This window comes from Simochromis diagramma, unplaced genomic scaffold (assembly GCF_900408965.1).
Source record: "Simochromis diagramma unplaced genomic scaffold, fSimDia1.1 OVJJ01000618.1, whole genome shotgun sequence".
NCBI classification, from domain to species: domain Eukaryota; kingdom Metazoa; phylum Chordata; class Actinopteri; order Cichliformes; family Cichlidae; genus Simochromis; species Simochromis diagramma.
The window spans coordinates 7,573,888-7,718,066 of NW_024387423.1; the positions used below are offsets into that span (position 1 = coordinate 7,573,888).

The 144,179-nt window shown below is 40.7% G+C and overlaps 5 protein-coding genes and 1 long non-coding RNA gene across 8 annotated transcripts; 1 reads left to right on the forward strand and 5 right to left on the reverse strand.

Moving 5' to 3' along the window:
- Positions 1-23,695: 23,695 nt before the first annotated feature.
- LOC120722354 (sulfotransferase 2B1-like) lies at positions 23,696-28,819 on the reverse strand. The gene is made up of 6 exons (XM_040013340.1): positions 27,544-28,819; positions 25,372-25,580; positions 25,157-25,283; positions 24,976-25,070; positions 24,409-24,589; positions 23,696-24,288 (listed from the first exon to the last, which is right to left on the reverse strand). The coding sequence occupies exons 1-6, from the start codon at positions 27,677-27,679 to the stop codon at positions 24,173-24,175; spliced, it is 864 nt and encodes a 287-aa protein (XP_039869274.1). The 5' UTR covers positions 27,680-28,819; the 3' UTR covers positions 23,696-24,172.
- A 3,314-nt stretch (positions 28,820-32,133) lies between these two features.
- Positions 32,134-56,313, reverse strand: LOC120722126 (sulfotransferase 2B1-like). 2 transcript variants are annotated; one of them, XR_005693361.1, is made up of 7 exons: positions 55,908-56,313; positions 46,131-46,339; positions 45,915-46,041; positions 45,706-45,800; positions 36,154-36,334; positions 34,289-35,958; positions 32,134-32,144 (listed from the first exon to the last, which is right to left on the reverse strand). XR_005693361.1 is itself a non-coding variant. In XM_040012958.1 (6 exons), exons 1-6 carry the CDS (start codon positions 56,047-56,049, stop codon positions 35,843-35,845), a joined length of 870 nt encoding a protein of 289 aa, XP_039868892.1. In that variant the 5' UTR covers positions 56,050-56,313; the 3' UTR covers positions 33,916-35,842. The 2 variants fall into 2 exon arrangements, 1 of the variants encoding a protein (XP_039868892.1); XM_040012958.1 differs by lacking the exon at positions 32,134-32,144 and having other exon boundaries at positions 33,916-35,958.
- Positions 56,314-59,723: 3,410 nt separating this feature from the next.
- Positions 59,724-80,863, forward strand: LOC120722128. Its single transcript, XR_005693362.1, has 3 exons — positions 59,724-59,734; positions 71,343-71,348; positions 80,355-80,863. It is a non-coding gene; the product is annotated as an uncharacterized LOC120722128 (long non-coding RNA).
- On the reverse strand, positions 77,225-87,342 carry tmem147 (transmembrane protein 147). Of its 2 annotated transcripts, none has more exons than XM_040012959.1 (8): positions 87,213-87,342; positions 86,442-86,544; positions 85,377-85,446; positions 85,219-85,284; positions 84,948-85,084; positions 82,266-82,350; positions 81,920-82,041; positions 77,225-78,039 (listed from the first exon to the last, which is right to left on the reverse strand). In XM_040012959.1, the coding sequence occupies exons 2-8, from the start codon at positions 86,516-86,518 to the stop codon at positions 77,919-77,921; spliced, it is 678 nt and encodes a 225-aa protein (XP_039868893.1). In that variant the 5' UTR covers positions 86,519-86,544; positions 87,213-87,342; the 3' UTR covers positions 77,225-77,918. The 2 variants fall into 2 exon arrangements, with proteins under 2 accessions (XP_039868893.1, XP_039868894.1); XM_040012960.1 differs by lacking the exon at positions 87,213-87,342 and adding an exon at positions 87,111-87,133.
- A 12,106-nt stretch (positions 87,343-99,448) lies between these two features.
- LOC120722125 (steryl-sulfatase-like) lies at positions 99,449-125,342 on the reverse strand. Its single transcript, XM_040012957.1, is given in 12 exon segments — positions 99,449-100,247; positions 104,185-104,226; positions 104,229-104,305; positions 104,510-104,669; positions 105,260-105,397; positions 107,418-107,554; positions 107,635-108,040; positions 116,882-117,004; positions 117,273-117,394; positions 118,733-118,905; positions 123,664-123,721; positions 124,902-125,342. Coding segments are annotated over 10 exon segments (1,713 nt in total). The 5' UTR covers positions 118,888-118,905; positions 123,664-123,721; positions 124,902-125,342; the 3' UTR covers positions 99,449-99,894.
- A 3,293-nt stretch (positions 125,343-128,635) lies between these two features.
- Positions 128,636-140,086, reverse strand: gapdhs (glyceraldehyde-3-phosphate dehydrogenase, spermatogenic). The gene is made up of 11 exons (XM_040012984.1): positions 140,015-140,086; positions 133,060-133,119; positions 132,307-132,403; positions 131,275-131,381; positions 130,367-130,457; positions 130,161-130,279; positions 129,962-130,043; positions 129,700-129,851; positions 129,405-129,567; positions 129,215-129,312; positions 128,636-129,120 (listed from the first exon to the last, which is right to left on the reverse strand). Exons 2-11 carry the CDS (start codon positions 133,086-133,088, stop codon positions 129,051-129,053), a joined length of 1,008 nt encoding a protein of 335 aa, XP_039868918.1. The 5' UTR covers positions 133,089-133,119; positions 140,015-140,086; the 3' UTR covers positions 128,636-129,050.
- Between the last annotated feature and the right edge of the window lie 4,093 nt (positions 140,087-144,179).

A 144,179-nucleotide genomic window follows, 5' to 3' on the forward strand; every position in this document is an offset into this window, starting at 1 on the left:
TCAGCGCATAGGTCACGTGAGCAGTTGAAAATGTGTGACACAGAAAAGCTCAATTTAATAGGTAATCCATGAATGTGCATCAAGAATGGGAAAAATTGCAATTATAGTAGATTTGCTTGTTTATATGTTTGTAAGTTCATTTCATGTGACTGCCTACACTGTAAGAACAAGTCCTAATATAAAAGTATTTTACAGTTTTGTTCTGTTCTTCTAGAATATCATTAAATTTACATCAATAGACTGTGATTTCACATTTCAAATGTAAATTAATGTAAAATCACTGTAATGTAATAAAACATAATGTCCTTGTTTTTTAAATGTATTTGTCTGTACATATGCATATTTAGATTGTTAAAATACATTCACAAATGTATCATGATTGCACAAATATTTGTCCGTTATGTGAAGGATTGAACTGTTAAATTCAAATGTAATGCTATGGAAAAATATATAACATGATTCCTATAAACTTTGTTTACATCAAATAATAATTGTTATTGCTATATAGGGCGATCGTGGCTCAAGAGTTGGCAGTTCGCCTTGTAATCGGAAGGTTGCCGGTTCGAGCTGTCAGTCTGTCCCAGGGCATGAAATCCACTATTATTTAAACCAACTGTTAACTGTATATTTCTGTACATTTAAGTATTATTATTCATATTGCCGCATTCATTGACCTTGTTTATAGGTAATTTCATTGTTTGATCACATTAAAATGTTCCTAATTTAATGTTTAAAAGCACTTGAAAAAGGCAAAATCCCATATAAAATTAGGGCAACAAACTGTATTGTCATTACTGAAAATAACTGTATTTTTATGGGAAAGTTATTTTCTGTTATTTCATGGTATTATTTTGGCGCCCCAGCTGCCAGAATATTACTGTTTTTCTAGGATTTCTTTTTAACAGTGTATGTTTGCCAGTATTGTTGGGTTGGCCTGTTTTAATTCATATTTATCTTCTTTTCTATCTTTTCATTTGCACTTTTTTTTAACACTGCAAAACAACATTTTTCTTCAGAATAAACAATGTGCACAAATTAGGTACGGTATTTACATTGCATATATCGCTAAATATACCTCTACATCACATCAGTGTGTGTATGTGCATGCACTGTCCTTCAGTTTGCATTGTGTAAGGACACAATCGTTATCTCATTTTATGGGAATATTTGTATTATTCTCATTACTGAGGAGGCATTAGGTTCTTTAAAATCTGGAGTTCAAAAGTTACATTTGCTAAAGTTCACGTTCCCCCTCTCTCGCTCCCTCTCTCTCACCTTCTCCACCCTGTTCCCTCCTTGTCCCTTCAGGCTGCCGGATGAAAGTGAGGGGAGGCAGCCCTCAAGGGAAAGAAGAGATGGAGAAAGATATTTTTATCATTCCATCGTTTGTTCCTCTCATTTAAAGAGGGTCACATTCTTCTCAAGAAAGCGCACCAGACTGCACATACAGCATGGCAACGCTCGCATTCACAGACATTTTACATCCTGCAGGAAGCTGAGATCAACAAACCACAGTGATGCCCATTCTGCTGCAAAGAAAACAATTTCTTAACTTTGCAAAACAGCTCGTATTCTGGGATCGCCTTTGGTAGTGTTAATTGTTGGCTACATTTGATCACAGACCTTGAAAAAAAAAAGCTTTTGTTTGAGATGTGAAAGCGACGTCAAATCAAAGGAGCGAAGTGTATACAGTGACGAGGTGACATAAATGTTGTGTTTTCACGGGAGAATGGTTTTTTTCTCTTGTCACTCTCAAAATGAGACATGCCACTGAGCAAGCGTGTGCTACTCACATCAGATTAAAGCAAGAATAAACAATCAGCAGTAATCAATGAAAAGCAAAATGATGTAGGTGCTTTTATATGCATTGTACTACATGCTCTGTGAATCTATCGTGGTCTGTTAAGTTACTGCTGAATCAGTGATCCTGTTCTTAACAACTTCTGATATATCAAAATGTAAATGCAGTGCCTTTCATGAGAACTGATTAATGTTGTTGAGGATTATCTTTAAATCTTATCAGGGTTTAAAATTGTGCATTGTTAAAGGTGTGCAAAGAGTCCTGGCTCCCCACTGAAGCATTTTTAGACCATTTTTTAATGCAGTTATGTTTCAATAAGGCTTGCTTTAAGTGTTCTAACCATCTTTGTGCCTGTGCCCATTTTTAATGTGTTAATTTATTTTGATGTCAGCAAGAATTAGATATGATCTTTGGGATCCAGCCACTGCATCTATAGTGGGTGGATTTAACTATCTATTGCTAACCAAAGTCAGTACAACATTAGTTCATAACTTAGTCCAAATTGGTCACTCTTGGTTTCAAAAAAACAACACGATTGTTTACATCACCATAAATGTGCTAAATTCAAGTGTTGGTCGGCCACATAATCCCATATACTACATGGTTGCCATGTATATGGGACAAAATAGCAAAGACTGTTCGGGCCACACTGTTTGTTTGAGCTACTCAGTCAGGGAAACCCATGCCTTGAAACTCTTGGTGTACAGTGTTTGTGCTGATGTTCATGTCAGAGGAGCTTGGAGCTCTGCAGTTATTGAGGCAGTGGAGCGCTGCTGACTTTTATGCGCTATGTATCTCAGTGCTCAGAGACTCACTCTGTAACTTCACATTATCTGCCACTTTGTGCCTGAGATTATTGCAGTGGTGGATCCTATTGCAGTACTGTGCTGAACTACAGTGAGCTCTTTAGAACGATCCACTATTTCACAAATGTTTGTTCAGGTCCACTGCACGACTAGGTGCTTGATTTCATACACAAGTGGAAATGCGACTGAAAATACTTGGATTCAAAAACTGAGAGACCGTGTCGTCCAATACTTTTGTCCACCGAGTGTCGTGGAATCCACTATGACAAAATCAAACACAGTAACTAGCAATAGGGAACACTTTACATCTCTTTTGATCATAACCATAAAGATCGTAATGATGATCAGTGTTATGAACTTAAACGTGTAAAAGTGTACACACATGCACGCATACAGTTTATGCCACTGTGTTTCATCTATGTGATGTTAGTCAAGTCTTGTTCCTTTGGGTCCTATCACTTCCACTGGCCAACTGCCAGCCAGCCTCTCCTTCTTTCCCTTTGATAGCCTATCAGTATCTCCACACCAACGTCCAGCCAGCCAGTCAAAGGTTGGATAGCCCAAAGGGGACACCTATCAGGTTGATTATCAGGAGGTGTTATTATGGCTCATTAGAACAGAGTGCGCTCATAACGAGGGCGTTTAACGACGGTGGTCACACACACACAGATCTTGTTGGCATCATATTTATTTGAGTCTTTTTTTTTTTTTTTTTGTGCTTGATTACTAGCAAAATTTATAGAACTGACAAAAGTCTTGCTTTAATTCATGGTGCTGCTAACAATTTATTAGTTCAGGCCCAAGGCGCTATGAAGGCAAAATCCAAAATAACCACACATCTAAGTGGTCACACAAAGATCATGAGGAGTAATGATGTGATTAGCACTGTTGCCTTATAGCTAGTAGGTTATTGGTTAGAACCACGACTGGAGGCCTGCATACTCTCTGGGTACTAGGGTTTCCTCCCATAGTCCAAAGACATGCATGTTAGAGTAATTAGTGAGGCTAAAGCTTAAAGTGTATTAATGCACTGTCAGCTAAAAATGAAACTGTAAGTAGTAAGCATAAGTAAATGTGAGTATGAATTTTGAGAGTACATTACTTGCAAAGAGGACATTAGTTTACATACCTCCCTAAATATCACATTGTTTTTATTTTGTTTTTTTTCTAAAGGAAAGTTTCAATATAACAGCTTTAAATACATAAACATATACGTTACCTGAACAGAGAGACTGACTAATCAGTAAATAGTGAACATATATATGTTTGTCTCATTTTTTTTTTTTTTCATTTGTTGGTCTCAGCAGCATTTTTTGGGGCTATCTAGTGGCCATAAACTGTTACACATTACATTATCCAAGAGCTTTATTTCTTGCCTGTGAGTTATACATTAACCCAAGACAGTATTTTTTAATGTTAACTCTAACACTGTTGACATCTAAGAATTTTTGCAACCCCTCTTTTTGATCTTGTGGCAAATAAACAAATAAACTTAGAACAACAGGTGATTTTGTCAAAAACTCAAAATTGTACTTATATTAATAACTCTCTGTTTAACAAGACCAAGAAGGACTTGGCAGAATGTGTAAAATTTATTTCCATTTGGAACATTTTGCAGAGATTAGTGGGAAACAAACAGATTTAACATCCGGTAACACAGCGTTCCCAGATAAAAACTCTATCGTACTGTCTATGTGCCATTTATTTACCCAAGACAACATTCTTCGATGAAGACACACCGTCCACAAACACACAAATATACACACACACACACACAGCATGGTAACGGTGTCCACGTCCTCTGTTTTGTCCTTGTAGCCAATAAATAAACAAATTGAGAACAATTGTTCCAGCTGTTGGTGCCAAAACCTCAACATTACGCTTATATTTATAACTACATATATTTATAGCCAAACTGTCTCAGACATACATGCAAATTCACAAGCAAATGCTCAACAACAGACTAAATCCAGTTAATATACTCAAACAAAATATACTAAAACTAAGTAAAGCTGTGTACCATATTGTCGATGGTGGAATCCATTTGTTTTGTTTTGGGGGGTTTTCTAACATCAAGGGGAGAAGTATATTGAAATTGATTAAATTATTATACTTTATACTAATTATTATACTTTAGGACTATTGAAAAGAATGCAAGCCAGATTTTGGAAGTTGTTTAGATTCATTTATCTCTTATCTGAAATTCAGTAAATATTCCAATAATGACAGTATGATCATCTTTAACAAAATATTTAAGACTTTATTAAACAATATTCCTTCTGTATAATCTGCTTTTTCAGGTTCCAGAGTATCAGGAACCAGGTGGTGCCAAGCATAGCACGATAGCTAAAACATCTAACAAAAAAAGCACCTTTGGTTGAGCTGAACAAATCAAATTTTATAATGGCTTATGATTTGTTTTTCTTATGTACATAGCAGAAGCCTAATTTGTCTTCCAAATCTAGAATGACGCATCCATCCTTAAACCCAACCACAAAAAAATGAAATAAAATTCTAAAAAGTGTAAAAGAAAAACTGATTCCAGGATGTGAACTGTCTTTGGCTTTGGGGTCACGCAGTGGGCCAACATGTCTCCTTTGTAGGCTTTTCAGGTAAGAAAATGATGCTAAAGGGGTTTTCTGGTGGATCAGAATATAACAAATATTTGCTATACAAATAAAAACAACTCTTCTTTCATGTTCAATTCATGTGTTTAAAGGCTACACATAAGTTAAAATGGTAGACATATAGACTTAAAATAGTAAAGAATAATAATTATTTTTTTTTATTAAACTATGCTGATTAAAAAACAAAGCAAAAAAAAAAACTAAATTCTCCTTCTTTGTTGGAGTTTGAGACATAAAGAAAGATGAGTTGGAAACTTGCTGTTTGTCTTCGTTTTCACAGAAGAACAAACATTTTAACAAAACCTTTAAAAGCAGGTAAGTCTGTAAAAAATAAAAAAAATAAATTCAACATAACATCCCAAGATCTCTTTTAGCTAGTTTTAAGTTGTACGTTAAAGTTAACCAGGTAAGCAAAGTTAGATTTGAAGAAATTTAGAAGTGTAGAAGTATATATTTTTATGTATCTTTTAAGATAAAAAGACTTTATTAAACAAACATGTTTCAGTGTCAAAGAGACAGAGGACCTTAAATGTGTCTAAGGACAGATAATACACAAAAGAATTGCATACACGAACATGTACAGACTGACAGGAACAAGAGCAGCTGAAGACATGAGGACGAGACAGGCAGGAAGGCGTGAGAGACAGCAAGGCTCTCGTGACTGAGGAGAGGCCCACCCTCGCTCTCCCCTTTGTGTGAACAAAACAGACCGCTGTGAGTATGTGCTTGTCCTCAAGTGTCTTCACTATGCTGAAAATCCTGGCTCCTGTTTTTTATATTGTTTTTAAAAAGCTACTTAGATACATTTTTAAGTTCAACTTTTTAAAAGTTTAAACAGTTTCCAAATGTTCAGAGTCTCGAAAAAAGGCAAAAGTTTTCGTTCCAGTTTGATGAATGGAAAAGTGGGGCAAGTACAACAAAAGAATTTGGCAGATTATGAACATGTGAAAAACTGTGCAATGGAGCGATGTAACGGATAAATAATTTTCCAAATCCCAGAGGACAGTTTTTCATTCCTAACACACATTGCTCCATCCGAGTTTCATTCATCTCTGATCAGATCAGGCTACATAAATGACTCCAGATTCTCAGGATTTATGCAAATTTGTTCTTTATAAAAACTATATTGCAGACACGGGTGAAATAAAAGTTCCAGACAAAAATATTAATAGAAAATATAATGAGGAGGAATCGTGTTATCATTGCCAAGAAATCTATTCATGCGGTCACAGTATTGTTGTTCTCTAACATCACGATGCAGGAAGTACTTAGTGCTTGCACACAGATGATAACGGATGCTTAGCCAGTGCACGTACGACATTGCAAAGGCTTGTGTACATGTGTCTGTGTATGTGCGCAACGGTAGACATTAAGTACAGACCGAATCCATCAAGCTGTCTGAGTATGTGTTGTCTTAATTGAGTTTATTGTGTGCTGCATGCTGTCAGCTTTTTATTGCTCCCATCGCAACTTTTTTCAGACATGTTGCTGCCATTAAATTCAAAATGCCCCAGTCCCATTTAAAACATTTGATATACGTTCTATGTTCTACTGTAAATAAAACATGGGCATGAAATTCGGACTTTTTTTTTTAAATTTATATTTTATATAAATTGTTTAACAAAGAAACACATTGGAAGAGAACCAGAGATTAATAATAACTAATACTTCATTGTAGAGAGGTGTATAAATGCAGAGTGAGTGAAAAAAGGTGAGTGAAGACGAAACACACACAGTGCATCATGGGAGGATGAATGGTCTCTCTCTTTCTAGACCCTGTCAGTTCTCTTGCTGCTGCATTTTGGATCAACTGAAGGCTTTTCAGGGAGCTTTCAGCACACCCATAATAACGAATTACAGAGTTTTTATGCGGCCAGACTAAAGAGCTGAGCTGCATAAAAAACTAAATCTGAGCCCTGGCTGAACGACATGACCCAAGCTGTCAGATGCGAGTGAGGTTTAAGTGTCACAATCCGGGTGTTTCAGATCATTGACTCTGTTCTTAGTGCATCGCAGACTGACTGTATTGAGCCCTCCCCTGCAGCCTGTGAAAGTTTCTTTTACACTTTTTTAATGAGAAGGTTTCTCCACTAGGGTTCAAATCTCTCCTTCTGCTCATGGCCCCTCAGTCTGTGTTCCTTGCTATACTGTCTTTGACAGGTTTGAGACGTTGACTTTGTCCTCTTTAAAGGAGAGTTTTGGTAGTTTGAAGCCTGCGTACTAAAGTGTACACATTAGTTTTTGACTGCTGCTGAAAGAAAAGTTTTCTTTACAAATAACTCTCTCACTGAACTAACACAGCCAATCCCTCAACATGTTTGTACTCTCTGCTCATATTGCCTGCATATTAAATCATTTTTTGCTTTTTAAAGAACGCATTTTAGCATTGCACTCAACAACAAACAAATCCTCCCCAACAAAAAAAGTAAAGTAAGGACCAAATTGCATTATATTTGTTGACGTCAATGTACAACGTGGGACGCAAGTGGCCCACGGGCTGTGAGTTTGAGAGCCCTGCTCTATATAATTGCATAATGGCTGTTCTACATCTAGCCAGGGCTCATCTAAGAAAGTATATTTTAACCTTCCTGAGATGAATTTGTAGCCTGTTGGCTAAGAAGTGGTGGCGAAAGTTAGGCAGATCTAGTCCTCCTCTATCCTTGGTCCTTTGTAGGGTTTTTTAAGAGCTTATCTTCCCAAGGAATTTAGAAATGGAAAATTCCAGAGATCTAAAACAGTCAGGAGATGGTTTACGCGGGATCATTGAGAATAAATAATGATTCTTGGCAAAACCCTCATTTGTTTTGAAGCGACTCTTCCCATGAGTGATATGGGTAGAGACTTCCATCTAGGCCATAGGTGTCAAACTCTGGCCCACGGGCCAAATTTGGCAAAGCCATACCAAATTACTATTAGAGCTGGCCTACTGGTATTATACAGCTAATATATATATTGTTTAGTTTTAAGCTTTGCTCGTTCCATATTCAGTTTTTCAGCAAAACTTGTTTGAGTCCATAAGAAAAGATTCATTCTTATATCTAGAGGACGATTTTTTTTTCAATAAATATTAATGTTAGCCTGCGACTTTGTTCCAGTTTTGAATTTTGGCCCACTGTGTATTTGAGTTTGACACCCCTGATCTAGGCAGATCATCTTCTACTTTCCTTAAAAGTGGGATGTGATTTAATGCAGTTACATCTGCAAGTCTAGGAGGAATATTTAACATTTCCAGATTGCAGTTGGGTAGAAGAAGAATAACAAAAGAAGCAATTAATTGAAAGAACTGTAGATTTTAAACAGTTTATATACCAGTATATGTACTCACAATACAAAACCTTTTGTTAAGTGCAGCTAATTTAATGATTAGAAATCTGCCCTCTGGATTTATAACTGTGTTGAGTATGTAACAATAATATTTTTATGTATTAAAATTGCTACTCCCCTTTGTCTAGAGTTATAGCAGGCAGAGAACACATTAGGAAACTCAGGTGTTTTAAGTTCATCTGTAGCTGTGACAGTCTATGAGTACATCTGCCTGCAGTTTTTTAAGCTGGTTACATATCTTTAACCTCTGTTCTCTGGAGCAAGCTCCATGCATATTCCATGTGATATTCCATAGTTGTGTATGTGTAGCGAGTGTGGGAAAAGACACTACTATCTATCAGTCAGGTTTTAAAAAATATGTGGCAAGAGGCTCCATAAGTCTGATTATGTGTATGCATATTAATTTGTATGAGTGAGTGTGTAGGCGCTTGTGCGTGTGGGTCCTATATGTCTGTATGCGCTGTGCTGCTGTAGTGGATGTGCTGATGCTGAGTGCATGATTATGCCGTGCAGATGTGTAAAAATCGTTGTTTGTGACTGCATATTGAAATAGGTGATCGGTGCAGTGAAAGAAAAGAGAAGGAAGAAAACCATGGAAAAGGGCAAGCGAGAGGGATGAAACAGAAAACTTGAACAAAAAAGAAAACATTGTAACTAATACAAGACTCTATCTAAGTGGAAAAAAGTGCCTGCCACCAGTTTAAGAGTAAAATTTTGGAAGATTTTTTTTTTCTGCTTGTCCCGTAGCTAAATGTATGAGGTGCAAAAATGCCGTGGTCTGCAGTCATGTCTGTAAGATAGTCATTAGCTGTGTCTCAATGCAGGGGCTGCATCCAGAGGCTGTGCAACGCTGTGAAATTGGACGGTCTAGCCTTCAGATTCGCGTCACTGCTGTCTCGGTGGAGTTTAATAAACTCAGCCGTCTGCTCGTTGCTATCTAAAATATAACAGGACATTGGAGCAAATTCTCGACCATCTCACACTTCTGTTTAATCAGTTTTCTGCTTGACGTCTATTCAGCTGTGTAAAAACTATAACTTTAATCTCAGCCAAACCGATTTACTCATAAAACACTGAAAAAACGCCAAACAATGACATTTTTAAGTTCTAAGTGACTTATCTATAACCTGAGTAGATAAAGACCGCGCAGGGTTTGAAAATGATGTGCCGGGAGTTCGCTGTTCTCGCCGGCTCTAGTGAGCCTTGACCACCCGGTCAGGTCGATAGCTGACCGGGTGTTCAAACCACGGAGGACACCCAACCCATCCTTCAAATTCGGGCAATGAAGGACGCATTTGTTGGCCACATTTGGAGCAGCCTTCGAATTTGGACCGCCTTCATCGCGTCGCTGTGAAATAATCGGCCTTCAAATGCGGCCTCCAAAGGATCCAGACCCTGAATTGCGACACAGCCATTGTTACTAAAATAACGCTGGACCGGGCTCTAAACAAAAGAAGTGATAGTGATAGTAATGCAGCGTCTTGCTAAATTTATACAAGGCGTATTTATACACAGAAATACAGACAGAAAGATGCCCTGAGGTCATGAAACCCTGTTTACACCAGCCATTGTTGTCACATAAATACCTAATAAACAAACACCGCAGTGCACTGTTTGTGTGTATACCACTTTTACGTGCATTGTGTGTGGCTATTCTGAACTCATCCAGCATCTTGTGCGACCCTGCACCTCCACATTTCTCCAGCTCGTAATGGGAGTAACACACCCACACAGTTTCCTGCTCGGTGCTCCTCTCTTCCTGACCTCTTTTGCCATACAGGAAACTCATAGTGAATACACAGAGGACAAAGACAGGTGATACGCATGACCTTCTAATATTTGATTGCTTGGTTTTCTCTGATGAGATGTGATATCATGAAAGGTTTGGGTCAGAGGTAAAGCACTACAGTTACACTCCAGTGACCCCAGAGGGGCAACAGGAAATATTTAGATGTTTTTCTTAAAATGTATTGACTAAACAAAGTACTGTAAGAAATGGTTTTTCAGCCAAAGCCATGTCGCTCATCAAACAGCCCCACAGTCTAAACAATCTTGGATGTCGCCATAAAGTCTCTCACCAGAGCTTTCATCTGAACATCGAGAACATCCAGACCCACTCTGGCAGATCCAGCTGCAGATGAGTCGGTGAAGTTTCCTTGCTGTGATTTTTTTTTTTAAAAACCCAACATCAGAGCATTGCAGTTACATCATTTTACATTTTGTTTATTTTAACTTAAAAATAGAGCTGTTTCCTGATAGAACATCAAGATATTTTCTTCTTAAAGAAGTCAGCATATCAGGCATGCTTTCAAACGAGTGAAAAGTATTTAGCATTGTTATTATTCAGAAATTCACTATTCTTCCTCACTCACACAATCCATCATCAGTCTGTGATTAACTAGTTTTACTATAGCTGAGCCTGTCGATGCTACTGTACGTCACTGAAATTCAAAATACAATCAGCCACAACAATAGAAGGAAGACAGATGGTAGGCTGCTCTGAAGACAGTTCATCTAAAATTAAACCTCTTTAGTCTAATCAGCTATTTTTGCACACAAACAGAGGGACATACCTATCTACAAGCAGCTTCTGCAGCAGCGTACGCATGGGCTCAGTTTGGCCTTGGCCATTGGATGAATTTCAATCACACATTTATTCTGAGGTCATTCAAATTTAATCATTTGGCCATTTGGGGGAAAAAAAGTTTGCTTATAAAACAATAAATAACCCAAACGCTGACATTGTTAATTGGTGGGAAGTTTTCAATTCCAGCCCAGCGGGTGGAGAGGGGGTTTGGAGTCTTCTCTCACCCCCGTTCTCTGCGGCCTGCTGGAGCGGGGGGGCTAGGAGGAGTTGGCCGTCCGACTGCGGTCTGGGGTGTGGGGCCTCCCTGCTGCTGCGGAGTCGGGGCGGTCTGCCTCTCCCCACCGCAGGGAAAAGGGTAACACCACCTGGGTCTGGGTGCAGTTCCCCCCTCCAGGGGCAAGGGTACCTAGACCCGGTTCGTAGAGTACGCTTGGGGAGTGTGATCGTGTGTACAGCGTCTCTTTATGTCTGTCTCCACGTTGGTTGAGTGTGGAGTGAGTGCATATGAGAGCATGAGGGTGGGAATGGATGTTTGTGTCTGTGTGTGCCTGTATGTCTGTGTCTATATGTCAGGTTGGGTATCAGACGCCACCTCTCTGGGGACATCTCAGGCCCTCCAAGGTTTGGAGGCCTATCTCCCCCCACCACCACTTCCCCTGCCAGTGGCGGACTCCCTCAGGTGTCGGTGCGTTGGTGGTTCTTTGTGTCTGGGGGTGGGCGTCCGGGTACACACCGGCTCACTCCTTGGCGGCCGCTTATCGGGGCCTGGAGCCTGGGGCTCGCTCGGGCCACTTCGGAGGTGGGGTGCCCCCGGCCTCTCGGCCTGGGGCTCGGTCACTCAGGCACAGCTGGCTGCCAGTGGAGCTCACGGGCGCATCACTGCAACTCCCCCTGGCTTCTGCTCCGCGGCTGCTGGGTGAGCCCTCATCTGGGACTCTCCTCAGCTCTTACTGGGACAGTGGCGCGGCTGCCCCTCTGTTGGTCTTCCTTGGTCTCTTGTGTTCTGGGGGCCTCTGGATGTCTGGAGTTTTGATCTCCTCCATACCTGCTTCATACCCTGGAGGACGGGGCTGTGGCTCCCCACACTCCCTAGCAGATCGTTACATGGAGAAACCTTTGGAATACAAGCATGCTGATCCACACAGGTATGCACACAGGTGTACACACGGGTATTCACAGACGCGGACTACAGCTTTCTTGGCTGCTGCCTCAAAGCACATTGTGCGCTGTCTATCTTGTGTGCTGCACAATATCGTTTATTATTTAGTATCTACTGATATCTACTGCTAGCTAGTTTATTGTGATGGTGCCGTTTTTTTTTATTATGTTGCTCTTTGTTGTTTGCTTTCTCTTCTGTTTTTTTTCTCCATACAGGTGACCCAGGTGTTTTTTTTTTTTTTGTTTGTTTGTTTTTTTCTTTCTTCCCCCCCTTCTCACCGTCTCTTCTCCCCTTTGGTTTTCTCTCTCTCCCTCTCTTTCTTTCATTCTTTCTCCCTGTCCTATCCCCCAGTCATGTCTGTCCCATTTGTAGCAACTGAAAATAAAATAAATTCATAATTATGATACAGGTCAATCAAATGGACCAATATGGCAAGGCCATGATGATCCACTTGGTAAAATAAATCCGCTTGGCATCTTTCTTGGCCTTAAGACAACAATTCTGATGGCTAAAGATCCAAACGGGACACAAAAAAAAAAAAAAAAAAAAAAAAAAAAAAAGAAGTCAGCATATCAGGCATGCTTTCAAACGAGTGAAAAGTATTTAGCATTGTTATTATTCAGAAATTCACTATTCTTCCTCACTCACACAATCCATCATCAGTCTGTGATTAACTAGTTTTACTATAGCTGAGCCTGTCGATGCTACTGTACATCACTGAAATTCAACATACAATCAGCCACAACAATAGAAGGAAGACAGATGGTAGGCTGCTCTGAAGACAGTTCATCTAAAATTAAACCTCTTTAGTCTAATCAGCTATTTTTGCACACAAACAGAGGGACATACCTATCTACAAGCAGCTTCTGCAGCAGCGTACGCACATTTATTCTGAGGTCATTCAAATTTAATCATTTGGCCATTTGGGAAAAAAAAGTTTGCTTATAAAACAATAAATAACCCAAACGCTGACATTGTTAATTGGTGGGAAGTTTTCAATTCCAGCCCAGTTTCTTAACTCAAATACAAACTTTACCAAAATAGAGGCCTGTTTATTTGTCTTATAGTTTATTTTTTCGCCATTACATGAGTGAATGAACACATGTCCAAACAGTGCGCTTTGCCAGTGGCTGATATTTTACTAGGGTTTCCGTTAAGGATGCTTTCTGACAAACAACTGCTTTTTAAGCTCTGATCTGGACAGAGTGAGAAAAAATAAAGAGCGGATCTTTATACAGTCGGGAACTTGCGAGCACAGGCTTCACTGAAGGTTTGGAAAGTCATCCCACTTAGATTATTGCAGATTACCAACAATCAGCACAAACACGACAGACTTATACGTAGGAAGTTCATTATAGTGGCAACAGTGACCTTCATGTACTTTAAAGACAGTGTTTGCAAACTGGCACGTAACATCATGCGGCATTACTGTAAATCGTCTGTTGGGGTATTTTGCGGTCTTATCTCGGCCTCTTCTATTGACAGAGGCCTTTTCTTTTGTTGAAATGGTGCGACGATAAAAGGGAAAAGAGAAGATCTGACAAATAAACACATTCGGTAAGCCCACTTTATTCCCCACACTTTCATACATAGTAAACTCAGTACAGATTGCCGCAAAGAGATATGAAAGTTCACTCCGCACAACAGATTTGTGTCCACAACAACAGGCCAGTGTCAGCATCGATAAACCTTCTGATAAAATCTGTAGTGGAACACAGACTATGCATTCACATAGACAAGGCATATTTGTCAAAATTACTTTTATAGGATTTTTAAAAATTGTCTTTATGTCGTCAGCATGTTTCTTCTCAGCAACAGCCCACTCATAGCATTGCTAATTTATTAATCCATACCACATTAATGCCAGATCTTGACACATATCTTGCAGAAGCATGACTTCTCCGAGCACTGTGTGCCTGCCAGTCTGACGATGTGACCTGAAGCTGGTGAACGTGACTGTTTGTTGTGCCTGAGCCTCATTCAGGGATTTCTTTGTTTATTTTCTTTAGTCCTTTTTGGGCCTCCCTGACCACATCCTCTTACGTTTTTTCAGCGCTACTCCTACCGTCATCCCTGTCGACCCCATCAAAACACACCCACGTAGTCCTAGGCATGTGCACAGTGTCATGCATACAGGAAATGGAACGTGCTGCTGAAACAATAGAAAGACATCTCAACTGCAGCCAGGAGCCACACTGCAGACGAAGCAGTGGCACATAGATGAGACATTAGGTCACTTTTGCCAAATTTCTGGAACCCTTTGTGCTGGACTATGAGCTTATTGATATGTGAACGTGTGGATTTTAAATTTTATCTTCACATTAGAAGACTCTTTGGGACAACACTTGGTTTTTTCAAGTGTGACTTCTAATTTAACATACAGCCCAGCAGATGATAATAATAATATTGATGTCCTTTTAGGCCATTTGCCCAAGGGCTCTCTTACAGTTCCGCCTCCTCTTCCTCCTCCTCTTTCTGTCCAGGCTCCCTGTCTGACTGTCTTGTGTCTCTACGTGACCGGTCCCGGGTCTTTCAGTGCCAGTGGAGGCCGCCATGACATGAGATAACACTAACTAGCTTCCTGCCATTATTCCTAATTGCCCCACGGCCCGGAACTGTGCAGACACCCTGGGTGGGGCGTGACTGAGGAGTATGTTCGTCTATGTGAGTGTGTGTGTGTGTCTGTGAAATTTAAGTTTTCATATATCTGCAAATGCTAACTACCTGTTTATGAGTTTATGACCAGATGTCTGAGATAGAGGAGTGCTGTTTTAACAGTGGCAACAGAGGAACAGAGAAGAAATATGTAGATAACTGAGTGAAATTCAATCGTATTTATATGCCAGCAGTTCACAATAACAGTCAAATTCAGGGTGGTTTTTGTCATAAGGTTTATACCCTACAATGTTAGCGAGAAAACCGTTGCAATCCAACAATTAGCTATAAACAAGCACTTGGCGACTGTGGGAAGGAAGAATCCCTTTTTAACACGAAGAGACCTCTGGGAGAGTCAGACTCAGTGACAGGCAGTGCTGTGATTGGTGTAGGGGTGAAGGGAAAGACAATAAAGGAGAGCACAGAGAGATACAGTGGGGCAAAAAAGTATTTAGTCAGCCACCGATTGTGCAAGTTCCCCCACCTAAAATGATGACAGAGGTCAGTAATTTGCACCAGAGGTACACTTCAACTGTGAGAGACAGAATGTGAAAAAAAAATCCATGAATCCACATGGTAGGATTTGTAAAGAATTTATTCGTAAATCAGGGTGGAAAATAAGTATTTGGTCAATAACAAAAATACAACTCAATACTTTGTAACATAACCTTTGTTGGCAATAACAGAGGTCAAACGTTTACTATAGGTCTTTACCAGGTTTGCACACACAGTAGCTGGTATTTTGGCCCATTCCTCCATGCAGATCTTCTCGAGAGCAGTGATGTTTTGGGGCTGTCGCCGAGCAACACGGACTTTCAACTCCCGCCACAGATTTTCTATGGTGTTGAGGTCTGGAGACTGGCTAGGCCACTCCAGGACTTTCAAATGCTTCTTACGGAGCCACTCCTTTGTTGCCCGGGCGGTGTGTTTTGGATCATTGTCATGTTGGAAGACCCAGCCTCGTTTCATCTTCAAAGTTCTCACTGATGGAAGGAGGTTTTGGCTCAAAATCTCACGATACATGGCCCCATTCATTCTGTCCTTAACACGGATCAGTCGTCCTGTCCCCTTGGCAGAAAAACAGCCCCATAGCATGATGTTTCCACCCCCATGCTTCACAGTAGGTATGGTGTTCTTGGGATGCAACTCAGTATTCTTCTTCCTCCAAACACGACGAGTTGAGTTTATACCAAAAAGTTCTACTTTGGTTTCATCTGACCACATGACATTCTCCCAATCCTCTGCTGTATCATCCATGTGCTCTCTGGCAAACTTCAGACGGGCCTGGACATGCACTGGCTTCAGCAGCGGAACATGTCTGGCACTGCGGGATTTGATTCCCTGCCGTTGTAGTGTGTTACTGATGGTGACCTTTGTTACTTTGGTCCCAGCTCTCTGCAGGTCATTCACCAGGTCCCCCCGTGTGGTTCTGGGATCTTTGCTCACCGTTCTCATGATCATTTTGACCCCACGGGATGAGATCTTGCGTGGAGCCCCAGATCGAGGGAGATTATCAGTGGTCTTGTATGTCTTCCATTTTCTGATGATTGCTCCCACAGTTGATTTTTTCACACCAAGCTGCTTGCCTATTGTAGATTCACTCTTCCCAGTCTGGTGCAGGTCTACAATACTTTTCCTGGTGTCCTTCGAAAGCTCTTTGGTCTTGGCCATGGCGGAGTTTGGAGTCTGACTGTTTGAGGCTGTGGACAGGTGTCTTTTATACAGATGATGAGTTCAAACAGGTGCCATTCATACAGGTAACGAGTGGGGGACAGACAAGCTTCTTACAGAAGACGTTACAGGTCTGTGAGAGCCAGAGATTTTCCTTGTTTGAGGTGACCAAATACTTATTTTCCACCCTGGTTTACGAATAAATTCTTTACAAATCCTACCATGTGAATTCATGGATTTTTTTTTCACATTCTGTCTCTCACAGTTGAAGTGTACCTCTGGTGCAAATTACTGACCTCTGTCATCATTTTAAGTGGGGGAACTTGCACAATCGGTGGCTGACTAAATACTTTTTTGCCCCACTGTAAGTGTAAGCGAGATGCAAGCATTAGGTATAAAAACCAGAGAGCGCATGAACAGTCTCAAGCATCAAATGCACGTAAGCTCTAAATTAATAAAAATGGAGCTATGGAGAAATACCCACTTTGTATTTGTGATGAATGATAACGGCCTGTAACATATACCACACAACACGCAACAGTGACAGTTTATTGGCCTTTCTGGGACTGGGTCATACAGACTGGGCGGATGCTTAGATGCACTGTATGCTATCACTGGTCTATCTGCAGATGTCTACAGCAGGCTATATGACCCTAGGGAGGGCTGGCGGCATGTGTCTTATAAAGACAACAGCAGGATATTTTTGTAGACAACCACTTGTTTAACGGGGCGGGGGGGCTTGTGATGGCTAAGTACCGCTTAGCCATCACAAGGCCCACATCACAGGCTCACATTTACATCTATTCCAGTTAATTGTTTCTGCTAGATGTTATTTCAAAGCAACTTTGTCCAAATTATTTTTGGACAAAAACAGTTTTGTCATTTTTAGGCTGGTCAAAAACACCTTTAATGCAAAATCATTTGATTAGTGTGAACAGTGCTCTGGGTGATGGAAGTCAACAGACTAAGGAAGACTATGCTGGCTGCTTGTCGCAAACTTTATTAAGATTACAGGATCTTCTAAGGGACTATTAGTTATCTTGTGTACTGTATGCTGTGTGTGTGTATATGATGAGAGCATCAAAGCAGGATAGCATCCTGTGGGCAGCCCAGGGCAGGACCAGCGGGTACAAGGCGGCAGCGAGGTGGGTGTCCTAGAGCACATCATTTACTTTTTGAGATCCACACACACCCAATTCTTCCCCTGGGGACAAAAGGCCACCATGTAATTGAAATAGTGTCAGAACTCTGGGGAGAGGCACATGTGCACATGCATATGCGCACACACAGAGAAGCTGTTCCAGAAACTACTTTAACTTAACTTTAACTATGTAAAAAAAGAAACATCAGAAAAAACTGAAGGACAATAGGCAATAATTAAGGAGAGTGCGTCAACATTTTTGTTAAAGTAATTTAGTAGTTTGAGTCAATGATTGCTAAAGTCTATGTTTGCATTTAGCAGATACAGAGGGAAAAAACGTCTCACAAAAATAAATATCAGAAAATAAACTTAGAACTCTTCAGCAATATGGATAAATGTATTTTAAGTTAATTCTTAAATGATAGTCACTGATGGAAAACTTGACAAATTAAATGTTCCTTCCAATGGATAATGCAGGACATAACTGGAGTGGCTCCATCGTGTTTTATGCCAACGGAAAAACAAAACGTAGGCCAAAATGAAAAAGTTACAAATATGAACACACTATTAGTTTTGGTTTAGTCAGGAAGAGGGCCCATCATGTGGCGAAGATGCTGAACGTGTATGCGCCCACGTACTGCAAACAACCCACAGGCTGCATGGGACAGTTAGAGTGGCAGTGGTATGAAATTAAGTTATAAAGAGAAGATCATTTATATTGATTTATTTAAAAAATACACACAAGTATATATTTATATCAAACTCTATTTTTATTCTTTAGCATTTACACCAAAGAATAAAAATAGATTTATTAAACAAACAGGAACAGAAATTAAGTCTATTTTATGATGACTAGTAAGATTTGTGGAACCAAATTAATAGAAATTCAATATCTAGTGTTGTTTGAGTTTTTGATAATTAATGAAGTTATAACTGGTAACAACTTGGTAACATGTTATGCACGATTTAGAAAATGTGCAGTATTATGCATAAAATGGTTTTGTTGGTTAAATATTTAATTTGTTTGGTTGTTTTTGTTTTTATTACAAACTTGAAAAAGAAACTCTTTAACTCAGAGTTTCTCTGTAACAAAATCTGTTAGTGTGTAGAGCTGATACAAGTTTGGAAGGATTTGGTTTATTCATTTATATATAAAACTGTTGTATTAGTTTTGTCTGCGTTCTGTTCTGTAAGCCTTCTTTTGCACAATGTTATTAATGTTATTATATATTCATGTGAATTGGTTTGCACAGTTCTGCAAAAAATACATTTTTGTCACGTTCAGCTCACTTGAGTTTGGCTTCTTTTACTTTGCCTTGCTCGTGGAGGCCCCTTAGGTGCAAATAACAAGAACAAAATATGCAAATACACAAAAAAATATAACAAATATATATAACAAAACACAAAAGGTTTAAGAAAACAGATTGAAAACAGTAGAAACACACACAATGGTATTTTATTTAATAAAAAGTTTCATTTTGCAAAATGATTTCTTGTTTCTTTTGTTTTTCTTTTCATTTTACTGTTTTTCACGCTGTTATATTAGGGCACAAAAGCATCATGATGAGCCACTGTGTCTGTGTTTTATGAGGAGCTGGTTACTGTGCTTTGTTCATGAGGATACTTGGCTGCCATCTACTGGTTGAATCAAATCATTGTTAAGTTTAGTAATAATTTGGAGCAGCAGGTTTTTGTTGGGGGTTTTTTTTTGGGGGGGGGGGGGGGGGGGGGGAGATTTTTGACTCAGTTAACAGTAAATACTTGATCTGAAGTAGCTGACATATCGACATAGTAAAGAGTTTAATTGTTCCAGAACTCCCTCGCTGTCTTTGTTTCATCTGGCAGTCAAAATGTATCTCATCTATTACTAATTATCTCAATTTTTTTATATTAAACTAAAAGCGGCTGATTGCACCATGATCATGAGGGCATGAATAATGCTATGACAGCTATTTCTTTCGCATGTCATTAAATTCTTTTCAAAGACCTGTAATGAAGCACAAAACCCACAGACCAAACTAAACTTACTCAGCTACCCAGTTTATGTGTAACACTGCTGGCCTCCAGTGTCATCTGAGATGCTTTCAGGTAGAAACTATGGCCATCTGTTGCATCTTCATAAAACCAAAACATGACCACTGAATTTGAACCACTGAACATCTCAGTAATGTATCATTGAACATCTGTTACCATTTTTAAAAAGTTAGAAAGCTGTATAAAATGTAATCTCATAATTGTCTTATTGACAGTTTGAAGAAAAATAACTTTTAGGTACTAAAAAGAAACAGCTGTCAAAGCACTTCTGCCAACATATTCAAAATCACTTTATTTTTTCATAAGATGGTACATTTCCTCATTTTAAACTTTTGATATGCTTAATATTTTGTAAAACATGGGCTTATGTGATTTGCAAATCATATAATTTTGTTTGCTAATTTCATTTTTGTTTTATCTGAGACATTAACATGTATATAAAATGTGAAAAATAAAGTTTATCAGCAAAAGTGAAGCTGCAAAAACCATTTGAAACAATGGGAATCAGGGTCTGACAGACAGAACATTTTATTGCTGCTCTGAGCTGTCCAATGTGTGGAGGAGGTGGAGGAGGGTGTGGTAGTTAATGTTCTCAGTGGTATTAGCAATGTGTGCTGGACTGCCAGTTGTGTCTTTTTTCCCCTTTACTTAAAGGGAAAAAATAATGAACAATAATGAACAATGTAATACTGCAAACTGCTATTTGAAGGAAACACATTATCAACAACATTATGCCTCTCTGTATCCTCACATCAAGTTGGAGTGAATCCACATTAATATGATCCTGGGCTTGATTTGGCTTTAGTTACTTCCTGTCCACATTTCCTTGTCTTTGATTGGCACCTTTGTTCCTGTTTACCTTAAGTGAAATGAAGTGGTACAGATTATCATTAATAAGGACTGCACTCCCTTCCCCTCACATCTTTCACTTGCACATGGGGTGGCATGTATGGTGTGTTTGTTATATTTGCTCTTTTCATTAGGTAGTTTATTTGATTAATTAATTAATTTATCTTGCAGTAAGCTAATAACCCAGAGTCTAGTCTTTGTCCCTTTGTATTTCGGTACAAATACAAAGAGGGGAGCCCTGGAAGGGGGTCACCCAGCCGCTATGTTGCAGAAGCCCTAGGAGGTTGTGGCGATGAGCCTGCAGGCTCTGCCGGCTATGCCAGAGAAAACCGAGGTTTGGTCCCAGAGAACAGAGAAAATCTTTAGGAATTATTTAGAGACAGACAGTTTTAAAATCATATAACCACTTAATTCAACAAGTCTATGGAGATATATGTCAACGTTTATATGGCTTTAAATGTGTCATAAACAGCGTTAATGTGTGTGTATTTTATTCTCTTAGTTCACTTTACGAAAGCACATGGCAACTCCATATAAAAAAAGAACAGATAAAGTCTAGTAGTGGACTGTTTTTGTGCTTTTGAGGCCAAATCACCCAGGGCTTCTTAGATTAGACTGACGAGTATTTGAAATGTCAGCAATTCTTGATTATTGTAGTTTCATCACTGATTTATCGGTAGTCATAAATGAAGCAAACGTTTCAATTATCCATGCTAAAAAGTAACAAGGCTTGTTTGGTAGACTCATCTTTGGTGATACTGACACCGATAGTGAAACTGACTAGTCCTGGAGAGCAGCTCAGCAAAACAGCTCACCTACATGTACCTGTGGTTCCATCCTCTAACAAATGCTACTGCTGTCATGATATCATGTGCTGTGTAAATGTGCAGGCAGGAGATTGGACCTAAATGCAGGACTCACAGAACACAAAGGCATGAATTTAAAACGGCAGCTTTCACAGCCGTCACAACACAACACAAGGCGTGGAAAACAAAGGGCTTAAATACAAACTGGAGTAATCAGGGAATGGGCGACACGAGGGAAACATGCTGGGAGAAATTAGACCTGACGAGACAAGGGAAACAACACTGACATGAGACACAGACTTTCAAAGTAAAACAGGAAACACACAACAGGCACAGACTTGATACAGAACAGAGGAAACGTGGGACACAGGGACAGGAATGACGAGAGACACGACTAACAGGGGCGAACAACATAATTAACATTAAAACTGAACTAAACCACTACTAATCATAAACCATGATGAAATCACAGAATAATAATAATAATAATACAGAAAACACTTGGTCACTGACCCAGGACCATGATAACTGTGTAGTGAGATGGTTGTGGCTTATACGATTGTCTGATTTTAACCGTATTAAATTTGTATTTACCTCATTTATGTGTTTAACCCTTCAATGTTCCACATTTCAGCAGAGCTATCAATGAATGAACTTCACTTTGGAATGTTGGGCATGTTTGTCAAACGGTACATGTTTTGTCTTCACAGGAGCTGTGTGGAAGAACCGCTCGTCTGCAAGTGCAGCAGATACTGAACTCGACTGTTTTGCTCTCCGTTGGTGATCGTGGAGGTCCCAAAGAACACCAAAAAGCCAAAGAAGCCTTAACCTAAAGTTGCTGCCACATTGTTTTCTACTTTGCCATGTCTGATGCCATTAGAAAATATATTAGAAAATATTTTAAATGGGTTTAAATGTGAGGAATTGAAGGAATGTCGAATTGTGTTAGATTGTTAGGAGTGTATGTATCATTCTTGATCCAATCCTGCACAGATCCTGTTTGATCTGTTTAGTGTTGAACAATTGCATTTTATTTGTGTGTTTGTGTGAAATTTTAATAATAAATGTACAGTGTTGTGTTGTTTTTTGTTGTTGCTTGCTCTTTTGTTACTTGTAAAATGAAAGCAACATTTCATTTTGTATTTGAGTTTTTAAAATAAATGCTGTTAAAAATTTATATATTTTCAGAATAAATTATTAATTAATTAAACAAAATGTACAAATATGTTCATTTATCTTAAAATAGATACTTTTAAAAAAAGCTAACTTTTCTCCACTGTTGTCTCCCATTTTACTGTTTTGTTGTTCAATAGTTTCTAAAAGGAATATGATTTGAATAACACTGAACATTCTTCACAGGTTCTGTTTTGTTATTAATACTGATCTAATCTAATCTAATCTAATAAAATCTGTGCACATTTGGCTCAGTGGTGCAAAGTCTGTAATCGCTCATGTAATGTTTAACTATATTTTTTGATTGCCAATTACACTGAGTTCCAGGTGTACTGAGCCTTTTCTTCATTTAGTCCAAAGTTGAGGTAAACAAAGAACAAGTGCGCAATCTAGGAGTTCACAGGGTGCAGTAAAGAAAACATCCAAGAATGACCATACATAACAATAAATCTAAAATCTAGATTCTAGACTGTTCTTGTAACACATTTTCCTTTAAAGTTGCCCTGCATTATTTTTTTAATTAAGTATATTACACTTAAAGTAATAACACCTGGTTTACATTAAGAGCAACTCTAAATAAAAGCATCTCTGCTATGGCTGTGGAAAAGCCATCATTTATCAGTGAAGGCTGAGACTACATCAGATTATAAATTCTTACACCAATTTTATTAGCCTAAAAAGAAATGGTCCTGAAAAAAAAATGTTTTTTTTAATCTGAAGGACTTTACCAACATTTTTCAGTACATTCAGACATCAGATTTATATTTTTACTCCTCTTGCTAGGCATCATTTCTGTTAAATTACCACACAAATAAGCGATAACCTGTATTTTATGATTAAATAATACCAAAGTAACAGAAATTAAGTATTCACATAGTACATTTTAGTGCATGAGTTTAGACTCACTGGGCAAATGATAATTTTTTACTTTTTTTTTTTTTTTTACTTTTAAAGTTAAATCTAAAGTAGTTATTCAATTCCCCCCTCCAAAAAATAACATATTAAAATAATGAAGACGTAAATAATTATTAGAGATAAAAATAAGTTAAAAAAGTGCTTACTAAAAAATGACAGATTTCAGCATATTATGTGAACTGGAAAATAAAATTAAAACAGCAGTATAGAGGTATAAAAATCTCACTTTAATTTGTGAGGAATTCAAATGTTGCAACAGTATTTCCTTGTGGGTAAATCAGCACAAATTGTACAATCTTTAATGTCCAGTGCTTGTGGCTTCAGATTTATATCAGGATACACTAAATATTTTGTCAAGCTAGTTTTATCTGTATCTATAAATAGTCTCCATTTAATTTAAAGCATGCCAGTCATGAGAACTTTAATGGACTCTGTGAGGCTTCTGAATCCTGGTTTAATTGTATTAGAAGACATGTGAATAAACGTTGCTACTTCTAATGCTATTTACTCATGGTCCTAATATTGAAACCATAAATAAGTTTAAGAATATTGGCTCAGTTAGCATGGATTACTTGGTCTGAAATAACAGGCCAGGATTTTTGCCACTCCTGATCTCTATGGTGGTCAATCCAGGCTCCATGGCAGAGAGAAGCTCTCACCCTCCAGCTCTTTGGAAATCACAGAGGTGAATCGGGTCAGTTGCTCTGAGCTGAAGTGTTTTTTCCAGTCTCCAGCAATACCTGACAACAAAAACATGCCAAGCTTGAGTCACATAAACATAAAAACACCTGATGAGAAAAGAAATTGATTCTGGGAAGAAATCTAAAAATACACTTTTGATAGAAGATATGGAAACTCGCCTTTTCTTAGAAAAGGAGACTTGTCACTGTCCATGTACACCTTGGGGATTAGACTGAAGTTGGACATGTTGTTGTTCTGCATGCTCTTGAAAGAACAATGCTCTGCTATCTTCTGAATGACTTCCTCAGTCAGATTACAGCCCAGAAAATCGGAGATATGCCTGAGTGATGCAGGCAGGTCCTGGAAGAAACACGGTTGTTATATTATGTGAAATAGTGTGTGTTTTTCAAATTTAGCTTTTAATGAAAGCTCATTCTGAAGTCATTTTAAGATCATACTTTGAAAGGTCAGGGATTTGAGTGATTTAAGTAAAAGCTTCACATTTTTGGCAAGATAAAAAGTCTGAGTTTTATTAGTTGAATACTATACGTCCAAACGTAATATGAACTTTGAGGGTTTTTTTAACAGCAAGAATGTTAAAATAACCTTTTCTGTTGGGAATATTGCAGACATACTGACAACACAATGCTCGAAGATAAAGTGTTCTGTACAGTGATCTGTTATGCTTTCCTTTCATGGAAAACAATGGAAGACGTTGTTAACAAAAAATGTGTTAAGTGTTTTACCTGAACCATTTCTTCGTAGGTAATGTACATTATTCTGTCTCCTAGTTCACTGTTTCTCCAGCTCTTTACGTGGTCTGTCCATTTTCCAAACATCACTGCAAATAAGATAGAAATTGGCAAATCATTCACATGCAACCACTCTTCTACTGGTGATAATAGAAGTGCAGTTTTGATCTCTGACCTTTGCCCTCAAGAAATTTATCCATGAACTCATCAAAGGTTCCTGGATCCTCAAGGAAGCCAGCCATCTGGTGGAAGTAGTATGAAGACACCATGATGTCCTTTGGGTTCCTCATGACGTAGATCACCTACAGCAGAAAGAGTGCAAAAACATAATGAGTGTAAAGTCTCTTATATAATCAGGAACACATTGGGAATATCACACAGAGTCATTACCTTTGCTTTGGAGGCACAGAAGGAAGGGGGCATGAGGCTGTATGGAAAATGTGAGACCAGTGCCCGTGGAGATGCCAGCTTATCCACCACCCGTGCCAGTTGTTTCTCTTCCAGCCATGGGACTCTCTCCCAGTTAGGAATGGTATGGATGGGGGTCAGATCCCCCCCATTCAGCACCAGTGGGAGGATCTCCTGCATCCAGATTGTACCTGAAGTAATAACAGTGAAATAACAATCTGTATTGGAAACTATGCCCGGGCTCAGGAACCCTTCTGAGAAACAATGCCATTGAACACAGTTTGTCATTGCACCACAACTTCAAAACAACATCCTGCCCTGCAAGGGAAAAAAGATCCAGAAATGCTGTTGTCTTCTTTGAGGCTGACTTCATCTAACAAAGACTTAAGTGAAAGATTTTCCAGAGGTCTGACAAATCAAAATTTGAAAGGGTCGTCCAGATGATTCAACTTCTTTGACCAAGTATACGTAAAGCATGTGTACTTATACTGGATGTAAATGTACCCTCAGTACAAAAATAAAAAACAGCTCTTTGAAAAACATTTCTACCAGCTATTTTTGTGCTAAGCTAACTCAGCCTTACATTTGTTGCTGCTGCCTGCACTGTAGATGGGTGACTTTGCATCAACATGTAAACAGAAAAAATTAATGTAGCCCAACATTACAGTAGGATTCAGTAGGTGGGGGAATGCTAAGATCTGTTGGAGTGGTGGGCACAGGGAAAAGAATCACATAAGAACAATTCCCAATGTGAGCTCCAGTAGGATTTTTCTTTGAGCACATGCTGTGATCAGCTAAGGTATGCTGCTGCTCTGAGATTCACTGTTGTTTATGGATTTAGCCAACAGAGATGCTAGATGTTACAGAGTATGAAGCTACTATAAACGTCAAGCTCAGTGAGTGGACTACTAATAATATTCCCACCATCATTGTCTGTTAAACTGACCATAAAGCCCACAGTCTGCTCTCTACCAGTCCTACAAGGTGCATTATTACAAACAGTAAGCTAACTTGTTGAGCCTTCACTTAACTGCATAGCATTTTCATGCAACCTCTGAATGGGATACAGAGAGTATACTCCAGTTTGTTTTTTAAATAAATGAGGACATTATGTATAATCTCTGAATTTCAAGAAATTCCCACTTTCCCCCCTGCTGTCCTGTCTTACAGCTGAGTATGAAGTGGTGGGAATGAGAATCAGCACCTCTAAGTTTGAGAAAGTTGGCAGAAATGGCCTTTCTCTGAAGGGAGGCTGGTCTCTCCATTAGAGATTGTGCCTCAGGGTAGAGCCGCGACTCTTCCATACTGAAAGGAGCCAGTTGAAGTAGAATCTTCTACTATAAAAGCATGCTGTAATAGCTGCAGTATGTGGTTTAGCATTATGTTGCTGAAATATGCAAGACCTTCCCTGAAAAAGATATTGCCTGGACGGCAGTGTATGTTCCTCTGAAACCTGTATATCCTTCTGAGACCAAGCCGGTTCATTTATGTGCTCTGTAATGGATATTTGCTTTTGGTCTATATCGTTTGACTTATTTGAGCTACCCTCCTAAGCCCTGATGTGCTTATTAGAGGAGTTCCTCTCCAATGGTGGGTGGTCCCTTTAGGCCAAAAAGGCAGGATATCACAGAAAAAGAGGCAGAAAATCACAGAAAAATTAAACTAAAAGTTACTTTTCTGCTCTGAAGGCACCTTTCCAGATGTGCAAGCACTCACTCCATAAGCACAGACCCCCACACCTTCAGATATGCAGACATTAATTTGAGGAACATTTTTCTGAAACCATTCCACAACTTGTGAATGCTGTTTTCAGAAAGGAACCGCTGCCTAGCGTCATTTTTGAGAAACTCTGCCTCTCTGAGATGATCTTTTGATTCCAAGTCATGTTGCTGACGACCTGTCGCTAATTAATCAAATAAGTTTTGAAATGCTCCTCCATGTGATTATTTTTAGTGTCACTTCCCTTTTCAGTGTTCTTTTGCCCAAATCTCAGCTTTTTTGAGATGTTTTGCTGCCATCAAAATAAATTTCTTAAATATACAGAAATAAATTCCTCCATATATAAAATGTGGAAACTAAAGCTTATCAACAAAAACCATCAGAGACAACTAGAAAAGCTAAAAAGTGACAACAGATATGAGAACAAACACGTACCTGACTTCGGATAAGTGATGGCAAACACATCAGTGTCTTCCACACAGAAATTTTGGGCGTACTCCAAGCTCTCCGTGGTGTGGGCCTCCGGAGGCAGGAGGAGACCGTGGTACTTAATGTACTCAGTGGCAGACATGACAGTTCTCTGGATGAGTGAGTCTTCTGTACTTTTCTCCTATCCTTCGTTAGAGACTTTCTCCTGTTACGTAGTCAGTGCCCTTTCCCTGAGCACCTCCTTATTTAATAATCTAGTTGGCATGATTGGACCATTCTCCCCCAAGTACGTATACCTTCCTGAAAGGGAACTTTGTATTTCAAACTGCTTTTCAATTTCAGAGGTTGAAGCCAAGACCTAATGACCACGGGTTGGTCTCAAATAGTATACTGTCTTTTTATTCGATTACTCTTGGCTTTATGTAGTAAAACTGACTTAAAGAAAAATAAAACATAAACAACCTCATGCTGCAGACATTACTGACTGGTCATAGGTTTTGAAATTTTGTTGGGTTGTAATCATCAAGTTATGTTCTCCCTTTCTGTGTCTTGACATAAAGTTGGAGTGATTCCGTCTTAGTATAATGCCTGGCTTGATATGACTCACTGGAATTCACAACCGCAGCAAAGTAGCACGACAGTGTAAACACTACAGCGTTGTTCAGCAAGCTCATAAAAGCAAGTAGTGTGTGTGCCTGTGTTTATGTCTGTGACCATTGTGCCTTTTCAACAATGACAGCTTTATTGGACTCGAGGGACAACAAATGAGAGACAGAAAAAAATTGGGCCGTGTGAGCTGAACTAGCAAAAAATGAGTGAATACCATTCATTTTGTACGTCCTCCTTTTTATTCAGTTTTTTCTTACCGAAAAACAATCCTGCGTGAAAAATGGGCTCTTCTCCTTGATGACCTATTTGTCCACATGTGATCTTTTTATTAGTATACTGGATCTGACTGTATTAATGGAAAAAGTTTCACACCAGTAGTTCTTTAGTTTATAAAGAAATACAAGTTATCCTGCATTTGGAGTGAAAGTTCAGGAATGTGTTATTCTTTGCTTGTTCCAGATACAAATTTGATTAATTTCAGATTTTTGCAGCATTCCTGGCTGCTAACTCTTTGCAGAAGACTCACTGAAATTTTGATTCATATAAGCATGGTGTGTATTTTCAAAATACAGAAAGTAAAGTTTTAAATATTATAGGAGTTCTGTCTTTCATCCCAAAGACAGAATTCCTAAACACAAACTTAATAACGTAGTATATGCAGTGTTGGGAAGGTTACTTTTAAAATGTATTCCACTACATATTACAGAATACATGCCCCAAAATGTATTTTGTAACGTATTCCTTTACATTACTCAATGAGAGTAACGTATTCTGAATACTTTGGAATACTTAATATATTATCGTGCTTTTTACAACTGCATGAATGTACTGTTGCTGTGTGATTTATTACTATTACTGAAAGCCCACGGCTGATTTGGTGCAACATTTGTTGGATATGGTTCATTTAAGACAGACAATTGCTTTAGTCTACCCAATGTCCTGTGTGGGCTTCCAACCCCTGTGGTCTGACATGTAGGAATGTGTTTGCATTTGTCTCCAAGCTACAGTTCATCATAAAATGTTGCTGTAAGCACACCTGTATATGCTAGCAGCTTCAAATCTGCATAGCTGTTGCATTTTAAGTTGAATATGCTTGCAAATAACTTTTCTCCAAAGCATAAAAAGGCAAGGCATTTTCAAGCTTTGACTTGCTCCATAAAGTTAGCAAAGCATTTTTATATCTAGTATCCTAGCTTTTTTTTTTCAGTCTACCATTGCAACATCCCAGAAGGATCAACTTGTGTGAGCTCGCCTGCTGACTAAAAGCTCCAGCTCTGTAATATATAAGTGGTGATTAGAGCACATTGAGTCACTATGTACACATAATGTACAGGCTTGAAAATCAGATTAGAGGAATGCAAAGTGGCTAAAGTAGCTTGATTCATTATGAGAGAAAAAAAGCAACCCTGTTACAGATATAGGGGAATGGAGCTTTATTTGTAGGCCTTATTTTTACAAAATCCAACAGAAATGTGTCTTTTCAAAGATTCATCCATCATTCTTGTTATTACAGCTACAGCTGAAATAAAAAACAAGCCTGTGTGTCTATCATACGTCCGGAGAACAATATGATGTTTTGCATTTAAAATTTGACTACTATTTCATCAAAACTATAAAAGAAGTAAATAAGACAACAAGTTACTGTTAATGACTTTATTGATCTTCTTGTTAAAATTCTCAACAACAAATTAAATACAACATTACATCAATGTTAATTAAGATTGCAGTATCATAACTTTGTATTAGCAGAAACATGTGGACTGTATGGAGCGCCAGGACTGCCATAATGAATTAATTAAATACACCATTAAATAATTAATTAAATGTGGCAATAATTAATTAAAATTGGAATTAATTAATTAAATAAATAGTTATGACACATGTAATTAATTAATTATTGACACATTTAATTAATTATTTATGTATTTCACATTTTAATTAATTATTGACACATTTAATTAATTATTTATGTATTTCACATTTTAATTAATTATTGACACATTTAATTAATTATTTAATGATATATTTATTTATTTCATTTTGGCAGTCATGGCGCCTGGCTCTCATCATGAAATAATTTTATCTGTCAGCCTCACCCATCAAACTCAGGGGGCGGGGTTAACGCTGATCGAGTCAAAACCATTGCTTTGGCCTGGTGGCCATTGTTTCTAGCACACAACAACCGGCATGTGGAAGCTAACAGAACTGAACTTTGAAAAACCCTGTTTGTGTGTCACCAAATACCGTTTTAATATTTTTTTAGCCGAGAATGTAGTGGTTTAATCTTCATGTGTCTGGTCGGTTTGTCAAGATACAGCCTCTTTGCAAAAGTGCTTCGATGATTTCGGAGATGTCTGCCCAGTCTCACGGCAAAGCGTGGGATAGACCCGCTCGCCTCGCAAGCAATCCCACCGACAAAGCGCAGGCCCCGGTACACAGCTGTAGTAACCCCCGCTGACTTCTTTTACTGAGGTTATATTTATCGGTGTTTTATTTCCTGATGTTCTTATGTGTCCTACGTGTTTCAGTCGCCAATTCTGAATTATAACTAACATTAAAAACATGTTTAAGGAGGAGAGAGAGCAAATAAATCTGTTTAACATCTGATCTTTGGGTTTTTGTTCAGTAATCAGCGTGACCTGTGTATAAACGCATAAAAGAGATAACGTTGGTGTTTCTGTCATGTAGTAACTGCTGGCTTTAACTGTACAAAGGTTGTTCGACACTATGAAACACATACAGACTTCATGATGTTCGGCTAATATTTTTATTGTGAATATTAATCATGCTGACCTCGCTCTGTACACCACGCAGCGAGGTCAGCATATCCACGATATCCACGATATCCTCAGCTCCATGAGTTAACACAAAGTTTCCCAGCTGACTATCTAACTGCCAACTATTCCAGAGACGTGAAAATATACAGCATAAAGAAAAGTGTAAGAGACTCAGCAGCAGATTAGAATAACAGTTATACATTTAATAAATCACCAAATGAATCCAAGAAACGAGCAAACCTGTTCCGACAATTTGAGTTTGTATTCCCTCAGCTGCAGACTCGCTGCTCTTTAAATGTTTGAAAAGGAAGATTAGATATAAAAAACGTCAAACATAGACTCAGTCTGCCTTCACATTTGATATGAGGCCAGCACGTATAGTGGCTGTGTCCTGTTTTAAGATCATACATGTAAAATTGTTGTCTGACCTCCGTCGATCCAGCCGCTCAGAGTCCGTGGTTACCATGGTTACTGCATAAGCAGCTATAATGTTAACAGCTGGCACTGAGGAAACCTACCGGCAGCATGGGTGTTTATGTTTTTCATTGCAAAAGGACTGTCTGAATGGTTAACTGAAGTTAACTTGGATAAATTATAGTTAAGGAGTTTCACAGATAACGCCTACGTGAGCGACTGTTCACCTGAAATCAGCAGGCTATTACTGAAATACATGTGCTATATCATAAACTATGATATAAATAGGGAGGTCCTATTAACATGTTTAGTTTTAAAGGACACCTTCCTGCCTTTAGTCTCCTTCATGAGCAGTATTAGTTTTCTTCTAACATCCAGAAGTCTGCACCATGTGTTTCATAGTTTGTAACAAGCCTTTGACAGGTAAACATAACATGACCGAAAAAGCAAAAAAAAAAAAAAAAAAGAAAGAAAAAAAAAAGAGAGAGAGTGTTGACATAAGAAGAGAAAATGCTCTCAATTATGGAGACAGGCAAATGGTTCATTTATGTTTGATGTGTGTTTATTCCTCCCTAAATATCGTCGGTGAAGTTTGCCATGCACGTCAGATTTTCCTGCGCATTTTTTATACCTCTGCCAACAGAGAGAGAAAAAAAAATCACATTCTAACAGACAGCTGGTGCTTAGAATACAGTTGAATAACTATTAAAAAACAGATGATATTTAGATGATAGTTCAGTCTAACACATGTGCCAGTGAACCATTAAACGTCTGTGAAACTATGCAGTTATGAAACGTAACTTTAACCTCAGCCAAACCGATTTGCTCAGTTGTAAATAAAACAGCGAAGTAAACGTGACCCGACAGATAGAACCTGAGTGAATGAAGTCCAGCGTTTAACCACTGAGAGCTAAAACTCAGCTGAGGTTTCAAAGCTGTGTGCCGGTGATTGGACATCAGCCGCTGATGAAGCTGGTTCGCCTATAAAGTGCTCTGTAAGGAAACAAGCTCCAGCAGCTCTGCGCTCGGGGAAAACACTATATTTACTTATCTTGTGCAGAAAAATGCGCTGACATTGCTTTATATCGAGTACCGGCTGCCCGGTTAAACTGTGACTATCACCAGGTAACGTAGGCGTGTTTCTTGAATTAGCAGCAGGTGTTAAACAGCTGACAGATGAGGAGGAGGATGCATGCAGGTAAACTGAGGGTCTGTTGAGCTGATCGCTGGTTTCGTGAGAAAAATGTCAGCTCGTTCTTTATGTTACAGAAGCACAGAGACACAAGACCAGGCGGAAAGAGACGATCGTTCGGTGAAAATGAGAATCTGCGAATGCAACATGTGGAACACGGAGAGTGGAATATGTAAACAAACCGGTTAACGTAACCCCCTGGGTGCACTCTGCATGCTAATTGTTAGCAGAGCTAGTGAAATCTCTGAAAACATCTGAGCACTTTTGCAAACATGTTCTATGTTGACAACCTGACCAGACATACGTTGCGACATTCGCGGCTAAAACACTGTTAAAAGTGTAGCTGGTGACAGAAAAACGGGGTATTTTAAAACTACACCACCACCATTGCTGCCTGTGATTTGATCTGCATTCTGGGATACCTGGCTGCCCCAAGTCTACACAAGCAATCGATTATCTAGGATCAACCTGTTTTGACTTACTTTGCACGGCAACCAATCAAATGTTAGAGAAGCTGCATGGGCAGCGTTAACCCCGCCCCCTGAGTTTGATGGGTGAGGCTGACAGATAAAATTATTTCATGATGAGAGCCAGGCGCCAGGACTGCCAAAATGAAATAAATAAATATATCATTAAATAATTAATTAAATGTGTCAATAATTAATTAAATGTGTCAATAATTAATTAAAATGTGAAATACATAAATAATTAATTAAATGTGTCAATAATTAATTAATTAAATGTGTCAATAATTAATTAAAATTTGAAATACATAAATAATTAATTAAATGTGTCAATAATTAATTAAAATTTGAAATACATAAATAATTAATTAAATGTGTCAATAATTAATTAATTACATGTGTCATAACTATTTATTTAATTAATTAATTCCAATTTTAATTAATTATTGCCACATTTAATTAATTATTTAATGGTGTATTTAATTAATTCATTATGGCAGTCCTGGCACTCCATAGTACTGTGCCGTGAATGTGCTATGCTCAGTAACTTTAAAAATTGTACCAGTTAAATGTCAAATACATGCAGATCCAGAATATGGAGGTCCTAGATGGCAAAAGTTAATCATATACAAGGTTAACATGCAATAAGTATTACAAGCTAAAAAACAATATATAGTAACCCTTTAAAGCCGGTCGGAGCGGGCACGCTCCGTTTTACATAACTATTTTTAAATCCCAGTAGCACTGCAACCACGTAAGGTAGCACAATAATTTTTTTTGCATATGAAACCGGAGGAGTTGTACTTACATCTTATTCCATCAGCTTGCCCTAGGTCACAGTTTCCTTCCACATATAGCTTTGCAAAAACTGCATAAAAAGCACTTGCAGCAACAAAAACATAATATTACAGAAACACGCTTTGCCAATCCGATCAGCTGTTTGTAACACTTCCTACGTCCATCAGCGCGAACTATCGCATGTCCGCCATGACCTGCTCGAAACCGGAAGTGACGTCATTTTGCGGCAATTTAGTTTTTTACCACTAGTTTATGGGCTCAAATTGTGGTTATAAATATTTTACAAGTACAAATATTTTGTAAATCAGACAGTATAGTTGTTAACTGAGTTTTGTAACCTGTAAACCAAATATCTGAAAATTTTATGTTTGTGCACCTATGGAAGAGAATTTGTGTCAATGTAAAAGAGATTTGTATTTTTAAAAAATATTTACACATTACAAATTTGTTTTTTAAGGTCTGGTTACAGATGCAAAGCAAAAAACTATATATTAAACTTAAAAATTTTGACCAAATTCTTCTTCCTTTCAGCTGATTGGTCAATGTCAGGTCAATCACAAATTTAACAATCCAATCAGAGACAGATGGGTTGGGCTGTCGAAGGGGTGCTTTGCTGAGCTGCAGGTCCTGGAAGGGTAATATAGTTTGAAGCTGGAGGATTTCCATATGAATATTCATTATAAGCTAGGTCCCTTAACTTCCGGTAGCTGTTGAAAGGATAAAGCTGTGATATACCAGAAATCCCATTATTACTTTAGTATTACCTAACACAAAGTCAGGGCTGACCTGGGACCTGTGAGTCACACTGCGGAGCATAAAGGCCCTTTCACAACGGCATGCGCTGCACTCACCGCTAAATCAGAGCGAAGGATCCAAAATTTGTTGTGCTGGCCGATGAAGTCTTTTGTTTTTTTGGGGAAGCTCTATGTATACTAGATGTGCCTGCTCCTTGTCGTTTCAAAACGTGTATGTCTGACTTTATATCCTCTACCAGAGTTTGTGTTGTATTACCTTCAAATGTTCAATAAAGACATGTATCGCTCATTCATAACGAAGACAGCTTTGTAACTATCCCGACTAGTGAAGAGTGTGTAATTTCCACAACACTGCTTTCCCCCTGAGGTCCGCAGAGCCATTAGAATGACTCTGAAGGTCCCTGTATAAGAACGTAAACCTGTGACAAAAAATTCACCGAACTCAGACAATACAAAACGTTTTCCTTTGTGGTGATGAAGGAAAATGATGGCACGTGAAAGCGCCTTTACCCTTCCAGCACCTGCAGCTCAGTAAAGCACAAGCTGCCACCAGTCCCCTCTGAGGCCTTCCCTAAACCATAGTGTCACTTCCTGATCATGCCATTTATCATTGTGTTCTAGAAATGCTGATTAAATAAGACAGTTGTCCCATCCAGTAAATTTAAAAATTGGCACATCTAGAGTAGATGTGCCAATCGGACCCTTCAGTCGATCCATCTACTGTTCTACTTCAGATGCATCTACGATCCATCTGAAGTCTCATCAGAAATGATCTCAGTGGAAGGGTGCCTGTCAAGACGCCATTCTTAAGGAAGGTGAACAGAGAGAAAAGGCTGAGGTATGCCAAATTCTACAAGAACTGGACTGAAGATCAGTGGCAACAGGTCTCTTAGAGTGATGAATCCAAATTTAAAATGTCTAGTTCAAATTGTCAACAATATGTATGGAGGAGGTCCGGAGAAAGGTACAAAGGTGGTCCACTATCTAATACCATCTGGAAAGCGTCTGATTGGCTTAATTTAACTGAATTTACAAGAAAACCTTGCCAAAACAATTGAGGCTGCTTTGAGGAATAAAATTGATTTGACAAATTACTGACTTTCAAGTTTGTTAGAAGACAAACTTTGTTTTCTCTTCATGTACTGTATTTCCATGTGTGTTTGCATGTTTCAGTAAATCGGTGTAGCCATTTGTCATCCTTCCAAATATATAAGAAATATAACATTACTCGCGATATAGGTCTCGATTTTGTCTTTACCACTCCTGATCTCTCCGTCTCACTATTTCAGATGGTGGTCAATCCAGGCTCCATGGCAGAGAGAAGCTCTCACCTTCCAGCTCTTTGGAAATCACAGAGGTGAATCGGGTCAGTTGCTCTGAGCTGAAGTGGTTTTTCCAGTCTCCAGCAATGCCTGACAACAAAAACACGGCAAGCATGCAAAGAGTCACATAAACATAAAAACACCTGATGAGAACAGAAATTGACCATGGAAGAAACTCTGAAAAGACATCTTTGATAACAAACGCGTCCAAGTTGGTGTGTTGTGTTCAATATCACTAATTTTTCAACCCAGTCAGATGTGTCATAATGGGATATGGAAACTCACCTTTTCTTAGGAAAGGAGATTTGTCATGGTCCAAGTACACCTTGGGGATCAGACTGAAGTTGGACATGTTGTTGTTCTTCATGGTCTTGAAGGAACAATGCTCTGCTATCTTCTGAATTACTTCTTCAGTCAGATTGCAGCCCAGGAAATCAGAAATACGCCTGAGAGCCGCAGGCAGGTCCTGGAAGAAACACGGTTGTTATATAATGTGAAACAGTCGGTGTTTTTTTAAATTTGGCTTTTATTGAAAACTTATTCTAAAGTCATTTAATGAGCAAACTTTGAAAAGTCAGGGGTTTGAATAGTTTAAGTCACAATTTCAAGTTTTGGCAAGACATAAGTCTGGGTTTGTTTTGCTCAAAGTGACAAATGTGGAGGGTGCACTCCAATGTTCCCTCTAATTTTTCATGTGTCTGAGCGAACACACAAACTCCCTGCGCAGTCCCTTGGACCACTGTGAGCAACATTAGACGTGTGCACTGTGGTCACGCCAACATCGAATCCATCCAAGTTACATGGTTTATTAAAATAATCAAATTACAGCATTTATGTTAGACTACTTTTAATTAACTGCTTCAGCCCACTGACAATGAAAATTTAAAAAAAAAATCTTGTTCATGACCTGTTTAGTATGTTAACACTATTGGAAGTAAAAATAACTTGAACTCCAATTTTGAAAACACAACTTTCTTTCTTTTTTAAATAAAGCTCTGACTTGAATTATGAGTATGAGTCTGTGGTCTGGGAGAAAGTCCTGTAACTCTCTGTTTGCAAAATACAGTATATAATGACCAATGTTGGGCAATTAATTATATAGTTACTTCTTCAAAAAAGTAACTGAGTTTTGCAAACAACGAAGTTTTTTGCAGCTGTTTACCTAAAAATGTAGCCAAGGCATTTTTAAAAATAAATATTTCAAACTATTTACAGAACAATCAGCTGTTCTGCATCAAATTTGATGCCACACAAATTATTTGTGTCACTCCAAAAAATTATTTCTGTCCACTATGAGATAAAGGAGAACAACAGCCTGATACCTGCCTGACAACAGGAGATGTATCACTCCTGTAACACCTGTAACATTCAGTAGTCGCCTCATTGTTCTGACACACACAACTATTGACTACACTACACGCTAACTACACAAGATTTGTGCTAAACGTCGCAAATCACTCACCTGGCAAAACACTGCAGTCACTCCTAAAACTTCCCCCCTTCCTAAACAATAAATGCCATGTTGCCATATCATTTTTGATTGGTCAACATGGTATATTTTTCGACCAATAGGAAAGGGTGGGGTTTTTTTTGGTTTTGTTTTTGCTCACAGGCTTTCGAGCGTTTTCCTTATAAAACACAGTTTTTACCGTTTCTTCCCGCAGTAAATATAAACAACGATAGTATTCAGGAAGAAAACCAAACATTGCATATCTTTTTATCATAACTCTGGTTTTAGGTGGCCTATCAACACAATTTAAAAACTGGTATAAAGTCCACACTTTTTCCGTCAATTGTTTCGTCTGTCCTGCTCACATCTCCAATGGTTGTACACGTTGTCATTAACGTGGTTTCACTCCACATAAGCCACGCCGCTTTGCTAGCTAAAACACCGGTGTCGGCACATAAGGACGCTGTCATAGCCTGTCAACCACATTGATTAGCTGCGAATGTAAATGGCATTATTGGCTGGACTATGGGATATGGTGGCATCGTTCTAATCCCATACGGGAGCAGCCAGTCACTCACTGACTAACACTGCAAAACAGAATTGTTAAAGTTTTAATTTTAATTTCAATTCAGGTTAGATTTTTTTTTGTGCACAACACAGATTTTCTGTGCACAGAGACCGTGCCAGCAGTGCGCAATTGTGCACGTGCGCAGCTTAGAGGGAACATTGGTGCACTCGGGCCTTTAGGTGGAGCATCAAAATATGTGGGAAATTGTGTCTCAAAACTAGGGATGGGAATTTAAACATGTAAAATAATTTATTAATATAATTTAAATAAAAAATAACGCATTTAATCACACTTTGCATTTCAAGCAAAGGGGAACTTTTGTCAATGCACAATTTCCTGGAATACCGACTACACTGATGCACACATCAGATGTACAAAAAGGGAGAAGAAGAACGCGCATTGTTAGGACTGATCGGAGGCAAATTTCATTTCAAAAGACTACCTGACAGAAGCCTTGATAAAAGCATGGTTTTGTGCAAGCTGTCCAAAAAGGAGATTCCGTACCACCGAAGCACCTCAACCTTACGATACCATCCAAATTCAAAACATGTTGCAGGAGGCACAGAACCTAGCACTGGCAGTGACAATAAAACATATGAACAGTCCAAATTTGATGAAATGACTGGCCCCAGAACCAAAATTAGTAAGCCAATATTGGACAAACTTACCAACTCTCGCATAAAAGGAATGCTCTGGACTGTAGACTACTATCAGTGGTAGAAGATAGGGGGTTAGAAAATGTGCTACAGTTAGCATCAGGTGATCCAACTTTCAACTGCTGTGCCGAAAGACTATTTCAAGTAAAATTGAACAGCCTTATGATATTGAAAGGGAAGCAAAATGAGATGCATTACAGACACCCCTGCTAATATGGAGGCACTACACCAGGAGCAAACAAGACTGGGGCAACAGAAAGAGCCACTCACACAGGATGTTACTACACGGTCAAATGATGGTGTAAACCATGACGTTGAAGAGCAGCAGTAAGGTGACTCCTGTGCGGATGGCGAATTCAGTCGACTGCTTGTTTCGGATGTGAATTTGGCTCAATGATCCGTTCTAATTTTCCTGTAGGAGCTTAATTACTTTCGGTGGGATGTGCTCAGTCTCCAGTGTCATCCAAAGTGCTGCCCAATCGATGCAGTCGAATGTAGGCTGAAAGTCAATAAAGACGATGACTGTCCGTTTCCCACATAAAATTTGCTCCTCACCTGGCAAATACTGAACATCTGGTCACAGGACCCGCGGTGAGATCTGAAGCCAGCTTGCTCTTTGCGGTTCGTTTGTTCGCGATGTTTCTCCAGGCATGATTGAATTACTTTCATGAAGACTTTTCCACTGATCAAGAGCAGACTGATGCCGCATTCGTTTTGGCATTCTCGGTTGTTGCCTTTCTTGAAGATTGGGATAATGATGGCCTTCTCCCATGTTCTTGGAATCGTCTCTGTGCGCCACATTTTTTTGCGGAAGAAGGTGCACTTGTTAGAGAAGAACATCACCACCAGCCTTGATCGATTCCGCTGTAATTGCATCCACACCAAGCGCTTTTCCATTTTTCAAAGTCCGGATGGCTGTCTTCACCTTTGCCAGGGTCGACTCATCATCGGACCATCGGGGTCTCTGGTGCTTCGATGGGTGGCGGCTCTGCTGGTGGTCCTTGTGGCTCCGTCCAGCACTGTAACCGCTCAGTTGATGATCATACAAAGGTGCCATCAGCCTTTCAGATGTTGTCATTTGTTGATTTGGTTTTTCTACTCAGGCATCAGAGCATTCGATAAATGGTGTGGCACTCATGCTTTGAGGCCACTTCCTCCAAGTCAGCCACTACTTGGTTCCAGTAAGCCACGCGTTCTTCCTTCAATCGGCGTCAGACGTCCTTGTTGAGCTGACGATATCGTTTAAAGTCGACCAGCTTCACATATTTCGCTTCATCTACCATATCGAGACATTCGTCGGATATCTACGGCTGTGTTCGGCAGCGTGTGGGATGGCACAGGTCTTTGGCACTTTCCATGATGACGTCCAAAACTTGTTGCTCTTTGACGTTGACATCTTCGGATGGCACCAGTGCAGCAAAATGGCTGGATAATGCTATTTGAAATTCTGCCTTGTAAGCGGGATCTGACAGGCATTTCCAGTTGAGCTTTGCCAATGGGTGCGATTTGCATTTGGCTCTTTGTAGTAGAAGATTTATCACGGAAACAGGAGTCAATCAGGATGTAATCCAACATCGCTGAGTCATCACCTGTTGGATTTTGCCATGTGAGTTGATGTTTCTTTGGATGTTAAAATTGGGTGTTTTTCCGATGATGAAGTTGTTGGTGTTGGCGAAGGACAAGAGGCGCAAACCGTTGTTGTTCATTATACCATGTCCAAAATGACCCGACCCCGTGCTCTCCCACCCAGTCCGATTGAATCCAACGTGTGTTGTAGTTGGTTATAGAAATTGTTCTTGGCCGGGTCTGGATTTGTCTCGGTTTGAATTTAGGACATTATTTTCTTGAACTGTCTACTACAGGTTTGTGACTGAGCTTCTTGGAGGTGAGCCATATGTCTTATATTCCGTGGTTTTACCTGCTTTCTGCCACCTGCGTCACACCATGGAGGTCTCCAATGATAACTCAAACTACATGGTGAAATTTAAGACTGCCTTCACAAAGGACCTATCCCAGCGTGTAGCTACACTCAACCATCAGTGGCTCAAGATAGCTACTGTGCTTGACCCACGCTTTAAGGATTTAAAGCATCTGGCAAGCGGAGAGCGAGAAGAGTTTTGGACCAGCCTTGAAGCCCTGCTGCAGGAATAGCGTAAAGATGCCACCACAAAGGAGGCAGCAAAGACAATGGGCCTCCTCCTCTCTTCTTTGTCTTCAGACTCTGATTGAGATGAGGACGCCCTGTGCAACAGGGCTCTGAGTTTGTACAGAGCAGAATCCATCATCAGCGAGACAGACTCCCCGCTGCAGTGGTGGTCCAGTTGAGCAGAGACCCACCCACAGCTGTCTGGCCTGGAAGTGATGATGATGATGGTTATGCATTTACCTGTCACTTGCAATGTTTCATGTACATGTTACCTGCAGTGAAATGGGTCCCCTTCTAACCATATATACACTGCAAAAACATCACATTGGGAAGACAGGTCAGAAAGCGGTAGGATGGTAAGAAAAACAATGAGATGCACAATACATGAGGGGAGAGGAGGAGAAAAGCAGACTGAGCTCCTGAGAGGAGAGCAGTTTGAGAACAGAAAAAAACACCTCAGCACAAAGCACATGAATCTTCATACCTTACAACATAAAAACAGATAAAAGCACAGTTACTTTGTCTAAGTAACTGGTTAAAAGACACAGACAGTATGGAGTACGTAGGTATTGTGAGTCCAATGGGTTTGTTATTTTTTGCACTAAAATAGTCGATGATCACACTGTTTTAGCGGAATGTACAAAATAATTTTGGCTAAGGTTACTCACAGTTTAAAGGTGAAACTGGTCAAATAACCTTTTATATTTCTGCCTTATTTTTTTAAGAAGAAAAACTGCACTTTATGTTGAAATTTTTATCATTATTATTGAAAGACAATACCATTTTGAAAATGTACTTATAATAGTATTTTATTTTAAAGTCTGCCCAATTTTGGCCAGGGATATTATTTTTGCTTCTCTGTTTTGAATTGAAATGCAGTTTAATTTTTTTTTTCCCCCAGAAATTAAGAACTTGAGTTTACAATTTTCATGTCCATGTCTTTAATTTATTCTGTCGCCCACTAAAACCCTTTTAAATTAAAAAAAACATTTGCGCTTTGAGGCACATTTGCTTGTGCGATTAAATGTGATTAATCAAGATTAATTTATTAATTACAAAACCTCTAGTTAATTAGATTAACTTTCTTTTAATTGAGTCCCACCCCTACTCAAAACACAATATAGATGTAGGCAGTGTTGGGAAGGTTACTTTTAAAATGTATTCCATTACAGAATACAGAATACATGCCCCAAAATGTATTCTGTAACGTATTCCGTTACGTTACTCAATGACAGTAACGTATTCTGAATACTTTGGATTACTTAATATATTATCATGCTTTTTACAACAACGTGAATGTACTATTGCTGTGTGATTTATTACTATTACTGAAGGTCCGCGACTCCGAACTGTAGTAAAGGGACCTCTAACTAATACGGCGGGGTCCCTGTCGGCTCGTAGCCGAAAAATAGCTTTACTTTGTTGTGTGGGTTAACTTTTCTTGCAAGAGACAGAGAGAGGCGTTGAAAGACTGCTCCAACGGAACTTATTGTTTTCGGAGGAAAACACGAACACGGTGTACAGTCGAGTCTTAATAGCTTACTTACAACTGGGCTCGTCAGGCACTCTTCTTGGCTGCAGTGGTTATTATTATATTTACATGCTTCCAGCTCCCGTTTTTCCTCGATGACAACTCGTACCTTTCCACTCCCCTTTTTCTCCCTCCTCGCGCTCACAGACCCATAACGGGTATGGCAGTCCATTCTCCCTGCAACACGGACTACACTGCCCATGATGCTACATTCTTTAGAGCTATGCTTGTAGCATTCTGCCTGTTAGCTTAGCATAACAACAACAACAACGAAAAGGCGCTCTCTCACCCAGGAAACACACAGTCGCAGAGAGAGAGAGAGAGAGAGCGTCGCCCTGTAACCATGGCAACCGTAACGCTGCCGCCTGGAACAACAGAACGTAGCTGTCAAACAAAACCCAAACAGTCCTGACCCGCGACAAAATGAAACAGGAAAGTACCACAGTGTAATCCATTTATTTCAACAAAGTAACTGTATTCTGAATACCACCTTTTTAAACGGTAACTGTAACGGAATACAGTTACTCATATTTTGTATTTTAAATACGTAACGGCGGTACATGTATTCCGTTACTCCCCAACACTGGATGTAGGTAAGTAACAATTTTTAAAAACACAGTTGTCAGCTTGGTCGAGTGGCCATGGAAGCAGACATCCAACATAAGAACCAAAGAGTCTTTGACTGAATGGAATAGATGGGTTTAAATAACCTCACAGCATATTCCATTCTGCAGGTTTCACTCAGGACTATAGATGATACAAAAGAAATTGCATTGTAACACAGAAATATTTATCAAAATACACTATTTACAAACATTTCCAACTTAGGCCACATTTAAAATAATAACCAACAATAACCCTATTATAAATATGAATGAATGAATAAATAAATCCCCATACCCTATACTCATGCCTTACTCTCCTCCGGGAACAAATAAATTGTTTGCGGGTCCTGGGGCCAGTGTTGGGGAGTAACGGAATACATGTACCGCCGTTACATATTTAAAATACAAAATATGAGTAACTGTATTCCGTTACAGTTACCATTTAAAAAGGTGGTATTTAGAATACAGTTACTTTGTTGAAATAAATGGTTTACATGGCGGTACTTTCCTGTTTCATATTGTGGCGGGTCAGGACTGTTTGGGTTTTGTTTGACAGCTATGTTCTGTTGTTCCAGGCGGCAGCGTTACGGTTGCCATGGTGATGCGCTCTCTCTGCGACTGTGTGTTTCCTGGGTGAGAGAGCGCTTTTTTGTTGTTGTTGTTCTTGTGCTAAGCTAATTGGCCTAAAGAATGTAGCCTTATGGCAGTGTAGTCCGTGCTGCAGGGAGAATGGACTGCCATACCTGTTATGTGTCTGTGAGCGCGAGGAGGGAGAAAAATGTGAGTGGAAAAGTACGAGCTTTCACCGAGCAGAAACAATAATAACCACTGCAGCCAAGAAGAGTGCCTGACGAGCCCAGTTGTAAGTAAGCTATTAAGACTCGACTGTACACTGTGTTCGTGTTTTCCTCCGAAAACAATAAGTTCCGTTGGAGCAGCCTTTCAACGCCTCTCTCTGTCTCTATTTTTCGGCTACGAGCCCGACTCGGAACCGACGTATTAGCCAGAGGTCCCTTTACTACGGTTCGGAGCCACGGACCTTCAGTAATAGTAATAAATCACACAGCAACAGTACATTCATGCAGTTGTAAAAAGCATGATAATATATTAAGTAATCCAAAGTATTCAGAATACATTACTCTCATTGAGTAACGTAACGGAATACTTTACAAAATACATTTTGGGGCATGTATTCTGTAATCTGTAGTGGAATACATTTTAAAAGTAACCTTCCCAACACTGCCTGGGGCACAATCTTCCCTGATCATAACATTGCAACCAGGAAGCAGCAGAGGTGAGTAAAAGGCTGAAAAAACTATTTCTTTCTATGATGTTCTAGCTGACTACTATGATTTATGTTTGCAAAAATTCATGTTATTTAACCAACAGATTTGTATATTGTAGAGCTGGGCGATAGAACGATAACGATATGTATTGCGAAATAACTTTTTCTCGATAGAAAAATTAAACTATTGCGATAGGCCTCACCGCTCTTGTCCTCTTAAAAAAAAACAAAAAAAACAGCCAATCCAAATTAAGTAGCGCAGAGCCGAACCAATCACAGCCGCAGCGTCACGTCACGTGACTTGTTACGTACAGCTCAAGTGCCAAGCCGCACATGTGTATTTGTTTTGGGAAGCAGCCAGCCGCCGTGCCGCCCGGGTAATGGAGGAAATGAGTGTGCTGACTAGAGAAAAATCAACCGAGAGCGTGACCGAAGGTTACCGAAGAGAAAACAGATGATGGTTCCAATGCCGGAGAGATTGTCAAACGGAAGAGCCATAGAAGTTCCGTAGTGTGAAGGTATTTCAGCTATTTCAAGTCTGACAAAAAGAGTAGCGCGCACTATAAATTGTGCCGAAAGCAAGTCTGGAAATGCAATAAAGCGGTGCATGCTCAATCTCTGACTGAAAGCGCTAATTTGTCATTCAGCTTTTGTCAGACTAAAGTAACTGTTAAAACTGTTTGAAAAGCTAAGCTATACAACAAGGAGAGATTGAGAATTTCCTTTTAGTTCTCAGTTTATTTGATATTGACAAAAGTTAGTCAATTTTGTCTGTTCTTCTGTAAAACAAACTAAGATTTATTTTTAGAATTAATATTTTGTTTCTAAGTGGAATTGACAATTTAGTAGTCTGTTTTGTTTGTTCTATTTTGAAACTTAAACGCTTTAGCGGCTGCCTTTTGTGTAGTTTGCAATATTTGCCTTTATTTATCTGAAAAAGTCTCATGTTTCTTTAGTACATCTACCCTGTTGAACTTATTATGGGAAATAAATATTTAAATCAAAACAAGCTGCTGATTATTTCACATTTTACTTGTGAGCAACGGCACATTTAAATCTAACAAATATAGTTATTTGGCTTATATCGTGATAGATATCGTTATTGCCTGAAATGAAAAAAACATATCGTGATATGAAAAAAATCTCATATCGCCCAGCTCTAGTATATTGATATAGATCGCTTTCTTTACTTGTATATTGTAGGCGAATGCCGTAGTGACGAGGTGCAGGCTGAAGTTGAGCAAGACAACCGCACCCACAAATACACACACAGCTAACAACAGCTGCTCATGTAAGTCAGCTGATGACCTGATAATGAATAAAAGTTTCAACAGTCCTCCAATTACTTTCTGTTTACTTCAATGCACAATATGACAATTGAAAATATAACAAGAGAAAGTGTGAGTTAAAATATTTATTCTGTGCAGGTAATGGCAGCTCTCTGTTACACCTGTCTCTCATAGTGTGCATGCACACACTGACAATGCGGTGCACTATGAGACACTGTGTCTGGTAGTTTAGTCAAAAAAAAAAAAAAAAAAAAAAAAACTCACATGAAATACTTTCCTTTCAGTGAAAACATTGGAAGTGTTTTACCTGAGCCATTTCTTCATATGTAATGTACATTATTCTGTCTCCCAGTTCACTGTTTCTCCAACTCTTCACGTGGTCTGTCCATTTTCCAAACATCACTGCAAATAAAGCAGACATTGGCTGACCAGTTACAGATCCAACCACTATTGTGATAGAACTTGCAAATATTGATTTTCTTGCATGTCTCCTCTTGTGCATATGTGATCTCTGACCTTTGCCCTCAAGAAATTTATCCATGAACTCATCAAAGGTTCCTGGATCCTCAAGGAAGCCAGCCATCTGGTGGAAGTAGTATGAAGACACCATGATGTCCTTTGGGTTCCTCATGACGTAGATCACCTACAGCAGAAAGAGTGCAAAAACATACGTGTGTGTAAAGTCTCTTACACAATCAGGAACACATTGGGAATATCACACAGAGTCATTACCTTTGCTTTGGAGGCACAGAAGGAAGGGGGCATGAGGCTGTAGGGAAAATGTGAGACCAGTGCCCGTGGAGATGCCAGCTTATCCACCACCCGTGCCAGTTGTTTCTCTTCCAGCCATGGGACTCTCTCCCAGTTAGGAATGGTATGGATAGGGGTCAGATCCCCCCCATTCAGCACCAGTGGGAGGATCTCCTGCATCCAGATTGTACCTGAAGAAATAGCAATAAAAAAATAAATGAGTATGAGCTACAGGTCTTCAAGTATAACTGCATAACGGGTTAACAGAAACAATAGTGGGAACCGGTGCTTAGTATCAGGAACGCTTATGAAAATCGGTCTTAGTAAATGTGAGCACAGTTTGTAACTGCTCTCCAATTAAAGATCCTGCACATCATACACACACATGACTGCCAGGTGCAGTGCTTTCCATCATCTCAACACACTCTTTTCACTTGTTGGTATATTTCATCTCTATCATTAACCACGCTAATCTGCTGGACATCCTTTCTACCTTGTCTTGACTAGCCAGTTGTTACAAGCCCCATTTTCTTTTCTTAGTGTGCAGCCTCACATACAACTCATTATAAACCATTTCCTTTCATAAGCGCTCTCTTTGCTGTATGACAAGCTCCCAGTACTCAGGTCTTTCTTCACTTTGGATACTTTCCTGTAGTTCTTCTTTTCACAACAAGTCTACTTGTTGTTTGGAAACTATCCAGAGGATACATTCTGCGCAGTTTTCCCAGACATCTGATAACCCTTGCCTTCCACCCAGAGCTATCTTAAATCCTCTCTGAACTCTGTGCAACATTCTTTGCTCTTCAACTTCAGCGACTCATCTGCCTAGCTACATTCTCACCTGCCACTACCTTGCAGACTCCCATTTCCTTCAAACTGCACATTTTATACACTTTTATACATCCCTCTATGTTCCTCCCTCTTCTTGAAGTACGTGTTCACCACAGCCATTTGCATCATTTTTCACAATATCATAACAGTTGACACACGGCTTTGGAGTGACTGGAAAAACTTTGCATAACTCTTGCATAGTGCACAGTATCTAGGCTTACTTAACCACATATATAGGTTTATACAGTCTCTAGCCTTCAAAGGCAAACTGGTAATAGTGAACATTCAGGTTGAGCAGCAAACTGTTCAAGGACGGTGTTGTGCCAAAAAGTGATTGCCTGCCAAAAACTGATTTCCAGTGTTTCTGTGTATTTTTTATGTGTAATATCTTTACGTATGTTCGTAAACAGACTTCGGTGAACAGGGTTTACAAAGGGGTTATATATAGAATTAAAAAATTATCTGTTTTTCAAGTATCTTTACAACTCTATGTTATTGTACTTACATTATAACCAATTTGGTCGTTTATCCCCACTTAAAATATTTTTACAGAACTATTGTAATATTTGCTGCCATTTCTGTTGTCCTCTTGGCCAGCTTAGTCTTACAAAAGACATTTTTAATGTTAATGACATTTTTTTAACTGCATAAATAAAGGTTACGTAAAAGTCACTGCCAAAAACTGATTGCGGCTTCTACCTTCTTACACTAATGTTGTTTGTGGCTCAAGATGACTTTATGTCATCCATAAGTAGGGTTGCCAACCGTCCCTTAAAAAACGGAATCGTCCCGTATTTAGAAACAAAAGTACACGTCCCGTATTGAGCTAATAAGGGACGCACTTTGTCCCGTAATACAGTGAGAATCAAAAGTAGTCTATAAATGTTTATGGAATTAACGCTTTGTTTGAAAACATAATTCCCAGCCCCTCTCCTGCTTTGTGACCAATGAGCTGACAGCACACTTATGACAATTCGAGTATGACAATTCAGATTACCGCTTATCTCATTGATCGAGGAAAGGTCGCTTACGGAGAAAATACCGGAAGACAACAGATGACCACAACAACAAGCATGGCCAACAGGGAAACAAACGCCAAAACTGCGGTGCAAGTCTCGGACGACAGTACACCTAAAGCTGGGCAGACACTGTGCGATTTTTTCAGTCACGTTATTCAGCTCCTGCTCAAACTGCACGATTGACTCGCAGGGGTTAGAAGTTGGTAGGTCACGATGCAGGGTCTCACACTACACCGCCCGATGCTCTGATGCGACCTGAGTGCGCACACTGTGTCGCCATAAAATGAAGGTTATAACAGAAAATCTGTCACTCGCTCTCTCTCTCTCTGTCTTTCACTCACACACACACACCACCACCATCAACTTTGCTAAACTGCTAATGAAAAACATTGATCAGGCAGCTGTGATTGAGCAGCAATGTAAATCCAACTATTTTCACGGTTGTTGTGGTCGTGATAATTTTGTGATGCCACATCGAAAAGGCTCAGATGAGCTTTCCAAAGTTCTACAAGTTGTGCCTCCATCGCTTGTGTCCAGATCACACGCTGCACAGCCGCACTGCTCCATCTTTTTCACCGACGTTTACGTGTTTGCACGTGAGCAGTGTGAGCGGCTGTGGTGACACAGCCGCTCACACTCTCGTTACCCCACGTATACTAAACGATGCACGATGAAGGCCAAAATCGGGCCGATCACCAAATCGGTCGCACGACTCAAAAATCGTCTCAAAATGGGCCAAAAATCGCACAGTGTAAGCCCAGCATTAGAGCAGCAATGTTTGTTCGCTCAGAGAAAGAAAAAAAAAGGCTGCAAAAGTACAGGGAGGAATGGGAAAAGGAAAACACCTGGCTGGGAAAATGCACGATAACACCTACACAGCGCACTGCACTGTGTGCCGGCGCACTTTTTCCATAGGCATGCTTCTAATGGTGGGCACATGAAGAACATGAGGGGCGTGAAAGCTCGGGGAACCCTTAACCAATTTCTTGTCCACCAGGCCACGGCAGAAGCAGATATGGTATGTAAACACTGGTTTGTTTTTTTTAAACCCTCTGGTTAAGGTTAATATGGGCATGTGCAGTGAATATCAGCGCTATGTGGCCAGAAGTGTGATAATATAATTTATTTTGTGTAATAAACAACTGCAAGGATAGATGATTACAACAAATAGATCACTAATACATAAAAGTAATACATATTTTAATAATGATGATGAGTTATGATGCGTAATCATGGGAACAAGCGGGTTTACAAACAGGAGCAGCTGATTAGCATTAGAAAAGCTGAAATAATATCTCAACTGATATGTGCACTGTTACAAGAATATTTTTCGTTCTATTGTTTTCTATTAATTTATATAATTTTAAGTTAAGCAGGATGATAGGTTTGTAGCTTGAACCTATTCGCTGGAACGTTGAGGACAATATAATTACACAGCGAAGCAAGACACGAGTAGGCAAAGTTCTTCATGTTACTCATGCATGAGGGAGACCTGCCTGGAGCCAAGTGTCGTTCCACCACTTGACCTCCGTCAGACTCTCAGCCAGGCTCCCCATAGCACTCCTTTTATTGTGGTTACATGAATATGCATAGGGTCATTAACATATGACATCTTACATAGGTATACATGTGAACAAAGAATACTATGTGTGTGTATGTGTGTGTGTGTGTATGTGTGTGTGTGTATGTGTGAGGTCAAGATGTGACCCTGTGAAGACTCCCCAAAGGCTGGTGCCAGGAGTCTAGGGCTCCATCTGAACAAAAGGCTCTTATACTTAAAGAAATATACGTGTGTTTGCTAAACCATATATCAGAAAGAGAAGATACGACCTCTCCTAGGAGGTGTGTGATCTATGCCAGAACAATCTGTAGAGGAGTGAACGCACTCCCCTCTTTTTGCTACACAGAGTTGTTACAGACCTCCTAGGATGAGACATTCTTTCAATCTACAAATAATTATACACCTCTAAGCATATATGGTTAAATATTTCTAAGCATAAATGACAATCAACAATACAAAACCTAACACAGGACAGAGTTCTTTTAAAGAAAGATTTACTTATATTCTCAAAAGTTAAGCATGACAGGCTTCTGTTTAAGAAAGAGACGTGTTTTACTGTGTTAATGTTGTCATTTTGAGCTAAAAATAAATGGCTAAATGATCATTTGTTTCCCATATGGTCATATCACAAAGAATATGCATCTGCTTAAATCAAATTCAAGTCAAATGGTTAAAAAAAATAATTTCACACAAAAAAAAATAAGAAAACAAAATTCACCACACTGGGAAGGGTGAACTGGGTTGCCCGGCCCTGGCCACGAGGTGTCCCTTATTTATTTTTCAGGGAGTTGGCAACCAGGCACGTGCAGGGGGGGGGGGGCTAGAGGGGCTTGAGCACCCGCCCCTTTCCTGATGGGTTCCCGAAGTGCCCTTTTGTTGAGGCAACTTTTTAAAAAAAAAAAATTATTATTATTATTTTTTTTAATGTGTGTGTGCGTGCGGAGTCCTGTCTGTGCCCCTCAACAATAATATTTAACTATTAATCACAGTTTTGCTAAATAAAAGGATCTGGCTTGCATCAGTCACATGATCACATTTAACCAATGATCGCCCTTGACGGCAGAACGCGCTGGTTACGAGCCGGGAACGAGCTCACAAAGAGCACGCGCATTTTTTGCGGTCCGGAGCTGTAGGAGAAACACAAGTTAACTCAGAGACACAGACTTACTATAATTCTTCCATACAGACTGATGCCACAAAACCAGTAAGTAGGTGTACAGCGTACACTGTAGTGTGTAGCACCCAGGAGTATTAGCTTATTACGTACACGTTGGTAAACTGTCTTGTATGGAGTGCCAGGACTGCCATAATGAATTAATTAAATACACCATTAAATAATTAATTAAATGTGGCAATAATTAATTAAAATTGGAATTAATTAATTAAATAAATAGTTATGACACATGTAATTAATTAATTATTGACACATTTAATTAATTAATTAATTATTGACACATTTAATTAATTATTTATGTATTTCACATTTTAATTAATTATTGACACATTTAATTAATTGTTGACACATTTAATTAATTATTTAATGATATATTTATTTATTTCATTTTGGCAGTCATGGCGCCTGGCTCTCATCATGAAATAATTTTACCTGTCAGCCTCACCCATCAAACTCAGGGGGCGGGGTTAACGCTGCCCATGCAGCTTCTCTAACATTTGATTGGTTGCCGTGCAAAGTAAGTCAAAACAGGTCGATCCTAGATAATCGATTGCTTGTGTAGACTTGGGGCAGCCAGGTATCCCAGAATGCAGATCAAATCACAGGCAGCAATGGTGGTGGTGTAGTTTTAAAATACCCCGTTTTTCTGTCACCAGCTACACTTTTAACAGTGTTTTAGCCGCGAATGTCGCAACGTATGTCTGGTCAGGTTGTCAACATAGAACATGTTTGCAAAAGTGCTCAGATGTTTTCAGAGATTTCACTAGCTCTGCTAACAATTAGCATGCAGAGTGCACCCAGGGGGTTACGTTAACCGGTTTGTTTACATATTCCACTCTCCGTGTTCCACATGTTGCATTCGCAGATTCTCATTTTCACCGAACGATCGTCTCTTTCCGCCTGGTCTTGTGTCTCTGTGCTTCTGTAACATAAAGAACGAGCTGACATTTTTCTCACGAAACCAGCGATCAGCTCAACAGACCCTCAGTTTACCTGCATGCACCCTCCTCCTCATCTGTCAGCTGTTTAACACCTGCTGCTAATTCAAGAAACACGCCTACGTTACCTGGTGATAGTCACAGTTTAACCGGGCAGCCGGTGCTCGATATAAAGCAATGTCAGCGCATTTTTCTGCACAAGATAAGTAAATATAGTGTTTTCCCCGAGCGCAGAGCTGCTGGAGCTTGTTTCCTTACAGAGCACTTTATAGGCGAACCAGCTTCATCAGCGGCTGATGTCCAATCATCGGCACACAGCTTTGAAACCTCAGCTGAGTTTTAGCTCTCAGTGGTTAAACGCTGGACTTCATTCACTCAGGTTCTGTCTGTCGGGTCACGTTTACTTCGCTGTTTTATTTACAACTGAGCAAATCGGTTTGGCTGACGTTAAAGTTACGTTTCATAACTGCATAGTTTCACAGACGTTTAATGGTTCACTGGCACATGTGTTAGACTGAACTATCATCTAAATATCATCTGTTTCTTAATAGTTATTCAACTGTATTCTAAGCACCAGCTGTCTGTTAGAATGTGATTTTTTTTCTCTCTCTGTTGGCAGAGGTATAAAAATGCGCAGGAAAATCTGACGTGCATGGCAAACTTCACCGACGATATTTAGGGAGGAATAAACACACATCAAACATAAATGAACCATTTGCCTGTCTCCATAATTGAGAGCATTTTCTCTTCTTATGTCAACACTCTCTTTTTTTTTTTCCTTTCTTTTTTTTCTTTTTTTGCTTTTTCGGTCATGTTATGTTTACCTGTCAAAGGCTTGTTACAAACTATGAAACACATGGTGCAGACTTCTGGATGTTAGAAGAAAACTAATACTGCTCATGAAGGAGACTAAAGGCAGGAAGGTGTCCTTTAAAACTAAACATGTTAATAGGACCTCCCTATTTATATCATAGTTTATGATATAGCACATGTATTTCAGTAATAGCCTGCTGATTTCAGGTGAACAGTCGCTCACGTAGGCGTTATCTGTGAAACTCCTTAACTATAATTTATCCAAGTTAACTTCAGTTAACCATTCAGACAGTTCTTTTGCAATGAAAAACATAAACACCCATGCTGCCGGTAGGTTTCCTCAGTGCCAGCTGTTAACATTATAGCTGCTTATGCAGTAACCATGGTAACCACGGACTCTGAGCGGCTGGATCGACGGAGGTCAGACAACAATTTTACATGTATGATCTTAAAACAGGACACAGCCACTATACGTGCTGGCCTCATATCAAATGTGAAGGCAGACTGAGTCTATGTTTGACGTTTTTTATATCTAATCTTCCTTTTCAAACATTTAAAGAGCAGCGAGTCTGCAGCTGAGGGAATACAAACTCAAATTGTCGGAACAGGTTGGCTCGTTTCTTGGATTCATTTGGTGATTTATTAAATGTATAACTGTTATTCTAATCTGCTGCTGAGTCTCTTACACTTTTCTTTATGCTGTATATTTTCACGTCTCTGGAATAGTTGGCAGTTAGATAGTCAGCTGGGAAACTTTGTGTTAACTCATGGAGCTGAGGATATCGTGGATATGCTGACCTCGCTCCGTGGTGTACAGGGCCGTTTACCCTCATGATTAATATTCACTATAAAAATATTAGCCGAACATCATGAAGTCTGTATGTGTTTCATAGTGTCGAACAACCTTTGTACAGTTAAAGCCAGCAGTTACTACATGACAGAAACACCAACGTTATCTCTTTTATGCGTTTATACACAGGTCACGCTGATTACTGAACAAAAACCCAAAGATCAGATGTTAAACAGATTTATTTGCCCTCTCTCCTCCTTAAACATGTTTTTAATGTTAGTTATAATTCAGAATTGGCGACTGAAACACGTAGGACACATAAGAACATCAGGAAATAAAACACCGATAAATATAACCTCAGTAAAAGAAGTCAGCGGGGGTTACTACAGCTGTGTACCGGGGCCTGCGCTTTGTCGGTGGGATTGCTTGCGAGGCGAGCGGGTCTATCCCACGCTTTGCCGTCAGACTGGGCAGACATCTCCGAAATCATCGAAGCACTTTTGCAAAGAGGCTGTATATTGACAAACCGACCAGACACATGAAGATTAAACCACTACATTCTCGGCTAAAAAAATATTAAAACGGTATTTGGTGACACACAAACAGGGTTTTTCAAAGTTCAGTTCTGTTAGCTTCCACATGCCGGTTGTTGTGTGCTAGAAACAATGGCCACCAGGCCAAAGCAATGGTTTTGACTCGATCAGCGTTAACCCCGCCCCCTGAGTTTGATGGGTGAGGGTGACAGATAAAATTATTTCATGATGAGAGCCAGGCGCCAGGACTGCCAAAATGAAATAAATAAATATATCATTAAATAATTAATTAAATGTGTCAATAATTAATTAAAATGTGAAATACATAAATAATTAATTAAATGTGTCAATAATTAATTAATTACATGTGTCATAACTATTTATTTAATTAATTAATTCCAATTTTAATTAATTATTGCCACATTTAATTAATTATTTAATGGTGTATTTAATTAATGCATTATGGCAGTCCTGGCACTCCATAGTCTTGTTGCAACTGACGAACTGAAACAAACGAGCGTGCTGTGTGTGCAACAGCGCGACAAACATTACCTGTCCTTTTATTAACTGCACAAGTAGTGCTGGTCATAGCTGCTGGCTACCTGGCTGTCATGGGTCTGTAGCTCTGTCACCGTTTTAGGGAACATATTTAGTTTTAAAGTATTTAGAACATATTTAGTTTTAAAGTAAGTTGCCGGGCTTTTCCTGCCTTTCTGGAGGGATTATATTTCACTAAAAAACGATCTAATATGCATGTCCACATAATAATTATTATAATTATAATATATTAAAAAACACACGCTGTATTTTAAAGAACATACATTAAGAAGCAGATTATATTAGATTTATATTTTAAATAAGACAAAATTTGGATTTTACAGCAGTAAAATTATTGTATCTCTACAGTTTAAAAATGTAATAAGCTTTGCCCCTGCACAGAGTGGATAGTGAAACAAATGGAATCATCATAATGACATTATTTCATATTTATTACTTCCCCCTCCTCTTTGCTTTATTATTGTAGCTCTAGTAATAAATAATAATGTAAGGATTCTGGATCAGCACAGTGATGCCCATAGTATATACAGTATTCTGAAGAAGGTCTAAAATGTCACTGTGTGTGCGTGCATGTGTGTGTTTTATGTATATGGATTATTTTAAATTATTACTCATGATATAACATTGTCCAGACATGCCTGGTAAGGACATGAGGAGGAAACAGAGCTGTGTGAGGCTACTAAAGGCAGTGCTATAACATTTTTCTCTCATCATTTTATTATAGATTAAGTGCTGGAGTTGTTAGGTGTGGATAATTAAATTATAGTTTATTGCAATAGCAAGTTGTGCCTTGTTCTCAGAAAGACAGCAAGTGGAGAGTGATATATGAAAAGATGGGATGGAAGGAAGAAGAGAAGCAAAGAGTGATTCACAGGCAGAGCCTAAGCGCTGTCACCAATCTTTGCATTTAGTTATTATCTCATGACACTTGTTTAATCAGCTACCATCTCTCCTATGGACTTTTTAATGTCTACAGTCTCAGATAAACACAGCCCTGCCCTCCAGCACTATCCACAGCAACCCCTCAACAGCAACATTGTACCCATCAGGTAAAACATCGGCTACGTTTGCTTTGCCTTGTTGCCCATATTAGATTCTTGATGAATGTGTGTTGTTGTTATTCAGCCTGGCTCAATGTGCCCCTTTTTAGCTTTAAGCACCCGCCCCTTTAAACCTCTCTGCACGGCCCTGTTGGCAACCCTATCCATAAGGGATGCATTTGACATATGTTTCACATATTATAGGCCAACACTTATAGCAGTTTAAATACGAGCAATCAGTTTTTGGCAAATACCGGAAATCACTTTTTGGCAGAACAACTGTTGTACTGTACAACAACTGTTGTACTGTACAACAACGGCGTACAATTCACTCGCGAACCTCATTTATTTTCACCCTCACCCGCAGACTCTGCGTGCTCTGTCTGACACCACTTACACAGATAAATGCGCAGGTGCAGCGTCTATCATCAAATTCTACCGTCACAAGTCATCAGTTTTCTGTGAAGTAAAAGCCGCTTGAGTGTTTTACAGAAGCTCTCACCTGACTTCGGGTAGGTAACAGCCAGGACGTCGTCGTCTTCAAACTTGAATCCCTGAGCAAACTCCAAACTCTCATAAGAGTGAGTTTCCTTGGGCACAATCAGTCCGTGATAGTGCAGGTACATCTCCTCGGAAATCGACATTTTTCGAAGTATGCAGAGAAAGTGTCGCTGTCAGTAACCGTCGTACCTCCCCGCCACGTTCAGGCACGGTGGGAAATCACAGAGGAAGCGAAAATGCAAATCAAACAGTAAATATTTACTTTCCTCGTGCCCAGTGCTTGATTCCTTAAACATCTCCAAAGTTATTTATTGTGTTACTTATGACCTCAAAATTACTATTCAGACTAATAGCAATTAACTGTCCCACAATCATGTCGAATAAAGTAATAGCCAGATTTTACAGGGTAACGTGAAGGCAGCACGTGATTTTCTGTATGGCGCCTGATTTACAATTAGGTTTTGTTCGATACAGCAATATATATATATATATATATTAATATCAGGTCAATACAGGGGCACTATTATGGGCAGAAATCTGTGCCATCAGAAAATGATTTTGAATAAGTTCAATTTGAATTTGAATTGCTCAGATTGAATCTGAATTGTAACTTGAATAAATGCTTTTGAAAACTGAATTTGAATTAGTCTAATTTGAAATTGAATTTATGGTTTGAAAATGATCATCACTAAATTGAAATTGAATTTTATATTTTGAAAATGAATTGATTTGCTTTGAAACTGCATTTTATCCTTTAAAAATTCAGCTCTCGAATAATTTCAGTTTCACTTCTCACCATTCAGTTTCAGTTCTACAATTCAATTTCAGTTCCAAAATTCAGTTTTTTAGAACTTACATCCAGTTCCGGTTCAAGCGCAGATTAATAGAACTACGTTTTACTAGCGGACCGAAAGTGTTACTGACGGGAATCTACAGCGTCTTGAGCTGAATTAAGACTTCAGAAGTCATTCGTCATGTCGAATGACCAGCGGATAAACTCTCAGGTTGGTAATAAATGTATTACATGTATAAGAACAAGCGTCATGTTAACAAATGATAGCCATACAGTAACTTTTATGCTTATTGTAGCTGTTAGCTAAAAACGCTAATTTAGCGTAGTTTGCCCTGAATTCAGCTTTGACAAACAAATATGATCGACTGTTTCTAGTAGAATTCCAAAGTTGTCATCTTGGACCCTCTCAGAGTACCCCCTCTGTATGCTTGCAGAGACCCCTACAGTAGGGAAACATGCAAAACGGTGCCCAAACCTTTGTATTTTAGCTTTATTTATGTCTTACACAGCATCCCAACTCTTTAGCTAACTTAATAACTTTAGCTAAAGTGAATAGTTAGTCTAATTCATTAGTGCAGCATTACTGGATCACCTCTGTTTGAAGTGATATAATGTGATATACAACTATCACTGAAACAGCAAACTTTGTAAATAAGCAAACAACACTTCTCATTCTCTAAACGTTTGGCCACAGCTGTAGATTACACTATCAGTGCTTGTTCACTCTTGACAATAATAACATTTCTAAATTTACTTTGTGCATTTACAGGTAAACAATATCTAATATTTTATCTAAATGACTGCTTTGTCTTTGAAAAGGGTGAAGAGCCTGAGGCCGGTGACAGTCCAGTTCTAGTACATCCTTACAGTGGCTCACAGGACAAGGCCACATTCCTGTCCTGCCAGAAGAGAAGAGAAACTTCAGAGTCTTCATGCAGTTCAACCACACCTGTCATATTCCATTATTATGGTAGTTAAACACAGTGATAGTTGTATATCACATTATATCACTTCAAACAGAGGTGATCCAGTAATGCTGCACTAATGAATTAGACTAACTATTCACTTTAGCTAAAGTTATTAAGTTAGCTAAAGAGTTGGGATGCTGTGTAAGACATAAATAAAGCTAAAATACAAAGGTTTGGGCACCGTTTTGCATGTTTCCCTACTGTAGGGGTCTCTGCAAGCATACAGAGGGGGTACTCTGAGAGGGTCCAAGATGACAACTCTGGAATTCTACTAGAAACAGTCGATCATATTTGTTTGTCAAAGCTGAATTCAGGGCAAACTACGCTAAATTAGCGTTTTTAGCTAACAGCTACAGTAAGCATAAAAGTTACTGTACGGCTATCATTTGTTAACATGACGCTTGTTCTTATACATGTAATACATTTATTACCAACCTGAGAGTTTATCCGCTGGTCATTCGACATGACGAATGACTTCTGAAGTCTTAATTCAGCTCAAGACGCTGTAGATTCCCGTCAGTAACACTTTCGGTCCGCTAGTAAAGCGTAGTTCTATTAATCTGCGCTTGAACCGGAACCGGATGTAAGTTCCAAAAAACTGAATTTTGGAACTGAAATTGAATTGTAGAACTGAAACTGAATGGTGAGAAGTGAAACTGAAATTATTCGAGAGCTGAATTTTTAAAGGATAAAATGCAGTTTCAAAGCAAATCAATTCATTTTCAAAATATAAAATTCAATTTCATTTTAGTGATGATCATTTTCAAACCATAAATTCAATTTCAAATTAGACTAATTCAAATTCAGTTTTCAAAAGCATTTATTCAAGTTACAATTCAGATTGTAAGCAATTCAAATTCAAATTGAACTTATTCAAATTCAGTTTCTGATGGCACAGATTTCTGCCCATAGGTATCGTCACTGATTTCTAGAATCGATTCAATTCCGATTCACAAGGTCCCGAATCAATTCGATCCACGATTCGATTTAATTCGATTCGATTCGATTTAAATCTGGGAAATTTTGACAGTCAGAAATATTATAATTCAGATCAGTACATTTACATATTTTTGTATCAATAAAAAGGAAGCTGACACACGCAAGACTTTATCACAGGTGTAAGCGTCACAGCAGATGCCTTTGTGTCAAAGTAGCTGAAGATAAAACACAGAAAAACATGAAGGTGACTTTCCTGGCCTGGGATTTTATAAAAAATATTCTGCAGTACATCAAAAACGAAAGAAAACCATTAATCAACATATGAACATTACCTCTGACGTTACAGCGGTTTTATTAGAGACATGGCTAAGCATTTTGCATTTTGAATAATTTTAAAAAGTTTAAATTTGTTCAGTATTGAACAGCAGAAATGAGGTTTTCTTTTCGGAAGAATGTAAAAGGGGGAAAAAAACAGCGGCCGACAGCGCTGTAAACTACGGTAGACTTGTGCGTAACAAGCAAGCGAATAACGCAGAAAACAGATTTTTAGATGGGAAACTGTTCTTGAAGTACAGAGAGAGAGAGAGGGAGAGAGAGAGCTGTGCATCATGGTGGAAGCAAAACAGTAAAAGTCAGAGTGAATTCATGAAGATGTTTATGTGAAGCGTAGTTTGGATCTTCTTTTGCTGCTGGTTCGGTCAATATTGTTTGGAGAGATCAAACTAACAGCTATAGAATCAGCGCATGAAGGGCGTGAACACAAAGCGCGGACCCACCGACAGATCAGAATCAGCGAGCTGTTGGCTTTCAGCACCAACTGTGAGAAAGGCGACATCTAACTGATTGTGATTCGCGGGTCGCGCTGTGTGTTTAAGTCTATGTGCAGAATCCGTGTACCTGCTCTCATTTACTGTCTTAGCTGTTTGGTGGTTGTTGAAATTTTGTGAGATTTCACCAGAGATTCTGGCATTTCGGGCAAAATAAATTTATATTAAAAAATCGATTCAGGATTTTAATGAATCGATTTTACGTTATCCAAGCCAGAATCGATTTTAATCGATAAATCGATTATAAAAACCCACCCCTACTTTTAACTTATAAAGCTTATGTAGAGGAGAGACGTGTGTTGTGAGTTATGAGATAAAACATCAGCAATTTGCAAACACATTTCAGTTACCACTAAATGACCCAGGATTTACTTTCCCAAATACTCAGTTAACCCAACAAAACACGCCTTCCTACGGAGCCCCCCAGGGGACATGGGAGAAAAAAAAATTAGGGAGGAAAAAAAAAAAATTAGGGAGGAAAAAAAAAAAATTAGGGAGGAAAAAAAAAATTAAGACGGACTTTTGCGAGATCTCGCAAAAGTATTGCGAGCGCTCGCAAAAGTATTGCGAGATCTCGCAATAAGTATTGCGAGCGCTCGCAAAAGTATTGCGAGATCTCGCAAAAGTATTGCGAGCGCTCGCAAAGTATTGCGAGATCTCGCAAAGTTAGCCGCATCTTCGGAGGCCGCAGCTCGAAGCCGGGAGGTCGAGGCACGATGTGCCGGGAAAGCGGTGTTCCTCCCGGCTGTAATAGGTCTCGACTTCCCGTTAGCTTCGAGCTAGTGGCCGCCAGCTCGAAGCCGACCGGGAGGTCGAGGCACGATGTGCTGGGAAAGCGGTGTTCCTCCCGGCTGTAGTAGGTCTCGACCTCCCGTTAGCTTCGAGCTAGTGGGTGTCAGATCTCCAAAAACGTCGGAGCTCTTTTGCAAATATGTGATGTCTTGTAAACCGAGCAGGTATCTGACGTTTACACAACTACATTCACGCCTCAAAATATCTTAAAAGTGTATTTTGTGACCCAGAAAGAGTAATATTACAACTAAGTAGCTGCCGCCATTGTTGGAGTTTTGCGAGATCTCGCAATACTTTTGCGAGCGCTCGCAATACTTATTGCGAGATCTCGCAATACTTTTGCGAGATCTCGCAAAAGTCCGTCTTAATTTTTTTTTTCCTCCCTAATTTTTTTTTTTTCCTCCCTAATTTTTTTCTCTCCCATGTCCCCTGGGGGGCTCCGTACCTTCCAGCTTTTCATTGATTTTGAATCTGGGTTTTTTTTTGGAGACCTGGAATATAAATGTGTCTGCCTCCAAAGCACTTTAGGGCAGCTTAAAGTTATAGACATGACCGTCAAGACAAAAAGGTTCAGAGATTTTTCATAGTGCATGTTTGAGGTATATTTTTTCCCAAATGATAATTTATTTATCACAATTCAGTGGGTTTCATACTCAATTTAGCAGATATAAATAACCTCTCCCTTCGAATATTTTCCTGTATTTTTTATTCCACCACCACACCATACACTTTCTTGGCAGTTTTTCTCAGCACATATTTCAGTCATATTGCAGACTTCACCACAGTACAGAAAGCTAACTTGTTTAGCCTGCACTAAACTGTACAGCATTTTAACACAACCTCTGAGTAAGACACAGTTAGCATACTTCAATTTGTCTTTTAAGACTTTCACGACACATTTCTCTGCACCAGCGTCACATACGTGTTTCACTTTTGACTTCCTCATGGTGGTTAAGGATAGAAATAGAAATGTCTGATCACAGATCAGTTGCCCACTTTGCCTCAGTCCATTTTAAAAGAGCTTGTGCTCAATGAAGATGGTGATGTTTCTGGTTCTTGTTCATATGTGGCTTCTCCTTTGCAGAGAGACAGGGCTTTAACCTGAATTTGTGACCTGTGTTCACAGACAAGGATTTCTAGAAGTGCTCCTCTACCCATCCCATAGTTTTCATGACAGAAACCTGGTTTTTATGCAGTACTGCCTGAAGATCAAGGGCCAATTTTAATTTTTAGCATTGTTCCTGGTTGTTAGTGCAATTTCCCTAGTACGTATACCTTCCAGAAAAAAAACTTAGTATTCCAAAATGCTTTGATAATTTCCAGGTTGGATGGAGCCAAGTCCTGATGACCACGGGCTGGTCTGAACCAAAAGACCCTTGTGTTCTTACTAAATTAGTCTTGGCTGTATTTAGTAAACTAACTTAAAGAACAAACAAACTATGACCAGCCTTATGCTGCAGACATTACTGACTGCAGCATAAAGCTGGATCACAGGTTTTTTAAAAATTTGTTAAGTTGTAGCCTTCAAATTTCCTCTGTGTTTCTGGGAAAGTATCAGAATGTTCTCCCTTCCTGTATCTTGACCTTATCTTGGAGTGGGTCAAGGGCGTAGATTTGGTTTTGGCATTGGTGGGGACGGATGATTCAACCACTGAACCCTGCCCTGTTTCTTTTTTTCCTTTCTGTCTTTGCTTCTTGATTAAAAAAAGGAGAAATATACTTGCCTACATATGCTATTCTGCATGCTTTTAAACCATTTAAAATTGCAGTTCATAGTTTTATATGTGAATTATATAATGTTAAATTACTATAAAAACAAATGACTAAGTATTTTAGGCTTTAGTTTACTTCAGCCATATTCCATACAAATCAGGTATCATACAAACATAAAAATAGCTTCAAATACAGTCATGACAATAAAAGAAAATGACTTTAAGGACTTAACAACATTAGTTCAGTTATAGTACACCAACATCTCTAACACATTAGCACTAAGGGAACACTGAATGACCTGGTGGTTTTTGTCCAAAAAACTACTCATCTAAGATGACCACAAAGTAAAAGATCTCTCAGCAAAATTATGCAACATTTTAGGCACACTACACTATTGCCCCTATCAAATCAATTCAATTCAATTCAATTTTATTTATATAGCGCCAAATCACAACAAAAGTCGCCTCAAGGCGCTTCATAGATACAGAGAAAAACCCAACAATCATATGACCCCCTATGAGCAAGCACTTTGGCGACAGTGGGAAGGAAAAACTCCCTTTTAACAGGAAGAAACCTCCGGCAGAACCAGGCTCAGGGAGGGGCGGCCATCTGCTGCGACCGGTTGGGGTGAGAGAAGGAAGACAGGATAAAGACATGCTGTGGAAGAGAGACAGAGGTTAATAACAGATATGATTCAATGCAGAGAGGTCTATTAATACATAGTGAGTGAGAAAGGTGACTGGAAAGGAAAAACTCAATGCATCATGGGAATCCCCCGGCAGCCTACATCTATTGCAGCATAACTAAGGGAGGATTCAGGGTCACCTGGTCCAGCCCTAACTATATGCTTTAGCAAAAAGGAAAGTTATAAGCCTAATCTTAAAAGTAGAGATAGTGTCTGTCTCCCGAATCCAAACTGGAAGCTGGTTCCACAGAAGAGGGGCCTGAAAACTGAAGGCTCTCCCTCCCATTCTACTTTTAAATACTCTAGGAACAACAAGTAGGCCTGCAGAGCGAGAGCGAAGTGCTCTAATAGGGTGATATGGTACTACAAGGTCATTAAGATAAGATGGGGCCTGATTATTTAAGACCTTGTATGTGAGGAGCAGGATTTTGAATTCAATTCTGGATTTAACAGGAAGCCAATGAAGGGAAGCCAAAACAGGAGAAATCTGCTCTCTCTTTCTAGTCTCTGTCAGCACTCTTGCTGCAGCATTTTGGATTAGTTGAAGGCTTTTCAGCGAGTTTTTTGGACATCCTGATAATAATGAATTACAGTAGTCCAGCCTGGAAGTAATAAATGCATGAACTAGTTTTTCAGCGTCACTCTGAGACAGGATATTTCTAATTTTAGAGATGTTGCGCAAATGGAAGAAAGCAGTCTTACATATTTGTTTAATATGTGCGTTGAAGGACATGTCCTGGTCAAAAATGACTCCAAGGTTCCTCACCGCGTTACTGGAGGCCAAGGTAATGCCATCCAGAGTAAGAATCTGGTTAGATACCATATTTCTAAGCTTTTCAGGGCCGAGTACAATAACCTCAGTTTTATCTGAATTAAGAAGCAGAAAGTTAGCGGCCATCCAGGTCTTTATGTCTTTAAGACTAAGTTTAACTAATTGGTGTGTGTCATCTGGCTTCATGGACAGATAGAGCTGGGTGTCATCAGCATAGCAGTGAAAATGTATGCTATGTCTTCTAATGATGCTGCCTAAGGGAAGCATGTATAATGTAAACAGAATTGGTCCTAGCACTGAGCCCTGTGGAACAACATAATTAACCTCAGTGTGTGAAGAGGACTCTCCATTTACATGCACAAATTGGAGTCTATTAGATAGATATGATACAAACCACTGCAGCGCAGTACCTGTAATACCTACAGCATGTTCTAATCGCTCTAATAGGATATTATGGTCAACAGTATCGAACGCTGCACTAAGGTCTAGCAGGACAAGCACAGAGATGAGTCCACTGTCAGAGGCCATAAGAAGATCATTTGTAACTTTCACTAAAGCTGTTTCTGTGCTGTGATGAGCTCTGAAACCTGACTGAAACTCTTCAAATAAACCATTCCTCTGCAGATGATCTGTTAGCTGTTTGACAACTACTCTTTCAAGGATTTTTGATATGAAAGGAAGGTTGGAGATTGGCCTATAATTAGCTAAGACTGCTGGGTCTAGAGATGGCTTTTTGAGTAAAGGTTTAACTACAGCCAGCTTGAAGGCCTGTGGTACATAGCCGATCATTAGAGATAGGTTGATCATATTTAAGATCGAAGAATTAATTAATGGCAGGACTTCTTTGAGCAGTTTTGTAGGAATGGGGTCTAAAAGACAGGTTGATGGTTTGGAGGAAGTAATTATTGAAGTTAACTCAGAAAGATCAATTGGAGAAAAAGAGTCTAAATGAACATCAATGGTACTAAAAGTAGCTGTAGATAATATTACATCTGTGGGATGATTATGGGTAATTTTTTCTCTAATGATAAAAATTTTATTTGTGAAGAAGTTCATGAAGTCATTACTAGTTAACGTTAAAGGGATGGTTGGCTCAAAAGAGCTCTGACTTTTTGTCAGCCTGGCTACAGTGCTGAAGAGAAACCTGGGGTTGTTCTTATTTACTTCAATCAGTGATGAATAGTACGATGTTCTGGCTTTGTGGAGGGCTTTCTTATAAAGCAACAAACTATTTCTCCAGGCTAAATGATGATCCTCTAAATTTGTGACACGCCATTTCCTCTCCAGATTATGAGTCATCTGCTTTAGGGTACGTGTTTGAGAATTATACCATGGAGTCAGGTACTTCTGATTTGAGGCCTTAGTTTTCACAGGAGCTACAGTATCCAGAGTCGTACGTAGTGAGGAGGTGAAATTATTAACAAGATGATCGACCTCTGTTGGGGTAGCGTTCAGATAGCTGCTCTGCTCTGTGTTGGTACAGGGCATTGGAGATGATAACAGTGGGTGGATTATATTCTTAAACTTAGTTACAGCACTTTCAGAAAGACATCTACTTTGATAAAGTCTACTCTTCACCGCTGTGTAATCAATTATTGTAAAAGTAAATGTTATCAGGAAATGATCAGACAGGAGAGGGTTTTCAGGAAACACTGTTAAATGTTCAGTTTCTATGCCATATGTTAAAACAAGATCTAGAGTGTGATTAAAGTGGTGGGTGGGTTCTTTTACATTTTGACAGAAGCCAATTGAGTCTAATAACAGATTAAATGCCATGTTGAGGCTGTCATTTTTAGCATCTACATGGATGTTAAAATCACCCACAATAATTATTTTATCTGAGCTCAGAACTAAATTAGATATAAAGTCTGAGAAATCAGACTTTATATCTAATCAGTGAGCTGGGATTTTTTATTCTAAACATGAACTACTGTTACAGCAACAGACATGGACTACTGGTGCCCTACACAACAACTCAATGTCCACTATGTGAAGGAGCCGAACACATGCTTTCTCCTCTCGTTAACTGAGATAAACTGCTGGCATATTTGTTTTACATCTATACTGTCCAGTCTCTCCTGGTGGACCTTAGCCATCTTTTTAGTCTTCTGAGAGCACTGAAGCTTCTTTCAGCCTCAGTACATGCGTTTTATCCTCAGATTAAAATTATTATTCTGTGCTTGATGTGCCTCACCTTTGGCCCTAGCTCTTCCCCTCTGACTGCACTAGGACATATTGCTACCTGATAAAATAACACATGGATTCGTGCCATATAAAAAGTGAGACATGTCAATTCAGATTCTTTGTCAAATATACACTAATGAATCAATTTACATCAGCAGCCTAACAATTGTCATGATAATAAATACTAGTTAATCTATAGCACCAAATCATCAGTCAGTCACCTGTGACCTCGCCTCTTCACCTCTGTCCGAGCTACAACATGGCAGAGCTGCCTCTGTCACCTGATGAATAACAGCGAGACATTCCAAATACATGCAGTCACACATGTGCTTCAAATACAGTAATGAACCACCAAGTCATCATCCAATTTCACCTGTGATTCTTGTATCACCATTACTCTCTATCACCTGACAAATAGGACATACATGACAATAACAATAAAATGTGTAGCTGCTTCAGTGTTTCTGTCAATTTGTGCAGATCTTGACTCATCAGTAATGTTTGTAGACTGAGTGCATTTTTAAAACAATTTGTGCAAACTGCACTCCAAGGTGGAATATTTGCAAAAGCATGACTACCTCATGATATTTTGCCTCAAAAATTAACCCTATAAATATGTCAGTGCCATTAGGAAGAAATTATTGTGTCACCAACATTTTAATGTTAGACATATAATTTTAACAGGCTCTGTAAACTAGTATCCTGGCTTGCTCGAGGCTGCCGTTTTCTCTGACAGTTTCAATCAAAATTAGAAATGCTACTCTGGGAGACTGAGATAACTAATAGTGCTGCCTGTTGTGCAGTTAGTTTCTGAAATACTTTTTTATATCCAGGTTCTTCCTTTTTGCTGCCATCCTCCTCTCCTCCTTGCAGGTCCTCGCAGCGCAGGCTTGCAGCTGCTAAAACTAAACAGAGCTCCCTGAAAGGCACAGCCAATCACATTGGCCATATTTGTCACATGAGGTAGGACTCCAGTAGAGAACGTAATTTAACTCTTTCTGCGCCGCTGGGTGAATGAGACGTTGATGGATCGTTTTTTTTTTCTTTTTATCGGATTTGTTTTTCTTTACTCGGAGAGATCAAATTATTGGTGGGGACAATTGAATAATCGCTGGATATTGGTGGGGACATGTCCCTTCCGTCCATGCCAAATCTACGCCCTTGGAGTGGGTCCATGTTAATATAATGTGTGTCTGTGTATAATATGTAACAACAAAGTCCACTGTGACGCTTGAAAAGTGAGTGCTTTATTTGACTCTAGAGAGCTGACAGGTGGAGAAAACATTCGGCAGTGTGAGCTCTATTAGGAGAAAAATTGTTAACCAAGAAAAATGAGATGTAACTACTGGGAAAATCAGGTGTGTGAAAAGCAGAGGAGACACCTGAAACATACAAAGGCATGAACCTTTCCCTTTCCTTTTTGCCATCTTCTTTTTATACAGTTTTCTTTTACCGAAAGACAATTCCGTGTGATAACTGGAAAAATTGTCTCTTTCTCTTGTTCCTTCATGACCTTTTTATCTCCATCTGATCCTCATCTTGATCTGATTGATTTACTAATGGGGGGATGTTTAATACTTGCAGTTCTTCAGTATGTAAAGAACTACAAGTTATCCTGCATTTTGAGCCAAACTTCAGGAATGTGTCATTCTCTGCATGTTCCAGAAGCAAATTTGATTACTTTCACATGTTTGCAGCATTCCTGGTTGTTAAGAGGTGAATTTTTCATAATAACAACCAGACACATAATAATAATAATAACACACATAGAGATACAAGTACAAATACACCAGGACTAATATTTGGGTAAATGTCCATTAGCAATTACCACCTTAACCAGGCATTTTTGGTAGTCAAAAAGTTGGTTAAATTGGTTGGTTTTATACAGACCCTGCTTTTAAGCATAGTCCTCAGATTTTGGGGAATGTTAACCTTCTTCATCCGTTCCAGTTTTGATGTGTGGTGCAATTTTAAAAGACCGTGCAGTTCATTCAGAACCACTTATTAAAAGATTTGAGTTTATGCATACATTTCACCTATGCATCTGTACTTTTGACTGTGTGGAAGAATCCAAAATAAATTCAAACTTGACCACGATTCTTTTTTTTTAAGACACTAAAGATCAAAGCCCATGGTATTCATGTCCATGATGAGCGTATGTACCTTATGACCACAAGTGTATCTTTCTACAAATCCAGTCAACCAATCATGCAGCTGTGAAGTATTTTAAGCTTTTACTGTTATTATTGTGAGATTGCACTAATGAAAGCTAAAATCAACACGTAAAACTCTTAACTAGAAAACTAGCATGTAAAACACCAACTAATCCATTTAAAATATTTAATGAAATCCTTCTAATAGTATAATAAATATTCAGTTCAGGTTTGCAGGTTGACTGGAGCCTATCCCAGCTTCATTGGGTGGCAGGAAAGGTGCATCCTGGAAAGATCATCATTCTATAGCAGGATTAGCAAAGAGAGATAGCCACCTATGGGCAACTTAAAATCACCAATTAACCCAACTACACTAACTGGATGTCTTTGGCACGAGAGAGAAAGCTGGAGTATCTGGATAGAACCAATACAAACAAGGACGAAAACGCAACATGCTGGATTTCAACCCAGGACCTTCTTGCTGAAAGTCAAAAGTGCTAACCACTACCACTCAACCCCTCTCATTTCACAAAAAAACCCCCAAAAATCTGTGGTATAGTGATGTGCGGATCGATACTGAAATATCGATTCCTCCGATACCAGTCATTTATGTTCTTGAATCAATTCTCATATTAAAATATCGATATTTTAGTAATTTAGGGTAAATTTGTAGTTTATCATTAACAGGAACACAGTGGAAAGAAACTATATCATTCGGATTGTCTACATTGGAAGGAACTACTTCCTCTTCTGCCTTTCATAGTCATATGCGAAATATGGCTGTATAAATGTGTTGCAGCCCCTTGGCATGGCACTCACAACAATGGCTGAGCGTGAATGGAGTCATGTGTGGACGTATTTTACCTCCACAAACAGCCGAGACGTGGTTTGTGATACATGTGGCAAGAAAGTGAGGTGTTGTGGCCACACCACTAACCTCGTCAAACACCTCAGGGTAAATCATATCACAGAATATGACGTCTGTTAAGGTTCAAATATCCTTTCCAACGGTCCAACCGTACGTCTCTCGCGGAGTCCTTTAGTGCTGCAGACAGGCAATGTGTTCAAATTGCGCACAACTTCAGTTTTTTTATTTCTATATGATGAATTCTGCATTATTAAGTGATAAGAACAAGTAATCTGATATCCTGTAATCATTATGACGCTATAATTTGACATACAATAAAAGATACAATAAATAAAACACGTTTTTGTACAAAGTATCGGTATCGGATCAGTAACGTCGATACCACCCTGAATTTTACTTGGTATCGGATCGGAAAGGAAATCAGTGGTATCGCACATCACTACTGTGGTACTGGATTTGGTCACAATACAGGAGTCATTTTAAGTACGTCTTTGCATCAGTACATCACACAGAACCACCTATTTACCCCTTGTCTTATCAATGGCACTTATGTACAGTGGAAACATAATAGTATTAACACCTTTAAATATCTTTTTAAAGATGGCACTTTCTTAACTTAAAGACCTCTGTTCAGAAACAAATCTTTCGGCTGCCCATCTATTTCATTATTTTTAGGCACAGCATCCAAGCTTCCAGATGTCCAACCGTGGGAGGAATAATTGTCCCTTAAGCCCAATAAGAAATGAATTATATCTGTAATATATAAACAACTCATGGATTTAGATGTCCATTTGGTGGTTATTATTAGGAGGGCTTGGGAGTGGGAGTTAGGAATAATCTTTTTGGATCACCAGTGGGAGAAAGCAGTATCCAATGTCTGTTATAGTACGTCCTGTGCTAGGCAGTGTTGGGTAAGTTACTTTAAATTAGTAACTTAGTTACATTACTAGTTACTTCTATCAAAAGTAACTCAGTTACTTCAAGTTACTCGTTACTTTCAGAGTAACTAGTTACTAGGGAAAGTAACTTTGGTTTTACTCAGAATTCTCTTATTAATGTGTTGCTTCCATAACTTTGCCAGTCTTCTAGCTTGCTTATTGCCAGAAGTGCACTGTGCCACTTACCAATAGAAAGGAAAAAAATAATGTGCACATTTCCACGAGAGAAATCCCACGCCTGGACGGTCGTTGACCGCCGCATGATTCTAGCCTGCTTTTTACATCCAACACAAAAACTGCAGTCGTGGTGCTTTCGATTGCGTAATATTAAATAAATTCTAACATCAGCTGATCAAGCTTAAACGTGCTGCTGTTGTTTAGCGCGACATCCGCTGGTTTCCTCTTTCTGGCGCAAAGTGGGCGATAAATAAACAAGACAGAAAAGCCGATCAGCTGATCACTGATCAGTTTTGTGATTGAAGTAGAAACAGGAGAGGGAGGGGGAGAGGATGAGAGAAGAAGAGGCAGCTGTGCAGCGTAAACACAGAATAACTCCAGCTTTGTGTCTTTTTTGTTGTAGCTGAAGTCCGGGACAAACTGTTCCTTTTCACCTCAATACGAAACGCATGATATTTTCTCTGAATACGAGACGATTCCACTTGTACAGGACGGTTGGCAACTCTAATAATTAACCATATGAACAAAATAAAGTTCAACATCAGTAACATAGCACCCACCCAGCTGTATAGAAACTCCATCATGCTAGCTAGCACGCAGTACGAAAAAGTCAGCACAACGAAAATAAACTCCACCTAAACTTGGTTTATATCTGACTCAGATAGACTGCAGGTCATAACTTCTTACCTGAAGTTCAGTTCACCTGATACTCAGACCGGCGGCCACTTCGGGTCTCTCCTCTTGCCTCCCTTTTCCTTCATCCACCTGCTGGCTTCCACCACTTGCTAATGTTATTGAATCTGTGGAAGCTCCACGATAGCCACCACACAAAGTAACGAATAACGAGCCTATTTAAATCCCAGTAACGAGTAACGCGTTCCTGGTTTTGGCATAATAACTAGTTACCGTGCTCGTTACCACAATAATAACGTAGTTACTGTAACGCGTTACTTAATAACGCGTTAGTCCCAACACTGGTGCTAGGTTACAACTTATTCAAGGTATTGTACAGGGTTTACTATTCGAAATCTCCCGTGTCCGAGATCTACCCACAAGTGGTGGATCAGTGTGAGAGATGTCATGCCACCCCATGTGACCTGAGTCACATGTTCTTTCTGTGCCCAAGACTCCATGACTTCTGGAGCCATTATTTAGTTATTCTTTCCAAGACTCTTGGGACCCAGGTCAGCATGAACCCTTTTTTGGCTATTTTCGGGCTTCCAGTTAATACTGGTCTAACTACTCCTACACACCTCAAAATATTAGCCTTTACATCACTTTTGGCTAGACTGGGCAGCATCACCTCATCCCCCATCACACTGAACACTGGTGCTCCACAGGGGTCTGTACTGAGCCCTCTCCTGTACTCACTCTACACCTGCACGGCCACTAGAAACTCTAACATCATTGTAAAGTTTGCGGACGACACTACAGTGGTGGGTCTTATCATCAACGGTGATGAGACGGCCTACAGGGAGGAGGTCAGCGCCCTGACCCACTGGTGTCAAGACAACCATCTCACCCTCAACGTCGCAAAGACAAAGGAGTTGATAGTGGACTTCCGGAGGTGCAGAGAAGTACACACTCCCATCACCATCAACGGCGCTGCTGTGGAGAGAGTGAGCAGCTTCCGGTTCCTTGGGGTACATCTGGCTGAGGATCTTATGTGGTCAGTACACATAAACAAAACAGTGAAGAAGGCGCAACAGCGCCTCTTCTTTCTCAGGAGACTGAAAAGATTCGGCATGAGCCCCTGCATCCTCAGGACCTTCTATCGCTGTGCCATTGAGAGCATCCTCACCGGATGCATCACCACCTGGTACGGCAACAGCACCGCTTACAACTGCAAAGCTCTCCAGAGAGTAGTGCGGTGCTCTGAACGGATAATTGGAGGTGTGCTTCCCTCCCTCCAGGACATCTACAGGAAGCGGTGCCTGAGGAAAGCGGGGAGGATCATCAAGGACTCCAGTCACCCCAGCCATAAAGTGTTCAGACTACTTCCATCAGGAAGGAGGTTCTGCAGCATCCGGTCCCGTACCAGCAGACTGAGAGACAGCTTTTTCCACCAGGCCATCAGACTGCTGAACACGTCATAGACACCTCAGCTTCACTACTGGAACTTCAACATTATGCACTCCACACTGTATATAAATGCCACTTGTTTTGCACAATATCCAACTACCAACCTCTGTATATTTTATGTATTTATTTTATTTTACTCTATTTAATTTATAAAATATGTATACACACACACACACACATATATGCACACACACACACACGTAGATATACATATTTAGTATACACATTCAGTAATATGTACTGTACCAGTGTACCTGCGCATAGTGATGTGACAATAAAAGTGATCTGATTTGATTTGACCAGGGGTCTGCAACCTTTAACACCCAAAGAGCCACTTGGACCCGGTTTCCACGCAAAAGAAAACACTGGGAGCCGCAAATACTTTTTGAAATCTAAAATGAAGATAACACTGTATATATTTGTTTGTTTGTTTTTACCTTTATGCTTTGTGTGAACAACTAAAGTAAGTAAGTAAAGTTTATTTATTAAGCGCTTTCACAGACAGGCAGTCACAAAAGCGCTGTACACAAATATTAAAATAAACAATACAATCAATAAACATTATACACAATGTAAAAGATCAAATGTAAATAATGTAAAGAATATAAAATACGTAGATCAACAAAAGGCTTGTTTGAACAGAATAGTTTTTAACTGCTTTTTAAAAGAATCCACAGAGCAACTAAAGTGTGTTGCTTATGAAATCCATGAAGTGCTACATTTTATTCATGTAAATAACTACGGTGGCCCCTAGAGACAAAGCACGTAAAAACTCCAAAACACTTGCAAACTCCAAAACACTTGCAAAATCCAAAACACAATGCGGCCCTCAAATGCGTCCTTAATTTCCCTGAATTTTAAGGATGGGTCGGTGTAGCCTTCATGGCCCAACATATCCCAGATTTCATAGCGCGGCGGTAGTGTGGATAATTTTGCCGAAAAAAAACGGCGGAAAGCGGAGCCGCCGAAGAGTAAACTTTCAGAAGTAAGTACTGAATATTATGTCACTTATTTATGCGCGAATGTTTTTATAATGAAGAACATTAAAACATTACTGTTGGCCACATGTCGGGAAAGTTATGTGACATTAGCGATGTTTGTACTAACTTGGTTTTAAAGCCTTTACTTCAAAATATACGCCGTTCAATAGCTGACTTTAATCTTACAGAGAATGTGATGATTTTATGTATAATTAAAGTCAGTCATATATCCACAAACACAACAAGCTGTGAAGTCAGTGATGCTGCTTGGTTTGCAGTCCTGAATATCATGGCACAAGCAGGATTCACTGCACTGTTAATGTTAGCTATGTTTTATTGCTGCCTCTGTTCGGTGGTGTCGAGCTAAACGGACTTTAACGTGTGTTTGAACGAGCTGACGGTTCACTCGTTACGCTGAAAGAAAGATGCTTTAATCACAGGAGTCACACATGTGTCCACTGTACCATTTGGGAACTCTTCTTGTTTCGTAATAACACAATCCTCCTTCTTTTGTGCTGTTTTGTAGCAGTGTATACACCTGAGACTCTCACCTGTCTGTCTGTCCTGCACTCTCTCTCTGTTTCTTTCTCTCTGATTGTGGAATAAAAGTATGAACATGTGTTTATAAGTTACACTTGTGTTTGAATCCTGCAGCTTATCACACATTTGATTTCCATATGTGACGACTGCAAGTGTCCAGAGTGAGGACAGACTGAGGGACCCACTGCTGCACATCATCTGTGAGGCTTTGCACCCCTGATGATCCACCAGGACAAACTCAGCAGTGTGTGAGGAAGAGGAGGAGGAAGAGCCAGCAGCAGCTGACAGATGGAGAGAATAGACAGACTGTTCCCTGTTTGTGAAGGACTGCTAGAAAAGTTTAAAATAACTAATTGTCTGTCCTGAATCAGTCTTATTAGGTAATGTTCAAATAATTTTATCATTCCAGTGTTTTCAGTGTGGGAGAAAGTACTCAGGGCATTCAGGTTACACATTATGAAAGGCAGCAACAAATTTAATGTTCAGAAACCTAAAGTATGTATCAGCAGCAGAATGGACCTAAAAATAAATGTTTGTTTCAGTTCTATGAAGCTTTGAGTATTTTGGATTAGTAGTACTGCTGTGTTTGTTGCATTATATTGCTGTAATTGCTTATATGCTTTATATATTCTGAGGTAAGTTGATCTATAGTGTTACATCATATTCTGTAAGGATGTTATGTGTTTGTATACTTTCTGCCCAGTTTGACCCATTTAGCAGAAGTCAGCCTGTTTAAGGCTCTGATATCTATTCTGTATGACTTAAAGCAGTTATGACATGGTCTGATTTTCACACCCAATAAAGGAATATTTAATATATCAGTCTACTCTTCATTTTATCAGAAACAGTTATCACAGCTTGTACATTTTCTTTTTATAAATATATGTAAGCAATGAGCCAAATTTAGTAATGCCAACATACTGAAGGAACAACATTTGTCTCTTATATATGATACACCTATATATGCACTGTCAAAGATACTTGTCTTTGAGTGAAGATTTAAGGTGATAAGACATATAAATAACTGCAACTTGAATCTGTACTGAAGCTCAGTATTTGACAGAGTTCATGTTCACTGCTGTAATAGCTAATAATGATTAATATAATAACTATAATATTGGCCATATTATATTTACATTACCAAAGTGATATGACTTTAGTCTCATGAACAACATCAGCTAATTCTTATTTACTAACTAATCTTAAATGACTGTTCAGTACAGAAATGAAGTCCAAAAATCATGTTTTACAGTCCTGTGGTCTCAGCCTCAGATAGTTATCAAATCACACAAAGCTCTTGTAGAAACAAACAAACAAATGAACAAAACATGTTCTCCTTCATTTCTGTCAAACAAAGTTGTATGACACGTTTCCAACGGTTAGTATCATGGTTGCTAGGCAACCTGGGAAGCACGACGGAGACTAGACGTCCATACAGACAACTTGCGTTATTTTGCAAATCGAGCTCAACACTGCCCCTAGCGTCCTGGAGCACTTCCGTTGTGTTTTGGAATTTACATGTGTTTTGGGGTTTGCAAGTGTTTTGGAGTTTGCAAGTGTTTTGGAGTTTGTACTGCTTTGTCTCTAGGGGCCACCGTAAATAACACATTTTGAACTCTTAAAGAAATATAACAAAAGGAAAGACACCCAGCTTAACTAAAATGATCCATGTAGCAAACAAAACTGTTGTGAGCCGCCACCCTTATATCGTCTTTGGGCTTTTGGAGCCTTGACCTGACTTTTAAAAAATAATTGAAAAAAAAGCACTATGCTGCTAAAAAAAATAATAGATATTTGCAAAATTCTGCCTAAATATGTATTTACCTGGTTAATGTGTGTGGCAGGGCGTGGTCTGCAGCACCGCTGCAGGGGAGGCGGACGCACCTGAGCGGGACCCGCAATCACGCCTCGATGCCTTATTAAAGTCTGTGCTCTCTCTGCTGTTGAAAAGCTACAGCCGGCTGTATGCGTACAGCAACCGTGTGTGAAAAGCGGTGGGGCTTTCATCTTTAAGCAGGACTGTAAGCTGTCATCTGTGGGGCGTGAGCTGTGTTTGTTTTTAACATAGTTAACAGTGGAGAAAGGCTGCTGACATAATGTGGATCCGAAGATCCATAATTGGCCTACCTGGGGTTGAAAGTCTCGGTAAATGCACGGCGTTTCTGCGGGTACACCGGCTTCCGCGAGTGTGACGCTTATTTTGAGCGATGAAAAAATAAGATATAATTTTATTTTTATATTTCAAAATCACAATCTTCCAATTTAGAACTACAAGTTAAAAAAAAGAACTAAACACAAATAAAATACACTTCAGCTAAATAAAAAAGAAGGAACACACACATGTAAAGGAAGCACTCAAAACGTGCGGCTATCCTAAATGGGCGTTCTTAAAGTCAGCAAAGAGGCACAGAAAAGAAGACCAGACACCAGCGAGGGAGGATAAGAAGGACAGACGCAACAACATTGTCATCCCCTATGTAGCCGGTGTATCAGAAAAATTCAGGAGAGTTTTCTCCAAGCATGACATCCCAGTGTATTTCAGACCCAGCAACACGCTCAGACAAAAACTGGTTCACCCGAAAGACAAAACACAGACTTAACAATGTGGTGTATGCTGTACAGTGCAGCGAGGAATGCCCAGACCTCTACATTGGAGAGACCAAACAGCCACTTCACAAGCGCATGGCACAACACAGAAGAGCCACCTCCACAGGACAAGACTCAGCAGTCCATCTGCATCTTAAGGATAAAGGACACTCTTTTGAGGATGCCAATGTTCACATTTTGGACAGAGAGGACAGATGGTTTGAAAGAGGAGTGAAAGAAGCCATCTATGTCCACTGTGAGCGACCATCTTTGAACAGAGGCGGGGGTTTACGACACCAACTCTCTGCCATCTATAATCCAGTTTTGAGATCCCTTCCCAGACGCCTTAACGCCCACTCACATCCTGGGCCATCTGACCTCAGGAATTTGCATGATAAGGTGGGGCCAGGTTTCACAATGAACTCACCCGAAACTCTGGCGGATTGGGACCCACACCCAGTTTCACACCTTGGCTCAGGCGATTAGAGGATCATCAGGGGGTCCTTTTGTCCCTCTGTGGGGGGATACTCCCACTAGGTTTATATCTGGGACTCTCCACCATTTGACCTTAGAACTGAAGAAGCTTCTCGGATGAGAGGTGAAACGTCTTCAAGCAACTTAAAGAAGTCCAGACGCTTTTCTTTGCAAGCTCCTTTGACTACGATGACCTGGATGACTGAGAACCTTCACAGACATACTTCAGCTAAATACTTCTAATTTATTTTCCCAAACCACCCGGAGCCGCAAAATAAAGACTAAAGAGCCGCGGGTTGTCGACCACTGGGCTAGACGTTGTATCTTAATCCATTGGAAATCTTCAAAGACACCTTCAGTTTCTTTTTGGTTTCGAGATGTTATGTCCATCCTTAAAATTGCAAAAGATAGGCCTAGCAGCAAAGGCCGAATATATCGTGTCTGGGGCTCCTTTGTCAACTATTGCAAGTCACTGAACGTTTTACCAGCTGATTAATATTATCACCCCCCCCCCCCTTTTAATGAATTTTTTAAAACTGTATTATTTTTTTAACGTGTGTGCGGGGAACAGCTTGTATTGTAACTGTAAACGAATAATGTATATTCCTCTTTCTCAATAAAACTATTTTAAAAAAAAACCTAAAAAAAACCCCAAAAAGTGGTAACCACGGCACCCACCGTGCTGGTCATGAACAAATTCAATTAAAAAGATGAAAAACAGAAAATGAGAGTTACTCTAAAGTGATTTTTAACCCGAGATGATCGGCTAATGCGTGCAAAGCCCAAAGTGTGAATCTTTGAATACAAAAGAAACCAAGAAAACAATGCTTAGATTGTTTTCTTGAGATAGCTGCAACTGTGCTTTATTAAAAACAAATTAGGCTGATTGTTAAAGGACAGTTGAGAGAAAGAATACAAAGACATTTATTCATGTCAAAATCACAGAACCTGTCATTAATTTTACAACAGGCATTTCTGATTTTTTATTTAGACCTCAAGTCTTTTCAATAATTAGAAAAAAAAATGTCCTAGAATGCATGTTTTTACTACTTTTATACAAACAAAAAGACACATGTGGGCAAACAAACTACTGATGTCATTTATTTGTTATATATTAAACTTCTTACGTTGAGCATTAATGCTGGAAAACATTTAAAACTAAATATGCTGTTAACTAAGTCTTGATTCATTTGATATAAAAGTCACATTTCCATGAAACCAACACAGCTTAGGTAAGCCAATCGTATTACAGAAGCCTTCTGATGTCACCACCGCAGCTCTGCAGCTTCAACAGATGGACTGAAAGCGCACACAGTTTTTAACAATGGGTTCATCACAATAAACTGGGAGCACTGGTAAGTGTTCCAGGCAGACCTGCCCAACTTCTGCTCAATATCAACTGTAGTTTTTCAGCCATCTTGAATGTTGTATGGTGACAGCAAGACTGATGTGGTGTCAGCTCCTGATTCAGGACAACCCCGGTCCTATCAGGACCAGAAAGACTGTCAAAGGCTTTGGCCCGGTGGGGGGGTTAGGGTTATTTAGTTGGAGTGAACCAGAGTGACAAAGAGGAAAAGCGAGCACAGAGAGATGGCCCCAGTCAGCACGGCTTTCACCAGCAACACTGTCCAGCTGCCCAACAGGAAGACATGAACGAACAACCTGAAGACAAAACCAGGGAAAATGTGTGTAAGTTTCAAATTAAAAGAGCAAAACAACACTGCTCAAACACACAGAGGGATAATTAGTATATTCAAAATATTTATTCGAACTCTGACCCCATTTTCTACTCACTCCACTCACACCAACAGAACAAGAAACTTTTCTTTGCAAGAGTTTCTAAAGATGCCAAACTGTGAAGTCATTCATTGGAGAATTTAGCACTTATGGTGCACAACATGCAAGTTAGCAATTCTTCCAATAACCTGCAAATTGTGCTTTATGTCCTTTATATATAAAAATATTAGGTCATATACTTGTCCAGTGTTGTACTGCCATCTTGTGCTTCACAAAGGCTTTCTCAATACTTGAAATGTGCAATTCACTTGTATTTTTATTCCTATTTATCCCCTTCGTATATTTTATTTATATATGTCTCTGTATTTATATATATGTGTGTGTGTGTGTGTGTGTGTGTGTGTGTGTGTGTGTATATATATATATATATATATATATATAATATTCTGTACCGTATTTACCGCACTATAAGGCTCACCAGATTATAAGGCGCACTGTTGAAGACTGGCTCTGTTTTCATACATAAGGCGCATCATATTATAAGACGCATTAAGACAAACAAAAAATAACTCGACCTTTATTAAGCTCATTCACAGTAACTCTTAACACTGTTAAGCTGTAACACATTAAATATTGAAAAATACACACTTTTTCCAGTACGGTACATTCAACTTCCACAATTCCCTCAAACTCTTCACCTTCCGTGTCCGAGTTACGGTAAACAGCTGGGCAATTTCGGCATCAAGCATGCCCGGATCCCTCTCACACCGGATTAAAAGGCGTTTAAAGTGCATTCAGCAGAATAAAACAATCGGATGAGTTAAAATTTAACCAACTCATTCACAGTAACTATTAACATTGTTAAGCTGTTAAACATCAAATATTGAACAATACACTTACATTTCCAGTTCATTCAACTTCCACAAATCCATCAAACTCTTCACCTTCAGTGTCTGAGTTAAACAGCTGGGCAATTTCGGCATCAAGCATGCCCGGATCCCTCTCATCATTATCCGAATCAGTCTCGTTGCTGTTACTTAGCTGTTCAGTGATTATTCCAGCCTTCGTGAAAGCTCGGACGACACTTGAGACTGATACCTTAGCCCAAGCAGCCACGATCCATTGGCAGATAGTGGCGTAACTCGCTCGGCGTTGCCTCCCTGTCTTGGTGAATGTGTGTTCGCCTTCTGTCATCCAATGCTCCCACGCAGCTCGTAATTTAACTTTGAACGACCTGTTGATACCAATATCTAGTGGTTGGAGTTCTTTGGTTAATCCACCCGGAATGATGGCAAGCTCCGAATTAGTTTGCTTCACTTGGGTTTTGACAGCCTCGGTGAGATGGGCGCGCATGGAGTCGTAGATCAAAAGAGACGGAGATTTGTGGAAAAAGCCATCCGGTCTCTTGACATAAACTTCCCTCGGCCACTCGCTCATTTTCTCTTCGTCCATCCAGCCCTTTGAGTTAGCCTTGACGATGACGCCGGCCGGAAACTTTTCTTTTGGCAAAGTCTTCCTCTTGAAAATGACCATGGGTGGTAGTTTCTGGCCATTAGCTTGGCAGCCCAGAACTACAGTGAAGGATGACTTCTCGTTCCCTGTGGTGCGTATAGATACCGTACTGGTCCCTGTTTTCTCGACAGTACGGTTCACGGGGATGTCAAAGGTGAGAGGGACCTCGTCCATGTTAGTGATGTGTTCTGGCCGGATCTTCTTTTCAGTGATCTTATTCTGGCAGTACGTGCGGAAAATGGCCAACTTTTCTTTGTAATCGTTTGGCAGTTGCTGTGAGACAGTAGTTCTTGTGCGGATTGAGAGATTATGCCTTTTCATAAAACGGAAGCACCAAGAATGTCCCCCTCGAAAGTCGTTGATCTGCATGTCACGTGCTACCGCTGTTGCCTTGAGTCGAATAGAGATTGTAGAGACACTTCTACCTGTTGTTCTCTGTTCAATAACCCACTGTTCAATTTTGTCCTCTAACTGCGGCCATCGCGCCTTGTTCTCTTGGAAACTCCTTTTGGTCTTCTTTACTTGTTTTAGGTCATCTTTTTGCTTCCTCCACTTGCGCACCATGGACTCATTAATGCTGAATTGTCTGGCAGCTGCTCTATTTCCATTCTCTTCTGCATAACTAATTGCTCGAAGTTTAAAATCAGCTTCGTAAGCGTGTCTCTTCGCGGGTGCCATTTTGGAGTCGTTATACACACACAACACGGTAATGTTGTGTTGAAGCACAGTACGTATTAGTCCGCGAGGCTCCTGGCAACGGTAACCGTAATGCTCCAAAAAGTGGCACTAAAAATCTTTTTTTGACAGATTTTTGAGCATAGTGTGCCACATAAAACCGGTTCGAGGTCAGTAAGCACAAACCAAAATTCATACATAAGGCACACCAGATTATAAGGCGCACTGTCGATTTTTGTGAAGATTTAAGGATTTTACGTGTGCCTTATAGTGCGCCTTATAGTAAATACGGTAACTCTGTAACTTTTGTCGGTGCTGTGCTTTTGGAAACCGAATTTCCCAGAGGAACCCACCCAAGGGATTAATAGTGTTTTATCTTATCTTAGCTTATCTTATCTTCTGCTGCCACATCTTTAAATAATTTCTCTTCATTTAAAGTGTATTTAAGTCCACAAATCCTGCAGTTGTACTGCAACAATTTTTCACTTATTTTAACCAGTAAAAATTATGGAAACAGATCATTTTGATTCCGGAACCATATTTCTATTAGTAATTATGTCTCCAATTTTAAAAAAAGAAAAAGAAAAGATATTTTTAAATATGTTTTACTTTTTTTTTAAGTGGAAAACTTAGGAAGCTATGTATAAGTTTGAGAGTGTAGCTCCACTCCATGCTTTGTTTTCTCAAAAAATGTCTCATTATTATATGAATCCCATGAACTCAACAGCAGATCAATCCCAAAAACTAATTTCACACAATAAAGCAGCAGTTTATCGAGTCAAAAATATTTTTTCCTAAAAGCTATTTCAGGTATTTTTTACAGACCACCTAAGTTGGACGTTTGGCTTTGATGTAAAATCAGAGTTACAAATATAACTAGGGTTCTATGCATTCTGGATAACTGCTGCAGGCAATGTGAAACACCTGGACAGTCACTGCACCCAACTGCGTCTCCTGTCATTTTGTCACGACTCTGAGTAACAGAGTGCAGAGAGTTGTGATCTATGAAGCCTCTGGGAGAGAAAAAATGAGCTCCAACTGAAGGGTCGAGGCTACTGGCACAGGTGGCAAGCACTGAAGCTAACTAATGGTAACAACATACACAGTATGCGCTTAAAGGTGAAACAATGAAAAGGAGACGACTGCTGGCAGCTGCTCTTCCCCTGCACCCAGGTTGCACATGTGACTTTGAAGTACCTGCATGCACAGAGGTACCAACAGAAACAGTCTGTTGATACCTCTGTGCATGCACATGATGGACATCCAGGTACCCCAGACAATCTCTGTTGCATTAAATGAAGTACCGAAGCAAAAAATTTGCATCAGAGATTTTTTTGTATTCGAGTTATTCAAGTTACTCAAATTGTTGCAAGTGTGATCTGATATCCTTCTGTCGGTGCTGTTCCTACATCTTCATAACAATGTTAGTCCAGGATACAACATATTACTGTACATACAGTAATATGCTTGCTACACCCACACAGGGCAGATAAATGTTAAATATATTATTGTAGGTAAAAAATGACTTTAATGTGGTAAAAATACAATAATTCTTATATTGTGTAAGCCTATATAATATAAGAATGGTAACATGAAATATGAAACATCCAAGACTTACTCCATTAAGAAGGCCTTATAGACACAGAGAGCCAGCAGCACAGTCACAGGCAGCCTGAAGCTCTTTGGAAGGTCGTATCGTGTAAACATCCATACCACTGATGCCGTAGCAATGTAATGTACCTTAATAATGTACCAGAATAAAATCACTCATATTACAACAATGACGATAATGCCAATTATAACAGAGAAAAGAAACGCAGGAATGAAGTCGTTTAAACTTCAAAGTTCTCTGAACATGCAAAGAACAAATTGTTTCTACTGTGATGTTTCTGTAAAACCGCTACAAACAAGATGAGTCACTAGTGTGAAAATATTAAAAAGGGAGAAGAGCAGCAGTCACTCACCAAACTAATGTTTGAGTCAAAGCTCATCTGGATGTATTTCCAATCAAACTCAATCCCTCTGGCTCCGACCCACAGGGGAAGACACCTGAAAAGCAGGATAGTGAGTTATGGGACTTGTTTTTCATGTTTCACTCGGTGATTATATAATATGATTTTACATATATACAGTTCTTAATAAACTTAAATAGGCCACCTGTCATAAAGACAAAAGTAAACATTTTAGAAGTCTGTGAGAAACTTAAAATTGAAAATTATCGATAAGAGAAGAAACAGGTATGTTTGTTCCGCTTTTAATAGGAACAGTTGTCTTGCATATTTTTCTTTTACTTTGTACTGAGGGAAAAGTAACAGGAAACTAATAATCAAAAAGCATGCTGCAGTAAGATATTCATTAACTGTTGCAACTTCTGTGTCCATCATGTTAATTAAGTTATCATTTACATGTTTTCTTATGTACTCCGTTAATATTCAAGGTAAATAACATTTATTTATAAAGAGCCTTTCACAGACATGTGGCCACAAAGTAAAATTTAAAAATGAAATACTATAAAAAAAAACAATATAAAACAGCTTACGGATTTAAGTAATATTTAAAGTTATCAGCTTTAAATATTACTTAAATGTTATGTAGGGTTTTTTTTTTTTTACTGTTGTCTGACTTAAAAACAAGGCAGCAGAAATGGCTGGTGTCATGGTGAAATGGTGTCATACAGTGGGGCAAAAAAGTATTTAGTCAGCCACCGATTGTGCAAGTTCCCCCACTTAAAATGATGACAGAGGTCAGTAATTTGCACCAGAGGTACACTTCAACTGTGAGAGACAGAATGTGAAAAAAAAATCCATGAATTCACATGGTAGGATTTGTAAAGAATTTATTCGTAAATTAGGGTGGAAAATAAGTATTTGGTCACCTCAAACAAGGAAAATCTCTGGCTCTCACAGACCTGTAACGTCTTCTGTAAGAAGCTTTTCTGTCCCCCACTCGTTACCTGTATGAATGGCACCTGTTTGAACTCATCATCTGTATAAAAGACACCTGTCCACAGCCTCAAACAGTCAGACTCCAAACTCCGCCATGGCCAAGACCAAAGAGCTTTCGAAGGACACCAGGAAAAGTATTGTAGACCTGCACCAGACTGGGAAGAGTGAATCTACAATAGGCAAGCAGCTTGGTGTGAAAAAATCAACTGTGGGAGCAATCATCAGAAAATGGAAGACATACAAGACCACTGATAATCTCCCTCGATCTGGGGCTCCACGCAAGATCTCATCCCGTGGGGTCAAAATGATCATGAGAACGGTGAGCAAAGATCCCAGAACCACACGGGGGGACCTGGTGAATGACCTGCAGAGAGCTGGGACCAAAGTAACAAAGGTCACCATCAGTAACACACTACAACGGCAGGGAATCAAATCCCGCAGTGCCAGACGTGTTCCGCTGCTGAAGCCAGTGCATGTCCAGGCCCGTCTGAAGTTTGCCAGAGAGCACATGGATGATACAGCAGAGGATTGAGAGAATGTCATGTGGTCAGATGAAACCAAAGTAGAACTTTTTGGTATAAACTCAACTCGTCGTGTTTGGAGGACGAAGAATACTGAGTTGCATCCCAAGAACACCATACCTACTGTGAAGCATGGGGGTGGAAACATCATGCTATGGGGCTGTTTTTCTGCCAAGGGGACAGGACGACTGATCCGTGTTAAGGACAGAATGAATGGGGCCATGTATCGTGAGATTTTGAGCCAAAACCTCCTTCCATCAGTGAGAACTTTGAAGATGAAACGAGGCTGGGTCTTCCAACATGACAATGATCCAAAACACACCGCCCGGGCAACAAAGGAGTGGCTCCGTAAGAAGCATTTGAAAGTCCTGGAGTGGCCTAGCCAGTCTCCAGACCTCAACCCCATAGAAAATCTGTGGCGGGAGTTGAAAGTCCGTGTTGCTCGGCGACAGCCCCAAAACATCACTGCTCTCGAGAAGATCTGCATGGAGGAATGGGCCAAAATACCAGCTACTGTGTGTGCAAACCTGGTAAAGACCTATAGTAAACGTTTGACCTCTGTTATTGCCAACAAAGGTTATGTTACAAAGTATTGAGTTGTATTTTTGTTATTGACCAAATACTTATTTTCCACCCTAATTTACGAATAAATTCTTTACAAATCCTACCATGTGGATTCATGGATTTTTTTTCACATTCTGTCTCTCACAGTTGAAGTGTACCTCTGGTGCAAATTACTGACCTCTGTCATCATTTTAGGTGGGGGAACTTGCACAATCGGTGGCTGACTAAATACTTTTTTGCCCCACTGTATACTGTGGGCAGTGAATGCATTTCATATCATTTATTTAAGTGACATCTTTCTAAAAGAAATGAGCAGGCAAAGGGATTTTAATGACTGAGCTATTTTCCTTCCCCTTAAATCCTCCCGTTATCACTGGCTCGATTAAAACCAGTTCCTCTCACAAGAACGGCACAGCCATGGTTAAGCAACACGGTTTCAGGTCCTCACGTAATGCTGCTTATGCTACAGAAAACGTCTCCTGAGCTTGTTTGAGCTTATGCAAACTTCACTGTGACAGCACATTAAAGACTTTGATCGTGTGATCGTACATGCAGAATGAGCCCCCGTTTTGTAGATGTGTAGCACATTTTGATAAAATGAGACGTTAGTGCTAACCTCGACATCACGAGCTCTGCTGTTGCCCAGCCCATGGCAGCCACCATGATCTTGTATTCTCCTTTGCCAGCGTTGCGAGACATAACGAGATGGAGGCCTAAAAGGTCTGCCAGGTCCACTGTGGCTTTCATGAATTCCTGAAACGCAAACAAGAACATTACAGCCTAATGCTAAAGCTGGTATTCTGTATGCTTTCCTTTCTCTAATGATATACACATGACAAGAACGATTATCTTCCTTTTTGGTGTTGTTACTGTCATTAAACACTCACCCCTACAAAGTCATACGCTCCTACTCCTCCCTCCCACGTGGGAAAAAATGTGGCTAGAAACAGCATCTGAAACCCAAACTTACTTATGTTAACTTTGTGCTTTTTTTCCTGCCTCAAAAAAATATGATCCATTTTCATAACCACAAAAAATGTCTCACCTTACAAAGTTGGACAAACAGGTACGTTGCTCCAGCTTGGACACATCTCCAGAAGGCATTGTACTCCGAGCTAAACAGAGAACATTTGTTCAAGAGGGTCAAACATAAGGCCCGGGGCCAGAATAGCCCCAGCAAAAAACTCCAATTGAGCCCACTGAACAGCTTAGATTATGAACTTATTATTATGCATTTTCATACATTTAACAGCTTTCCATATCAATAAAAAAAAAACAGCTTACCATTCATACTATACAAAAGTAATTTGTATAGTATGAATGGTATTATACAGCTCACTTGCATCTTAAGTGGGTTGGACCAGTGAAACCTCCCTTTGTGCATTTAACCTCTTAAATAGCTTAATATTTCTTTTAAAGTGCTTAAATTAAGGAATAAATGCATAATTGTACAGAAAATGTAATAGTAGCTCATAGCCTAGAATACCCTGTAATTCTAAAAGACAAAGTTTTTGTTCATTTACGCTATATAAGAACCAGTCCATTTACATTTACTGTGTCGACTTGCATCTGGCCCTCGCACCATATGTTTGACACCCCGAAATTAACAGACAAACAATTAATAGACAACTTCTGTAAATTAATGAAACTTATATTTTTTATAATTAGTCTTGGCAATCAACTAATAGAAATTATTCTGTAATTTTACATATTCATTATGTACTTTCACTGGTCCAGCCTGCTTAAAATCAACGTGGGCTGAATATAGCACATGATTTAAAATGAATTTGACATGCCTGAATTAGATGAACAGAGCTTTAATATATCCATGCAGTAATGGTGAGAGAAAGGGTTTACATTATGCCTTTAATGAACGTACTATGCACACTATGCAGGTCTAAGAGGATTATGTGGACCCTCTCCAAAAGCTCGAACATTTCTAAGAAGATTATTAGCAGACACTTCCCAGTCTGGCAACATATGTTACCACAAAGAAGAAGAAGAATGTGAAAGAAGGGTCTATGTGAGCCCATGTATGAGTGTGTTACTTGTAACTGCATTTAAATCTTATACCGTCAAGCATTACTGACTGATTCACACAGACACTTACAGGCCGCTGCACTTGTAGGTTATAAAGTACGGAAAATAGGCCAGAGCAAAACAGTTCCCAAAGTGAAAAAGTGTCATGATGTCTCGTCACAAAATGCAGCTTCCTGCAGAGAGAGAAAGAGAGAGAATGATAAAAGACTGGGGGAAACAATTGCATTAGTTTAAGTCAGTAAAACCACTTACTGTGTTAGAAAACAAGAGAAAACATCTCTTTAATTATATATGATACTATAGTGATTTAAAACACAGAAAAGCTGCTCACTCCCGCAGCAGACAAAAAGTTCGAAATAGCTCACTTACGGGTTTGAATTACTATCAGTTACAGTTTAATAATATCTGCTGTATTTACCGTCACTGGGTTTTTGGTTCATTCAGCACCATTTAAACCTTAGCCAGGGTTTACTTCTTTACTGTAAAAGTATTTTAATATCAACTCCTCACTGATGACACTGCAGTGATCGCGGGAATTTAAAATGTTAAAAATTCAAAGACAGTCTGCCGTCTCTGCGTGAGTCGTTTAGCTTGTGTATTTTATATGAATATTAGCAGAGCTACAGAGTAGTGTAGGGTCCTAAAGGAAGTGAATAACCAGTGCATTAGCTGGCTAAGCTACATCCCGCACACCCTGTGCGGACACACCGCGACATCCAGCAAACAAACCCTCCGGCACCTTCTTTTCCTATGTTGTGATTACGAATCTCATTTCTTTCCTTGTTTTGACGTATCAAGACTTTTTAAAGAGAAAAGGAGAACGTTACTGCGTTTTAAATACCTGACAAGCGACACACCATGTATCCAGCAGCTCTCTAGCTGAATGACAAACGGAAGTAAGCTTAGCTCCACCTCGGAATGCATCCGACAATGCTCTACTTACTGTAGGAACCTAACAATTGGTTCCGGGGGCCTTTAGCGCAAAACTATGGACTGTATGTATAAATAATCTGTGGCCCTGCTTCCTTTCTTAACCCATCTCCCTCGTGAATGATTGATTTTAATATAAGTAAATAAATCTACTTTGTTTCATTTATTGCATAAAAGGGCGTCAAAAGGCAATCCTAGCTTTGTAAGGCTCACATTTAGAAACTGCTTACGATAAAGACAACTGAACAATTCATTGGAGCCATGTTTTATTTGCAGTAACGGACACAAAGCATCAGATTTCCTAATTTACAGTGTAATGGTTCAAAACATGAAGGCCAAAAAAATCGTAAGTGTTAAGAAATCTTAAAAAAATCATAATATAATAAATGCAAATAATAATATAATAAATCAATAATGATAATGTATAGATGATGATGGAGTTTATTCCTCAGTAACATACCACTTGGCACATTTTCTTTTTAGCAAAATCACTAATTAGATCTTTAAAACTAAATTATCTGGCCTATTGGATTTCAGTGGTGAGAAGTGCAAGCCCTATCTTGGGACATTGCCAACCTCGGGTAGTTTTTCACCAGTTATAACTTAATGAAACTTATAATAATGGTTAATAATGTAATTACATTTTTTATTGATTATTATGAAAGCTTAAATGATTGTCCAAACTTTTAGATATAGTTCATATTCATGAAACTGTAATTCTAAAGTAGAGTCAACCTAAAAACAGAATGTTAAATTGCATTAGATTAAATTTTTCTAAATGTTATATGATATATTTTAACCTGTAGCTGCTCTGCTCTGCTTTTCTCTCCACACAGCAGACTTCCCTGACATTTCTTCCCTCCCTTTCTTTTTCTTTTCTGGTGCGATTTTGCTTTAATGGAGGCTCGCAAAGACCCTTCCCACCACTAGAGCCCAGGTGGTCAGTTATACTTCTCTTAATATGTTATTTAATTGCTTAAAACATCAAAATGATGCAATCTGTCTTCAGCAAACAAGAAATATATCGGTATAGACTGAGTATTTTAAAAAAAACCTAAATAATATTCTTACGTTTTGAGAGCTAGAGTTGTTTGAGATGGTTGTTGAATTGAAATATTTTACAATAACCTTAACAGAGCCAACATTATAGGAGCCTGTATCACTGTAGCAGCAGTAAGTCATGATTTCATGTTAATGAAAAATTAATTATAAATGAAAAGCAAGGCAAACCAAAACAATTTATATGCTGGATGCAGAGGTTTAAACACAACAAGTGAAACATCACCTGCACTTTTCATTTCAAAGTATCTACAACCTCAGAGTACACCATTGTTTTCAGAGATTGTTACAGTTATATTGCATAAAATGTGTTACAATGAAAGGATTAATAATATAGAATCAAACTTAGAGGTATACAATAATTAAATATATGCTAAAGAACTGATAGAACAAGCATTATTGTAGCATTTGATGTTAAGCTGCCAGTTTCATTCACTGAGGGGTTACTTGAATGCAGACAAAGTTTCTTCTGTCTGCGCAGTCCCTGATCATCCACCTGCTGTTTGTCCCACAGTGTTCCCAGTTGGACGGACAGTCCGGCAGCATATCTTTGGGACCTGGTTTGTCTCCAAAACCATTTTCCTCCCAGGAAGCGCAAGCCAATCAAAACCTGAGAAATACAGGACAAAACTGGGAGAGTCAGTCCTGGCTGTGGAAGTGTTGGTAGTTTTCTGAGAAAGCTGAAAAATGCAAATAAACTGGCAAATCAATCAATTACTGACAAAAAGATTTATATTTGCAAATTAAGCCAGACACAAATGCTGATTACTAAGGCTTTAGTGAAGCTTTTTCTGAAATGAATATTGATCCTTTTTAAAAAAAAATAAAAAAAATAAAAAATATATATATTTTTACACGCACTTCTTTTCTAGAGTATACATTTTCAACGCATTGGACATGAAAGGACATCTCCACAGCACAGCCTGGAATTTATGCCTTAAAGCACTAAACTAGTAGAAAGACTAAAGCCACTTGAACGTGAACTCCTCTGGTGTTTAATGCAGAATCTATGAACAAGTGATGCATTTAGAAGAACATCTATAATTCAAAAATAATAAACTCAAACCTCATCAGTGGTTGCTCTGTAGATCCTGTCTCTGACATAGTTGTACTGAGAGACATCGGTCAGGCTCAGGAGGTCGTACGTACAGCCATCACATGATGCTTTCATCTCTCTGCAGTGAATCAAGGCGTCCTCCCATGTCTTGTTCTCATTCACCACCACCAGGTTGTCAACAAAACAAAAAGGGTTAAACTTTTCAGAGCAAGCACAGCCTACCCAGCCTCCGATAAAAGCATGCAAAGAGCCACAGTCTGCAGTGAGTGGCTGTCCTGGTGCCCAGTTTCTGTAGCTAGATGCTAAACTACCCGTCCAGTTCCAGGTCTTGCCTCCCACTCGATACAGTCCAATCCAGCCCCGTTTGTCAACATCACCTGAGTTTACCTGGGTGACAGTGGCTAGGTAACCATAGTTTTTCATACAGTACTTTAGAGCGTCATACCAACTGAGCATAACACTGTGATACTGGATTACATCACCTCGGGAACAGTAGACATTATTGATACTTGAACATTGTGCACTGTACCACATGAGGTCATCTCCTACAACTGCACAGTAGTCCTGCTGTGCAGAGGCCCATTTGCTGGGTGAGATGAGAGGTCATCACCTGAGACACCTTCACCTGTTCTGAAATCAACACAACAATCATCTCAAAATCAGCAACTCCGTTTTGTCATATTTACATAAACAGACATGGATATTGACATAAAGGTCATTGCAAAAAAGATACTCACCTTAGATTTATAGACTTCCAGACTGAGTCATCTTCAGGATCTCTGAGTAGACCAATCCAAATGTATGGGATATTCCTTTGGACCAAAAATGGTATAATAACATTCATATTTATCATGTCCCAAGTAGCCAAGTCAACATAATGTGTCTGGCAGAATAGTCTTGCTTGTGTCCAGTTCCTTTTCCCAATAAAAATTTGTGTGTCACGTTCAATGTTTCCTTTTAAGCCACAGGCAGCAATGATTATGAGGCAAAGTGCCAGTTCAAAGTTGCTTTTCCCCATATCTGTTCCTGTTTGGACAACAAGCCACACAGATCAGTTTTCAGAGATTGTATTTGCTGTCAGTCAGTTAATGATGTGATCCGTGGCTGCTGAACAGCAATCGCCCTGCTTTTATAGCAACCAGCTATGTGATCAGTGCCACCTACACACACCTCAACATCCAGCTTACCAATAGGAACCCTGCACAATTTCAAATACATTTCAAATGGCCCTGTTGTTGTACTCTCCTGTTGTCACCTTTGACTTTGTTCTCAAAGATGCTTTCCTTTACAACTCAAATTCTACTGTGACACTATATGTTTTTAGTTATTTGATTAATGCTAGTTTTATTGATGTTTGTACCAATCTTGCAGGTATTCTAGTGTGATCATTGCATACCAGTGAAGCGGTCTGCATTTGCATGAGTTTTCTGAGGTTTCTCCTGTTTCCCTCACAGTACACAGACAGAAAGGTTAAGTTGATTGAAGGGTCTAAATTAGGGGTTATATGTAGAAGTGAGAGTATATTTTTCTGTCTGTCTCTCTGTGATCAGTGATATTTATTCTTTTCTGCCCCCATATTCTACTACCTAATGAATTACCATTTCCCATCCCCAAGAAAGACTGAACTGGCATAGACAGCCTCAATGACTACAGGCCTATAGCCCTCATGTCTGTAATCATGAAGTGTTTCGAGCACATAGTGTCTCTGCACATCAGAGACTGTCTACCCCCCGTCCCTCGACCCCCACCAGTTTGCTTACAGACCAAATCGATCCACAGAGAATGCCACCACCATCACCCCTCACAGAGAGTTGAGCTATCTGGAGAGCAGGAAGAGCTACATGAGGATGCTTATTATGGATTACAGCTCAGCGTTCAACACCATAATACCAGAAATCCTCACCGCCAAATTGGACCACCTTCAGATCCTCCGTGATCCTCCTGGATCAAAGTTTTTCTTGCAAACCGGTCTAAATCAGTCCAACTCGGCCCCACCTCTCCCCCCACTGTCACTCAGCACCGGATCCCCTCAGGGCTGCGTTCTCAGCCCCCTGCTGTACGCCCTGTACACATATGACTGTACACCAACCCATCCAACCAACGTCTTTATCAAGTATGCCTAGGACACCACTATGGTTGGACTCTTCTCTGTTGGAGATGAGACAGCGGACAGGGTGGAGAGAACTTGTCCCGCTTGTGCTCATAACCGGAAGCTGAACGTCCTTAAAAGAACTCATAATGGACTTCATGAGGCACAGACAGGTCCGCTCCACTCTCATTAGAGAGAGAGCATGCTCTCCTACTGCCTGGGTGTTTGGTACACAGTGGGCACTATTGAGAACAGGAAGGCTGCTCAATGGGTAATTAATACCGCCCCAAAAATCATCGGCTGCCCTCTGCCACCCCTGGAGGCCATCGCCAGATCCTCCTGTCTCAGAAAAACCAGGACCATCAAAGGTGAGCCCCTTGCACCTGACCCACCACCTGTTTGTGTCTCTGAGGCACCGACCCACATCTCCAGACAAACTAACAGCTTCTTCCCCTGGGCCATTCAAACCTTAAACAAACACTATGCCCCCTGTTACATCCTGGGAGGCTGTGGGAGTGTGTGGGCGTGGTGTTGTCTTCTCCCTCTCCTCCTCCTTTGTTCTGGCCCCTCCCCTTGTCTCTCTCTGCCCCTGCCTTCTCCTTTAGGTCACACCTGCTGCTCATCTGCTCTCATTACAACCAATTACCCTCAGGGGTGATATGAGCTGGAGAAGAGCAGTGTGGAGGAGGAGGGAGAGGTTTCTGGTGGATTTCCTCTGTGCTGGTCAGAGTGTGCTACTGGCTTAGGTGTGGAACAGCCTGCTGCGTATGACCAGCCTTCTGGTGTGTGGCTCTTTGTGAGTAGTGTTTAACTGAGCAGTGATTGCCCATGAGTGACGGCGGCCTTCATTAGTTTGTGTGGCCTGCCTGGATATTGTTTGCTAGCAGCGTTGCTGTCTCTTTCTGTTGAAGCCTTATTGTTGCTTTCTTTGTTGAAGTGGTCATTACCACTTTGGGTTGACCTCCCTGATTTCTCATTAAAGCAGCGGTGCTGTCTCCTTTTGTTGTTGCCATTTATATGATTATTGAGGTGTTTGCCTACAATAAAGATCTATTTTATGTTAAATACCTCTGCCTGGCGTTCTTTTCATTCCACCTGGATCTAACTGTTACTGTCCCCCACCCTCATCGCCTAGACTTTTAAGTGGGGACGTAACAAAGTGGGGGCTCGTCCGGGATCGGAATGAAAGGAATTGGGTTGATTACAAGTGTGAACAGGTGTTTGTGTGTTGTGTGACGGTCTTTGGCTAGCTGCTGCTCTCCCCGGCTAGCACAGGGGAGTGTCTAGCTGAGCATTTGCTCTTCCTTCGGACACTCGTTTTTTGTTTTGCCTTTTTTATTTTCGGAGCAAACCCGGGTGGGGATTAATTCTCTGCTGGGGGTAGGCTTGTCGGTGCCTGTGGCACCTGATGATTTGCCTTTAAAGTGGCCTCGAGCCTGGTACGCTCCAGAAGCTAGGACAGGCTAGAGTCTGAGTAGGCAGGACTGGGGGGAGTGTGGGTAGAATTTTTTTAATTAATGGTTGACTTGACACAACACATTTCTCTTTCGCCTGTGTGTGTAGTTCTGTAGTGAAGGCGGTGTGTGTGTGTGTGTGTGTGTGTGTGTGTGTGTGTGTGTGTGGCCCTTTAGTGGTTTGCTTGTGTTTTGCAGGCCGTTTTGAGTTTTCATGGCTACTTTTGATATTGCTGGGTTTACGGCAGAGCCGTCGCTTGCCCTGCTGGATGTTTGTAGGAAGAGGGATCTGCATGAGCTGGCTACATATTACGGGATCAGTGTCTCCACTGGTCTACGCAAAGCCGAGCTGAAAGCCGCTCTGGTGGGACGTAACACCCCCACATTCACACTATGATGAGTGAATGTGGCCTAATCTCATTTGTTTCTAATGTAAGTAAATGGAAATCATGAGAAAAAAGTTAAATAAACACACAAAGTACAACCAGTGGAGTAAAAGGCTCTGTTCCTCTGTGCCTTAAAGTTTTAAAGAGAGAAAGGAGAAAGTAAAAGAGCAAAGCTATAGACCCACAGCCTCATGGGTTCCAAGATTTAGCAAAACTGTTCAGATGTAACTTTAAGTGAAAAAGACTTTTACTTTATTTTTCAAAAAGTTTAAAAATTGATCTATTAAGATAAAATAGTTGCTTTTGTGCGGCCCCTTTTTTCTGAAATATTCAACAGACTCACGACAAAGACGACTGGCAAACATGTGCAGGGAAAATCCACCAATGATCATCATGAATTCAGTTCAAGTCAGTTTATGTAGCTGATTTATGACATGCAGAAGTCCACCCAGGGATGTGCATCATGAACAGTCCTGAATAGTACAGAACCTGAATGTTGTATCGTCAGTTAAACATTATTAGTAACAGAGATCTGTGAAGATCTGCTGCAAACACAGAGGTCATCCTACTGTCTGCTGTAATCAGTCAACTTTTATTCTTACCTTTAACAACAAAGTCTTCAACACTAATGTCAACAGACAAACATGACCTGAGTCACCAGGACAGGCTTGAGTTTGTGTTTGAGTTCTTACTGAAACGATTCAGGATTGTTTTGCATTTTAAACTTGTAACATCTAAATTTGATTTCGACACACACACACACGTATCCCACTTGTGCGTATTGTGTTATTATGTAAGCTCACCTGCTGCTTGTGGTAATAAGGCTCATTTAAAGCTTCTGCCTGCGGCAAAGAAACCCCGGCTTATGTTTTTCTCCCTAATGTTGAGTCTCGTAATGAACTACAGTAGGGGACTGCTGTGTGGACGGAGGCCAGCTGAAGGAGCTCATTTGTTAGTGTAATTATTCAGCTGTTGACTTCAGTGTATGGGACTGAAAAGCTGTTGTTCACACCTGCAATGTGTTATTTGTGTGATAAGCCATTCAGATCCACTGGAAAGCAGAGAATGCTTTTCAGCTCCTGGAAGTTTTTCATCTGCGAGCTGCACTGTCCTCTGGTCCTAAACGTTCCCTCAAAGCAAAGAGCTCACGTCACTGCTGAAACACACCAGGCTACAGGTCTGTTAGCGATGCTGAGGGTTGATTTTATTTTTTTTTTGCAGGCACATTCAGACAGTGTATCCAACTACAACAGGGCTGTCGAACTCCAGGCCTCGAGGGCCGGTGTCCTGCAGGTTTTAGGTGTCACCCTGGGTCAGCACACCTTGACCAAATGATTAGTTCATTACCAGGCCTCTGGAGAACTTCAGGACATGATGAGGAGGTCATTTAAGCATTTGAATCAGCTGTGTTGGATCAAGGACACGTCTAAAACCTGCAGGGCACCGGCCCTCGAGGCCTGGAGTGTGGCCAGGGGTGTCACACTCCAGGCCTCGAGGGCCGGGTACTTCAGACCCAGCAACACACTCAGACAATAACTAGAACTGAAGAAGCTTCTCGGATGAGAGGTGAAACGTCTTCAAGCAACTCAAAGAAGTCCAGACGCTTTTCTTTCCACGCTGTGGGCAGGTTTTATGCCTGGAACACATTTACAGGTCACATGCCCCGATGCTCAGCCCCAGACTAAGCTTTCATTGGTTGTTTGTTCACACGCTCACATTCTGTGCAGTTTAGGCTGATTTCTTTGGATATTGATGAGTTCAAATTAACTTTTTTTCCTCAGCTCTGAGGAATGAATAGATACTGCTGTTCTCTGATCTCTCACTCCACTACCACCAGTGCCAGATATGATCACAGAGGTCCTGCGACTGTCATCAGCCACAGACGCACTGTTCATGGAGCTTTTCAGAGAAGTCAGGCTTGAACCTGTTACGGTGCTGCACAAAATGATATTTTTCAGCCGTACATCTAAATGTGGTTCCAATAAGTTTATTTGAATTTCGAGCTCCAGTGACTGAACCTGAACTGGAACACACAGACACAGTAACTGATGGTTAAAAAGATGCTAGGGCAGGTCCTGACTTAAACACAGGGTGGTGGGGTGTGGAAAAGGGCTCAGATAAGACTGGCTGCAGGGGCCCGGGAGCCCCGCCCCTCCCTGAGCATAGTTCTGCTGCAGGTTACTTCCTGTTAAAAGGGTGTTTTTCCTTCCCACTATTGTAGAGTGCTTGCTCACAAGACATTTATAGTTTTCACTGTAATTATAAAGCACCACTGACACCATCAGTGAACTGGTGCTATAGATGAGTCTTCTCTGGGAAAATAACCCAAACGGCAGCAACATGGCTCTCTTCCTGGTGCTGCTGAAGGTTGTCACTGTCCCCCTGGCTGAGGTCAGCGTTATCTTGGATTCCAAAAGGTTTCATGCCATCCCACAGATGTCGATTATCTTGTTAACAATTTCACTTCTTTACTACATACGAATCTGCTCCTCTGAAAGAGAAATTCTCACATCAGAGGTATAACTTTCAAACACTCACCTGAAAGCAGATGACTCGTAAGCTGGAGAGTCACAAATTTAGAGGATCATCATTTAGCCTGGAGAAATAGTTTGTCGCTTTATAAGAAAGCCCTCCGCAAAGCCAGAACATCTTACTATTCATCACTGATTGAAGAAAATAAGAACAACCCCAGGTTTCTCTTCAGCTCTGTAGCCAGGCTGACAAATAGTCAGAGCTCTGTTGAGCCAACCATCCCTTTAACGTTAACTAGTAATGACTTCATGAACTTCTTCACAAATAAAATTTTAATCATTAGAGGAAAAAATGACCAGTAATCATCCCACAGATGTAATATTATCTACAGCTACTCTTAGTACCATTGATGTTCATTTAGACTCTTTTTCTCCAGTTGATCTTTCTGAGTTAACTTCTATAATTACTTCCTCCAAACCTCCGTGTCTTTTAGACCCCATTCCTACAAAACTGCTCAAAGAAGTCCTGCCATTAATTAATGCTTCGATCTTAAATATGATCAACCTATCTCTAATAATCAGCTATGTACCACAGGCCTTCAAGCTGGCTGTAGTTAAACCTTTACTCAAAAAGCCATCTCTAGACCCAGCAGTCTTAGCTAATTATAGGCCAATCTCCAACCTTCCTTTCATATCAAAAATCCTTGAAAGAGTAGTTGTCAAACAGCTAACAGATCATCTGCAGAGGAATGGTTTATTTGAAGAGTTTCAGTCAGGTTTCAGAGCTCATCACAGCACAGAAACAGCTTTAGTGAAGGTTACAAATTATCTTCTTATGGCCTCTGACAGTGGACTCATCTCTGTGCTTGTCCTGCTAGACCTTAGTGCAGCGTTCGATACTGTTGAGCATGCTGTAGGTATTACAGGTACTGCACTGCAGTGGTTTGTATCATATCTATCTAATAGACTCCAATTTGTGCATGTAAATGGAGAGTCCTCTTCACACACTGAGGTTAATTATGGTGTTCCACAGGGTTCAGTGCTAGGACCAATTCCGTTTACATTATACATGCTTCCCTTAGGCAGTATCATTAGAAGACATAGTATACATTTTCACTGCTATGCAGATGACACCCAGCTCTATCTGTCCATGAAGCCAGATGACACACACCAATTAGTTAAACTGCAGGAATGTCTTAAAGACATAAAGACTAGGGCTGGGTATCGTCACTGATTTCTAGAATCGATTCAATTCCGATTCACAAGGTCCCGAATCGATTCGATCCACGATTCGATTTAATTCGATTCGATTTAAATCTGGGAAATTTTGACAGTCAGAAATATTATAATTCAGATCAGTACATTTACATATTTTTGTATCAATAAAAAGGAAGCTGACACACGCAAGACTTTATCACAGGTGTAAGCGTCACAGCAGATGCCTTTGTGTCAAAGTAGCTGAAGATAAAACACAGAAAAACATGAAGGTGATTTCCCTGGCCTGGGATTTTATAAAAAAATATTCTGCAGTACATCAAAAACGAAAGAAAACCATTAATCAACATATGAACATTACCTCTGACGTTACAGCGGTTTTATTAGAGACACGGTTAAGCGTTTTGCATTTTGAATAATTTTAAAAAGTTTAAATTTGTTCAGTATTGAACAGCAGAAATGAGGTTTTCTTTTCGGAAGAATGTAAAAGGGAAAAAAACAGCGGCTGACAGCGCTGTAAACGACTTGTGCGTAACAAGCAAGCGAATAATGAAGAAAGGGAAACTGTTCTTGAAGTGGAGAGAGAGAGAGAGAGGGAGGGAGGGAGAGAGAGAGCTGTGCATCATGGTGGAAGCAAAACAGTAAAAGTCAGAGTGAATTCATGACGATGTTTATGTGAAGCGTAGTTTGGATCTTCTTTTGCTGCTGGTTCGGTCAATATTGTTTGGAGAGAGATCAAACTAACAGCTTTAGAATCGGCTCATAAAGGGCGTGAACACAAAGCGCGGACCCGCCGACAGATCAGAATCAGCGAGCTGTCGGCTTTCAGCCCCGACTGTGAGAAAGGCGACATCTAACTGATTCTGATCCGCGGGTCGCGCTGTGTGTTTAAGTCTATGTGCAGAATCCGTGTACCTGCTCTCATTTACAGTCTTAGCTGTTTGGTGGTTCTTGAAATTTTGTGAGGTTTCACCAGAGATTCTGGCATTTCGGGCAAAATAAATTTATATTAAAAAAATCGATTCAGGATTTTAATGAATCGATTTTACGTTATCCAAGCCAGAATCGATTTTAATCGATGAATCGATTAAAAAAAACCCACCCCTAATAAAGACCTGGATGGCCGCTAACTTTCTGCTTCTTAATTCAGATCAAACTGAGGTTATTGTACTCGGCCCTGAAAAGCTTAGAAATATGGTATCTAACCAGATTCTTACTCTGGATGGCATTACCTTGGCCTCCAGTAACACTGTGAGGAACCTTGGAGTCATTTTTGACCAGGACATGTCCTTCAACGCACATATTAAACAAATATGTAGGACTGCTTTCTTCCATTTGTGCAACATCTCTAAAATTAGAAATATCCTGTCTCAGAGTGACGCTGAAAAACTAGTTCATGCATTTATTACTTCTAGGCTGGACGACTGTAATTCATTATTATCAGGATGTCCAAAAAACTCACTGAAAAGCCTTCAGCTAATCCAAAATGCTGCAGCAAGAGTCCTGACAGGGACTAGAAAGAGAGAGCATATTTCTCCTGTTTTGGCTTCCTGTTAAATCCAGAATTCAAAATCCTGCTCCTCACATACAAGGTCTTAAATAATCAGGCCCCATCTTATCTTAATGACCTTGTAGTACCATATCACCCTATTAGAGCGCTTCGCTCTCGCTCTGCAGGCCTACTTGTTGTTCCTAGAGTATTTAAAAGTAGAATGGGAGGCAGAGCCTTCAGTTTTCAGGCCCCTCTTCTGTGGAACCAGCTTCCAGTTTGGATTCAGGAGACAGACACTATCTCTACTTTCAAGATTAGGCTTCAAACTTTCCTTTTTGCTAAAGCATATAGTTATGGCTGGACCAGGTGACCCTGAATCCTCCCTTAGTTATGCTGCAATAGGTGTAGGCTGCCAGGGGATTCCCATGATGCACTGGGAGTTTCTACTTCAGTCACAGTTGACATCATGTTCATACTCTGCATTCAATTATTAGTTATTATTAATCTCTGTCTCTCTTCCACAGCATGTCTTTATCCTGTCTTCCTTCTCTCACCCCAACCAATCACAGCAGATGGCCCCGCCCCTCCCTGAGCCTGGTTCTTTCTTCCTGTTAAAAGGGAGTTTTACCTTCTCACTGTCGCCAAAGTGCTGCTCATAGGGGGTCATCTGATTGTTGGGGTTTTGTTCCGTTTCGTTTGTGTTATTGTAGGGTCGACCTTACAGTATAAAGCGTCTTGAGACAAATGTTGTTGTGATTTGGTGCTGTATAAATAAAACTGAATTGAACTGTATACAAACATGTCAGACCACACTACACTTTTGAAATCTAGCTGACTTTGTGTTTAAAGTCCAAACTGTTGCTCAGCTCACGGATGGTCACCATATTCTCTGGAAACTAGTTCAACCAAGCCTGATTTTCTTTACCTCAGCTGCCTCAACTAAACCAGAAAATCAGTATCAGATCGTGGGTATCACAACATTTGTTAATCATTCATGACCCCCCCCCTTTGCAGCTCGTACTGTAGCTCTTAGACTTGTATAAGACGATTCTCTGAACTTTTATTGAGGTCTAAGTCTCATAATATATTTTCTGATTTGACAGCTGACAACTTTACTGTGTTAGTCGCTCAGCTTTGTTGTTATCCAGTCTATTGTATTTTATAATTGCCACCTGTGTGCTGACTAGATCTCTGAATGTGAGGCTTTTGTTACTACATCAAGTGAAATAAAATCAGTGCAACAGATGACTGCGCCCTGACAAAACAAAGGTTTAATCGTGGATTTGAGAAGTTCATATGAAGTGTCCATGTTCAGATTAGTGTGACTCTAAACAGCAGCAAGGATCTTCCAGTGCCGCCTCCACAGAAGCTTACTGGTACAGCTGGCACTGACAGAGCTGCGTGACTGTGGAGCAGCAGGGCTGCAGCCAGGGCTTCCACATCAGGTTCGCGGGACTTAACTGGTTCTCCACTGGCTTCAGTGAGCGCCGATGCATCTTCACAGCTTCCTTCATTGTGGCCAGGACAAAGTGAAAGGCAGGCTCAGTGTCTGGGGTCAGCGGTGTGCTCTCTGATGGGTCCTTTGAGAGATCGAAGAGCAGAGGAGGATCGTGGAAGGTAACGTACTCCGGCGTGCAAAAGCAGATATGTGTATGGAAACATCCCATCTTGTTTTCTGGGTAGAAGTTTGGAGTGAAGTAAAAAGCTTTCCACACCGAGCTACCTGAGAACGATAAATGAAAGCACTCAGTGCCACTTTCCCTCCATGAAGCAGGGTGTTGAAGTGCAGACTTTCAGCCTTAAATGTAAGACTTTTACAAACCAAAGGAAGCACAACATTTATACATTTTCAGATGCATTAATTCAACAAACTAACAATTTAATTTTAATGCTTGGATGAAAATCTGTTGTAGAAAATGACCAGCTGGAGTCTAAAACCCATGGACATCAACAAATGCAGCATTTCTTCCCGAGAGACGCTCCGTCAGGCATTTACTGCATCCACCTTCAGTTTGTGGATCCTTCTGGTTATCAACTGAAAAGCTGCTCTGCAAGATTTCGATCAGGTTTCTGCAGCATTTGTCTGAATCTGAGCAGAGTACAGCCCTGTGCACGTCACAGCTCACCCTAATAAAGCTAACATTAGCTTCATCGTGTTTGGGCCTCTTATTTAAAATTACAGCGAGAAGCTATAAACTGTTAATTCAATATTCTCTCCATGGACGCCCCTCTCTGCCTTACTGCTGCTGTCCCAAAGTGTTGAAAATAGCTTTGCAAAGTCATGTTTTCCAGACTCATACATGTTAATGACTTTGGTTCTTATCTGTTCTAGAGTGTATTTTGTGTCATGATGTGTAACTTTTTGAGATCTTTTATCCTCCTTGATTCATCAGGTCACACAGTATCCAGTTAAACTCAGCTTTCCATAAAAATGGATTCATCACAGTCAGTTGCTGATTTGACATGAGGGGGGGATTACTTGAATAGCTATGGCCACGTAGGTTTAGTTTCTTTCTCCTAAATCATCATTTGGAAACTGCATTTTGTATTTACTTTGTCTTTGTCTAATATAAAATTTGCTTGATGATCTGAAACAGGATGTGGCAAATGCACAGCACTGTATATCTGATACATTTGATGAGGGAATAACCTCGCATGGTCATGAAACTGCTTGTCATTGAACTACCTAATTCATTTTAGATCTCTGCATGAAAGTGGCTGTAATTCAGTTAATGCATGTTTGTAAAACCCCTTAAATGAAAGCTGAAATACTTCAGTCACATATGGTTTGAAAACTACAAAAAAATGATGTCTTTGTCCAACAAGTTATGGACCTAACTGTAGATGACCAGCCTACTGGATCTCTGCAGCAGCCACATGTTATCAAAAGGTTGATGAACAGAATCAACCTTTTGTAAAGTGTGTAATGTATGTTTTGTCAAATAATATCAAAGAGAAACACATTTTCCATTTGCCTTTTTTCATGACCTGATATGGTACATAACAAAATTACACCCTGCACAGGCCGCCACTCGGTCGCAGAGCTAACACTTACAGGCAGACAGCCGTTCACACTCACAATCACACCTATTCACAATTTAGAATAATCAGTTAACCTCACACTCTGCACACAGTGCTAACAACTAGCTGTTCGATATAACCATATATATCGATGACGATATAAAAGCGTCTATCGTTTCATTTTACGCTGTCGTTTGTTTCGTGGTGTCGCAAAATAAACTGTTTACAGCAATATTTTTCATTGTTTTTCATCGTGGCTCCGCTGTCCGCTTGTTTGTTTTCCACATAAACCTTTCACAATAAAGCTCAAGATCCTTTTGAGACTTTTCAAAATAAACTGAATCACGTGAAAGAGCATGCAGAGAGTTTACGGATGAGAAGCAAAAAAAAGAGCCGTCAGGTGCTAAAAAATAAAGCTTAGACTCAAACTTTGAGAGAAAACGGCGCCGTTACAACTTATGTCTAAAAATGTATCGTTTCATGCATCGGTTAAAACACTCGACTCCAGGTACATGACGCGCAGCTGGAAACACTAAACGCAAGTCGAGCTGCCCGAGATTCACAGAATTTACAGAAAATGTTACATTTTTGTGATTTATATCGTTGTCAGGACGATAAATGTCTGAGATTTTTGTCATATCGCACAGCCCTACTAACAACTGCACCACGGTGCTGCCCCTGGATCTAGTTCAGCTAAATGAGCAGTTGCTACAATACACCTGGGATTGTAGTTGGTCAGTTTCCTCATTTGTTGAAAGCTCTGGTCAAACATTTCCTGCAGAAGGCTTAAAGAGCCTTCTAGAAGCTCGGACGGCCTCAGCCTGAGCTGAGTGTGAGAAATCTGCAGGAAATGTCTGAAGTTGTTTTCATCCATGCACTTGTATCATTTGGTCCATGTGACGGCTCACATCACCTGCTGGTTTCATGCTTTCACTTTTTAAATTTTAACTCCAAACACGAGTATGGAGCCATGGTATACTTATTATCCATAAACTCTATAATGTGTAGTAATATAGTATATGTTTCAGTGTGATACAGATCAGCAGTGGTCGGGCACTTTGGCCAAACTGCTGTCTTTAAAAGTGACCATAAATAGAAATGCAGCAGCATGCTCAGGTTTTCAAATGAGACCATTGCTGTTAATTAACTCCATTCTGTATTTTATTAACTTGGAAAAACTACATAAGTAACTGTGGAATCTGTGAAAGTGTGGACACCAAGTCATTCACGCTGCAGCCTGTAAACACTTTTGGTGGCAGTTAATAATATTAAGCTGCCACTCCTGCAGATCTCTTCAGCTGAGAGATCTTTTCAGACTGTCTTGCGGTGTCAGATCTCCCCTGAGACCTTCTCTGATATTCAGGCCAGGGGACTGTTACAAATATTTAAGTCTGCTTTGGATGATTGTTCTCTTGAGGAAGCCAGCCTCTTTTCATCTTTGTATGTTGACTTCAAATAGCACCAGGAATATGGCCTCAAATACCAGAGTTTGTATCTGTCTGGTACAAAGTGATCTTTGTCCTTTAGTTTGGTATGTTACATTTTAGTAGTTTATTAATCTATTTCAGAAGTGGCCAACCCGCGGCTCCTGAGCCGCATGCAGCTCTTTGCCTGGTTTCATGCAGCTCTTATATTGAAGTTTGTGGTTTTTTTAATCTGCGTGTTCGCTTCGTTTGAGTTTAACACTGTATTTTCATCAAATGCAAATGTGCGTGAGATGGAAATACCACAAAGTTTCCCAGTAGGTGCGAGTGTCATGATGGGTGTGACCCTGTGTTTTGTGTTTGATTTATACTTGATTATTGCAAACAAAGCTTGGAGTTTCTGTTTCTGTGCCCTCCCCATGTTTCACGTTTGGTTCCACTGCATCATCCACAGGGAGCAACTCGCGTCTAAATCACTGAATTTAGACAACGTCATGAAGCCTGTGATGGAAATCATCAACTGCATCCACACACATGCACTTAACCACATGCAATTCAAAAATCTCATCGCTGAGCTGGACCCGAGGCTTCCAGGTGACCTGCTGCTGCACTGCACTGTGAGGTGGCTGTGATAAACCCAGGCACTCTCTCGCTTCTTTGAGCTTTTGGATGCCATAATAATAATAATGGATTGGATTTATATAGCGCTTTTCAAGGCACCCAAAGCGCTTTACAATGCCACTATTCATTCACTCTCACATTCACACACTGGTGGAGGCAAGCTACGGTTGTAGCCACAGCTGCCCTGGGGCAGACTGACAGAAGCGAGGCTGCCATATCGCGCCATCGGCCCCTCTGGCCAACACCAGTAGGCGGTAGGGTAAAGTGTCTTGCCCAAAACACAACGACCAGGACAGAGAGCCCGGGGATCGAACCGGCGACCTTCCGGTTACAGATACACTTCCCAACCCCCTGAGCCACGGTCGCCCATGAAACTGTTAATGGTAGAGAAGGACTATCCTGAGCTCCTCGGACCTCAAGTGGATTATGGATCTGGTCTTTTTGGTCGACATGCTGTTGTCACTTGGACAGACTGAACCTGACCCTGCAGGTTAGGTTAAAATGCTGCCTGACCTGGGTGCAATGTGTTTGCACTTGTCAACAAACGGTAGAGGTTATCATATACGGCTTCATCTTTCTCTGTTGCACACTTACTGTTTTGGGGATGCCATCTGACAGCGTTCAGGTTGGCATTCAGTAGTGAAAGAGAATTCAGGCTTGGAACGTCCAGCTCTCCCCCTGTAGCAAATCCATGAGGTCATGACCATCTATCTCCCTGCAGAAAGAAGTAAATGAATTACAATGGTGGCTGCAACTAGCAAAGCCTCTGGATTACCTTAACACCCCACTCTTCATTAGAAAACATGTTCCCTCTGCTCACATCCAGGATTCCCCTCACTGTGAATCGCTCTCACTGCCTCTCCTTTCTTTAAATGTGACCTAGATTTCAGGCTGACATAAGGAAGGAGCACAGTCTCACCTGTCCTCTGGGACTGAAGCTCCACTCAGCTGCACCACAGTAGGAAACAGGTCCATGTTGCTGGTGGGCTCATCTATCTGTCTGCCACCAGGGATTTTCCCAGGCCAACGTAAAATTCCAGGGACCCTGATTCCTCCCTCCCAATTCGTGGACTTCCCCGCTGCTCGGTAAAAGAAAAAAAAGAACAAGAAGTCATGAAAATAATTCTCATCCAGCTACCAATTAAGCCTAAATGATAGCACTGCACCAAATCCCCATTGAGCCATCTGCACAGGTGGTACTGTCATTGTCTACATTTGCTCTGCCGGTGTGTCTGCGGTGCTCTGCATCACGATTACAAATGAGCTGATCATGTTGAACTTGGAGCTCATAAACCTTAAACAACATTTGAAACACAAGAGAGCATAACGGCACAGCACCTTGTTGCTCCCTCTGGCCGTCTCACCACAGAGCAGAGCTGATCTGTTCCCCGGCTCTGGAATGAACTTCCTCTTGATCTCAGGAATATCTTCCCTTATTCCAAACTGGCTTACTCTCTTCAAGCACTGACTCTAATTGTTTTCTATCCTTTCGCTATTTGTTTTTATGCTTTGTAACGTGACCTTTGCTTTTTTCAAAGGCACCCACAAATAAAATGTATTATAATTATTAACTAAATGGTTAAAATCCTGCTGATGTATACAGGCAGAAAGGTCTTCAGCTTTAAGCATTACAACCAAGAACAGTTTTCCGTTTTTCTTCTCGGTGTACCTTTATATATTCCGTTCGATCCCCCGTGGACATCGCCTCTGGCAGAGATTTCCTCCAGATGAGCCCCTTGATCTGAAGTCAAGTAAACAAGAGTTTTTCCTCTCAAGCTGAGTCTGTCCAGCGTCTCCATGAGCTGACCTGAGAATACACACAGTGCAAACTCCAGTCTGTAATTATTTGGAAACATTTTTCCGTTTGAGTATGAATAACAGAACGAGAAAGAGAAACTGTAAAACAACACATGTGTTAAAGCTTCCAGGCAGGAGGAAAAGAGGAAGACCTCAGAGGAGGTTCGTGTTTGTCGTCAATGATGTCAAGCAGGAGAGTGGGTGTGACAGAGGCAGAGGGACAGAGCGGGATGGATGCAGATGAACTGTGGTGACCCCTAAACGGAGCAGCTTAAAGAAGGAGGAAAAATACATCTTCTATATTAGATTGGTCAAAGTAGGCATCAGTGCTCGCTGGCTGCTCTGCTTTCTTTCTGTGCCTCTCTCCTCTATCTGTGCACGTGTGTTTGTGTCCTCATCTCATCAAGGCCACTCTTCACTGGACCGTTCAACAACACAATGAGTTAAACCTTCTGTGTTTGTGGTGCCTCCGACATCCTCGAACACTAAGTGTGTTTCTTCTGTACATTTCCCTGGATTCCCCTCCTTGGTGTGTGGTGGGTCGAACCCTGAGGTGGACGGTTTTATGTGGGTTCTCTTCCCCCCGGACCCCTGGACCACTATTCCACTATTTGCATTGTGTCTTTGTGCAAATATACTTTCACTGTAAACAAACACACTGAACTTTGATCTCCTGAGTCCAGCGTGCCCATCAGCCTTGACACAGGGATTGTATTGATCATGTCCATCATTACTACTGGACATTAACTTTTTTCAGTCGCCAAAAACAGTTCAGTTCAACTTTATTTATACATCGCCAAATCAAAACAACTGTCACTTCAAGGGGCTTTATTTTTAGACCCTAATATAGAGAAAAACTGTTGGCTTTGAGAGTGCTGACGGAGAAGTAATGACTATTATAATTGTAATGACAGAGAGACCTATTAACACATAGTGAGTGAAGAAGAAACTCCCAGAGCATCATGGGAATCCCCGGCAGCCTACACCTGTTGCAGCATCACTAAGGGGGGATTCAGGGTCACCTGGTCCAGCCCTAACTATATGCTTGAGCAAAAAGGAAAGTTTGAAGCCTAATCTTAAAAGTAGAGATAGTGTCTGTCTCCTGAATCCAAACTGGAAGCTGGTTCCACAGAAGAGGGGCCTGAAAACTGAAGGCTCTGCCTCCCATTCTACTTTTAAATACTCTAGGAACAACAAGTAGGCCTGCAGAGCGAGAGCGAAGTGCTCTAATAGGGTGATATGGAACTACAAGGTCATTAAGATAAGATGGGGCCTGATTATTTAAGACCTTGTATGTGAGGAGCAGGATTTTGAATTCTGGATTTAACAGGAAGCCAATGAAGGGAAGCCAAGACAGGAGAAATCTGCTCTCTCTTTCGAGTCCCTGTCAGTGCAGTAGTTATGCTGTAATAGTTGTTGATGATGATGCAGTTCTTCACTCCTATTTATACTCCTCTATACACCAGTATTGCATTTAATTTTTAGTAATCCTTACCCCAATCTAGTCGGCTCAGATGGTTGAGCTTCCTGAGCCTGGCTCTGCTGGAGGTTTTCTTTTAAAAAGGTGTTTTTCTTCCCACTGTCGCCACGTGAGACTCATAGCGATTTGTCTGATTAGGGCTTCTCCCTGACATGCAGTATACTAAGGTCAGGTCATGATAAACACTACAAAGCACAGTGAGATCAGTTCTCCATCCACAAGGTTTTAAGTGGATCTCCTCACATCTTCCATCTCGCCTCACTTACTGGTTCTTCTCTCCTCTGCAGCAGCAGGTGAAGCTGGGGGGGTTTCACAGAGCCTACCCTCCTAACATGATAAGATCGTGACAAGATGTAATTGCTATGACTACACACTTATCTTCTGTTCCCACTTTAACGATTATTCCTGAAGGCTCTTTCTTTCTTAGTGTCATTTGACTGAACTGGGCAAAGAGGAGAGGTCGGAAGCTTCTGGGCTTTTTTTACTGGATTTGAAAGAACTGACAGACATAGAAAAGCAGCTTTTCCTTTAAACAGACAGAATGACCTACCCACACTCCAGTCCACCTCCTGCACAGCGTCCCCGTAGATACCGTGGCGGCTCGTTCCTCTGAAAGCTGCTGAAGCAAAGATGGCTGTGTGGACTTGGAGGAAAGAGAAAAGGAGCAGGAAAGGCCTGTTTGAATTTCTGCAGAAACAAACAATGAATATGAAACATTGCAACAAGAGAGTTTTCAGATCCAGGTGAATCAGGAAAGCTTCACGTACCGCTCTATGAAGTCCACTGCCTCGTGGACCATCCTCTGTGTCATGTTTTCAGACTTATATGGCTGCTCCACAATGCTGTGGTCCCTCAGGAGAACACAGTTTAAGTATGGGACAACCATGATGAACGCTACTAGCAAACCAGTGACCAAAAGCAACAGAAACATCAAGCTCAGGATCGACCTTCTGCCGATGACCCCGCTGTAGTGCAGCACAACTGTAGTGAGCAAAACGATGCCCATTGTTCTGTATGGCAAATATTTATGGAACTGGAAAATGGTGCCATGTCCAGGCTGGCAGTCCCTCAGGTTAGTCAGAGGGATACCGAAGAAATAATTGAAGCCGTGGTTGTTAGGGTGGTGGCAGTGATCGTCACGGCTCTCACAGTTCAGGCCCAGGTGCCATTTTCCTGCAGACAAGAAGAAGAAACAAAAACTCAGAAAGTAGAAACCCGATTAAGCTCGAAGCCACAATAAGAGAGTAAACTGTACACGTCCTATAACAAACAAATCTCACTACGGTTACGGGTATAAATATTGACATCGGTGTGAGCTCTGTCACTTCATTTTTAGCTGCTAATAACGCTCAAAACTGTCTGCGATGAGCACACGAGACACTCGGCCAAAGACCTCTTTATTCAACTTTTCTGACATAACATTTAATGCTGTACTTAATAGACTGACACTTACATAGCACCTGCTGTCTGCATTCATACACCAGCTTTTTCTGTGCCTAAGCACTTTTACCCGCGTGTTCACACACTCACAGGCACTGGGGTCAACTCAGGGTTCAGCATCTACCTCAGGATACCTCAAGACAGAGCCTAGGGGATCTGGGGCATTCACCACCTCTCTCCTTAACCTGGCTTCAACCAGTCTTTCCCATAGTGTACTTCATGGTATGGCTCATCAGCATTAAAGCTCTGTAGTTACTACATCTGTGCACACCACCCTTGTTCTTCAAAACTCTCCATTCCTCAGGCATCTTCTCACTCTCTGTGACTGTTAAACAGTCAAAGGTCCACTGCCCTGTCTCCTACACATCTCCAACCAACCACCTTTTCACTCTTCATACACCTTCATAGCTGCCCTCACTTCCTCCTCTCTTAACCTCTGCACTTCCGCATTCAGCCATTCCATCCTATTTGCAAAATCCACACCATCGGTCCTTCTGCATTTCTCTCCTTCAATTCAATTCAGTTTTATTTATATAGCACCAAATCACAACAGTTGCTTCAAGGTGCTTTATATTGTAAGGTAAAGACCTCAAAAAGAAGACGCCACACATGTCCATTAAATTCTGCTTCAGTTACCACGATGGCAACATTCAACGTCATCCTTTGATTTCCAGCTTCAGACTCATGATCTTGTCTGACCCTCTCTTCACCTGCAAAACACTATTCACATAAAAGTAAAGATTACCACGACTCTATTTCTTTCACCGTGGCTCAGGGGGTTGGGAAGCGCATCTGTAACCGGAAGGTAGCCGGTTCGATCCCCAGCCTCTCTGTCCTGGTCGTTGTGTCCTTGGGCAACACGCTTCACCTACTGCCTACTGGTGTTGGCCAGAGGGGCCGATGGCGCAATATGGCAGTCTGCCCCAGGGCAGCTGTGGCTACAACTGTAGCTGCCTCCACCAGTGTATGAATGTGAGAGTGAATGAATAGTGGCATTGTAAAGCGCTTTGGGTGCCTTGAAAAGCGCTATATAAATCCAATCCATTATTGTTATTATATTCCATGTAGAAAGTGTGAATCAAGCTGACGTGCTCCTGGCTTTGCTTCCCTTCCACTTGGTCTCCTTCCATCAGCACACTGTTGGCCAACAGCACCAAAGGCAGTTATCATTAACCTGGGCCCCCCCCCAGTGTGGAAATCTTACTCTTAATGATTGACATGTTTGATTTGGCAGAGACTTTACACCAGAGGGAATAAAAAATGCACTGGCTTGTACCTGTAAATGCACTGTGCTGTTGTAACAGTGTTTATGTGGTATTATTCCACTTGCCACAAATGTCAGTGTAATGGGGAAACAGCGCCCCCCCCCCTCGGTGTGGCTGGTTAGGTGAGGCTGGCTGCAGTAATCGCTGCCAGTCTGCCGTAGCCATACGAGTGTACGAGAGGTGAGTTGTATTGTTCCGCACACAATATAGCTAAGTAGTACAGACACATAAAACATGTTTGATTAGCTGACGAGCACCGAGTGTAATAAGTGCTTAGTGGACACATGTCTAACATCAGTTTTATGTACTTTTCATTTGTTTATTAATGTGTGAAACTGTATGCTAAAGCGGAATGCTAATGAGATGTTCTGCCGTAGTGTGCTGTGGGACGCGCTTGTTTTTTTTTTGTTTTGTTTTTTTTTTTAAAAGGTTCCTTCATGTAATGATCTGCTAGAGGGTGTGGGGGGGCCACAGCCCCGTCCTCCAGGGCATGAAGCAGGTATGGAGGAGATCAAAACTCCAGACATCCAGAGGCCCCCAGAACACAAGAGACCAAGGAAGACTAACAGAGGGGCAGCCGCGCCACTGTCCCAGTAAGAGCTGAGGAGAGTCCCAGATGAGGGCTCACCCAGCAGCCGCGGAGCAGAAGCCAGGGGGAGTTGCAGTGACGCGCCCGTGAGCTCCGCCGGCAGCCAGCCATGCCTGAGTGACCGAGCCCCAGGCCGAGAGGCCGGGGGCACCCCACCTCCGAAGTGGCCCGTGCGAGCCCCAGGCTCCAGGCCCCGATAAGCGGCCGCCAAGGAGTGAGCCGGTGTGTACCTGGACGCCCATCTCCGGACACAAAGAACCACCAACGCACCGATGTCTGAGGGAGTCCGCCACTGGCAGGGGAAGTGGTGGTAGGGGGAGATAGGCCTCCAAACCTTGGAGGGCCTAAGATGTCCCCAGAGAGGTGGCGCCTGACACCCAACCTGACATATAGACACAGACATACAGGCACACACAGATACAAACATCCATTCCCACCCTCATGCTCTCATATGCACTTACTCCACACTCAACCAACGTGGAGACAGACATAAGAGACGCTGTACACACGATCACACTCCCCAAGCATACTCTACGAACCGGGTCTAGGTACCCTTGCCCCTGGAGGGGGGAACTGCACCCAGACCCAGGTGGTGTTACCCTTTTCCCTGCGGTGGGGGGAGGCAGACCGCCCCGACTCCGCAGCAGCAGGGAGGCCCCACACTCCAGACCGCAGTCGGACGGCCAACTCCTCCTCCTAGCCCCCCCGCTCCAGCAGGTCGCAGAGAATGGGGGTGAGAGAAGACTCCAAACCTCCCTCCACCCGCTCATTGTAGTGTTGATGCATGTGTGTTCTAAGGTGCATTTAAAACCCAGGAGGGCATGGAGCTACCTGCCAGAGAGCAGCAGGTAAGCGCATGGTCCCTCCTGCTAGCCCTCAATGTCTACGTGTATTTAACATTGAGAGGTGGGCAACGACGCCAGGGGTGGGGTGTACACCCTGATGGTACTTTGGATTCCGTGTATCGTGCCCACCCCCAAGATCCTATATGTATGTGTAATGAGAGTGTGAGTAATATATACCCGTACTCCAAGGTCCTGCATGTGTGGGTGGTTGTGGTGGAGCGGGAAGAGGGAGGCAGCTGGAGATGGGAAGGGAAGGAAGGGAGGGGCAAGTGACCCCTCCCTGGGGCCAGCTCCCCCGCTGACCCCAGTAGGCACCCCCATACTCCGCGACCCGCCAGGGAAAGGGGGCCCAGGCCCATCCAGACCGGGGCCCAGCGCAGCAGCGCCTCCCGGCCCCACAGAGCCCGGGACAGTCCACCCAACCCCACCACAGAGAAAACTGCACCCACCCCACCATCCACTCATCTTCCAGACTACATAAGACAATAAACACCCAGGCTGAGATCTTCCTCCACCTCTCCTGTGTCTCCCCCTCCTGCAGAGAGAGCCCCTGAGGAGAGGAAAGCTCCTGCGAGATGTGACAATCTTCCCCACCAGTTGAAGAGCCCCCCCAGGTGGCTCGATGCACCGGCGGCACCCTGCTCCAGGGCTGGGCCCCCATGCACCCACCCGCCCACAACCCCGGCAACACACCAACCAGGACCCAAGCCCCCGAGGCCCGGCCCCCAGCCCAGAGACGGAGCGCCCCCAGAACCTCACGCCCATCCCGGACCCACCCAGGGGCAGCCAGGCTACCAGGTCAGTAACCCACGTCCGTCAGCACAGACCCTCCCCTAGCCCCGCTGCACGCAGCCGCAAGGAAACAGTCACCTGAGAGCCAACAGAGCCCCTAACCGGACATGACCGCTACCCCGGGTTGAGCCCCCCAAGGAAGATGCCTCCGGGGAACCCCCCGACGCCCTAAGCCTGTCCCTACCCCCACACCAATCACAACAGTGAAGGCGGGACCAAACTATGACCCCCCACCCCCACTAGGTGATGGAGCTGATCAAAGGAGCCCAGAGCAATTGATCTGATGTGGTGGCAGAGGCTGTATCAAGACTAATGTAATCTGTATAGTGCACTCTATGTAATATTTTGTATTGAATTAATTGAAGACTGGGATTTCTAATTAGATGAAAGGTTTTTAAGCAAATCTGAGCCCAGAAGTTTTGGTCTAAGTTAACTGATAAATCCGCTTCCCATTTTGCAATAGGAAGTGATATTGATTCATCTTAGGCCCTCCAAGGTTTGGAGGCCTATCTCCCCCTACCACCACTTCCCCTGCCAGTGGCGGACTCCCTCAGACATCGGTGCATTGGTGGTTCTTTGTGTCCAGGGATGGGCGTCCAGGTACACACCGGCTCACTCCTTGGCGGCCGCTTATCGGGGCCTGGAGCCTGGGGCTCGCACGGGCCACTTCGGAGGTGGGGCGCCCCCGGCCTCTCGGCCTGGGGCTCGGTCACTCAGGCATGGCTGGCTGCCGGCGGAGCTCACGGGCGCGTCACTGCAACTCCCCCTGGCTTCTGCTCCGCGGCTGCTGAGTGACCCCTCATCTGGGACTCTCCTCAGCTCTTTCTGGGACAGTGGCGCGGCTGCCCCTCTGTTGGTCTTCCTTGGTCTCTTGTGTTCTGGGGGCCTCTGGATGTCTGGAGTTTTGATCTCCTCCATACCTGCTTCATGCCCTGGAGGACGGGGCTGTGGCCCCCCCACACCCTCTAGCAGATCATTACATGAAGGAACCTTTTAAAAAAAAAAAAAAAAAACAAGCGCGTCCATGCTCACAGGTGTACACACGGGTGATCACACCCACAAACTACACCCTTTTTGGCTCCTACCTCAAAGCACACTGTGTTCTGTTGATCTTATGTGCTGCACAATAACGTTTAATATTTAGTATTTACTGTCATATTCCCATATATCATTGTGATGTTGTTTATTCTATTACTCTTGTTCTCTTCTGCTTGTTTTCTTTTTTCTTTCTCAGCAGGTGATCCAGGTGATTGATATATGCATTTTTTTTCTTTTTTCTTTTCTGCTCATTCTGTTGGTTTTTGTCTTTTGCCCTTCTCCCCCGGTCCCTCTTCTCAGCTGTTTCTCTTTCCCTCTTTCTTTCTCCCCTTCTTTCCCCCAGTCAAGTCTGTCCCGTATTCAGTAAGTGAAAATAAAAAAGACTAATGTAATCTAATATATAATTTCTATATTGGTTAGAATTAAGATTATTTTTATTTTTCCAGTTCATGAGGACTGTTTTCTTGGCTATGCATAGGGCAGTGAAAACCATATGGGCGATATTCTTTTCTGAAGTGACATTATCTAAGCTGCCCAACAAACACACTAAGGGGGAAGTTGGAATGTTACATTTCAGACACTTTGATAAGTCTTCACATATCTCGCGCCAAAACTTCTGAACTGGTGGACAGAACCAAAGAGCGTGGATATAATTGTCCGGTGAATTGGTTTGGCAGTGTGAGCAGTTGTTGGTAGACGTAAAGCCCATCTTGAACATCCGATGACCTGTATAGTGCACTCTATGTAATATTTTGTATTGAATTAATTGAAGACTGGGATTTCTAATTAGATGAAAGGTTTTTAAGCAAATCTGAGACCAGAAGTTTAGGTCTAAGTTAATTGATAAATCCGCTTCCCATTTTGCAATAGGAAGTGATATTGATTCATCTGTTTTAGAAAGCATTCTGTATATTTTGGATAGTAATTTGGGGGTTTTAAGAGTAAGAAATTGAACCACACTTGGTGGTGTTTGTAGTTCAACTTGACCCGGTTTAAATTTCTTTTTTACTATGGATTTAATTTGTTGATATTCTAAAAAATCTTTTCTTGTTGATCCCATATTGTGTAACTAGTCCGTCAAATGAAATAAATTCTGTTCCTTCTAGTATATGTTCTAAATATTTGATTCCTTTACCACTCCAATCTGAAAAGTTTATCATATTATTGTTTTGTAATATGTCAGGGTTGTTCCAGATAGGTGTACGTTTGCATGGGATTAATGAAGACGCCGTCAATTTTAGAAACTCCCACCATGCTGTCAGAGAAGAGCTGATGTTGATGCTTTTAAAGCATTCATGTCGTTGGATGTTTGAGCTGATAAATGGTAGGTCTGAGATCTCTAGATTATTGTATTATTAGTGCTTGTTCTACATCTAGCCAAGGTTCATCTAAGAGGGTATGTTTTAGCCATCCTGAGATAAACTGAAGCCTGTTGGCTAAGAAGTAGTGCTGAAAGTTAGGCAGTTCTAGTCCTCCTTTATCCTTGGTCTTTTGTGGTGTTTTTAAGCTTATACGTGGGGGTTTATTTTTCCAAAGGAATTTGGACATACATGAATCTAGAGATCTGAACTAATCTTGTGGCGGTTTAGTTGGGATCATTGAGAATAAATAATTTATTTTTGGTAAGACCATCATTTTTATAGCGGCAACCCTTCCCATGAGTGATATGGGTAGACATTTCCATCTAGCCAGATCATCTTCTACCTTCTTTAAAAGTGGGATATGGTTTAATTTAGTTAGATCTGCAAGCTTGGGAGAAACATTAATACCTAAATATTTTATATTTCCCTATTGCAGTGGTGTAGAAGAGGAATTATGGAGGGAGCAATTAATCGGTAGAACTGTAGATTTTGACCAGTTAATTGAGTAATCTGATATTCTTGCAAAAGAGTTTATCAATTCAATCACCCCAGAGATATTGGTTTGTGAATTTTGGAGAAAGAGTAACACATCATCCGCATAAAGGCTGATTTTATGTTCCACGTTCTTGCATTTTATGCCCTTAATTACTGAATTCTGTCTAATTGCTGCTGCTAGTGGTTCAATAAAAATTGCAAACAGTGAAGAGGAGAGTGGGCATCCCTGCCTGGTGCCCCTCAAGAGACAGAAGCTGGAGGATGTCTGGTCATTTGTTCTAACACAAGCTGTTGGGGAATTATATAATATTTTTAACCAGTTTATGAAAGAGGATCCAAAACCAAATTTGTGTAAAGTTGCAAATAGAAATTTCCAGTTAACTCTGTCAAATGCTTTTTCTGCGTCTAAAGAGAATATTGTAGTTTCTAGGTTTTTACTGTATGAGTAGTCTATCAAATTAAGTAATCTACGTGTATTTGTTGATGAGTGCCTACCTTTTATGAAACCAGTTTGGTCAGGATGAATTAAGAGGGGGGTTATTTTCTCCAGTCTCTTTGAGAGAGCTTTGCAGATTATTTTAAGGTCTACATTTATAAGGGATATTGGACGATAGCTTGAGGGATATACAGGGTCTTTGCCTGGTTTTAGCAGGAGATTAATGTTTGCAGAATTCATATTTGATGGAAGTCTGCCCTTTTCTTTAATTTCCAACAACGTTCTGTAGAAAACTGGTGCTAGAATCGACCAGAATTCTTTGTAGAATTCTGCAGGAAAGCCGTCTGGACCTGGAGCCTTATTATTGGGCATACTTATCAGGGCTTCCTGGAGTTCACCTGGTGTCAGTGGTGAATCCAGTGCCATTGCTTGAGTGTCCAATAATTTTGGAAGAGTTATGTTGTCCAAAAACTGATCAATTTCTTTTTTAGATGGGTTTATTTGTGGTGAATACAACGTTTTATAGAAATCCCTGAAAATGTTGTTTATTTGTATCGGTTCATATATTGTGTTCCCAGATAAATCTTGAACAGCACATAGTTGTTTTTTATTTATTTATTTTTAGCTGGTTTGCTAGAAATTGACCGGATTTATTACCATGTTCATAATTTTGTAGGCGTAGTCTTTGTACTAAGAATTTTGTTTTTTTATCAATTATCTCATTTAATTCTAATTTTGTTTTGCGTATTTTGTTCAATGTTTCCTGATCTTGGTGGGACGCGTAGGCTTCTTCTAGTGATTTGATGTTTTTTTCTAATTCCTGAATATTTTTGTTTTCTTTTTTCTTTTTATGTGATGAGAAAGAAATTATTTTACCTCTCATCACAGCTTTCCCTGCTTCCCATAGAACAGAAGCTTATGTTTCGGGAATGTCATTATAGTCCAAATATGAAGTAATATTGCTGCAGTAATCGCTGCCAGTCTGCCGTAGCCATACGAGAGTGTGCTGTGCGGAGTGGTGTGTGGCGAGCCTGTGCACTGATAATACACCGTTGTTTCCATTCAGGAAATAAAGTGGCAACGATCGATCAGAGACTCCTTGTCTTTTTAAAAACAAGACACAACGCAGAGTCGAGGAGTCTGTTTGGGCCGAACTGTTGCAGCGGGATGAAGCAGAAACCGGTTACACTGTCACGATCTCAAGCTCTATACACACAAACAGAATTTAAACTAATAATACACAAAAATCTGATTCACAGGGAAGGATGGAAAAATCAAGTCTCTGTACTAAGACCTGTCTACAAATACAGCAACATAATTGTTATCATTAAGTCATATCAGCAACACAATCTAAACTGCAGATGTTAGAAACCTTCTTCCAAATCACTAAGTCGAAGGTAACCAGGACTGCACTGCAGTGTGACCAGTGTACCAATGGTTAGACTCCCAATGACACTGGGAGTCTGCCAATGAAATGCCTATCCACGGTATACGTTGCTCATTTCTTTCAAGCTGTGTCTAAAACAACTGCACTGGTAAGTTCACAGAGTCACCAGCTTAGACTCTACATCAGACAAATCACACCAAAGTACAGCACTTATAATGTCAGCTTCTAAACATGTTTCTTGGTGACATAATGCTTTTTCAGCGTTTCCACATATCCATCTTCATTCCTAACAGATGTGTAAGGGTCTGAAATGACAAGCTTTTTGTTGTTTTTGCTAATAAGACACATAAGATTCATGCATCATACCTATGAGAGCAGTCTCATAGCCTTGTTGTTTGACAACCTTGGCAAACGTAATCTCCTGGCTGGGGAGACCTCCAGATGCTGCATTAAATAAAAAGACACTTGGTCTGATATAACCAGCGATACCTGGAAAGAAAGAAAAACAAAAACAAACGTGTGACTTCAGCATGCATAAAAAAAATGACTCAATTCACAACAATGTGCATAAAGAGTTTTATAGACAGTTTTATTGTAATTGGGCTCAAAGCGATCTTAAATAATTCACTAAATGAATGGCCTCTGTTAAAGGTGGCTGTGTTTAACGCTCCTGTATTCTGGAAACTTCTCCACCAGGCCAACATTGAGCACTGCTCCTGTCGGGGAAGCTTGTTTCTGTGTGCAGCTTTTAACTGGCCTGATCGCACTGGGTATCGTCCAGTGAGAAACGCTGCCCTGCTGGGAGTGCAGAGGTTGGCTGCAGCAATGTGGTGGGTCAGCTTCACCCCTTCCTTTGCCAGCTGGTCAATATTGGGGGTCCTGCAAATCACATCATCAGCAATTACAGAACAGGTTTCTCATCAAAGCAGAATATGTCAGACTTGTCAATGCCTGAAATAAAGTTAAAGCAACTTATCTCCAGCTGTTGCCCAAGAATCTCTTACTCAGTTCTTCATGCCCAAATTTTCCAATCAATCACAAATCACCACTTTACTGTTATTTTACAAAATCAGTGTCCCTGTTTCATAAAAAAGGTCTTATCAAAGAAAAACTATGACTTAGATAAAAATCAGTAAACAAAACTAACCGGGACACGCCGCTGTGATCATTCTGAATCTACTCAAAAACACTGGAGATGAACGTAAATATTTGAAAGCACCGACGTCTTTGCAGAATTAAAGCTCTATTAAAATTCCACTCACCTTTACTGTAGCGAGATAAAGAAATATCAGAAAGAGAACCTCGACAAATAAAACTTACTGCATGGAAACAAGAGCACAGGAATAAAATCTCATTCAACAAATACAAAATGGTATGTATGTATTTTTATTATTGCACTTGGATGCAATAATAACTGCTCGACAGCAGTCATCTATAATAATATTGCCCCTACAAGCCAAAACTCCCCAGTGAGCAGCACTCGACAGGAAGAGACCTTGAGTAAAACCAAGCTCGACGAAAGGCTCTTCACACAGAGGCCACAACAGGAAACAGGACAAGAAACAAATGAACAGACAAAGAAATCTTTATTCTCAATTAGTCGGCCCCAATTAAGTCAAAGGAGAATTTTAGAGCAGTACATTGAGTCAGAGGTAGTTTGAGATTGATCTAAAAATATCTTTTAAAAAAGTTCCCTTGATTTTTGTACTTAGCTTACATAGGCTTCATATTAGCGGATATTCTTGGGTAGCGTCACTTTAGTATAATAAATGCTAAATGTAGCATTAAATAAAGCAATAAATGCTGAATTTATGTTGTTTGCCCAGTATCCAATACAGTGAAGTAATCCCAAATGATAATATTTCCACTGGCACAGTTTCTGGGAGAGGCTATCTCCTGTCATGGTCCTGGGTCTCTTCTACCCTCTCTGCAGCCTGCTGTCCTGTTTATCTACAGATTCAGTAGTCTAACCCCCCCCCCCCAGACAACTGTGAACAGTTGAACAGTGAACAATCAACAGAGCCACAATCAAAGATATTCACTCCAGTATGGGAACAAAACGGCCTACAATAACAGGAGGTCAAATGAAAGAGTTCTGGGAGTAGCAGCTTGAAGAATTACAAGTTCCCCCCATTTCTGCCAATCACGTCTCTAAGAACCAGTAGCCAAATTACACTTAAGCTTCACCAGCGTCAGTGAGAAGCAACATGTTCTTACCTCAGTGAGTTATTGCCATAACAGCCGAGGTCTCCAATTCCTAGGTCATCCACCATTATCAGGACAAAATTAGGCCTGTTGGTCTCCTGCAGAGAAGCACTGTTCACCTCTAAGAGCAGCAGCAACAGAGAGGAAAGTGGCCACGTGGACTTCATGCTGTCAGAACAGAAACACTGGAAGAAAAATCAAACCACATGTAATTGTAGTGTAAAGATACACTGACAGGTACCTGTATTACAGCCAGTAGTATTCTGGAGTTTCCCACCAATGACTCTGAAGCCTCCGTCAGTCGCTGTCAGTTACCGATGAATATAATTTAACTGACCATAGTTGACCATAGCTTTGACGCTACAGTAACATTTTCACAAGCATTTCACAAACCCTGGTGAAGTCATTGACCAAGGACTGTACTCGTGTCTTCTTCTAGTGCTTTTAATCATGAATAATACAAACTGGTTATGATTCCAGCACACGGTCGAGTGAAAGGTTGACAATGAAGACTGTTACAGGCAGCATTAGCAACACGTTCTCACTCCCAAAGCGGAACATTTTACGCTAGGTGACACATCGTCAACACATTACGCTTTCGGCTACCCACCACGTTCCTAAATGACGACCTCGGAAAAATGAGGAAATATGAGAACCGTCTGGACTCAGTCTACACATGTTCGCTCTTTTTCTTCAAATCGTTTACAAACACGCTATTTAACGTTTTAAGTCCTGGTTAAGGTCGGGGATAAGTTCATGTTTAGGGCTGGAATACAGGGCTGGAATACAGGGCTGGAACGTCTACTACCGCGGGAGCGTCATTGCACTGGATTTCATAACCCTCCGCGTACCACAAGAACGCGAAGGTCTCCTTTCACGTTCCTCAGAAACGCCGCGGGACGTGACAAAACGTCGGCATGTTACGCCTCGGGAGTGAGAACGGGCTGGCAAGAAAGCTGAGAAAAAGCTACTAACTCCTTTTACTGCTTTACATTATATTTTTATTACTTTTTTACATTTACACGCTTAGTCCCTTAATTTTAGAAACACGGGAAACTTGAACTGTCTGGATCAGTGCTTAGAAACCATGTCCACCATGGTTTCTAAGCACTGATCCAGACACTGATCCAACTGTGCGTAATGGTGTCCCCACACTTAAAGCAGCCACAGCCTAATCTTGAACAGGTAACAAAATCAGTAATGAGCAGTCAGACTCCAAGACTGCGGCCACTGTTCCTACTGTGGTGACGGCTGTGAAGAGTAAAATGAACATTCCTAACACCAGTGGTGGAGCGGGGGGGGTGGCTTACTGGGCTTAAGCCCGGGTTGTTTTGTCAGAAGCCCGGGGTCTTTTGGAGTGTAATTTTTTCATAGTTAGATGCCTGGCTGACAACTGTATAAAACAAAAACTACACACAATATTCGAAGCACATAGTGCACACTGTGGGAATTTACAACTGTGCGTAAATCCCCCCTAATATTGGTATGATCCGAGCTCAGGCACTAAGCGGGGCGGGGCAGCTGCTGCCTGCCAGTGCGCTGTTGGAGAAACGCAGCCAGGCAGACAGAGGAGAGCTGAAGTTTGACCAGGTACCAAAGCAAATCATTCGTACCGTACAAATAATGTAAATATGACGGTGAATCACGAAAGATTGATATCAAACTGATCATTTGACCCATTTTACGTTACTCGCTCTTCAAGTGAATCAACAAATGGCGAAATGAAAAGCCGAACAAATGCTATTTTTTTTTTTTTTAGAGAGTCTTAGCTTACATGTGTGTTTATTTCATATTTTCAGTCGTTACCCTCCACGGATAAATAAATCTGTTTCAGTAATGCACTGATATACAAGAATGGACATAAGGAGCTTCTTTCAAAGAAAAAACTCAGGTAGTATTTTATATATTATGCTTTGTATGTTGTTTGGTATATTTCTATGCAAAACAAGAGGAACTTCAGTACACAGCAGGATATTCACATTTGTAACCAGATATTTACATACACTTCAGGGAGAAAACCTAAAACATTTTTACTGTACAACATCAATTTAGAGTAAACTTTTTGTTTTAGATAAATATTGAAATATATTTTGAATTAGTTAAATGTCAGAATAAAGAGATAGAGCTTCTATTTTTATCACTTTGATCAAATGTAGGAGTACATATACACTAAGTTTATTGTTAAATAATAAGAAACTCCAGACGATTCCATTCTGAGCTGAAGAAGCTTCTGATTGGTTAGTAGAGTCCATGTGAGTAAATTGGTGGCACAGCTGTGGATGCATATAAGGCAAAACACAGAGCCTGTTTCTGTGACATGGGAACATCAAGAGATGTCAACCAAAACACCAGGAAAAGAACTGTGGAGCTCCATAAGTGTGGCTCAGTTTGAAGACATTTGCAATTAAGAAATACAGATAGAAAGTTAACAAATATGTTTTTATATTTATCAATCTAAAAAAAAATAAACATTTAGTCTGATTTGATGTTACAATTAAAAAAGTGTTTTTATCTGAAGAGTAAATATGTGGTTTCACCTGTATATTTGATGATTGTCAGCACAGAGAGGGAGAGAGAGGAACAGAGAGGGAGAGAGAGGAACAGAGAGGGAGAGAGAGGAACAGAGAGGGAGATGGAGAATGAGGACAGAACTGAGATGGAACAAGAGCAGGTGAGACACACATGTTAGTCAAATGGTTGTTTACCAAAAGTATCACCGTATCACAGGTCCTCATGTATCTCGTGTTTCTTTTTAGGTTTGTTATTTTTCAAGTTATATATTTATTAAGTTTTGCAGGCTTGTTTGCACAACAAGGCTAAACAATTATATAAACTTTTCTGAATCTAAATAGTGGACTTTGGTAGAATTAAAAAAAATAAGTGTAGTGCAGGTCTATGATGATTTTTAGTGCTACTATCATCTAGTTCTGATTCTGGTTCTGTCTTGGTTAAGTCCTCAGTAGTCCTGATTTTGAACTGTTGTAGTCCTGTTTTAATGCCGGATCAGTTCTGGGTCTGGTTGAATTGGGGTTTAGTCCTCGTGTCTTGATGCAGCCCTGACTTTGTTCTGCCTCGCTGCTTAATTAAAAAACTAGTTTAAGGTGTCCTGCAGATGTGATATATATTTTTCCCTATATGAAGTCATTCTTTTTTGAACAAAACTCAAAAAAAAAGCCTATTAATCTTTCAGTCATTTCTAACCCCCCCCCCAAAAAAAGAAAGAAAAAAAATGCATACTACCCTTTAGGGCTAAGCCCCGGGTGTTTCAAATGTCTGGCTCCGCCTCTGCCTAACACTGAAGGTAGAAAGTATGAAATCACTTTTGATTATTGACAAAACTGAAAACAGCATTACTAACAATTACTAATGACATTCTTATGCACTTGGGAAATATTTGATTTCATTCCCACTTGACCTGCAGCAGGTGACACCATTGATCATGCCATTCTGATTGATGAACTGTGTTGGTATCTGTGACAACGTTCTCAAATGGTTCTCATCAGACTTCACCGAGAGACATATTTGTAATAATACGAATTCTGAAATGTACGTATAAATTTAAATGAAGTCCCTCAGGGCTCCATCCTTGGACCAATTCTATTTTCATTACATATCCTATCCTACTAAACAGCTTCAAAAGCATCTTCTGTCATTGCAGATGATACACAGCTGTAAGACAAACAACCTCAACAGCTACCTCAGGCAATCTTTCACTGCCATTAACTAACTGGATGTCTCAAACTGACACTGTTTGGGTCTGGCAGCTTCTCTGAGGAGAGCCCTTACATCAGCAATATCAAATCATCTGATAAAAACCTTGGTATTACTTTTGACAAGCATTTGAATCTCACATATCAAAGCTTTTCCCAATCGTATGTATTTAATCTGAAACGTTGCAAAAATGAAACATTTAATGGTTTCCAGTCATTTGGATCTCTTAGTTCCACTAAACTTTAATTTGTCCTGGTCTTGATTAACTCTAAACACTGGCACCTTATAACTGCAGCTTATTTCAAAAATCAGTCGATTCGGTCGAATGAATCAGTGGTTTGTTTAACAGAACTGTTTAAAACTCATTTTTGTATGTTCATTTGTTCTTAATCTTCCACCTGTTATTTTGATTATAATTCACATGTAATGTGAATGTGGAAGTGTATATGCAGGAAGGAGTGTAACTGTCATGATCCTGGGTCGTTGACCCAGCGTTTTGTGTTTCTTTTTGGGTTCATCTTGTGTTTGGTATTAATTCTTTGGGTTGGTTGTCGTGTTTATTATCCCTACCTGTGTCTCCCCTCTGTGCTCCGTTCAAGTCCCTGCGTTTTGTTGTAAAACAGTCTGTGTGTTTCCGGTTTTACTTTGTAGGTCTGCCTCTCATCATGGCCATTAGTGTCAGCTGTGTCCACCCCTGCATGTCATCTCCTCATTACCTAGTGTGTATTTATAGTGTGTGTTGGCTTCTGTTCATCGTTGGATCGTCTGTGTTTGTTGGTGTAACGATGGCTCTCTGCAGTCTCCGCGCCATGCTTAGGTTTGTCATTAAGTTTTCCCAGTCTAGGTTTTTTTTTTCCAGTCATTCGTCTTTTCTCACTGCCTGTTCAAGTCGCTCCACTTCTGTAAATAAAACATCACTCTCATCACCAGTCAACTGCCTGCATTTTGGGTCCTTTTCCTCCTACACCACACGGCTCACCCCGCCAGCCGTGACAGTAACGCCACGAGTCCCAATGATCCACTTTGATTAGAAATATTCCTAAATGAGAGTGATGACCAGAGGTAGTGTAGTCACCATAATAAGAGATGCTCCAACAGACCCTCCGGTCATTCATGAAAACAACAACATAATAAACAAAGTTGTGCAGATCATGTAAATGTTCATTATAAATGCATATTGGCATTCAGTTCAATTAGTGAGAATTGTGTGATTATCATAAATTAATTTTTACCTCAGGTCTCGTGGGGTAAGTGATGGATGGAGGGAATTTTACTGCAGTCACAGAAATCCTAAACAAGGAGGAAGGAAGACATTCCACTAGATCAAAGCAGTTAAATAAGTAATTAGGACATTTACATATAATATTTAAATATTAACAAAAATTCCCACCCGTGGGATTAATAAAGGTATCTTATCTTAAAATAACATGCATTTGATTTTATAGGCTAAAGGCCAGGATCTACTGTGCTATAATTTATATATTATGATGCAGTCAGTTTGCAGCAATAACTCGCATTCTGCCAAGAGCAGCAAAAACTAGTGGCTCAAAAAAACCGCAGCCCTGAGCAGGGAGAGTCTCGTCCTATCCAAAATCAGTGTAAGCTCAGGCTTCACGCACGTTTGCCTCTTAAAACAGTGAGGCAGTTCAAAGGAGCCTGAAGGGAAATCAATGTGGTTTTGATGGAAATCTCTGACCACTGTTTATTATTACAAACTGCAATGTGTGTGAAAGCAGACCTAACATCATTTGCCATCAGATGAGAGAGTTCCAGTTACTATGTCGCACATTATCACATGGAGATTAATCTAACGCACTAACACGGATTCATTCATAGGACATTTCACTTGTATTCGTTACAGATTCTTCAGCCAGACGACACCTCACTTCCTCACCCTGCGCCTCACCATCGTTTTAAAAACATCTGCCACGCCTTAGAAATCTCGAAATCTTTATTCTAAAAATGATCAATATTGTTTTTTCTTATCCAAGTAACCTGCAAAGATCAACAGGGTAAGAACACGTTGGTGAAGCATTTCTACAATTTCGTTGGCACATGTTCAATGACAACAAAGGTCTATTCTATTCTATTCTATTCCATGCGCATGTTGTCACCCATCTTCTCCATACTGTAGTTTCCACACGGCGAGCACGCAACATCACACTACATCACGCATCACGTCAGGTTGTTGTTGTCAGAGCACCGTCCTTTTCTCAGTCAGTGTTCAGGACTGTGTGTCTGCATGCGGGAACATTTATCTTTAATGTGTGGCTTTATCCAAACTGCTATAAATGTATTATTGTTATTTATTGTTGTTGTTGTTGTTGTTACTGGTCTCCATCCTCTAACAGAGGAGTTTTAGTAGCAAATAACTTTTGCCTTTGAGTTTTACTTCTAACCTGCAGATAAATGAACAGAGTTCGAGTATTCAGCACACTTGCTCCTGCAGACAGACGGAAGTGTTACTCACCTGCTGAATGACAGACGGTGATCCGGAGCGCAGGCTGTACTGTCGCTCTGTGGGTCGCTTCTCCCAAATTTCTGCGCTACTCAAATCTTGCAAAGTTGTTTGAGCTCCTGCTGTGAAGCCAGAATCACGCAAGAAGTGGGGGCTACTCTGTTTTTCCGTTTAGCTTCCGTTTAGCTAAATAGAAGTACTTCCTGTCATGAATTTCAAAACAAACTCCACAGTTAGACCAAGGAAAACAATGGAGAAAACTTAATTAAAAATTCGCCCATCATATTTGAGTAAGCCTGCACCGCCTGTCTTTGATGCTCAGCTCAGGGTTACACTGCTGCTCACAGTACAAACTACTGACAAATATGTGACCGATATGTAGGGTTGCCAACCGTCCCTTAAAAAACGGAATCGTCCCGTATTTAGAAACAAAAGTACACGTCCCGTATTGAGCTAATAAGGGACGCACTTTGTCCCGTAATACAGTGAGAATCAAAAGTAGTCTATAACTTTTAATGGAATTGACGCTTTGTTTGAAAACATAATTCCCAGCCCCTCTCCTGCTTTGTGACCAATGAGCTGACAGCACACTTATGACAATTCGAGTATGACAATTCGAGTATGACAATTCAGATTACCGCTCATCTCATTGGTCGAGGAAAGGTCGCTTGCGGAGAAAATACCGGAAGACAACAGATGACCACAACAACAAGCATGGCCAACAGGGAAACAAACGCCGACACTGCGGTGCAAGTCTCGGACGACAGTACACCTAAAGCTGGGCAGACACTGTGATTTTTTTCAGTCGCGCGATTCAGCTCCTGCTCAAACTGCACGATTGACTCACAGGGGTTAGAAGTTGGTAGGTCACGATGCAGGTCTCACACTATACGGCCCGATGCTCTGATGCGACCTGAGAGCTCACCCTGTGCGTCCATAAAATTAAGGTTATAACAGAAAATCTGTCGCTCTCTCTCTCTCTCTCTCTCTTTCACTCACACACACACCACCACCATCAACTTTGCTAAACTGCTAATGAAAAACATTGATCAGGCAGCTGTGATTGAGCAGCAATGTAAATCCAACTATTTTCACGGTTGTTGTGGTCGTGATAATTTTGTGATGCCACATCGAAAAGGCTCGGATGAGCTTTCCAAAGTTCTACAAGTTGTGCCTCCATCGCTTGTGTCCAGATCACACGCTGCACTGCCGTGCTGCTCCGTCTTTTTCACCGACGTTTACGTGTTTGCGCGTGAGCAGTGTGAGCGGCTGTGGTGAGACCCTCACGAGCGATTGATGATCGGGAGCTGGTCTTGAGGTGTTAAACACGACCGGCATTGACCAAAGTGCAGCATTCAACACAAATTCCACAAAAACCGGGACATTCTTTAAATTTGAACAAAATGAAAAATAAAAGACTTTCAAATCACATGAGCCAGCATCTTATTGAAAAAGGAAAGTATATAACACGACAAATGTTTAAACAGTGAAATTTTGCAATTTTATGCACAAAGTGAGCTCATTTCAAATTTGATGCTTGCTACAGGGAAAAAAATAGTTGGGACGGGGAAATGTTTTCTGCGATGTAGCATTTCCTCTTCTTTCCAAAACTGTTTCTGCACATCAAGATTATGAGATCCTAGAGGTTTGGTGTTGGAATTTGGTCCCATTCTTGCCTGATAAAAGTTTCCAGCTGCTGAAGAGGTCATGGTAAAATGTTTAGCATAGTTAGGTCCTCAGGTCCCCCAAGGCCTATATTGCTGTGAAGTTTGAACATGATTCACCCCAAAGATTGTGGGTAATAAACCATGCAAAATTGGAAAATTATATCTTCAAAAGTGTGGACACTTGACTACTAACAAACAGACAGACAACAAAATAAGGGAACTGATTACAAACTACCTCCATGTGGGGGGAGGAAAAATGGCAGTAAATTAAAGTTAGTCTGAAGTTGAAAAAACAAATGAAAAGAAAATGTTTTCTGTTGGGATTTAAAGATTGTTACTGGGGAAAACAGGCAGCTAGAAAATTCATTCTTAAAAACTTAAACCAGACCCCTTCAATGCTGGTTAACCTGAAAGAATTGATAAATCCACGTTTATCAGGCAGAAGTTCAGAGACTAGGTCTCAGTCACATGGTGTGTCCAGTTCACAAGAACAACAACAACAAGAAACGAACAAAAAGAGTCCTTTAACATAAACATTTTCAACAATGCAGATGATTCAATATCATCTTTTGTGTTTTCATCAATCATTAAGAATGGCAGTCTACGGCCATGAGATCTAAGAAACTGTCATTTATAAAGTTAGTGTAATATTTTACCATCAGAACTTTTTTGACCTTTAAAGTTGTTATTTTATAAATGAAATGAAATCTCAAGCTTTTGCCCATTTAGCCGTAGCACTAAAGCTGATGGTAAACCACGTACAATCCTTATGGTCATACGCATCTAATACTCGAAAACTATCTGTGTTTCTGAAAAAGGAATGATGGGAATGATATCCCTCCGACTCACTTTTACTGCCATTGCTGTAGCTGCAAGTGATGTGCAGTTGTAATAGTATACACATTCTCATATCACTTCACGATACACACCCGTTGATCAATGTAACATGCTCATGGCACTTTTTGCCCCTACTGAGTGTGGTGAAAATATATACGGTTAAACAACAGGAAGCACTGCAGCACAGCTGAGTTCAGAGTTTTGCATGTCAAATGCTTTTAAGAGCAATTAAAGTTGCCAAGGCAGCGACAAGCTTAGTTAAAAAATGTTCCTGCATCACAGCAGCATGCAGACTGTGCCTTTCTGCAGTATTGCAAAAAAGACAGCAGGTGTCCTCAGTGACCAGTCCCCTGTTTTTGCATAGCTGACTTGAACTTTAACGTTAAAAATATGCAGTTATTCTCTCATGGCAGCATTAACTTGGTACATCAGAGCTGGCAATGTATTATTAATCTCCCACGTTTTTCCTATCTCTGTATACAAAACAAATTTTGACATTTACTAGCCAACTTTAGTTTTTATAATTATGACCAAATACTGACATATTAATACACAAAAAATGGCCATTGTCTTATTAGTTAAGAAGCCCATGTTTACATCTCAGTGTCTGTAGAACAGCTGTTTCTATTCTGCAGTGCATGAGTAGAAACATTTAAGCATGACAATCAAGTCAGGATCAAACTGAGCAGGTTTGAACTTCAAAGACGCTTCAAAGTTGTAACCTACGATCTAGAGTGGATATTATCTGCATCCACGATTCTCTCGTGTGAATTAAATCAACTCATACTTTTGTTGTTAAATCTGAATCAAATATGATTTATATACTTGTGCACAGTTCATTGAAGAACAAGAGCATCTAAACACATCTGTGTGTGTGCGCTAGGGGGTTGTCTTTAAGACACATGCATGAAGATTATCCTGTGGATTCAAACACAGCTGCTTTTGCCAGAACTTTTGAATATGAAGTTGGAGTTCAAAGCAAATCATGATAATTTTCAGTGTGGATCTTTTGTCGAGTGCATCCACCATCCCTCCTCTGCATGTCCATAACCAAAGATCACAGTAACAGCTAATTTAAAATGCTGTCATGACCAGGAGTAGTGGCTATGTCATGGATCTTCTTGTTATCATTGTTACAGTAATTCTAGTAGTTCTGTATATCACAGTGTTAATGGTTGTTATTACATATTTCAGTCAAACAAGTTGTGTTTTGGTTGATTGGAAGCATAAAACAGGACAACGTGAGGTTTTTCAACTTTTATTTATCCTTCAGCAGAGTTGCAATAGTTCTGCCTCTCAGCTTCCTCCTTTTACTGGTGATAAAGCCTTTAAACACACCAACAGGGCGATGGATACAGTAGTTACCATAGTACTGACTCATAATGACACATCTAAGGTGGCAGTGGGAGGTGGAGAGGGGCACACGGACACAAAAATTTCACCAAACAGTCGCCTTGGAATTATAAGAAGAATAAAACAAAACCAGAATAACTCATAAACACTCAAACACACTGCTGCTGCCTACATATACTGTAGTAGAGCTAATGGTTGTGATGCTATGACTATGGGTTGGGCTTGTGTGTAAAAGAGAAGGGTGGAAGTAAAGGATGAATTAGGGGTGGTCCCTTTGCTGATTTCCTTGGTGGACAGGAAGTGCCTACTCCTTGGAGTGCATGTACAGCAGCAGGTCGGCAACGCGGTTGCTGTAGCCGTACTCATTATCATACCTGGTTGGAGGAAAGGAAAAGGAATTAGTTAGAGTCTTTTTTTCAGACTTCCTGTTTTCTATGAGGGGCTGGACGGGACATGCTGAAAACTCACCAGGAAATGAGCTTGACAAAGTTGTCATTGAGGGAGATGCCAGCACCAGCATCAAAGATGGAGGAATGGGTATCACCGATGAAATCAGAGGACACCACCTGGCAAACACAAAGCACACCACCTGAGTGTAAAGTAAAGCAAATCACAGATCGATGATAACAATATTAAATCAGCTGTTTATATAGAATACCTGGTCCTCGGTGTAACCCAGCACTCCTTTCAAGGGTCCCTCGGCGGCCTTCTTGACGGCTTCCTTAATCTCAGCGTATGAAGCAGGCTTGGAGAGACGGCATGTCAGATCCACCACTGACACATCGGCCACTGGCACCCTGAATGCCATGCCTGTCAGCTTACTACAGAAAGAAGGAGGCAGAGGACAAAAAAGTGATTTCTGCACTTTTTATTAATCGGTCTTCATTTCTTCAACAACTGGCTAAAGTGTACACCAGCTTAGGCAGCTGAAACTTTTGTATGTGTGTCTTTACCCATTGAGTTCAGGAATGACTTTGCCCACTGCCTTGGCAGCACCAGTGGAAGCTGGAATGATGTTTGCGTGGGCACCACGGCCGTCACGCCAGGCCTTGGCACTGGGACCATCCACTGTCTTCTGTGTGGCTGTGTATGCGTGGACTGTTGTCTACAGATATCACATGACACATTATTAACCTTTAAGGCTTAAAAAAGAAGATCATAAATATTACATTTGCTTATCATACTCAGATACTGTATAGAATTACTCTTACTTACCATGAGGGCCTCCTCGATGCCAAAGCTATCGTGGATGACTTTGGCCAGGGGGGCCAGGCAGTTGGTGGTGCAGGAGGCATTACTATGAACAGAGCAACAGGCACGATTAGTTATTTTACAATATACTAGTAGATATGATATTTAGGGTTTCTTTTGAGGTTCTAAAGCTAAATTTAGGTTAACAATTAAATTGTGTTACCTGACAATAGTCATGGAGGAGGGGTCGTATTTGTCCTCATTAACTCCCATGACAAACATTGGAGCATCGGGTGAGGGGGCTGACACAACCACACGCTTTGCACCACCCTGGATGTGAGACTGTGATTGGGAGAGAGAGCGCAGGTTCGAAACATTTCCTGGAATGTCGTTGCATTTGTCTGTGTTTGTCTGTGTTTTTGTACTTACAGAGGCCTTCTCAACACTGAGGAAAACTCCAGTGGACTCAACAACATATTTGGCTCCAGAGCTGCCCCAGGGGATTTCAGCTGGCTTCATACTAGAGTTATAGAAGAAACTGCATCAGTCCAGAATCACCTTAAATTTGGCAGGTCTCTGTACAACAGCTTCTTTTGCTTTTACCTGATTCACGTTACTGTAGTTTATCCTAAAAAAACCTCGAAACAGGAGTATTACTACATACAGCTGGCTAATTGATTTTAAAAGTCTTTCTTTTCACATGCAAAATGCTAAATATGCGGCTCATCACATCTTAAAAACCTCATATTATCCCAACAAGGCATATCGCTCTGAGACTCTCTTGTGGTTCCTGGAGTTTCTAAAAGTAAAATGGGAGGCAGCGCCTTCAGCTCTAAAGGCCCTCTGCTATGGAACCAGCTCCAAGCTTGGATTTGGGACAGAGACACCCTCTCTATAAGATCAGACTTAAAACTTTCCTTTTTCAAAAGCTCATAACTAGGGCTGGGTCAGGTGACCCTCAATCATCCCTCAGTTGTTGCAGTCATTATATCCTCAAGCTGCTGGGGGGGACTTCCCATAGTGAACTGACCACTTCTTCTTCACTTCCCTTTTCTCACTCCCGGTTTCTTTATATGCCACAATTGCAGAGCAGCAACTTTTCTTGGAGCCATAGTCAGTGCTTTGTACCGCTCCTGTCTACACTCTTCCCCACTCTCATCACATGCCTGGTCAGAGAAGATTGCTGATGTTCTTCCTCTAATGTCACTGGATGTTTACTTTGAAAAATGAAGCAGCTTTATATAAAAAAGAAAAAAAACAAAAACTGAACTGAACTGGAACATCTGCTCTCTGTAGCAGAAAACAGCCACGGGCCAGTTAATGCTGTCGTTACTTACCACTGGAAGACAGAGATGGCTTGGCCATCGACGACAAGTTTGCCATTATCTGCAGACACTTCACCACGGTAACGGCCATGAGTGGAGTCGTACTTGAACATGTAAACCTAGAAGCAGGAGGGATGACAATGATGACGTTAATATGGGGAGTGCTTCACAAGGAAGCAAACACGTTCTATACCCTCCTGGAATTTTCTGGGCAGTTTTCAGAGATTAAGTTTTCTATTAGCACCCAAACAACAGACATCCATTCCTACATGACAACATGTCATGGATTTATACTACACAGCCTGAATAATTTAGATAACTTAGCAGTAGGGCTGTTCGATATAACAATATATATCGGATGACGATATAAAAACGTCTATCGTTTCATTTTACGCTATAGTTTGTTTCGTGGTGTCGTAAAATAAACTGTTTACAGCAATATTTTTTCATCGTTTTGATGGTCACTGCAGTGGCTATATTCATTTCTTAAAGTTCTCTCTTTCTCTTATATTTAATATAACCACACGGACAAGCGCCTGTTTTTACATGTTGTCGTTAGCAACAATGATGGTAAAACCATGTCGTGGCTCCGCTGTCCGCTTGTTTGTTTTCTACTAAACCTTTCACAATAAAGCTCAAGATCCTGTTGAGACTTTTCAAAATAAACTGAATCACATGAAAGAGCATGCAGAGAGTATACGGATGAGAAGAAAAAAAAAAAAAAAAAAAAAAAAAAAAAAAAAAGAGCCGTTAGGTGCTAAAAAATAAACCTTAGACTAAACTTTGAAAGAAAACGGCGGCCGTTACAACTTATGTCTAAAAATGTATCGTTTCATGCATCGGTTAAAACACTCGCATCCAGGTAAAGGACGCCCAGCTGGAAAAACTTCACACAAGTTGAGTTGCCCGAGAGTCACAGAATTTACAGAAAATATTACATTTTTGTGATTTATATCGTTGTCAGGACGATAAACGTCTTATATCGGGATATGAGATTTTTGTCATATCGCACAGCCCTACTTAGCAGGCAGTAGATTTACTCACCATGTACTGCAGGTCAATGAACGGGTCATTGATAGCCACAACCTTGATGCCCTTCTGAAGGCAAGCCCTCAGGACCAGGCGGCCAATGCGACCAAATCTGCAGAGACAGAGATGGAGAGATTAGGAATAGTTGCCATGGGAAAACAGTGGGAAACTTCCTCAGGATGTCACAGCACCCATGGGATCAGTCCATGTCCACTGCAGCAACACTTTACAGTTTTAATACGAGGAACTTTCACTACACTCTTATATGTCCACGTCATGCTTTTTCAATTACTCAAAAATAGACAGCATGTGTCCCTCACTACAAGCACATCTGTGACTGTGATATTACAGAAATGTTACGGTGGATGAAATTATTTCTGAACAAAAAAACAATTATCTTTTTTTTTTAGTCCTGAAAACAAATATAGCCTCAAACTGTAACCACAATATAATATAATTTGAACGATGGCTAAAGGAAGAGGTGGCTCAATCATGGAGAGTGTTTACTTCTAATAATTTCAATTCAATATCACAGTAAACCTTTCAGCATCAAAACAGGCTTTACTGTGCAGTTATTACTTGTTAATAATGAATTTGTTATGGTGCATTTGCCCTTTGGTTCCTCTTTAACACATCTTTACTAACCACCAATGCTTGCCCAATCCTACTGTAACCACCAGAAGTCACTCTTACTCATCTTAGTAGTGTCCGTGTGTGTGTGTGTGTGTGTGTGTGTGTGTGTGTGTGTGTGTGGTGTTTCAAACTGACCCATTGATTCCAACACAGAGGTCTGACATGGTGGCTGCTGCTTAGGGAGTGTGGAGTAACCTGGAAGAAAAAGAAAGAAAATTAAATAAATCATCACATTTGAAATGAATTAATTTAAACAATATTGAACATCAAATGACAGAAAATACAAGCAAGCCATCAACCCCAGATAAGGCAGATAAAAATGCCATCTGTTGTCAACCCAGCCAAAAATAGCTGATATATAAAATTTTTAAAACATCAGAGTCAGGCAGGGTGCAGCCCCAAGAAAATGAAGCAGCTTTAGGAAGGACAGATATATTGTTGGCTTGCAGTGTCAAAATGAATATAATATACCGGAAGTCAAGAAAAAAAAATTTGTGGCAAGTTTATACATGACCTTGCACTCATACAACCACAGGAAATGAGCAGGCAAAACCAAAAAGAAGCACATGTGCAATAAATCACAAATCCATTTGTGCCAAGCTACTCTCTATCATCCATTTCACTTTGAATTTACAGGTGGTCTTTTTTGTCTTCCTCTCCTTCTCTCCTCCACGTTTTACACTGATCCTCACACTTGTTTCTGTCCTCTCCACTCAGTCGGAGGCCATGTGGGGTGAAGTGAGGTTACATGTTGTTGTATGCAACATCTTAAAAAGATTTGAAATGCCCAAATTTCAACATCAGCCCCTTCGGTGATTTCAGCATTGAGGCAACACTGTAAAAAACTGTCATCTCACAATACCTGGATGCCCTCTGTGATGCATTAGCACTAAAGGCAAAAACACTTAACACCTGTGAAGAACGCTTATGAATTTGCATGACATTTTTGAGCCAGGTATGATGACTGAAAGCATAGCACAAGCCAGAAAGTGTGCAAGAGTGTGACCGTGTTTAATGGCAACAGGGGAAAAATACAGGCTGCCAAAAAAATGTGTTGTACAGGCAACTGCCGCAGGAGTAGGGAGGTGTTACCTCATGCAGCGACATGTTTCGACAACAATGGGATATAAAGGGAAGGAGGTAGGTATGTGGAGCAAGCAGGGACTTGATAGAGAGGAAGCATGACCTTTTCCCCTCTACCTTCCTCTCCCTTTCATATTGGAACACTCTGGTTCCTCCTCACTACACCTCCTCCTAGTCCCACCCTTCTTGTCTTTTCTACCAGCTCTGCTTCCCCTCTCCACCACTTCAGCTCCTTCGCTGTCCTCGCGCTCTCTATATTAGTCTCCCAACTCATGCAACCTCATGTTGGGGGGTTATGGGAGGTTTCCATCTGTAGCTTGTCACCAACCAATAACACGTTCACAATCAAAGCAGTGCTGGTGATGCTGGTGCTGTGTGTGTGAGACAGTATGTGCATGTAAGTGTGTGTATATGTGCGAGCGGCAGGGCAGGTAGAGTAAGTAAGGGCAATGCGGATTGTCCTTGGAACTGGCTGTTCGTCATTTTAGACAACTGTAATCTCCTAATCTGTTGTGTGTGTGTGTGTGTGTGTGTGTGTGTGTGTGTGTGTGTGTGTGTGTGTGTGTGTGTGTGTGTGTGTGTGTGTGTGTCTCTACACAAATGTGTGCGTGTCTCTCTGACAAGCAAGTAGGGCAGGTCGTGGATCTGGTGAAATGCATTGTGGGAGCACTTTAAATAGAATAAAGGGAGTGCCAGATTATGATGAATAATCGCTCTCTTTCTTTCACGCAAAAATAACTGCACATGAGACTCTGGATTATTTTCACCTGGATGTATCTGCTGTAGTCATTAAAGCAGAGAGGAGCGGCACCATTTGTTTCCAATCAATTTATCGAACAGCCTGCCAGCAGTGATGTGATGCGACCTGTGATGGCCTCAGTGGTTTCAGTTATTAGACTTCTTGTCTCCATGTTTGCAGCACCGTCCTCTGAAGGCAAGAGCGGCCATTTTGTGTTCTGCTGCTTGCATCCACACACAAGGTCACCAAGAAAAAAAAAAAAGATGGAGAGGAGACAAGAGAGAGGGAGAAGGTCCAGTGTGACCGCGCAGTTCTCAGGTTTCACCTTTTGTGCATTCACAAAACACTGCAGGGTCCCCCCCCCCTCCACCTCTCTCTGCCCTTGTTGCCTGTTTCACAGTTCATTTCCCTCCTCGATTTTCTCTCTTCTTGCTCTAAGTTTTTCCAACACAGAGCAGCTGCCTCGGGTAACCATAACAAAACAGCCGCTCTCTTACTTTTTAAGAGGCTTTTATACTGAACTAAAGATAGAAAATGGAATAGCAGGGCGCTCACAAGGAGACAGATCTTTGCAGGACGGCATGATGGAGCACATACTAAAGACAGACTCATGTCATGGCAGGCACTTCTGTCATGACACGATGAAGGTCGCTGGTATCAGGCTGCATGCATCACTATTTAGTAGTCCATTTGAAGAGCACTATGATAACCAGTAAAACTCTTTGCATCATGCTAATGGTGAGGTATATTACATTACACTTTGTAAGGTTTTTGTGCAACAATTACAACACCATAGTTTCACTAAAGGTCGCCTAAATTGCACCAGGTTTTTATTGCGCATATCTACCGAGGACATTGCATTTGAATTTACCGTCAGCCCAAACAGCACTGGTCTGTTATTACCCCCCCCCCCCAAGAGTGCTCGCACAGACGCGCCACATCTCACAAAGACAGCACTGTGCAGGGCGGAGAGGTGATATGCTGGTAACTGCAGCTTCCAATCTGCTGATACTCATTCAATTGTTCAAAGAAGGAACATAAGCCTTCTATACTTTTCTGACCATGCATTGCACGCAGATGCACCAAACTGTGTGTTTGGCATTTACAGAAAGACAGACTGACCTGAAGAGTCAATGCAAGACTGGGAAAAAATTGAGATCTGATCTAAATGTAGGTGAACAAGGCTGCTCCAAGAAATTGGTGGTGAAAATCGTTCTGAACAGGTGAAAGGAATAAAAGAATGAATGGTATTAAAGCTGAGATCATACTGAATAGCTGGACATATGGTGCATGCTTGTTGTCCTTCCCTTCTGACCTGCACTTCGAGCTGTTATCCCTCCCTTACTTTTGCTGGCTCCATGAGTTCCACACATTTGCCCTCTGCTCATTCCCACCACCCAAACTAATCATTAAAATTCACCACCCTCCCTCCATCCCTCTATTTGTCGCCGCTCTTTTGTCTGCGTAACCCCACCACCACCGACACAGACTCCCCCAACCCCCAAGGCTTTGGCCTATATTCCTCACCCAGGTTTATGCAGAGGGGGTGCAGAACAGGGGCCCCTCCAGTGTTTGCTGTACGTGCACTGGAGGGACTGTTGAGGGAGAGAGATGACTCATAACTATTCGACCAGAAAAAGGACAAAGACGATCGTCTGCAGCAGGTGGAAAAAAATTAATTCTCAAAATTGAGAGCGGACGCGTAAGTGAAAGGAGTAGAGGGGAGTGGAGCATAATGACACAGCATTTCTTTCCTTCTGTGCACATTTTTTTTTACAACGTTGAGCGCCTACGATTGACAAAACAAACACTGATTGTGTTTCTTCAAAATATGTCTCCTTTGAACAACATACAGTCTGCAGGGACTTGCTACAAACCCTTATATGGACATAAGTTTGAGGTAGCACAGATGTTCTGCTACGTAACACTGTTCACACACAAGAGACGGAGCTGAAGGAGAGACACAGCTCACTCTATTGACTGCATGGGAGGCAGACTGAAGCTAATTTTCTCGCTCTTTGGTTTGCTTTGGTGCATTCATTGGAAGGGCTTCCATCTGAAAGATTTGTCAGTGAGTGAGTGAACTCACTGACTCTGACAGGGCTTTTCCTGCCCACTAACTCCTCTGGCTTTCCTCCTTCATTTGCCCTTATTTTGCAACCCCTCCCCCACAGCTATCTACCCCCCTGACACACCCTCGCTCTCTCTCCAGTGGTTTTCCACTGCAGTAGGTTGATTGGCCAGAGGCCGGGCACACTATCCAATTAGGTAATGTCTTCTGTTCTTGCCCGCTTCTGGATGATTTGCAAAAATCAAACAAGTCGCAGTGAGCTATACTATTATGTTATTATTCTGAGAGAACGCCATAAAAATGTTCGTATCACTTTCACTATGCACTGCTGGGCACTATAGAGTTAAAGTTATATGGGAAAAGGCATACTGTTACTGCAATTTCCATTCCAATAAGGGCTTTTCCCCTATTTTACTATTTTACTCTTGTATTTTGGTGTTGTAATTAATATACCGGCCTTCTGTGGACAGGGACAGGCCGATTAGAAGGCCCACTTTTCTATTAGGCATTTAATTAGTGGCAGTCAATTGTGTATTCCTATGACCAGATACACCAGCTTTGATAAGATGAATACAATGAGGCCTATAATGGTTTGGTAATCCACTAAAACTTGTATAGAGTTTGTGCACACACCGGCCATCATGAATTAGTAAAGCCTGTGCTGTATCAAACTGCAGAGGACTCAGCAGAAGAACACGTGACTCCCTGATCCCAGTTATGCTGATCACAGACGCACACAGTCCTCACAGCACTAATTTGTGACTGGTTTTTAAGTGTTAGTCCCTGTCTTTTGCCTCCTTTTATATCATAAGCTAAGCCACAGCACGTTGTTAAAATGATGCGGTGTTCTCTGCTTGTCTTAAAAAGATGTTGGTTATGCAAAAATCCACATACTATAACATATATTATAACTGTAATATCCATAAGAAGTGCTGTGCTGAATAAGTGAGGCAATCTTACATCCACATGCTCTACTTCCTACATTTTTTCAAGAGTTTATTTCCTCAAATTGGGGGCAGTTACGCACAGAGCGCTGAATCACTCTGGAGTTCCTTCTCGCTCAGACAACCTAAAAAAGATTGCAGGGTGATAAGACGTCTGCAGAGCACAGTCAAGTGGGACACTCACACCAACCTCAGCCTGTAATCCACTAAACTCCTTTGATGGAAAACCTGAATTAATCTAGAAACAGCGACTCATAAGTGCTTCAAGAATGACTCAAGGCTACTTGTAAATCTGTGTCATCGCAAAACTAACTTTTAGTAGAGGGGACAACCCACCATCTACAGGATGTGGTAATTTAATGTGGGTAGGGTTTTACCCACAAGTACCTGGGTCTAAAATGAGTGGTTCAAGGTAGGGAATATTTTCCGGGATGACTAACGTGGCCTGATAGCGTTCTTCCTGCAGACAGCACACGGAAGTCAAGCCCACATTTACACCCAACATCAAAGAGAGCCCCTGCTTTTCTACATCTTAGTAATTACATGGTTGAACTCCACCTCAGGATAGCATGTTCTGTGTGTTACAGGCAGAGAATAGCTAAACTCCCCGGCATTAATTTTGAATTCTATATTTCTTTACTCTGTAGAAGAAATAAATCTAAAGGAACAGGTCATCATCGGTCATGCACATCACCTGAAGGCCTCTTGACAGCACAGGGTGTGACTACAGTGCTTAGCATGACTGCTAAGGATCCTAAGATACTGTGACCTTCAGCGTAGAGCAGTATGAGCTAACATGTGAGTGCCCCTTCATGGTTGAAATCTCAATAAATGATTTCAGGCTGACAAAGGAGTCTAAGATGAAACATTACTGGCTGATCGGTATCAGCACTGGAGCTCTGGGCCTGCTGTGACCTTCACTAGCCGGAGGGATGACCTTCAACAGTCAACCATGGCTCCATCTGCATGTAGCCCACCACACCTGCATATGAAATCAATCAGCAGCAAAAACACTGTTCACCTTAACTAATAACCCAACATCGTGGTATTTATTACTACACAAACAATGTAGTACTACACAAATACTGACAAACATCACGATTCTCTGTGGAGTTTAAAATAATGAATTCATGCTTGTAATCTCATTATAATTCTCCTGTACTGAACTCATCTGACCTTTTCTATTAGTAACGAATTGAACAATAACTGTATCCTGTATGCTTCTGTCCCATTAAAGGAGAACACGGGCCTCCTAAGCAGAGAACTGCATCAACAGGTCAGTCCAGTCTGGAGTAAACTGCGGCAGAATCATGCGACACTGCGCCGTCAAGAGGGGGGAGTTGCAGCCTCCTCCTCTCTGCCATGAAATAAACCATAGCTTATTCATTTTGTCCATCCGCTCATCTCTGAGGCCTCTGCCTCATGTAGGCTGCAGTAATTGCAGGCGCACAGCTCAGCTGAGAATGGCGGAACGTCGACTGACTTCATGGTGAAGACAGGAGGAAGCACGTAGCGTCACCTTCATCTACTCATCCTCCACCTTCAAGTCCCTACATCCCTGTGCATCACTGCGGGACATATTCATTCAAACATCTGCCTCCTAACTCTACTGATCAGTATGCTTCTGAGATAGGCTTCATTTTTCTATTGGGTTACATAACATGGAGACTAATCCACTTCCGCAGATGCAGCACTCCGAGCTGCCAATGTCACGTTACCCGCTGAGACGAATGAATGGAGCAAACTTAATACACGACAATTACGTCATGATAATTCACAGTGCAGTCTAATTGGGATTGTTTTCGTGTTTTTCGGGATTTATTTCTTAATTGAAGCCACATTATGTTAAAAAATGGCGCAGACAGAACACATAACACAACAGCCTGCCTCTCTCCAGACTGCAAGGCCACGGCCGCATCCTCTCTTCCTGTACAATACAAGCGTGAACCCTGCCAAAAATGCCAAAAAACTTAATAAACCATAAACCACCCCTGCAGCACACGTGGGGCCTATTTCCTCTCATTCTGCACCACTTCGACGTTTTATGTGCCCGACTTAATGAATCGTGGATGCAGGGCGATGATAAGCTCACCAGCTTCCGCGAGTCACGTAGCTACATCCTGAAAGAGGAGTGAAACACTGAAAGTAGAGCGGAATTCATTTCTTCCACCTGAATACTTAAAAATACTTGAAAGTCAGACGTTAGTTGGGTCCTTGCGCTGAAAAGCAAAGCAAAGCGGTGTAGCGGCTTACCTCACGGATGATGCTTCTTGAGTTGTGTGCGCAGTTCACTGAGACGCCTTCCGCTTTTATATTAGACACGTGACTCGGGAAGCCTGGTCGCCCTGGCGACGTGACGTCATGCCATCTTCTGTCAGGACTCCATTCTGAACGCGTACATGCTCACGGTCTCTCCTCCCTGCCATAGTAACGGAAGAATGAATCGTCGGTGTGGTTAACGTCTTTATTCACAGAGCCTGTTCGCAGGGCAGGATCGAGGGTTGCGTAGAGGATGAAAGGTGATATTCATAAGACAGAGAAATGCACAGACAGGAAGAGCGAGGCTGGCAGGACGCCAGCGATGAAATGATGAAGATTTTGGTCCGATGTCCCAAGATGCTCAGCGGTTACACGAGGCTCTGATGTAATATAATGGGGCACATTTGCTTTAATAAAGCTGTTACAGGCTACATAGGAACAATTCATGAGCCCGCACTAGCTGGTTTAGATCGCAAAAGTGCGAGTTAAGCATACAAAGTAACTAGGCTGGTGACACTACGTGTGGGAGGGTAGGATGGAGGGCCAAACGCTTTGGTAGCAGGCCTCGATTGTGCATTGATCTGACTTCAGACTGGCCCTCCTATGGAGGGCAGTTAATGTGTGAGAGAGCCCATATGGATGAATGCAGCGCTATGTAGGGAGCCCTGCACATGTCACGTAGTCATACATGAAGACCTGACGGTATTCTAAACTGGACTAATCGATTATGACCGTACGACCAATATGCAATAAAATACAGTATCCCGCATAATGATACTACTACTACTACTACTAATAATAATAATAATAAAACAGACACACACGTAAATATGCTAGCTCTGTTCTTTCTTCTTTTCTTCAGATCACATGTCAGACTAAGAACAAGCCTACGTGAGGCAGGATGCGTGCAGTCATAAAATGGGAAATCCCTGCAGTGCAGTAGGAGGGACGTTATTTGCACATGCTTCACATCCCCCTTTCGAATTTCGTCAGTATAGATTCAGTGTTTGGTTTCAGCATCGTACAGCAAGCTGCTCCGTCTAGAGGATGTCGTATAATGAAAGTGACGAATCATAACGAATCTGTAACTTGTTTAGCTCACATAGCCTTATAGTTACGGTAAAAAGCTATGAAGGCTATGAAGCATCGGAAATAAATCCGAAATAAGGACTAACAGCGCCATCTATCTATCTATCTATCTATCTATCTATCTATCTATCTATGGTGTTGTGTAAAATAAAGAGAATTATGACAATGCATTATGTTAATTAGGGAAATTGTGTTTTAGGTTGCGTCTGCGTGCGTGTGCCTAAAGTATATTACATTTTTAATGAAAGAACTGTAAAGAGAAAGTTAAAGAAATAAAATAAGATATGTAGTTAGTTAGAAATATACTGTAGTATATTATAAGGTTAAGTTATTCATGTCAAGTTATTCATAAATCAATACCTATTATCCCTACTCCTACATAATGTTTATATACAAAAAAATAAATAAATAAAATGGTCTTGAGTAATAATTCTTCAGGCTTTCTGAAGCTGTTGGACATTGGATGATTTCTCATTTTCAGTCCCATCCTTGTACCTGACCATTTTCAGAGGAATGTTTATTTACTTATTTATGTTAAACCACTTAGGCACTTTGTGACAAGCTTGTCACAAAAACACATAATTTGATTGAATCTATACACAAGAACTGGTCTTGTCAAAATTGATGGAATTATGAACACCGAAAAGTATACATTTTCATTTTGATCACCATGTAGTACCATTAGGAAAGAGTCTGATTCTGACTCGAACAGGTTTATCTTTCAGCATGACAATGATCCCAAACACACTGCCAGTGCAGTAAAAGCATATCTGGATAGAAAAACAAATATGGGAACACCATCAGTCATGTAGTGGCCTCCCTAGTGCCTAGACCTCAATAGTGAAGCACTGTGTGATCATATTGATGAAGAACAGAAGAAAAGGCAGGCAACATCCGAGGAATCTCTTCAAATATCCTTCAAAAAGCCCGGAATGGTATTCCTGAAGACTACTTAAAGAAATGACAAGAAAGCTTGTCAAAGAGAATGAAGAATAAAGGTGGTACTAAACTGACTTTCAAGCTCATTAGAATTGTACAAACAGTTTCCCCCCTAATTAAATACTGTATTTCCATGTATGTTTGCTCATATTGCTGCACATATTTCCTGTCTTCCTAGCAATATATAGAAAAATAAGTGGTAGCTTAAAACCTTTGCACAGATGTATTTTTCTACCGATGTTCACGGGGTTAAACACCAAAGTCATTTTCGTTTGAGTGACGGGAAATACGCTTGAAATCTTGCGCCATCCTGAGGCCCACTCGGGACACACAAAATAAACAAAAGCGCCATCTCCTGGAGAAACCCAGATCCTACATGTGGATGAGTCTTTCTTGGTTGCTTTGGCATATTTCTCAAAACATTTTAAAAGACCTTAGCTCTAAAACTTAACTTACCAAAACAGCCCTTTCATCCTGCACTACAATCTACAAAAGACTGTAACCTCCCTAAAACTTTTAATCCGCCTGTCAAAATGCAACATGAAGGTTTTTGGTCATAGACACCACAATGAATCTTGTGACACGATGTGGAGCAGTGTGTGGAGCAAAAATGTTTATATCCCATTTAGTCAGAATGACAGAAAACTAGAAGTATGTTCTTGTCTTCAAATGTAACAAAAAAATTTTCTTACATGTATTTACTGAATGCCTACAGCAGGGGTGGGGAACTCCAGTCCTCTAGGTTTTAGATATCACCCTGGGTAAACACACCTGAAATGACTAGTTCATTACCAGACCTCTGGAGAACTTAAAGAAATGTTGAGGAGGTAATTTTGCCATTTAAATCAGCTGTGTTGGATCAAAGACATCTAAATCCTGCAGGATATGTTATCAAACTATTAACTGACTGCTAAGCAAATATTCCTGAGATGTTCATTTACAAAGCAAAAGGTTTTACATTCTACTTTGTAAAGCAAAGGAGCACTTACATTTCTTTGTAACGTGAGGGGTAAATTTCCTGCATTGTCTCACATTAAACAGAAAATGAAGATTTTACAATAGAGAATAAAACCACAATCAATGCCATTAGTAACACAATATAAGCTGTACAGTTGTACATTAGAATAAAAACAAATGATAACAAAAAAAAAATGTCCGGGATTCAATCTCGATCTGTTTGGCTGCAAATTCTCACTCTTTCTTGCAGCAAGTGCATTATTCTGCATGGATGAGTCTAACAGAGAACATAATATTCTCCATCTGATTACCTGGTGTCATACTTTGGAGAGGAAATCTTTTCCACTGAGATTAAACATAGTGTATTAAATGGACAACAAGGTTAGTCACTTTATATAATGTGCATAAATATTCATAAAACAAAACATGAGAGATGCTTGCTTTGTTGTTCACAAAACAAAACAAAAATACAGTGAAAGATTGCTGTGACTGAACTAAGCAGCATAGCACAGAGAGGGACTGTGATTTGCACCTAAAGGTTTTGTCAGTAAATATTGAACCTGTACTAAATTTGGATTTTTCTGCATTGCTGTCATGTTAAACAGCTCTGCTCAAGGTTAGAGAGGTATGAAAGAGTTACAGATGCAACGTGAGATATTGAAGTTTGAAACAGAAACAGGATCTGCCTGTGAGCGTGTAACTGTAATTGCTGGACTGGATGTTCCCGTCAGTGTCTGGAGACCCGAAGAACAAACTCTAAAACTTTTTAAGAGCTATTTGTCTTTCAGCCAGCCTGTCTTCTTCTTAACCACATCATTCTGTGTTGAGTTAGTAAGGCTCAGTTAGTTCCATAAATGAAGTGTGTCAACTTTATGGGAAATTACACTTCAACAAACAGCTGTGTTAAATAGCACGCTGCTGTACGTGTGTGAGTGTTTCCTGTTCAGTATTTCACTGGCACAATGAGATGACCTGATGAAAAAGAGGAGCAGCACGGTCATTTATTAACAGTAGCACACATATAGTTTCATGCACCAGGGGGCAAACTTCCCTTTATAGTAACAGTGGCATCTGAAGGTCAGTGCTGTAGCTCATTTATATTTGGCTGACACATGAAACACATATAAAATATTGAAGTGTATATATATTTAAGAAATAATAAAGAAACATAAAA

What these genes read in the sequence shown, in the direction of transcription:
- tmem147 (XM_040012959.1), bottom strand. Translation starts at nt 86,518, where the DNA reads ATGACACTTTTTCACTTTGGGAACTGTTTTGCTCTGGCCTATTTTCCG. An exon ending in TGTTTGTCCAACTTTGTAAG is followed by an intron (nt 85,285 to 85,376) that starts GTGAGACATTTT and finishes TTTGGGTTTCAG; the next exon opens with ATGCTGTTTCTAGCCACATT. An exon ending in GCAGAGCTCGTGATGTCGAG is followed by an intron (nt 82,351 to 84,947) that starts GTTAGCACTAAC and finishes CCTGCTTTTCAG; the next exon opens with GTGTCTTCCCCTGTGGGTCG.
- gapdhs (XM_040012984.1), bottom strand. Translation starts at nt 133,088, where the DNA reads ATGTCAGACCTCTGTGTTGGAATCAATGG. An exon ending in TCATTGACCTGCAGTACATG is followed by an intron (nt 131,382 to 132,306) that starts GTGAGTAAATCT and finishes TCCTGCTTCTAG; the next exon opens with GTTTACATGTTCAAGTACGA. An exon ending in GCCATCTCTGTCTTCCAGTG is followed by an intron (nt 130,458 to 131,274) that starts GTAAGTAACGAC and finishes CTATAACTCTAG; the next exon opens with TATGAAGCCAGCTGAAATCC.
- LOC120722354 (XM_040013340.1), bottom strand. Translation starts at nt 27,679, where the DNA reads ATGTCTGCCACTGAGTACATTAAGTACCACGGTCTCCTCCTGCCTCCG. An exon ending in CATCACTTATCCGAAGTCAG is followed by an intron (nt 25,581 to 27,543) that starts GTACGTGTTTGT and finishes TTATTACTTCAG; the next exon opens with GTACAATCTGGATGCAGGAG. An exon ending in CCTACGAAGAAATGGTTCAG is followed by an intron (nt 24,590 to 24,975) that starts GTAAAACACTTA and finishes TGTTTCTTCCAG; the next exon opens with GACCTGCCTGCATCACTCAG.
- LOC120722126 (XM_040012958.1), bottom strand. Translation starts at nt 56,049, where the DNA reads ATGTCGATTTCCGAGGAGATGTACCTGCACTATCACGGACTGATTGTG. An exon ending in TGTTACCTACCCGAAGTCAG is followed by an intron (nt 46,340 to 55,907) that starts GTGAGAGCTTCT and finishes CTATTTCTTCAG; the next exon opens with GTACAATCTGGATGCAGGAG. An exon ending in TCTGTGCCTCCAAAGCAAAG is followed by an intron (nt 46,042 to 46,130) that starts GTAATGACTCTG and finishes TTTCTGCTGTAG; the next exon opens with GTGATCTACGTCATGAGGAA.